Source organism: Saccostrea cucullata, unplaced genomic scaffold, assembly GCF_032062105.1.
Source record: "Saccostrea cucullata isolate Sc308-1 unplaced genomic scaffold, CSIRO_AGI_Scuc_v1 ctg711, whole genome shotgun sequence".
Lineage (NCBI taxonomy): Eukaryota > Metazoa > Mollusca > Bivalvia > Ostreida > Ostreidae > Saccostrea > Saccostrea cuccullata.
The window spans coordinates 929-122,680 of NW_026919801.1; the positions used below are offsets into that span (position 1 = coordinate 929).

The 121,752-nt window shown below is 33.9% G+C and overlaps 3 protein-coding genes, 1 long non-coding RNA gene and 1 other non-coding gene across 12 annotated transcripts; 4 read left to right on the forward strand and 1 right to left on the reverse strand.

The window, feature by feature from the left end:
- Window positions 1-1,716: 1,716 nt before the first annotated feature.
- On the forward strand, window positions 1,717-2,553 carry LOC134238272 (uncharacterized). Its single transcript, XM_062720400.1, has one exon. The coding sequence runs from the start codon at window positions 1,717-1,719 to the stop codon at window positions 2,551-2,553; it is 837 nt and encodes a 278-aa protein (XP_062576384.1).
- A 6,350-nt stretch (window positions 2,554-8,903) lies between these two features.
- On the forward strand, window positions 8,904-67,248 carry LOC134238329 (SPARC-related modular calcium-binding protein 1-like). Of its 8 annotated transcripts, none has more exons than XM_062720499.1 (13): window positions 8,904-9,037; window positions 48,151-48,322; window positions 55,727-55,951; window positions 56,610-56,684; window positions 57,645-57,743; window positions 57,983-58,219; window positions 59,878-59,949; window positions 62,277-62,384; window positions 63,130-63,375; window positions 63,678-63,762; window positions 64,786-64,870; window positions 65,152-65,305; window positions 67,111-67,242. In XM_062720499.1, exons 2-13 carry the CDS (start codon window positions 48,154-48,156, stop codon window positions 67,185-67,187), a joined length of 1,632 nt encoding a protein of 543 aa, XP_062576483.1. In that variant the 5' UTR covers window positions 8,904-9,037; window positions 48,151-48,153; the 3' UTR covers window positions 67,188-67,242. The 8 variants fall into 8 exon arrangements, with proteins under 8 accessions (XP_062576483.1, XP_062576474.1, XP_062576464.1 ...); XM_062720480.1 differs by lacking the exon at window positions 8,904-9,037 and adding an exon at window positions 39,714-41,065 and having other exon boundaries at window positions 59,911-59,949; XM_062720472.1 differs by lacking the exons at window positions 8,904-9,037; window positions 59,878-59,949 and adding exons at window positions 39,717-41,065; window positions 58,608-58,646.
- Window positions 26,586-26,658, forward strand: Trnaa-agc (transfer RNA alanine (anticodon AGC)). The gene has a single exon. It is a non-coding gene; the product is annotated as a tRNA-Ala (tRNA).
- Window positions 67,249-86,522: 19,274 nt separating the features above from the next.
- Window positions 86,523-97,068, reverse strand: LOC134238280 (dnaJ homolog subfamily C member 4-like). The gene is made up of 7 exons (XM_062720412.1): window positions 96,999-97,068; window positions 94,320-94,474; window positions 94,105-94,210; window positions 93,377-93,591; window positions 92,939-93,109; window positions 92,655-92,744; window positions 86,523-86,793 (listed from the first exon to the last, which is right to left on the reverse strand). The coding sequence occupies exons 2-7, from the start codon at window positions 94,400-94,402 to the stop codon at window positions 86,670-86,672; spliced, it is 789 nt and encodes a 262-aa protein (XP_062576396.1). The 5' UTR covers window positions 94,403-94,474; window positions 96,999-97,068; the 3' UTR covers window positions 86,523-86,669.
- Window positions 97,069-97,369: 301 nt separating this feature from the next.
- On the forward strand, window positions 97,370-102,571 carry LOC134238286 (uncharacterized). The gene is made up of 3 exons (XR_009985966.1): window positions 97,370-97,446; window positions 102,242-102,321; window positions 102,487-102,571. It is a non-coding gene; the product is annotated as an uncharacterized LOC134238286 (long non-coding RNA).
- Window positions 102,572-121,752: the final 19,181 nt, after the last annotated feature.

Genomic DNA, 121,752 nt, shown 5'->3' on the forward strand with positions numbered 1-121,752 from the left:
TCTTTGTTTTTGAATCTAGTACAGCCTGTGAAACTTGGTATGGTAATTACATATTGCGACTACACATTTTAGGGGTCCTTGTCAAGAAGAGAAAATGAAAAATCACAAAATACCTCTTCAAACATCGTCGTTTATAGACATAAAAAATAAGTCCACATTAAAAAAAAATAGGCAAATGAAGTCTATTTTTAAGTCAATTTTCCACCGTACATTTGTAAACATTTTTCAGAAGTTCATACCTGTCAACATGGCCAAAATCACGACCTCTTGCAAATATTAAGTGAACAATATTAAGCAATATTTCTCAAGAATAATTTCTTTTCTTATTCAATTGACATAAAAAATAAGTCCACATTAAAAAAAAATAGGCAAATGAAGTCTATTTTTAAGTCAATTTTCCACCGTACATTTGTAAACATTTTTCAGAAGTTTTTGTGACAATGTTTTCAATCTTTAATATGATGAAGGACATACCCAAATGATTACAAAAAGTGATTATAATAAATACCTTTCGCCTCTAACTAATGAGATATATGTTATTTACCGATGCTAATATTCTTGACCTTTTTGCACTTACACGGGATTTAATCATTAAATGTTTGTTTGTGGTTACTTTCAGATTTAAAATGTTTACCAAATTTTGTACTTTTTATTAAAAATATCATATTTGATAGAAAAATTGTAATCAAACACAAAGATTTTGAATAAGTAACAAATAATTATGAAAACGAATGCACATCAATTCATGATGATAGATAGGCCTATCACAAAAATGTACAAACAACCGCACGATCTACAACACGTACATCTTTGACTTAGACAATATATTATACTATTTAGTTGGCTACTGAAGATTTCCTACGATTTTGCATTCCTTCAAAATGGTTACATACCATTAACATTATTACAGTAACTTGTATTTCATTACACAAGATAGTCTTGGATTTGTCAACTTAATTAAGACCAAGATCTAGTAAATGGAAGGTGCCTACAGGTTTCTGTAATTCCAAAAATATATTGTCATTAAGCATTATAACCAAAAAATATGTAAATTGGGTTCCGGTATTGTGACGCGCCAAGCCAATCTCTCACCAGAGGGCGCGCTCCGCTTACACATCTGTTGTCGTCTAAAAAGTAGTGCGGATTGTCAAATAATTAAATGTCAACAAAAATTGTATAAACATTGATTGTTTTGTATGTTTTGCCAATGATGTTATGTGTTTTAAGCTCTCTGGTAGTAAATATTTTCTAACTTTGTCTCCTTGATTTCAAAATGAAAATGTGTGTAAATATTCTGAACAAAATAGTGCCGTATATGTTGAAGCTATTTTAATATATATCCAGATTTTAAAAGAACAAAAGAAGTGCTAAAGATTGATATTTCTAGTTTCATTTGAAATAATTACCAAGTTGGTGTGAATCTATAATTTATTTTCGTTTTACAAGATTCTTGTAATTTAGACGATAACAGAGGTGTTGGAGCGGAGCGTAAAAACGCCCTCTGCTGAGAGATGGGCGCCAAGCGTGGCGTGATTTTTCGTGAGGCAAGAAAAGTGAGGAAAATGTAAGTAAAGACAGGATATTTTAGTAGTAGGATTCGACAAGATAACGAATACGTCATAAGAGACTGCATTAATCTCGTTTTCGTGCTCCTTGATGTATAAATTCTTGCTAACCCCTCCTCGACGGCAAAAAACAACAGAGGAAATTCTAACTATGGGACGAACAAAACAAGACAAGACAAATAAACAAGATGAACAGGACCCAAAACAAGGCAAAAAGGATGAAAAGGTAGAAGAACATGAAGAGGTTTCAAATAATGATCTTAAAGCTCTTTTTATGAAGCTTATTGGTAAACAAGAAAACTCTGTGAATGAAAACCTGAAAACTGTGGGAGAGAATGTAGATAAAGTGGAAGAGTCGCTATCAAAACTGAAGAAAGACTTTACAGACATAGAGAGAGCTTTGGAAGACCAAGATTTCAGGATCTCAGACCTAGAAACGTTGAAGACTGAACGGGTAGATCCTCAGGAACAGAAAATTACAGAACTGGAGGCTCGTGTCAAACAGTTACAGGATTATGTGGCACAACAAGAAAACCGCTCAAGGAAGTACAACTCATTGTTATATGGCATCCCGAAGTCTGATCAAGAAAACACTTCCGAGACTGTTCTTGAGTGCTTGAGACACAACTTGAAAATCCCAGAAGAAGATATCAAGGCCATTGTAATCCAAAATTCACACAGAATTCCAAAAAATCCGTTAAATATCTACAAGCCAGATGCACCAGAGGCAATTATAGTGAAGTTTGTGAGAATGACTGACCGCAGTCTTATTCTTCATCAGGCAAGAACGGCAACGCTTCCAAAAGGCATGGCAATTCGCTCAGATCTCGCAAATCCTTTGAAGGAAAAGCGTAGTGAACTAGCGCAAAGAGCATACAGAATGAGGAGCCAAGATAATCTGAAAACCCGCATTATAGAAACGAAGGATGATGTTCTTCTTCAATTTCGTGCAAAGGGAGAAGAGGAGTGGAACATCTATAAGCTTTAATTTTGATGTTGTGCCTGATTTTGGTTGTTTCTCCTTTCTCCATTCCATTTATGGAAGTTAACATTATTATTAGCTATGGTATATGTAGTACAGTGTATATTATTGTGGTATTATTTTTCCTTCCTATATAATTGATGTTAATTAACATACACCTACAAAGAGTATTGTAGCTTATTTGTACATTAATTTTTTAAGTTGTTATAGACCAATAAGCAAATATTAGTGCGTCTCGGGTGGCTTAATATGTAGCCTCACATACTAGCTATCGAATTGTATTGAATCCTATAGGTAGCCTATTTGAGAGAATTTTCTTTTTCAAGTCGGTATAGACCAGCAAGTAAACACCCGAGGGTCTCGGATGACTTAATATGTAGCCTCACATACTTGTATGAATTTTTGTATCCTTTTTTGTGGATTATTTTAGTACGCATGCAAAAATATCATTGTGTTTTAAGTTAGAATGTTGTGTATGAGGTGTGTATATGCAATATACTTAGATACTTATTGTCTTACCTTAAAAGCAAATGTCACTTCTTAGCATAACTCCTGTAAACTGTAGGGGTTTAAACGATAGTAAAAATAGAAAAGATGTTTTTAGCTATCTTAGAAATTTACAATCCTCAATATATTGTCTTCAAGACACCCATTGTACAGAGAATGAAAAAGAGCTCAGTTTATGCCCAGTGGGGCCATGATATTGTGATGAGTGCAGGAAAAACAGATGCTAGAGGAACATTAACTCTTTTGAATAATAATGTAGAAGTTGAAATTTCTACCGTGAAGTCTGATATTAATGGAAACTTCCTTATTACTAATATGACGGTGGATAATAGATCTATATAATATTACTTTGGTTAATTTATATGGTCCAAAAAGAGATGATCCACAGTTCTACACAGAGATTGGTAATATAGTTGAGGAATATGGTAATGAATTTATTATTATGTGTGGAGACTGGAATTTAGTTCAGAATTTTCCGTTAGACTGTCATAATTATATTGAGTAACCCTAAAAATAGGGTAGAAATACAAAACCAAAAAAATGAATTTCATCTTGTGAACCCTTGTAGAGTAAAATACCCAACAGTAAAAAATTCACCTGGAGCTGTAGAAACCCCATTGAACAAGCAAGGCTAGACTTTTTTTCTTATATCTGAAGAATTATTGTCAAATTTGGAAAATGTTAAGATCATTCCAGGGTATAGAACCGACCATTCAATAATTGGTATTGAATTTAGAATTAATGATTTTCAACGAGGTAGAGGTTTTTAGAAATTTGATAATTCTCTATTAAGGGACAAAGAATATATTTTAAAAAAAACCTATGAATGATACAGTGGCAGAATACGCAATGCCCCCTTATGCTCCAGGACCTGATGCTGAATTACATATTCCCAAAGATTTATTTTTGGATGTACTGTTAATGAAAATAAGAAGTCTACCTATCTATTATACAATTCATGAAGTAAAGGAAAGAAAAAATAAGAAAAAAGACCTTAACACGCAAATAAAAATACTACAAGAAATGTGTGATATTTTTCCAACACAGTCATATTCAGATTTATTAAATGAACTCCAGACAGAACTGGAAGAAATAAGGAAATATGAACTGAAAGGACTACTTGTTAGAAGTCATTGTAAATGGATTGAAGAAGGAAAAAACCTACTAAATATTTTGCTGCGCTTGAAAAAAGAAAATATATTAATAAAAACATTTTTAAACTTGTAAATGAACAAGGTGTAGAGGTTAATAAACAAGATAAAATTCTGGAAGAGATAAAAACTTTTTACAAGACATTATACGGAAACAAAGATCATCTTAATGATCTTAATCTTGAAGAATTAATACAAGATAAGGATGTTAAAAATGTCTCAGACAACGTGAAAAATCAACTGGAAGTAGAAATAACTAAGCAGGAAATATTTGAAGCATTAAAGTCATTCAAAAATGACGAATCACCAGGAACAGATCGATTCACTGCAGAATTTAAAAAAAAATTTTGGTCAGATATGGGTCCTATGTTTATAACTCTTTTAAATGTAGTCTTGCCTCGAGTAAGCTTTCAAAATCCCAAACTCAAGGAATTATTTCAATTTTACCTAAAGGACATAAACCACAAGAATACCTAAAAAATTATTGGAGGTCAACTTCACTTCTAAATACATCATATAATCTCTTATCCAGTGTATTAGCTAATCGAATGAAACCCATTTTAATTGAAATTATCCATGAAAATCAAAACGGATTTTAAGCAGGAAGAAATATAGGAGAAAATTACTTCACGACATCATTCAATATTGTATTAATTTTGGTGAAAAATTTCAGAATGCTGTAAGAACCTTATTTAAAGAGGCAAAATTATGTGTTATTCAAAATGGCTTTTTCTCAGAATTCTTTAACATTCCACAGTAGGGGATGCAGACAAGGTGACCGTATTTCTCCATACCTTTTTCTTCTTTATGCAAAGATAATGGGCATAAGGATTAGAAATAGTATGTATATGTCAAAGGAATAGTTGTAAATGATAAAGAATATAAACTATTGCGATATGCAGACGACACTGTATTATTATTAAAAGGTAACAAGGATTCACTAAAGTCAGCATTGTTACTAGTGGATGAGTACGCAAAATACTCAAGATTAAAGCCTATGAAAAAAACTAAATGTGTGAAAATTGTATCCTTATTAAATGTATAAAATGAATATCTAACAGATATTGAAAATCTTCAATGGTCCCAAGACCCATTTCCAGTTTTAGGTATTACATACTGTGTGAATTAGAATTGAAAAGATATGTACGAGTTGAATTTTAATCCAAAAATTAATGAAATGCAATCACTAATTAAGTCACGGTCTAGAAAAATGGTATCTACAGCAGGGCGTATTATTGTGATTAAAACTTTGATTCTTCCAAAGATCACACATCTACTAATTAGTCTTCCAAAATCCTCCCAGGGAAAAGATAAAGGAAATCGAAACAATATTTTATGATTATATATGGAATCATAAAACTCCAAGAGTGGCAAAAAAGGACATTATTCAAAGTTTTGAAAAGAGAGGTTTAAGAATGATATGTCTTGATTCTTTCTGTAAAAGCCTAAGAATTACATGGATTCGTAGACTTTTAAATGATACTTGCAATTGTGTGTCAAGTTGGAAAGATTTGCTTGTAAGTACTCTGCCAAATGTAGCAAATATTGTGCTTTTTGAAAAACAAATACTAAATAACTTGTCTAAAGTATGTAAAAACCTATTTTGGAGAGATGTTTTTGGCATTTTTTGATCTAAGGAAATATATTGACCGTCAAACCTCGATTCTAAGCTCTGTGTGGTTTAACGATGCTATATGAATTAATAACAAAAATGTCTATTACAAACAATAGTTTGTCAATTGTGTGCATCGCTTATTAGATTTTTTTTAATAGTGACGGTACAATGATAAACTATGAACATTTTTGTCAAGAATATGGTTTAAAACCTCCTTTTACACAATTCTTAGGAATAATAGAATGCATAAAAAGTTACATTTAGGTTATAACATAGAATATATTGTTCAAAATATACCTTATTATCCAGAATCTTTACAGAAAAATTAAGAAACATGAGCAAGATTCAAGAGATTTTTATGATATCTTTATTGACCACAAATGGAAAAAACCAAAATGGGAATTGAATGTAAATGATATATTGTGGAAAAAGCAAAATATTCTGTTTTTTAAAATAACTGAAGATGTCCAGTTGAGGTGGTTTCACTATAGAATTGTACATAGAATTCTTGCAACTAACACATTTCTATATAAAACTGGAATTGCAGACTCAAAACTTTGTACATTTTGTAAATGTAATTAGAAACTTTAGGCCATTTATTTTGGGAATGCATTTATGTAAGTGAAATATGGGATAATATATTAACATGGATAAAAGAAGAATTTCATTTAGATATCACATTGAACGAAACTGATGTTTTACTTGTTTAATATTACAAATATTTCAACATTTTTAATGTGATAATATGCATAGCAAAAAGACATATTTATAGAAAAGGGAGTAAAAAAGAACTGCCATCCCTAATGGGAATTAAATCTGAAATATTATATTATTACAAATGTGAAAAATTCATTAATACAAAAAATTGTGAACCAGACAATTTTAGTTGAAGATGGGCATGGGTTCCCATAGGTAATAATATTGATACTTAAGTCTATTTCCCTACAACATTAGTTGTTACAAAACAATGAATTCTATACTTTTGTTTATTTGAATTATTCTCATACAATGATGTTTGCATATACATGTACAAGCAACTTAGTGAATGGAGTATGAAAGATGAAAATTTGTAAAAATAACCTCATGTTACATTAATGCATATGTAAAAACTACTAAGTTAAATTAACTTATAGATTCCAAGGCTCCCCAACCTTGGATATAAGGACACACACATATACATGTACTGGGGTAATAAACAAATATTTAAAAATATAAAAAAAAAACCATGTAAATTGAATTAAGGTTATTTCGGCATGATTTTGAATTGAATTCTCTGAATTACAAAATGCAGTTTTTCCTACCATTTCTATTAAAGGTGTAAAGAAAGGGAAAAGTAACATTGAATTAATTATGACGTCATAATGGATCTAGCACAGGCTAAACACATTCACAAATTATGATGTCATACGACGTAGGTTCTACGTCAAAAGCATCAGAATGTCAGGTAAAAGAGCTAGAAAGTCCCGACAAAAGATTGTAAAAGATAGGCAGGTAGCATAAAAGACGTCTTATTACATTCGAAATAATGAAACATATAGAGATAACGAACAGTATTCAAGATTAAAAGTCCATAAAACTACTATAAAATAGGAGCAGAGCAAACACGGAACAAAACATCAGAGGTGGGATTATGTGCCATGGAGGAGTGAGCATCCCCTGCCGACCGGTCACACCCGCCGTGTGCTCCTTGACACGATCGGGAAATAACGGAAAAATCCGTCGTCAATTCATTGTAGTATAAAGAATGGAATTACAATTAGTATGAAAAACGTCAGTAAGCATTTGACTCAATGATCAATTGTTTCTGGCGACCATAGAACTTCCGAAATGATGACTTTAAACGAGACTCCTGAAGTTCTTGTTTCATCAAATTGTTTGTCAATAATTACCTCGTTTTAGAAATTGTTCACACGTAAAGCATGCTCTCGCGTATCTAATCAACTGAGACATATCAACTCCGTATGCAGATGATGAAGGTATTTTGTTGCATAAGTAAGGGAAGTTGCCGACAGAAAAGCTAAAGTCATCACGTTTATCATAGAGCTTTGTTGTTAGATTACCATTAATGTTTTTTTTTCGAGTAAAATATCCAAACATGAAACAGATGTGTCAGACTCTGTGGTATCTTTTTTCTCAAGCCCAGCAGGATATATGGTATCCACAAAATCATGGAAATCATTGAAAATACGTCGTCGATATATCTAAATGTTGAGTTGAAGTGTTGTCTTCTTTTCACGCATTTTTTGCACAAATTCTGCTTCTGCTATGAATACAAAATAATTTTTTAAAGAACTGCCGATTCGGTCATTAGAAAACTTCTTCTTAAAAATATATACGAATACATTCCCCAAAACGTTAGTACAAACACCTTTCTGAAGATTCAAAGATATACGTTTATTGCTTAAAAGATAGAAATATAAATAATAAAGAAAAATTCAAAGCTTTTACAAGGTAATGAATTAAAATAATGATGTAGTTCGAAACAGGTAGCAAATGAAATATAATATTGCATATTATACGTCCAAGAGGACAACAGGTATTAAATGAAATGTAATAGTTTTTTGGAAGTCTTAAGGTTTACATGCATCAATAGCGTATTCAGAATATTTAAAACTTTTGTATGTGACGAGATTTGATACAAATTTGAGATTGTGTGCTGGTATTATTGTGGATTACATTAAAGTGATAATGTTTCACTTGACAAAACAATCTGTTAAAAATGAATGAGGAAGCACTTTCAAATGAACTAGGGGATTTTGGGGATCTAAATTAGAGACAAAATCACTGGATACAAACCGACTTGTCCAGAATTAGATAATAAATCACTGGATACAAACAGAGTTGTTCTGAATTAGAGGCAAAATCACAGGATATAGACGAACATTCTACTAAGAAATGAAACCAACATGACATCACAAGCCTGTATCTTTTATCTTGTAAATCTGTTTCTTTCACTAATTCTGTTTTATTCCGGGGAAACGTATTTCAATGGAACCTTTCAATGGATTCCGCGAGGATGGGAAGGCCTACCTCTTTATTGTCCAAATGCCTGCAAAGACCCCGAATTTGCCGGACCGTCGATAGATACCTGTTGTGTCTGTCACTCTAAAAGTATTCTTGATTACAACAACAATTTCTCTCACCTGAACATTTCAACAAACGGATACCTGGAAGGAAATACGTCTGCTAATAATATAGCTCTGGAGTATCCCTACAGGTATTTAAAAGTTTTTCCAAAGAATATCTGTGACTTTCCAGGAATTACAAAGATCAATTTTTCTTACAATCTTATTCTAGAAATACCACATCTTACCTGCCTCCCAAATTTGACACACCTGGATTTGTCTTGGAATTTAATTACAGTTTTACCGAAGTTTTCCCTGACTGGAAACAGGAATCTGAGATTTGTTAATTTGTCTCATAATGCCATTAGTTATACTGACACGGGGGCTCTGGCATTCATGGCTTTTCATTCTCTTAATTTAAACGGAAATCTACTCACTTCTGTCGACATCACGGATTTTGTCTTTGAAAGACCATTTTGTAAAATAGACTTATCAAATAATAGTCTGACCATGGCTACAAACAAATTTAATTGGAATATGACCTTGAATAAAACATATGGTCCAGGTCACGTAGATTTCTCACACAATCAAGTCAAAGAATTTCCAGATGTAAGAAAATTGGGCTTTACGAATATCCTTGATTTGGGAAAACTTTATCACTTTGGGTTTGATTTTAGATTCAACCCTTTGATATGCGATTGTAGAATTGCCAAACCTGTAATGTATTTTAAGTCATACATTAAGATAATGTCGAGAGACTACTTCAGTATCACATGTGGGTCACCAGATTCCTTTCGAGGAAAAACGATACCAGGTATCATAAAGAATGGACAAATAAAAGACTTGATTTGTAATTATACCTCAATGTCTGTATGTCCCCCAGGGTGTTCATGCATTGAAAGACCAAAAATAAGGAGATTATCAAAAAAAGAAATGACAATGTCGCTTCAAATGAAATGTACAGGAGCTCGACTAAAACGTCTTCCCCATGTCCTACCTGAAAGTGAAGAAATCGAGTTCTTTTTGAGACGGAACCCAATTCAAGAAATTACAAATGAACATTATTTACAACGCGTCACTGTTCTTGATTTACCATTTATACCTTTGTTTGAAATGGAAGCCTTGGAAAAATTTACTCTCCTGCAAGAGTTCTCGATTCCAAGAACCCAGCAAGTCCACGGAATTCCTCGTTTACTTTCTTTCTTGGATCCGTGTGTATTTCTTCAGCAGGGGAATTTTGTTGTGAATTGCACCTGCTCACATTATTGGATGTACGACTGGATTCGTACAAAAGAAGCTAATAATTGCTCGTCTCATTCCTTTTATTGTTTCAAAGGAGGTAAAGAAAATTTATTGACAACGTATTTTTCACGCCTTGATTGTAAGATCCCTGGTCAAGAGCCTAATTACATTCTCCTGTTGTCCGGTTCTTCAGCATTTGTGTTTGCATTTATCCTCGTCATTTTTGTGCACATTTATAAGTTTGAATTAAAGGTCATTCTACGGTCTAGACGATTAATTACAAGGTCCAAGAAGACATTGGACGAAGATTGTGTTGTTTACATTTCATATGACGAAAAAATCAAAGATTTAAATTTGTGGCTCAAAGAGCGAATCGAACCCTTCTTAAGACGAAATGAACTGAGTGCATTCATCCCAACACGTGACTTGCCTCCGGGCTGTATCAGATGCGAGGAGACTGCCAGACAGATTTCTGTCTCTAGATACTACATCGTATTCCTGTCCGACGATTACTTACACGAGGACTCCCTACAGACCGGAAATGAGTGGAAGTGTATCTGGAACAGTTACTTGTCCGACTGTAGGAAGGAATTGGTGATCATTATCTACGATATGATGAACACGGCAGATGTTCCATGTAAAATCAAAGTACTGAAAGTACTGAAAAGCGGTTAGCATGCTTTCATCTAATATGTACCGAAAAAAGTGCATGAAATGATGATATTTAAGTATGCATATCTTTGTCCAAAGTCATCAGAGAAAAAAAACAGACATTCTGTTTTTGTAATACTTTACTTAATAGTAAAACCAATAACATTCCAAACTGATGTCACAGATGGATGCAATCTAATTAAAATTAGATGTTTCGAATCCGCTACTGCTTCTCAAGCATCCAACAACATCCTATTTGGGGTCATGTAAGAGTGAATCTTCGATTAGCCAAAGAAAATGGTTCCTCCGAAATCTTGGCTTATATAGTTCAGATGGGTTTCTTGTTTTCACCACCGAACCAAAACACCAGAGGAGTTTTGTAGTAAACAAAATACATGTATGCATTGCATAAGCTGTGTTATGTATGACGTGTGGGTATCTTGTATAGTTTGTGCTCTTTCGTTTGCATTATTCACGTTCAGATGCCAGACTGCAGACTATACATGAAATTGATTCCAAAATTACTTTAATTCAACGTAAGACAGTATCAATAATGATGATATGTAGCAGTGGAATTAATTTGAGAATTGTTTACCGAGGCTTGAATCTACATGGCCAAAGTGTTTGTGTTTACTAGTACATGTATTCATAATCGAAAGGTCTCTCTGATGTGACCCCGAATGGGATGTTAGATGTTTGAGAAGCAGTAGCGGATTTGGAACATTTAAATAAATTTTAATTAGATTGAAATGCATGTTTCAAAATTTAAACATGAGATTTCTTCAGTTTGAAAGACAGGAAGTGCATTTTTAAAAGTTCTCTCTTGGTGGCATCCAATCGTTCTCTGGATGAAAACAATTATGTTGATGTTGAAAATTTAATTGTCTTTCATGCTCTATTGAATCTGAAGTTAGGTAATTGTAAAGCCTACTATAGCAAGCAACTAAAAAAATGACAAATTAAATTCTTTAGATTAATGGATTTGGAGTAGTGTAGATCTACAGCTGGCTAGTCAGAGGAAAAAGGATGACTGAGCAGAGACTTTGTAAATGAATTGATATCAGAGAACTCCAGTTGTGTAGGCTCATCGCGGGTATAACCTGTCAACGAGGGATGCTTACTTCTTCTAGGCAACGGATCCTACCTCTTGAACTTTCAGGAGTCAGCTTTTCTTCTTAAATCGATCATTGATCATTCTGTATTTTGATACAGATACTGAATACTTCCGTTTAGTAATATTATGAAATACTACTTCTACGGGCAGACTGGCGAGTAAACAAGATTATCAAGCTTTATGAAATGTACTTTATTGACTTTTCAAACAAGTAAATGTTCGAATAAAGAAAATGGTATATGAGAATCATTTAAAAGAAGTCTTGCACAATATGTCTAGATAAGGACATATACTGTGTATTTGCCATATACTTTTCATGCAATATTGTTCTCAAATAAAACATGTGAAAAGGAAAGTTGTCTAATCAATCAATACTAGTACATGTGTATTTAAAAATTCAAATGTACACTAAAAGTCAGTGTAACTTAGGAAGTTATCTGTGTTACTGTCTTCAGTATGTCGGTTAAACAATATACACTGATTTCTTTTCTATCAATGTGCCTCTAAACACCTGTATTTTAATTTAATTCTACTCAAACGCTCAAAATGATAATCGACAAATTGGACAAATTCAAATTTAAAAAGTATTTTCACAGCTAATGATACGTTCCCTAGGAATTGATCAAATGTTCAAAACTTATAAATAAGCATTAAGTATATATTTAAAACTTTTGCTAATTGCCAAGATTTTTCATACCTCATTCTTCTGTGAATAATAATATCGGTTGATTTTTAGAAGAGGATCACAATGCCGATTAAAATTAATATATATTTATCCATTTTTTCAAAATTAATTTTACTACTTTAAGTGCCCCATTATTTTTTTTAAAACTAAAAGTAAGTGATCCCTTATGATCGTTTGTACATGTAATAAATTATTAAAGACGGAGTAGAGAATTTACCCCTGGGAGCAGAGCTTTTATAATCTGTTTTTTAGACAGAGAAGAAAAGAGAAGAAAACAAACGTTTCATTGTGGAGGTAATCCTATTGTTTCCATAAAAACATTACAAAAAGTGTAAAAATGTATTCGTTGTTTTTATAAAAACGTTTTTCAGGTATTACTTAACTTAATAAATGGTGTTTCTTAATACTTTGGCAAGGAAAATCAAACTCGATCAAGAGATTTGCTGATGTTTTTGCAGTCTGTAATAACCTTCAACCTGCTGTAAAATTAACCGTATCGTTCAACTTTCAAAAATAAACTGACAGTTGCTATAAATCGCGATCGCACGATGTACATGTAATAAGGACCAAATTCTCAGTTCTTTGAAGTTAGTGTTCTAAGTATTGTCAATGCTTTGGTAAATACTAATAAGAATTCGATATAATAGTTATAATAGCCAATCTTCGTACACAGCATATTGTCAATCTCTCACCAGGGGGCGTATTATGCCAACAGTATACAAATCATAGGAAGCGCTTTGCTGAAGTTACCGTTGTCGATAGGTAGCACCTTGTGGAAGTTTCCGGTTTTGGTTGCAGAAGGATAAGGTTACGTGCCATAAAGCGATGTCGATAGGTAGCGCCTTATGGAAGTTTCCGGTTTTGGAGCACCCATGCCATAAAGCGGTTAGCTAGCTAACCGCTTAAAAATCAGAGCATTCATGCGTTTTGGGGATGTAGTGGATTTTGCTTCAGGGGAGAAGAAAATATTCTGCAAGATTCTGGACAAGTTTCTAACAAATCATTAAATTCTATATATTTAACTTTATTTTTTAATGAAATGATTGGTTAAATCATAGGCACTTGGGGTATGGACCCCCCCCCCCTTTTACATTTTTTATTTTTAAATCTGGGTTCGAGTCACCTTTTTCCTATTCTAATATTATGCACTATATATTATCAATAATGTAACTCTTTCGTCTCTACAAAATGTTTTTAAATATGTTCTTTTCGACCTATACATATCAAAAAAAGCTCTCTTTACATGTACCAGTCGAAAACGATATTTTTAAAAACAGCTTCTAGAGACAAAAGAGTTACATTAATGATAACATATAGTGCATATTAGAATACAAAAATTTGAAAAAGGTGACTTGACCCAAGATTTAAACAGAAAAGAAAAATGAAAAAGGGGGGCGGGGTCCATACCCCAAGTTTCTATGGATTAAATACTTCTTATGTTTGAAAACAGGCGGAACCCCATAACTTGGATCAATTATTAACCTCTTAATCTGATATCATCTGTCATAGAACGGCATTTGGTCAGAGAAAATCGTGAAAGATTAATTATAATAGTACCATTGTTATATTTTTGCAATAAATCAATATTGGGTTCAATTTTTTTTGTGAGCCACAAACAATATACATGTTGATATTTTTAGTGTACTGAAAGCTATGGGAGACTATAAATTTCACTGAATGTGCCTATTTTTATTTAACTGAAGATTGGTAGAAAATAATGACAGGGATAAATAAGATTTTACGATAAAGTAAGTCTCTTTTTTCCCCTTGCCTAAAATCACAGTTGAATACAACTTTTTTTAAAAGAATTTTTATACAAAAGACAATTTCTTTGTTTACAAAGATGTTGCGGTTCCCCACGTAGGTCACAAATACATGACTTTGTTCTTTACATATACTAAAGAAATTAATCAAACAAAATACCGGTACATCAAAATTGATCACTTTCAATCTATTATGATCAATTGCTATGTTTTCCAATGTTTTGGAGCTCCGTGTTTGCTTTGTTCACTATTAACAGGTTTAATTGGACTTTGAGGTGAAATATTGAACTTAATTTCCACATTTCATCTTAAATATTGTAAGAAAAATAATAGAACTGTAGATCTCTCAGTCTCTGTTTAAATTCGGACAGATGAAGCTTAGAAATACAGATCCAAGCATTGTAAAAACCTTTGATCAACGCCGCCGATTTTGGTCGCTCTCTTCGGGTATTATTGCTTGTATTTTCTGCTGTTCTCCGCTTTAGAAATGATATGAGATAATTTACAATATATTTTGCTCCTATTTTGGGGCAGGAGTACCGGAATGTTCTTTGAAAAATATTTTTTCGCACGATTTTTTTTTAAATCAACATTCCAAAAAAGGTTATTTGGCACTGTTGAAAAGGAAAATAAAATATCAAAAATAGGAGTGAAATATATCCTTACTTATCGGATATCATTCTTTAAGCAAGGGAAGCTAAAAATACCCGAAACGTGCGACCAAAAAACGGCGGCGTAAATCGAATGTTTTTATAACTCTTGGATCTGTAGTTCTCTGCTTTATCTCTTCAAATTTTCTCAAGCACGAGAGCTAGAGTTCTGCAGCTACAAAATACTCACATGTTAACTATTTTTGATAAATAAAATACGTTTCAGTGCGCTTGAGAGGATTGTAGATTGATTGTGTACTGTTGAACGTCCCTCTCTAGAATATTTCACTGATATGGAGACGTCACCATTGCCGGTGAATTGCTGCAAATTTAGGCCTATGCTCGGCACTTACGGCCTTTGAGCAGGGAGGGATCTTTATCGTGCCACACCTCCTGTGACACGGGGCCTCGGTTTATATGGTCTCATCCGAACGACCGCCCCATTTAGTCGCCTTTTACGACAAGCAAGGGGGTACTGAGGGAAAGGGTTGTAGAAAAAATCGCGCAATTCGTTGGTTTTTGTACAGTATTCTCATGTGATCAATTTCTCCTAATTTATTTAATTACTGGGGTAACACACTTTTCTTTAGCCCATTTCTACACAGTGACTATTCTCTTAGTATTTAACAAAAAATCTACTAGAAGATCCTAGTATATGTAATATATATTTAAATAATTTTTTGAAAAATGTTGATTATACAAGTTTTAATTTATTTATAACGTAATTAAAACAATTTTTGTGTCTTTCTAATGTTCAACTGCGAGAAAAAATTGGTTTTTCTTGTATGCTTTCTTACATTCATAAGATTCTATTGTGAAAGATTGTCCTAGATGAAGTAACACTAAGCAATATGAACCTTCCTTTTAATCATTCGGTTTATTACTTTAATGCTGCCGTCAAAGGATATCTATCTATGGAACGCCAACACTGCCTTATAGCATACAACTATGCATTTATTATGTCAATTTATCATTACGTGATGTGAACATATCTTTACGTTATGTCAATTCCTTATGAGATTATGTAAAAATATCTGTACATCATGTCAATGCTGCATTACATGAAGTAAATACATCCTTTCATTATGTCAGCACTTCATAATTGAAGTCGAAAATTCATTATGTGAAGCGATAATGTGTTTACATTGTGTTAAAACTTTATTACGTGAAATGAATGTTTCTTTACATCATTTCATTTCTTTAATATGAGAGGTCAAAATTGCATTACGTCAAGTGAATTGTGTTTTATAATTAAACTTATCATTACATGAAGTCAAAAATCCATTCCTTTTCGAGAGTGTTTATTTTTATTATATCAAAGCATTATTATATGATATTGGTTTATCTTTATTTTACGGCGAGAGCATCATGATGTGAGGTGAACACATCTTACCTTTATGTCAGTGCTTTATTACGTGGTGTAAAAAGTGTATGACATTATGTGAACATATCTTTATATTATATCAACACTTTATCACATTATGTCAAAATTCAATTCCGTGATGTGGATATATAATTACGTTACTGAGTATGTCAACTCTTTCTTATGTGATCTTAAAATATCTTTATATTGTGTTAACTCTTTATCATGTTGATTCCAAAAGTGCATTACCTGATGTACAAATACATTTACATTATCTCAAAGCTGTATATCTGGTATAAAATGAATGTTGACGACCGTGTTTTTATGACTGGTAAGAGGGGGGGGGGGGGGGGCTCCTGATTGATACGGAAGAATTAGAGGCACAAAATATCAACCCCCCTCTTTTCCCAAACATAACTTAACAATAGAAAATGTAATGTTCATTGAAAGTACAGCCCCCACCCCCACTTTTTGTTGAAGTTTAGTCCACTGAGGGTAATGTAGTATATCTGACAAAAAAATTAGGACTGATCGAAGTTGGACCCCCCTCCCCGAAATAGGATTTTCGGGCTTGGAGTAGACAAATTTTTTTTGGCTTCTCAAGTTTTTTTTTTCGGGCGAATATTTTTTTCTGGCTACCCCCCCCCCCCTCCTTTCGAAAAAGATGATACGTCACGCACTGGAATTAGTAATTTTTTCAACTATTCCAGGGCCAGAATTCTATTACAAAAAATCTACCAATCCCTCATCTAAATCAATTTAATATGCCTTAGTAAGCATGCATGAACACATATCAGTAGCGGATATGAGAATCTTGAACCAAAAAAATTGTCCAAGCCTGAAGGGGGACGGTTTATGGTTGGAGACCAAGGGGGAAAGCAGAGAAGCTCTCAGGCTTTATAGTTTTATAAAAAAAGTTTTCAACTTAATTCAGCTAAACTTAATGTGAAACTAATGCAATGTCCTACAAAGTAAAACCAATAAATGTATTAATTTTTTGTTCATGTAGATTTTGGTCACTAAAGATGGTAGGGCGGGATTTCCCCCTCCCACCAGTGCACGTGTGTTATACGATGTGTTTACACTTTAAAAAAAAAAAGGAAAGTTCAAGACTGAAAAAAAAAAATTATGACAATGTACTTAGTAAGATCAGAAGTTTAAGACTTTTATCCAAAAAAAAAAAACAAAACAAATAAACAAACAACAATTCAAAATAAAAAGAAAAAAAATTGCTGCACGACTCATAATATTTGATTTATTTAACTATCAGATTAAAGTAAACGCCATTGAATTTCGACGTGACTTTAATTCACAGTCGCAGTGTTAAGGCTTTGCACGTTTCAAGATTGTCAATCCTTTGTCGCTTAAAATTTTTATTTAAAGATGCCATTCCCAAATCGCTGAGATTTCTTCTACGGTAATTTTCTCTCCCGCCAATTTTAGTGCTCTCGGAACGCGGAAAATACAATCGGAATTCCTCGGATGACTCGTACCTCGCACATAACGTTTGAATGGAGCGTAGCGGAGTCAGCCGAGGATTGCCGATTGCGGAAAATACGGTATGCTCATATAAAGGCCGAGGATACCCGTGTTCGCATAACGTAATAGTGAATCGACATAATGTAGTGTGAGTTAATATCATAAAGAATTGACATAATGTAATGATAGGTTACATTTACACATTCTTGCATTTCGTTATGTTTAATTAAATGTCATGAACAGTAAACATAACGAAATGCAAGAATGTGTAAATGTCATAAAGTGTTGACATAATGTAAAGGAAGGTTTACACGATGCAATAGTAGTGTGGGATAATATCATAAAGAATCGACACAATATAATGGAAGGTTGACACAATGCAGTAGTAGTGTGGGTTAATGTCATAAAGAGTTGACATAATATAATGGAAGGTTGACACAACGCAATAGTAGTGTGAGTAAATGTCATTAAGAGTTGACATAATGTAATGGAAGGTTGACACAATAAATAATAGTGGGAGTAAATGTCATAAAGAGTTGACATAATGAAACCAAAGGTTGACACAATGTAATATTAATGTGAGTAACTGTCATATGGAGTTGACATTATGTATAGGAAAGTTCACACAATGCAATAGTAGTGTGAGCAATTGTCATAAAGAGTTGACATAATGTAAAGGAAAGTTCACACAATGCTATAGTAGTATGAGTTAATATCATGTAGAGTTGACATAATGTAATAGAAGGTTAACACAATGTAATAGTTGTGTGAGTTACTGTCATATGGAGTTGACATAATGTATTTGAAGGTTGACGCAGTGCAATTGTTGTGTTCTGCTATAAGGCAGTGACGGCGTTCCATATCTATCTGTAATAAAAGTTCTTATCTTACTCTTTCAGTTTCCTTACTGTGTTGCATTACATTGATTCAGCAGTAAATAAGATTCTATACGACCCTAACTCAGTGGGATCAGCGTGCCATTTCCCTGCTCGTTAAAAGTCATCATTGTGCAATATCTATGGTCGGTACAATGACCTTGTCATCAATTATAAATCATTGAGTCAAATGCTGACTGAGGTTTTTCAATATTGTTAGGCCATTATTTAAACTTTGAATCGTCAACGGATTTTCCCGTTATTTCAATATCATGACAAAAACCACACGGCGGGTGTGTCCGGTCGGCAGGGGATGCTCACCCCTCCATGGTACATGATCCCCCTCTGATGTTTTGGGCCGGGTTTGCTCTGCTCCTGTAGTTTGTAATTTTAATGGACTTTAGAGCTCTTCATTATCTCCACATATTTCAGCTGTCAATAAATGATATTTTCTGCGAATTAAATTGCCAAAAAATTCATTATCCGGAATATCAATTAAAAATTAAGATTTTCATAAATTATGTGGTCATTCTCATTGAAAGGATTTTACTCCCCCCCCCCCCCCCGGTTTTTTTTTTTTTTATCCCTAAATAACTTGACCAAACCTCTTTCTCTACTATTCACTATAGAATACAAACAGTATTTCAGGAGAATTTTCAAGAGGAATGTACGGGATATAATTATAGATGTGGTATGAAACAGATGTGGATACTTCCATGTAAAAAATCAAGGAAATTTTTAAAAATCGAGATTTTACACAATCAATAAAATAATTTTATTTTAAAATACGGCAAACTAAGAAGAGTATTGTTTTTCCTCTTCCAAGTTAACGATTTGATCAAGAGAAATATACTAAATATCCAATATATATTCTTCTCCTCATGACTTTGCTCTTATTATGTAATGATATTGCGGAAAATCCTGGTCCTGAGCTAAACGTAAATGGTCGATCAATACTTCATATGAACTGTAGAAGTATACGATACAAATCAGACAAGATAGCGAATTACTTTGAATTGAACGATATTTTATGCTTTACCGAGACCCATTTGAATGAACTTGTAAATACAGAGAACTTAATAAAAACAATCGAAGGATACAATTCTCCATTTAGATTAGATAGAACTAATCATGGTGGCGGAATTCTTATTGATATAAGAGAAGGCTTAGTAGATCTTAGACGCCGTGATTTTGAAAATGCGTTTGATGAAATAATATGGGTAGAAATTAAAATCAAAAAGTGTTTTTCTATGCACCATCTATAGACCTGAAACATCCAAGGCTGTATTCTGGAACAGGCTTGAGATCTAAATCGGAAGGGCTCTGGATGAATCTAATAATCTAGTATTAAATGGTGATTGGAATATGGATTTTAGTAAAAAGCTTCCAACAAATGTAAATGATTTAATTATGACATAAAATCTCACAAACTATATTACCGAGCCAACAAGAGTGACAAATATGACATCGACTTGTATTGACCCCATACTTATTACAGATACCCTTGATTGCCTTGAATCGGGAACTATCGATATAGACAAAACTATAAGTGATCACAAATCAACCAAAATTATACTCAAACTAGACACCGCGATTCAAAATACGTACGTTCGAAAGATTTTCTTGTATAAAAGAGCAAATTTTGATCTATTTAGAAAGGAAATGAATGAAACAAATTGGGATGAAATCTTAAATAGCGAAGATGTTGATGTAGTTAAATTTAACGGAAAACTTTCAAAATTTGTGAATGAACACATCCCACAAAAAGATGTAATGGTAAGACTTGACGATAAACCTTGGTTTAATTCTGATATTAGAAAAGAAATAAACTTGCGCGAAAAATTTAGAAAAGCTGACAGAAATTCAAAAAAAGAGGAAGATAAAGCAAAATACCGTAAACAAAGAAATAAAGTCAACAATTTTAAAAAGAAACTAGGAAAAGAGTACTTTTTAAACCTAAATGATTTATTAAATCATCTAAATTGTACAAACTCAAAAACTTATTGGCAGATAGTTCGCAGGTTATTGAAGGGTTCTAAGCCGTCACATTCCGTTCCTCCACTAAAAGAAAATAATGACTATGTATTTACAGATGAAGGAAAATGTGAATTACTGAATGCTTATTTCTGTAAAGTTTCTTCTAATGATAACATAGATAAAGATCTTCCCGAATTCGAATCAAGAACAGAAGCCAAACTTGAAAATATAGTAATAAACAAAAACGAAATTGTCGATATTATTGAAACCTTCGAATCAAAAAAAAGCCTCTGGTCCAGACAACTTCAGTCATATTTTAATAAAAGAAACAAGTAATGAGATTGCAATCCCGCTAGAAATGCTATTTAATAAATCTCTGAAAACTGGGAAATTTCCATGCATGTTCTTGGAAACATGCTAATGTAATTCCTGTCTTTAAAAAGGGTGAGAAATCAAACCCATCTAATTACAGACCAATTTCCTTATTTTAACATAACATCTGTATTGCTCTAGACAATAAAGAAGTCACGTGCTTTGCTTTTTGTGATATTAGCAAGGCGTTTGACACAGTTTGGTTAAAAGGATTAAACTACAAATTAGAAAAGTATGGATTTGTGGGAGAGGTTCTTGCGTGGTTAAATGATTATCTCACCAGTCGATCACAACAGGTCAAAATAAAATCATCAAGTTCTTCCGTGGGAAGAACCAAAGCAGGAGTTCCCCGGCCAGAGTTCTGTGCTTGGTCCTTTACTTTTTTTAAATATATAAATGACCTGCCACTTGGACTCTTATGTCTCTCTACACTATTTGCAGATGATACATCTGTGTCAAACACTTCTAAAAACTTGCAGGACTTGGAAAGACTTACTAACTATGACATAGAAAAAAATAATGAATGGTCAAAAAATTGGTTTGTAAAATTTAATCCTGATAAGACGAAAATATTAATATTTGGTTGTAAAGAAGATGAAGTATCCAATCTACGATTGAAGTTTGACAATCAATAAATAGTCCCATCATCTACTCATTGTCATCTTGGACTTACCTTTTGTAATGTAAATGGTATTTACTTATTTTGAATTTGGCGCCATTAGTTGGCAGGTCATGTGACTTCCGCTCTTAGGGTATATAAACGTCACAACGCTAGCATCAGACATTCAGTGTTGGTTTGGCTACAGAAGCAGAAGGTCGTGTAACAGGTGTATAGGTTAGCCGACAGTTTCCCATAAGAGAACGTGGATCAGGCATCCTTACTCTCGCGGGAACAGTTCGACAAGTCCTCAGTGGACATATAAATAAAAGTTTCTTTAAGTGTTGAGTAGCCGAGTACTCATTTGTTGAGCACTCGTGAGAACGGAAGGTTTTACTCATTAGTTGAGTAGTATTTTGATTACTGTAAATTTGTATAGTTAGTATTTTTTCAATAGTGATTTTAATAGTGATTTGTTTTGAAAGGTAATTAAGGGTAACCATTTTTATTTTATACGAGAGGAACTCGTATCGCCTTATTTGTATAATTTGCAGGCGATTATTTTTGTATATACGTTCGCCGTATTTGTATATTTTGGCAGGCGATTATTTTTAAGTATTATTTTTGAGTCTCGGTCTCAGTTTGGTAACTGAGGGATCCAGTCTCAGAAGAGAACACGTTACACTGTTCAAATTCTGGAAAATGGACAAACCATATTGACAACATTATTAAAAAGACTTCAAAAGAAATAGATGTTCTTCGTAAACTGAAATTATCTTTAAATCGTGATTTTTTAAATAAGATGTATATTACATTTATTAGACCCCTATTTGAATACGCATCAGAAGAATGGGATAACATTACCGCAGCTGACTGTGATAGGCTGGAGAAATTACAATTAGAAGCTGCGCGTATTGTCACAGGTCTTCCTATTTATGCTCCTCGCAAAAATCTCTATATTTCGAAACAGGATGTGAAATGCTTGTAGACGGGAAAAGAGAAAATGATGTTTAATGTATAAAATAAAACATGGCCTCGCACCAGAATATTTACTAAATCTATTACCCCCTGATGTCTCCCAAACTACCCATTAGGATCTACGTAATAGTAATAATATTGTTGTTCCCCAATGTATAACAAATTCATTAAAAAACTCATTTTTTTCCATCTACGATATCAGCATGAATGCATTGCCTACTGAGATTAGAAACCTTGACACTGTAAATGCTTTCAAAAAAAGACTCTTAAAGGTGAATCTTCCCCAAATGATTTCTCTTATGGCGACAAAAAAAAAAACAAGAGGCCCAAGGGCCACATTGCTCACCTGAGCACATCTACTAGGAAAAAGCACATATCAGATAAAAACTGAAAGTTTACTGGAGGGGGGGGGGCTTGAATTTTAACCCTCCTGGGTGTCATGATTTGAACAATGTAGAATCTACACTACCTGAGGATGATTCCATATAAATAGAAAAATATCACTAATCATGGCTTGGAAGTACTTGAAAAGAAGATTTTAAAAGGTTTCCCTTTATATCCTTTTGTACAACTTTGGTCAGCCATTTTGGGCCCAAAACTAGCCCCAGAGGTCATGATTTGAACAAGCTTGAATCTTCACTCACTGAGGATGATTCCACATAAGTTTCGTCTTTCCTGGCCCAAAGGTTATTGAGAAGATTTTTAAAGTTTTTCCTATATATTCCTATATAAAACTTTGGTCACCCATTTTGGCCCCATCCTAGCCCCGGGGGTCATGATTTAAGCAAACTTGAATCTACAATACCTGAGGATGATTCCACATGAGTTTCATCTTTCAAGGCGTAGTGGTTCTTGAGAAGAAGATTTTTAAAGATTTTTTTTTTCTATATATTCCTATGTAAAACTTTGGTCGGCCATTCTGGCCCCACCCTAGCCCCAGGGGTCATGATTTGAACAAACTTGAATCTACACTACCTGAGGATAATTTCATTTAATAAGTTTCATATTTCATTTCTCAATGATTTTTAAGAAGAAGATTTTTAAAAGATGTTTCCTATATATTCCTATGTAAAACTTTGGTCAGCCATTTTGGCCCCACCCTAGCCCAAGGGGTCATGATTTGAGCAATGTAGAATCCACACTACCTGAGGATGATTCCACATGAGTTTCATCTTTCCTGGCCCAGTGGTTCTTAAGAAGAAGATTTTAAAAGATTTGTTCTATGCATTTCTATGTAACTTTGGTCGGCCATTTTGGCCCCACCCTAGCCCCGGGGGTCATGATTTGAACAAACTTGAATCTACACTACCTGAGGATGACTCCACATGAGTTTCATTTTTCCTGGCCCAGTGGTTCTTGAGAAGAAGATTTTTAAAAGATTTTTCCTATATATTCCTATGTAAAACTTTGGTCGGCCATTTTGGCCCCACCCTAGCCCCGGGGGTCATGATTTGAACAAAATTGAATCTACACTACCTGAGGATGATTCCACATGAGTTTCATCTTTCCTGGCCCAGTGGTTCTTGAGAAGAAGATTTTCAAAGATTTTTTCCTATATATTCCTATGTAAAACTTTGATCGGCCATTTTGGCCCCACCCTAGCCCCGGGGGTCATGATTTGAACAAACTTGAATCTACACTACCTGAGGATGATTCCACATGAGTTTCATCTTTCCTGGCCCAGTGGTTCTTGAGAAGAAGATTTTTTTAAAAATGATATTAATTTTTCACTAATTCATAATTATCTCCCCTTGGAAGAGGGCGTGGCCCTTCATTTGAACAATCTTGAATCCCCTTCACCCAAGGATACTTTGTGCCAAGTTTGGTTGAAATTGGCCCAGTGGTTCTTTATAAGAAGATTAAAATGTGAAAAGTTTACAACGCCAACAACGACGACAACGACGACGACAACGACAGACGACGGACAAATTTTGATCAGAAAAGCTCACTTGAGCCTTCGGCTCAGGTGAGCTAAAAACGAATTCAATTTTAACTAGAATGAGACACGATGTTAGCCTCCTTAAGTCAGATCTGTTTAAGTTTAGACTTTCAGACAATACCCAGTGTTCTTGTGGATATATCAATGAAAACACTGAGCATTTCTTCCTCTATTGTAAAAATTATACTGAAATAAGAACAGAATTAGTTCATACTGTAAAAAATAACAAAGGAGAAATAGACCTTGACAAAATCATTTTAGGGGACCCAAACTTGGGTCAACAAAATAATATCAATATTGTTAAATCTGTACATAAATACAGTTGCTTTGTATATTAAAAATTCGAAAAGATTTTTTGAATAACCAGCGTAATCATTCTTGTAGATTTGTTTGTTGTTCATCAAGTGTATGTAAATTTGTTTGTTTTTTTTTTTGTTTGTGTTGGAGAGGACATTCTAAGTTGGCATAACTTGTTTCCAATCCCATTTATTATGTTTCAATAAAATATGTTTAAATCAATAAAATAAAAACGTACGACTTTTCAACACTTTAATTGTACTAGCATAAATTTTTTGTGTGTGTTTTTCATTAGAAAAAACACAAAATTTGTTTATTAAAATCATATTTTAACATATTGAAAGGTAGGGAGATTTCAAATCCTCATAATTTTGAAATTTTGAGAAAAAAATCAAGATTTACCAGAAAAATAAAAATATACAACTTTGCAACTCTTTATACACATGATAAACTCCTCGGAACCGGAGGGCTGGGGAGAGAGGGGAGGGGAGTGTTAGCCCCCACTTTTTTCCAAAACAGACATTATAACAATTGAATCCTGGGGCGTAGGTTAAGCCCCACTCCATCCCCTCACTTTCAATAGGCACATTTCAGTGTAATCAAAGAAGGGCAATTGTAGCGTATGAAAAAAAAGTGCGACTGAGGTTCATCCCCGCCTTCCCAACGAAAAAGGATTTTCGGGCTTGGAAAGTTTTCAATTTTTTCTTTTTTTCCCTTGCCATCTCCCCCCCCCCCAGGTTCTCTTTTTTAGGCTTTCAGTAAGCCCCCCTCCCCTTTCAAATTGATTCCGATCAAATTAACACAAAATGAATAAAAGAATAATTTTATGCATTCTGTGTGTATTTTATCACCAAGAAATCTATTTGATTGTCATGTTCAGTTATTTTTTAACCCATATTACAAACAATCAAATTTGTAGTCTTTTGATGTATTATTTATTTCCAATAATTATAGGATTCTGGTTGGGATCAGTTGAATTTCGATCGGGATTGGCCAAAGATTAAAAAATAATGATTCATCTAAAAGTTGCAATAATTTCAATTTCTGTTCAAAATATGATTGACTAACATGTTTTCCGTAGTTATGACTAGTACTATAGTTTAACGAAGATTTTGACCAAAGGTTTGAAAAATATTCACAGAAAAAATGTTTAATTTTCATAAATGTTTTTAGTAAAAAAAAAAATAATAATAAATATCTAATTTGGCTTTTCTTTACATATTTTATTAGACATTCATGATGCATTCAATGACATAAAATTTTCAACTCTAAAGTATTTTAAATGCATATACATGTACAGTCATGTAAAACATTTTTTAAAATTATTATCTTCTCTGAAAAAATGAAGAAAAAAAAATAATTAAGAGCTAATGTCGACCTCTCATTGGTGAAACCAGAACTTAATGGGGATTTCTTTAAAGATCTAAAAATAAAATTCCGGTGTGGCATTCCTACTTAAGGACAGGCAACTCAAGTGTGAAAAATGGCCTACCAAGTGCCGATTTATGAGATATCGTTTATAAGAGTGACATATAGGCTGCTTCAGTTGGTATTGTTATGCTCACAAAAGAGTCCCTTACATCGTTTTAACAAAAAAAATGACCAAAAGAATATTCTATTCGTACTATAAAGAAGGGCCCCGCCCCCAAAGCACCGTGAATACATGAATACTGATGAAGCACTGATATGAAGTACATTAAACAGTGAGGGTCGTAACGGGGAATTAGCTCAAGTGGTAGAGCGCTCGCTTAGCATGTGAGAGGTACCGGGATCGATACCCGGATTCTCCAGAATTTTTTTTTCTCGCTCTGTCTTTTCTTTCATTTTTTTTTTTATCTAAATATTGTGATATATGTATTATCATCAACACAAATGTGTTTAATGTAGAAATCCTGTCTCCGTGTAATGTTTTTGTATAATAAGAATATTGATCGCCTAGTCACTTTAAGTGATAATACTATCTTATCATTGAGGTCCTTTTCTAATATTGGATATGTTTGATAAAATTTTTATTTGACAATAATAATTATCATACACGAATTTTGCCAACAAATATCAATTTTTTTGCAGAGGACGTTATATATGTATATAATTTTTTTTTTCTAAAAGAATTATGCCTATCCACTTAGGGGGCAGCCCCCCCCCCCCTTTTGAGTCCAAAAAAATACACAATATTTGATAAATCAATGTTTTTTTTGGTGTGGCTGTGGGCCCCTACCCTGACCTCAAACTGGTCGCCCCCCCCCCCTTTTCAAAATTTCTGGATCCGCCACTGCTATCTAGTATTACAATACGTGCGGCAATACATAGATTCACTCCAGCACTATTGTGCCTTGATAATTAATCGATTCAGCAAATTAAACCATTGGTTCGGATACCTTCTTCTAGGTCTGCGGTTTTACGTATTCTGACGCCATTAATTTGAATGATAAGCTTTTTTGATGTCGTCTTAAGGGAGTTGTCTTTCCTTTGGCGTCGCTCACTATTCGTAATCGTAAAAAATGTCAATTCACAAAGTAACTGGTTTTTACCCATTTTTTTTCTTCAAAGTTAGTCATATTAAAAACAGAATTCTATCAAATCAGAAAATGCAAATAATTGCACCAGGTATTTCCATAGTCGGAAAATACTAGTAGCTCTTCAGAGCTAATGTTAATGTTTTTTATTGCTGAATCACCCGACTTTAAGGTAAGGAAATCCAGAGAAAATTGCATGTTTTTTTTTATTCTTATTTTTTAATAGTTACAGAGCATTTTAATTCAAGATTCTATATACTTTAATTGTTATGCAATACATTATGTAAAGAGCTAGTTTTATCATTGCAAGACCACACAGATCTCTTGTAATGTCATCTCATGCTAAAAAGCGTTGGTATAAAGACCAGATTACAGGAAATTCGAATTATAAGAAATCCAATATTAAATGATAAGTATAATATATTTTATTATTTCAGGAAATCCAAATATATTAGCGTTTTTACGGTTTTTTAACAACCAATCCCAGTTGAGTTCTCTTTTAACTCACTGAACATGACACAGAATTGATTACATTGTACTCATTTCCTTTTTTTTTTTTTTTTTTTTTTGGTTTGAATTTACGAGTATGTCATTCTTATTTTCTTTCACGCAGTTAATATTAAAGAGGATCTTAATAATACATTAGTAATAATTAAAAAAAAAAAAGGCCAAAGTGGCGAGACGTTCTCATCTAATCGATATTTTTTCAAAGTTTGTTCGATTATTTGCGAGTGTTTTCCCCCTTCTTTTTTGTTTTTTTTCTAAATTTAATTTCATTTCTTTGGGTTTTTCTTTTGTTTATTTAGACATTAAATATAAGGGGGGGGGGGGGGGGGGGGTAGACTGTAGGTGCCATATGTTTGCCAAAATGAACCCAATCATCTCATATCATAATATCGTTAGAAATGAAATCTTTTTACACGGTCGTAATTTATGATTCACCAGCCAGGGATTGTTTTATTTTAGTTGAGTTAAAGTTTCTGGTTCCATCAAAGACAACATTTGAAATACACTGACTGTGTTGTCCTTGGGGTCCTTCCTTTGTAGAAAAAACTGTACAGACTGTTCTCAATGACATGCAGTCTTCCACAAACTCATTAGACCTTCTAACCCCAGCAACCATACCGTACTTCATCTACATTGAACATGCACGCAGACATACTTTTAATTAATGAGGACATTCGGAATTCGTGACAAATGATGAAAAGGCCCAAGTCTTACAATAAATCACGAGGAGTGTCTGGTGTATATCACCTGACTTCTGTTTCTCGTCAACAGCGAGATTAACCTGAGAATTGGAGGATTAATAAAAAAAAAACACTATATGAAACAGGGGGCGTCTTAAAAGGCACACGAAATATTAAATTATTATTAAATTGCCGAGCTGAGTAATAAGTACTGTTATAAACAGTGTGGGCTCAATTCTTTTCAGATCAAGTCGGTCCTTGCACATCGAAAATAGTGTTTTAAATAGCGAACGGAATCTCAATCACCTTCTTGTGTTTTTATATAAATTAAATATATTTCGCAGATAAGAGGTCATCCCACATTTCAAAATTCGTGGAAAGGGGGATTGTCTCTGACACTTAAGTAAACTTATTCGGGATTGTTTTCCGTCCGCGTGCGATTGAGCTAGCTCAACATTTTACAGAATAATTCTAAATAATTTCAACATTTACAGACCTCTCTTATTGTGATAATGGTATAAAATATAATAGTGTTTAACAAATGACAGTTTTGAAAAATAAATCTTTTGATTCCTTTCTTTCTGTAGGATTAAAGCATTTCTGCCAGGGAACGCGTCTGTGAATCCCTCTGAAATTTTTTTAATTTGAAATTAATAAAAGATATAGTTTATAGTATTGCGATGGTGAAGTTTGTTGGCATGTTGTAAAGGCATCATCGACCTTTTCTCACAATCTGGATCTTGAGCCCATGCAAGTCTAGAACTTACTTCACACAAGTACAACATTCTGTAATGGACGACGTCTGATTGGGAAGATTTTTTTGGATTTGTAATTTATGACACTACACGCTCTATGCGCTAAAATACCTCAGGTATGTTCTGCATATGAAACTATCTTCCTTCTTAAAAACATAACCTATTAACTGTAAATGTTGTATATTTATTAGCTTTACAGAGATTGAAATAATTCATTTGTAACATTAAGGATACATTTGGTAAATGTGTAGTTTATTTGCCCTTTTAAAATGAAAGAAAACGGAATGAGAAAAATTAGAAAATGACCATACCTTCCACCTTTTCCTTCTTCCTTCCCGCAACTCAATTATATACCTTTTTAGAATGAAAGGTATGGAGATAACGAACAGTATTCAATCTCAAAGTCCATAAAACAATACAAAATAGGAGCAGAGCAAACATGGACCCCCGAAACATCAGAGGTGGGATCAGGTGCAATGGAGGAGTGAGCATCCCCTGCTGACCGGTCGCACCTAGCTGCCTTGTGCTCCTTGACATGATCGAAAAATAACGGAAAAATCCGTCGTCATTTCAGTGAATAAATAAAGGACTAACAATTTGTATGAAAAGCGTCAGTCAGCATTTGACTCAATGATAAATCGTATCTGCTGTCAATGTCATTGCATCGACCATAGAACTTACGAAATGATGACTTTAAACGAGACTGATATTCTTGTTTCATCAACTTGTTTGTCAATAATTTATCTCGTTTTAGAAATTGGTCATACGTAGAGCATGCTCTTGCGTATCGAATCAACTGAGATATATAAACGCCATATGCAGGTGATGAAGGTATATTGCTGCATAAGTAAGGGAAGTTGACGATAGAAAAGTTAAAATCATCACGTTTATCATAGAGTTTGGTTGTTAGATTACAATTAGCGTCTTTTTCAAGTAAAATATCCAAGTATGAAACAGAAGTGTCAGACTCTGTGGTATCCTTTATCTCAAGCTCAGCAGGATATATCGTATCGACGTAGGAATGGAAATTACCATTATTAATTGACATTACGTGGTCGATATATCTAAATGTCGAGTTGAAGGCCATAGCAAGAAGGATGTGGAGATAACGAACAGTATTCAATCATCCCCTGCCGACCGGTCATACCCGCCGTGTGCTCCTTGGCATGATCAGGAAATAACGGAAAAATTCGTCGTCAATTCAGTGTATACTGTAAATAATTGCCGAACAATTTGTACAAAAAACGTCAGTAAGCATTTCACTCAATGATAAATTGTATTTGCTGACAAGGTCAATAATTTACATCGGTTTAGAAAGTGTACATATATAGAATATGCTATTGCGTATTGAATAAACTGAGAGATATATAGTCCATGTGCAGCTGATGAAGGTATATTGCTGCATAAAAAAGGGGAGTTGACGATAGAAAAGTTAAGAGTTATCAAGTTTATCATAGAGCGGGATTACAGTTGACATCGTTTTCAAGAAAATATCGAAATATGAAATATATGTACGTGTCAGTCTCTGTGGTATCTTTTATCTCTAGCTAACAAGGATATACATGTATCTTAAGTTGATTCGAAACGGAAAAGCATGCTCTACATATGTACAATTTCTAAAACGAGGTAAATTATTGACAAACAAGTTCATAAAACAAGAATTTTAGCAGTCTCGTTTAAAAACATCATTTCGTAAGTTTTATGGTCAATACAATGACCTTGTCAGCAAATACAATTTATCATTCAGTGAAATGCTGACTGACGTTTTTCGTACAAATTGTTTGTCCATTATTTATACACTGAATTGACGACGTATTATTCCGTTATTTCCGGATCATGCCAAGGAGCACAAGGTGTGACCGGTTAGCAGGAAATGCTCACTTCTCTATTGCAGTTGATCCCACCTCCAATGTTTTGGAAGCCCTGTTTGTTCTGCTCCTATTATATTTTTCTAAGTAGCGACAAAAATATATTGCTTGAATTAATTGATAAAGTATGACAGAAAAAAATCTTAGTTCTGTGTTTGCGATTGAAATTCAGGTCAAAATATTGATCCTATATTTTTTTAATTTATAATACACACAGGCTTGCACGAATAGGAATGTATGACATTCAGTATTTTTAAAACATATTAATTGATCGGTCGGCAGGGGAAGCTCACTCCTCCATGGCATCTGATCCCACCTATGATGTTTTAGAGGTCCGTTTGCTCTGCTCCTATTTTGTATTGTTTTATCGACTTTTGAGCTTATATCTCAATCTCAATATATCTAATTTCTTTAAAAAATATAAAGGAACTATACTTGCTACGGGATTTATAGTTTCCAGTTGATTTGATGCTCAAGATCATGAATGCTCAACCTACAGCAAGCTATTGACAAACAAATCGATGAAACAAGGATATCAATAGTCTCTTTTCAAGTCATCATTTCACATTTTTTATGGTTGATATAATGACCTTGTCAGCAAATACAATTTATCATTAAGGCGAATGTTCACCGTTGTTCTTCATACTAATCATCAGGCCATCAATTACACTGAACTGTTTACGGACTTTTCCATTTACCCGGTCATGGTAAAATGATCACACGGCAGGTGGAGCAGGGGATGTTAATTTCTGATGATACCTGATTCCACCTTTGGGGGTTTTTAAAGGCTCGTGTTTGTTCTACTCTAAGTTTGTATTGTTTCAATAAATTTTTCAGCTTGATAACTCAAATGATTCATTTTTTTCAAAAGTTTGTTTATTTGACTTTTTGAAGGGAAATCATACACGGCCGAACTGAATGTTCATAAAGATATACAAGGAGAAGGCACCTCGGTCCTCAAAGTCTAGTTAGAACAGCCAGGAAGCGTAATATGTGTAACACATACGTAATTCGCGCTTGTTAATCGTTGGGACAAGGTCTTTATCATGGGATGCCTTACTCCTGATGGCACCTGATTAAATCTCTGATCTTTTAAGATTGGCTCTGCTGCCGCTTTGCAGTGTTTCGATGGACTTTTGTTCTCAATTAATTTTTAGTTTCTTCATATTTCAGTTTATTTTATTTGGAGAAGTTTCCATTCAATGTGAATTTTGCGATCGAATAAGCTCTTCTAATCTAAAGAAAAAATCGAATCCAATCCAGAATCCTTTAGATGTTAACTACTGTTTAAAGAACCTTTTTAATTTTCTGAACTGTGGATTCCTCATAAGAGATATCAAGTCCCAGTGCGTAAATGCATAACATTCCCATGCTTGCTTTTATATTTTGACTAACCGTGGTCATAAGTATTTTGTAAGAAAAAGTCATTCACAAGTTTTTGTATCACTTGAATATTTTTCACCCCCATTTGTGGACCCGCCCTACCCAGCGGCTTTCAAACATACTTGAATCTGCAGTACCAGTGGAAATTTGTGAATTTAAGCTCCGAGTGAGGAAATGTTTATAAAAAGTCAACCTTTTTACCGACTGGCATGTCATGTTTCACATTAGTCAAAATTTCTTTCAAAGAAAAATAAAAACAAAGAACCTTTTACAGTTGCAGTAAGTTAGGTGCAGACATTTTGCTTAAGTAGTACATGTACCTGTATCACTATCCGTACTCTCTGTCAAATCTTTCAATATTCCACATAAATGGTTCGCAATATAAACTCGATCTGAAGCAATACATGTTGATTCCATGTTACAAGATTTATTTTGGGAAACGGAAATTAGAATTTCGTTACCGTGTTGTCGTCCCAGGTTAAAGTATGTTTTCAGATCCCCAAAACAAAGCCCGGTCATTTATATGACCTTTAATTTAATTTCCTGGTCGTCTGACACACCTGGTCTTCATTACCTTTCAGGTAGATTTCCAGATTCTATCAAGGTATTCAGGGCAATGTAATTAAGACATGCTGAGAAGCGTTAAATAACGCGTCGTCAATGAATTTAAACAAATTAAAATTAACAAATTAAAATGCGGTGAATGGGTTAAGAATTATGCCAGTAAAATTTAAAACATTGTTCATCTATCTATCATACATTATAATAAAAATGTCAAGATGCCTGAATATCAGCAAATAATAGAGAGATGTTAGACTAATCTATAAAATAAATAAAATTATGTCAATGATAAAAACAAGACAATTCTCTTAAATTACCTTTTAATGCCACAGAAAGGCAGATATTTGCATTAATTACTACTACTTCGTACAGTTGAGACATGTCGAAGACAAATCAACGTCTAATATGTACAAACACTTAAAAAAAAACATTTACCCCCCCCCCCCCCCGTTACATGTTATTTGAATTTTCAGCTCCTTTTTTCTGTTGGTTGTTGAATCATTTTTTCCCACTTAGAACTTAGTCAACTACATTATGACTTTGAAATTAAGTGTCTAAAGACACGCTTGTGAATCATAACATTGATCATCGTGTCCATTTTAATAGCTAGCATTACTCACGAACATCAAAGTTATCTTTGAAGTTGATAAAGAAAGACGATGTAAGAAATAAAATAAAAATGAAGTCAGTTTGGAAATTTTCACTTTTCTGATCGTTAAATGTACAAGATCGTTTCTTTCTCCAGGTCCAACTTTTGCATCATGACATTCCCTTGGCTTGCATGCTCCCAAGAAATTTTGTGCACAGTTTCCATGCGTCTAAGCAGAATTAAGAAGCCAATCATTTGGAGGAATATCTTTTGAAATCTGTCGGCATCTCGTAATGAGAATTAATTGGGTGACTGTCTTCCGCTTTATCAGTAACGTATTTGGAGAGATTTTTGTTGATTCGTGCGCTGTGGACTTCTATGTCACTAAAATGTAAGGACAATGAAGATTTCAGTCCTGAACGACTGTACAAAGCATTCAAAACAATGTCATGATACTCCTTTCTGGAATTTTAGAACAAGTTTATCCGCCACCAGGATAAATGTAGAAGAGTTTTTTCCTAAGAGTTTATTTGAAAGGTGTTTGTTGCATGCATGTCCAGTATATATTTTCTTTTTCAGTACAATTATATGCCTAAAATCATGATTCAAGTTTGCAAACAAGTCCTCATGTTCAGACAGTAAACTTTATTCTACAATTGCACAGAGGACATATTTATTTTGTATCTGTCTAGCACTTCGTGATACTATTTTCTCAACAGAAGTCCTTTCTTTTTATCCCCTTCCGCAGTTATTTTTGCAATACGAGTTTGATGGTCGCCATTGTAGGGCAGTGGTTCGAATTTTTTCTCTACAGTTGCGGACTGAGGAGTTGATGCTCCCCCAACTCCCCTTTTATAATCATATTCCATGAGTAATTAAATAAGACAAACTCATTAGGTACCCTCTGCGAGACGTGGAGACCCGTCCATAGGATGAAATCTTATAAATCGAGGATTCATGCAGTACTAGCTGTTGGCACGAAAAGGTTTTTCACTACTCAATGACCCGAAGTGCTGAGTTTAGGTGAAGGATATGGAGATAACGAACAGTATTCAATCTCAAAGTCCATAAAACAATACAAAATAAGAGCAGAGCAAACATGGACCCCCGAAACATCAGAGTTGGGATCAGGTGCCATGGAGGAGTGCAAGCACGTGCGCACAAAATGACATTGATTCCGCTACTGACCCTAAAAAGGTTTTCACATCGGATCAACAGTTTACCATGTCCAGGAAGAAGAAGAAGAAGAAGAAGAAAAATAATAATAACTAGTGCTAATTGTAACGGGAAGGAAATGCCATATTTCCTGTAATTTTCATTAAAGAAGGTAAAATCTATGCATTTAAGACGTAAACAACGTTTTCCCAAATGTATACCAAGTATATCAAATTTTAGCAATGCAGGCGTGCGCATGTGATTGCATGAGCGTAATGACGATATCATCTTGTCTACTCTATCTTACTCATTTGCACGTGCACGCACGTGCAACAATTTGTATGAAAAACTATGTTCTTAATGTCATCCTGTTTGGTTGATCAAGGGAGTTATAATCATTTAAAGTTTCAGCCAATCAGATTGCAGCGCACGTGCATGCGCGTGATTTCATGAAAAATTTTATATATCATATCGTAGTACATCCTAATGCATGTATATGTTATAAATTTCAAAGCATTTCATTAAAACAAAAAAGATATTAAGATTTGCAAATTTGACCATATCATCTTATCTATTTATATACTTTATATAATGAGTTTCAAAACATTTTATCAAAAAATATAAAAGTTACAACCATATTAGATATATCAGTGACTTTACTCATTGCACGCGCCCGCACGTGCATGCGAATGCGCGCAAAATGACCTTCGTTCAGCACATCTACACAACATGATAAATTGTATCTTGCGGAGAAGAAATAAGAAGAAAAAAGAATAATAATAATAAGAAACAAGGTCATTGGGGAACATAATAATAAGAAACAGATCGACGTTTGGGGAACATAATAAGAGCAACTTACGAACATGATTACTTTACACGAGTCACAGTGTGATCATGATCAGGAATTTGTTTCAGTGTCAACTTGTTTGTCAAAAATTTATCTCGTTTTAGAAAATGTTCATACGTAGAGCATGCTCTTGCGTATCGAATCAACTGAGATATATATACTCCGTATGCAGATGATGAAAGTATATTGCTGCATAAGTAAGGGAAGTTGACGATAGAAAAGTTAAAGTCATCACGTTTATCATATAGCTTGGTTGTTAGATTACCATTAGTGTCTTTTTCATGTAAAATATCCAAGTATGAAACAGATGTGTCGGACTCTGTGGTATCTTTGATCTCAAGCTCACCAGGATATATCGAATCGACGTAGGAATGGAAATTACCATTATTAATTGACAATACGTCGTCAATATATCTAAATGTCGAGTTGAAGGCCACAGCAAGTGTTTTCTTCTTTTCACGCATAAGATTTTGCATAAATTCTGCTTCATATGAATATAAAAATAAGTCTGCTTATAATAGGTCTAAATTTACAGCGCATCCGGTAAGTGCTGGCGTCTCAATATTGAGTGAAAATTCTTGAAGAGACGTTTCACAAACAATCAAACAAACGAATGTGTTGTCCATCTTTGCTGACATTCGGGAGATATACAGCTATATGTTTTCCTTTTCTTAAAGTGCGAACCTAATATCTTACTTCCACTTCCTAGAATTTTTTTTTCTGTATGTCTCCACTCAGTAGTTATAGTCTGTAAAACGTAATTTATATTCTTCCGTGATGTTCCTTGAGTAACTACTTCATTTCTTGGTGGAATTCCATGAAAAGCGACCCTTTTTATTCTTTGATTTCGAATAACTTGTTTAGAGATCTCCTGCTCCATTACAAGCTTTTTAGAAGTCAAGTCCTAAAATACCATCGAAGCTGAATCCTCTACTATTACTTTCAATAATCTTTTTCAACTTTCCTATCTGCGTGACAAATTAATCTTTCTAAAAAATGATATTTACCAATGTGGAGATAATGAACTGTATTCAAGCTCAAAAGTGCAGTTAAACAATAAAAAATAGCAGAGCAAAGACGGACCTCTAAAACATCAGAGGTGGTATTAGGTGCCATGGGGGAATGAGCATTCCCTGCCAACCGGTCATCCCGCTTCTTGTCAAGATAACGGAAAAAACCCATGGACTACTCAGTCTGTAAATAATGACCTAACAATCAGTATGAAAAAGTCTGTCATCTTTTGACTGAATGATAAATTGTATTTGACAAGGTCATTGTATCGACCATAGAACTTACGAAATGATGACTTTGAACGAGACTGTTGCTATTCTTGCTTCATCAACTTACCATCCTTTTTTCGGGTCGTTTTATCAGGTGATCATTTTCTTAGATAGTAAGGTAAGAGGATTCTCCAGTATATATTAATCAACATTTGGTTTTCATTTCATTTTTCCAGCAAGTATAAATCTGTCTGCTTTTTCACTCTTGTCTTCATATTCACACTAATAGATGAAATGATCGCTGGGCTTAATAGCATTATCAATTCTTTTCTTCAATAATGGACAGATTCTACATTGCATCCTTCCTTAAAGAAGATGTATCAATTTTTCTTATTATGACATCTATACAAAATCTTTGTCTTTCAAGGAAAGTTTGACCTACTCTAATGTCGTCTCTCTCGCTCTTTCTTTCTGTTGATTGTGCTTTCTTTATGGGTATAAAATTGTCTGAAGTGTTTACTTGATATGTAAAATTTCTGGATGACCTTTTCTGTCTTCCTTGCAGGTTTGTCTTATTATGACTATGGTCTCTCTTTTCGGTGTTGTCACCAAACTCAACTGCAAACGATTGATTTTGTTTAAACTTTGAATCCTACTTTACTTGATGTGCAATCACATTAGAGAATCTACTAGTGTGACTATACAAGCCCTTTTCCAAGGTTTTCCCTTACTTCTGTTGTTACCAACGGATGCTCCGAACAAAAAAGTCCTCTGATAGTCTGTCCTAATTCTATCAAGGTATCTGAAGCTCTCTCAGGTCCTTCTTTTAATTAATTGGGCAGGGTAGAGATAAGTTTAGCTTCGTGACCGAAATCTTACCTCTGGTTTTTTATAATTCGTACCGCTTACCAGTCTCTGAAGAAATTATCCTGCACTCCATGAGCAACACATCATAATGAGACGACTTCATAAAGCCCTTTCTCTTTGTTGGACCAATTATTGATAACTGTGGTCTAATCTTGCGAATTGTATGTTTTACTTTACCTTATTTTCCTCTTCAGTATTAGATAATAGTATCAAAGAGGGATTGTCTATATCCCCAGAAGCCAAACCTTTTGGAGTTGATTCTCAGGGAGTGCTAAATCTGCACAGCAGGTCTAATTTTGAAACTATACGCTGGCGGAAAATTAAGCAGAGCAGTGAAACAATCTCTTCATATACAGATGCACATTCAATGAGTTAAAAGTGTTGCATTCGACTCGGATGAAAAATGATCACTCCTCAATGGCACCTGATCCCATCTCTGATGTTTTGGAGGTCCGTGTTAGTTCCGCTCCTATTTTGTAAAGTTTAATGGATTTTGAGCTCGAATACTATTCGTTTTTTCAACATATACATGTATTTCATTCGTCTTCTTTATGACTTGCCATTCTTGTCTCTCTCTTTTTCTTTTCTATGGACTTTTTTTAAATTTGTGTACGTAAACAGTTACACTGTTTCTTTCCAGTCTAGTATTCTTGTAGATGTCAAAACTTTATCCCAAGGAATTTTAATAAAGTGTAGAAGAGTTTAATACATCTGAGATTTTATATTTTCCAAAGTTCTTTTAAGTTTCGTAGATTAGCCCTACAAACACAGACTATTTTATTGCAAGTTTTTTTTTTAAAGCAAGAACTAGAACATTATTTCTTGGCCCCCTTATTCCCATTTCAATTCTAAATTTCATTTAAAACGCTTCATCCCTTCCTCTTAATTTTTTGGCAAGTCCATTGTCTTGCATATTCCTTAATGAAGTTCTGTAACAGAAATAAAGTCTGTAGCTCGCTGAAAGATCCTGAGTTCTTTGTATTTTGAACCTTTTAATGGTATCTATTTGAGGTCGTCTTTCTGAACCCTATATCTCCAGAAATAATTTGTGTAGCTAGATTATAGTGTTTAGATGAGGAAGAACACGTAAACTTAAGGACAGATGATACCAAAAAAAAATGGATGCCTGGATTGATATATATTTTTTGGTTTAATTTAATTGAAAATGATGCAAATAATAAATTTCTAGAATATAAAGAAATTGTAAACCTTCTATGATGTTCAAAATTCTGCCTCTTTGAAACCATCTTTATTAACCTATACAAATATTTTTCACTTCAAATCCCATTTTAGTGAAAATTCGAATTAAAAATTTAAAAACTACGCGGTGAAACCTATTCATTTAACTCATTAAAACATGTATCAGTTTGTTATTTTCAATTTTTTGACAAAAGTTTGTTTGTATCATCTGTCCTTAAGAATATTTTGTTCAGATGGCCAACGCATCGAAGAGTTTGCTATTCATTTAAAGTCTAAGATGCTATGGTTTGGGAATATCTGAAGAAATTCGAGACAAAACTTTTTTATATAAGATAAAGATTAAAAATAATGCTAAGGTCCATGACTTTCTTTGATTTCAGGGATTATTTTCTGGTGTGGCTTTTGCAGTAATAAGTGCTTTTTTTCTGGACGTCACATTCATCATTTTTCGCTATGTAGGATTCCTAACTCATAAATCTAATTGTGGAAAAACTTGCCAAACAGAGTTAAAATATTAATGTATTTTCAAGTAGAAATCCTGAATATATCCGTTTCTTGCGTTTATGATGACAACTGACAAATGACGACTTTTCGCCACCACTGTAACCAGGGACATTGCCTACACAAACGAGGGGAGTTACTGGTTCAAGACGATGTTTTTCAGTTTGTCAGAAATATCAAAGTGAAGACGACTAAATCACATTAATTTATCCATCAGACGAAGTCCCGAGGAAGAAGTGCAGCGTCTTTGGGAATACAGGGGTCTTTTTGAGCTGAAGAAAACCGCCATCGTATCATGTGATTTTACTCGGATGATCTGTATCCAAGAAAAAGCGCGGGAGCTACCTCGCGCGAGACAGTCTCGTTTTCATTTTTTATAAGCAGATAATTTTTGGAGTCTGTCATATGTAATTTTATATAAAAACTTATCAGTGAAACGAGGTGCTAAGATTTACAATTATAATGCTCATTTACTCCACACTTATTTTATGTCTGACAAATGGATGCAAAGCACAATTCGATGAAAGTGACACAAGATGAAACGTTATTGGTGAATTACTATACCAGCAAACTTGATTAGGCCGTGGCCATTACAATTTGTTTTGATGTATGTTACGTGTGTCAAAGCTATTATCAAATGAATGTCGAGATACGACTAGTCTTATCTACGCTGGAATCTCAACTGTCAGTGTGTAACATGCCTCAAATCATTCCGTATTAAAATATATGTTTTAAAAAATCCGTCTTTTACACTGAAGGGACAAACACTCAAAATTTACAGAAGCGCGCAGACGACCATTGTTTACTTACGGAGAATCACCGGATTTAAAATATTTCTAAATGATTCTAACGAATTAATTATCATGATTGAATCGAGATTCGGCAAGGATTAAATTTCAGCGAGAGTTAAGGGGGTTTAAGGAGAGCCGCGTCACACACTAATCAGACTGTGCTCCTTCGTTATACCTCCTATTGAGAGCTCACTTAACAATAATATTCAACTTATATGTGTATATGTAAAAACGTATCGTATATCGTCGTATTTTTGAAAATAATTTTCATTGTTGATATTCGCGATTTGATATTGGGGTATTTTTCATCACGTGACCTCTGTGGGCTATTTAAATACTTGGAGAGAGTACACACATGGGGACGGTAGGATGAGGAGATGAGATGTTTGATCATTCATGACATATCGCTTTTTATTTTTATTTAAATAAAACATACAGGTGTGCGTGGACCTGCATCGTGTGGTGTTTATAGAAAAAAATGTAAGACGTGAGTAAGAAGAATTCCAAACGATGAGAGTCTAGGGTTGGATTAAATTCATTTCTGCGCGGATCTGTGATTAAAAGACTTAGCATGGAGGAAGATCGGTCTTTCCTGAGGAAGTTCTAAGGATCCCAAGCTTTATATGTGTTTGTGTTAATTCCGACAAGAATGTACCGATTCCTGTGGATTATTACCTGTCTGGTTGTTTTTGTTACTGTGATCTCGGGAGGGGGGAATCCCGCACTGTCTCGCTCCGACATTCAGGCCCAGGGAAAGGTAAGAGTTCTCTGCGCTAATTAACCCCTTCATCGTTAATTACATCTTGACAGAAAACTGTGGCGAGCTATAGAAATAGTTAAATTTTCTGAATTAAACAAATACCTTAGATTATTATTGTCTTCGGTTTTTTTTTCTTTAGTTAGGGAAAAGTAGTTTAAAATAACTTCTTTTCTGTCGTAAATTTGAGTAGTAAAACGTTATACAGACACTAAATGTGGCATAGCTTTCAATTACTGGTATCTTCCCAAAAACTTATCTAAGGTTCAATCTAAGATCAAATGAGCCTAGGAAAATAAATAAACATATGTAAATGAAATGTAAAGTTGATGGCCTTATGGTTTAGGCGAACCCCCGCGTCGATTTGATGCCCAGTATTTTCTTCATCAGAAAATTAATAGACTTTTATATACTCCCAAAATTCTTGTGGCTAAGAGTATCAGGAAAAAAAAATACCGGATTTACTTATAATTCGAGATAAAACGAAAATTCTTGGATATTATCGAAATCTTAAAAAAAAAACAACACGGATATTGAAAACTTCAAAAGAACAAACGTTACTTCCTTAATGATGAAACTTCAATCGATTTTTCCCAGGCATTATTGTGCCTCCTATTCTGCTTATTATCAGTATCGGAAAATCGGGGGATATTTGGTGACTTTTCAAATCGTTTGACAGGTGATAACCTTTTGGTTCATACCAGTTAAAAGTAACTTGCCATAGCTAAACACTACTAGTTCCCCCACTATTAACATTATCGGGGAAACTTGATGCCACCGTGGACGCCTTTGACAGTTTTAGCCAGGTGCGCTGGTGACGAGAGCCGAGACCAGGCCGATATCGGCGATGTTTTGTTACGGTAAATCGTCCCTTCTTGTTTGTACGAAAATTAGAAGCTTCCCAAGAAGATGTCGGACGGCAGTGATGTCGTGATCCAGACACAGACTTTATATCGGTTTTCGTGGTTTCTGTCAGGACCGGTGTTACTCTAGAGATAGAATGACAAAATTAGTTTTTATTTTGTCAAAAATCTGGTCAACCGTTCACTATCTAGAATATAACCGCTTTTTGAATTTACTCGTGGAACATTAACTTAGTTTTCTCAGATTGTAGAGCTGTAAAAGGAAGAAATTATTTCGATCATAAATCTTCATCTCAGTAATTGATCAATTCTTTTATTCAATAATTGTAAAGTATCGCATCCTTGATAAACAAACAAGTATCCTTAACCAGACAATTTAGTGGTCAGGAAAACAGCTCACCTGGCTGTTATTACACCTGTTATTAGACCTAAGAAGTCGTTGATTACGGATGATATTTTATATCGACAGATGTCTAACGCCCGGCTCCCATTACCGATTTCTTACGTTGACTTTACTATACCATATGGAGTACACATTTTCAATTGATTCGTTTAAAATAAGAGACCTATTTATTATACAATAATATCCATTCAATAAAATCACTCTGCAATCAAGAGTGAATACATCAGCCTTACTTATAAGTATAGGGAAAACTCGGTCAGAAAAAAGAATACTGTTCTTAATGAACTTGCAGCCTATGGTTGATGGTTCCTTTCAGTGCCAGGACTTTGGCCATTTCTCCGGCTGATACGACATGTGATACCAATATTTTACATGTAACATCCTCTATTTTATACCAACAAAAAAGTTTCTCCCTGAGGGCGTGTATGTGCATTCATCACATCTTGCAATACACCTTCTATTGATAAAAGTTATCTCAATCAATAATAAAAATAAACTTCTATTTTATCAATCTTATTTTATATCTCATCATTTCATTTAATAATTATAATCTAAAACAAATAAAATATAGGCTGATATGAAAAGTGATTTTTCCAAGTTTGCCATTTTCGGCTCTCAGCCATCGGAGGGACGAACCAGACAGGAGGTTGTTCTCAAGGTGTCCCTATCTGCATGTAACATTTAAATCGCACGTTAGAGTGCATGACAATCATTTTCTGGGGATCAGCTAATTCTGTTGTAATAAAAGGTGTAAGCTGATGAGATTTGGCTAGTGAGAAAGCGTCAAAATTCGTTCGGGCCATTTATTAAGGCTATTGTAACCTCGGTTCGGGCTGTGATTTGTGATAGGGGAACCGTTAAGCTGGATTTACGGATTAAGCTCTCGTCAAAACTTTTTCAATGTCTACAAGGAGCATTCCTCTGCTACCACTCTTTTGGTGAATCCTGAGCCCGAATTTAAAACAAATTAACTCGCGTTATCCTCATTTATGGCTTCTTTTAGGATAATTGAAATTCTTCAAGATTTTGTCTCCATGATTGACAAGATAGGGTTGTACCTAGTATTCCTCGATCTATAGAGAATTTCTTTTTTTATTTAAATTTAAATTATCTGAAAGCGTTACTATTATGTTTCATGTTCGTTTCTGATGTCACAGACAATGGCCCGTGTGACAGGTGAGCTTCGTTGTACCTCTGTTTGAGACCTGGGTGTCTGATTTTCCGGCAGATTAACAGCTGTACCGCCAATGTATTAAACGTTAGTCATCCTATCTGGGCAATCCTTTCACAGCATGTTTAACAGAGAACAGCAATCGTAAATCCGAACAAGTCTCTCTCATCTCTGTTTAATTAATTCCCTGTAAAAATTATGGGAAAAAATTTAAAGAACTTAACACTAATACTACTTTTGAGTTATTATTTTTTGTGTTAAATTGAATTCATCAAACGAGAGGGATTACGTATTATTTGAAACACCATTTACTTTAAAAGGGGATAATCAATTTCTCATCATAAACTCATAAAGAAGCTCAAAGAATGAATGGTTCTTAATTGTTCAATTGGCTATTTACATTGATCCATAAATTACCGCGTATTTCAATTTAATCGTGGGAAGTCATCAATGACATCTAAATATTATTTTTTTTTTTTTTTTACAAATAAAATTAATGAAATCATCGTGTTTAGGATTGTTTATACAAAAACACATCGTAATTGAAATCCATATTTACGCATGGAAAACCAAAGAGCGAGTGAAGTTTCAATGTAAGACAGCCTCTCTATGGTGGCATTCTTGCACGACTGATCTGTCTCGTTAAAATGCTTTTATTTTCCACCCTTCTTAATCGTCCGTAGTCAATTTATTTCAGATCGTTGCTCTGAATGAGGAAACTGATGCTTTTTGTCCCAGTCAAATCCTGTTGGAAGCAGAGTCCTTTACTTTTGTTATATCATTTTGAACTAAATTACCTATCTTGTTATCTCAAACTTTCATCAGGGAACGGGCCCATCTTTTGAATATAATAACTTCACTCCATAAGCAACATGTAATGCGATAGCAATTGACTCCCCCCACCCCAAATCAAGAAGCATATCCTGTCAAACTTTACACCTTAATATCTTCTATATCTAATAACAATTGTAATACGAGTTCATTCGTTCTGTATAAAAATTCGCTGACAAATAGCGTAAAATACAATCATTCATACCTTCATTTAGAAAAGAACTATACAATGGAATGCAAATGATGCTCGCGGCCTATTGAATGAAGCTGTTACATCGCACAAGAGGTCAAAACGTAAACGGTGATTTAAAATGCAAATGAGTCCAGAAAAAAGGTAAACGCAACATATTTGTACACACTTAGCTGCACAGAAATTAGATCTTAAATAATGCATAATACCGTGTCCAGATTAACATATACAGTTGTCAAAAGTAACAAATTTAAATGCAGAAGCATTCAAAAAATGTATGTTAAGGGGGGCCATTAATTATGGAGAAGATTCCGCGCTAAAGTCTCAAGGTTCTCATTGAATAACGGAGAAAACAAGTGGATCTCGCCGCGCGTGCTCATAAATCGCTCAACGCGGGAATGAGTCCTGAAATTACTTGTGAAATGATTAATAAAGAGATCATAACTTGTCAAATGTTGAAAATCATTTGACAATCTTTAAACTGTATTTCATTAAACTGCATAATGAATGTTTTTTGGCATCATTAACACATTTCTTGCGATAAAATTGTTGGTTAGCATTTCTTTTAATAACCTTCAACTTTCAGATTCACGGAATAAATCATTTATATATCCGTCGTCAGTTTCTTACTTGGACAACTCATCAACATTTATCTTCTGACATCATCTCATTTAGCGCCATGTGATGTTATCAGATGACACCCGAAGTGCCACAAACGTCCGAACAATGGATATGCACTGTAATACTGCATACCTAAACTTCCGAGAGACCTGACTTCATATGATTGTTTTAATTAACGCATCGTGATCCAATGGCAATAAGACAGAAAGACATTCCAGTTTGTGTATGGGTAGGACAGCTCGTTACGTAATCTGCACACTGCTATTTCTTCCATTTTGTACCACTGTGTAGCTAGGGTGAAATGTCGTCCTCGGATGTAAGTGACATTGCTTTGCAACCATGCACGTGTATAAATTATCTACCTCCTTTGAGAGGAGAGTGCTCCCTGATATAGTCTGGTAACACCTCGGAAACAGCTACCAATAGTTTATGTTACCGTCCTAACCATTCGCCAGTGTTTATTTTTTACTTCTTTTCTCGATAAACCACTTGAAATTTTATTCAACAGTAGAAAAAGAAAGAAAGGTTTCTCGAGTGCCTGCCTGTAAATTCCTAATTAAACTCGATTGTTCTTCCTCTGAGCCGGCTGGCCTCGCCATTATATGAAGAACGTATTAGATTCGGTATAAACTGGAGTAGGTTCTGCTTATACTCTTCTTAGAGTACTCTTAATCTTGGATTGTTCCGCATCTGTGGCCCCTGAATGGGCAATTTATTATCTTTTTTCTTAAAATATAAATGTCACTTGTAGTTTGACGGAGGAGGACTTTTTCGGCTTCATTAATCATGACGTTTTGGTTCTCTTTTTTTTTCGTTCGTGACTTTCTATATTCTGCAAAACGTATACTGCTGCTACCAATGTACATTTCCGTTGTTCATCGAAGTATTTCCGGTTCATTAACTGCATATTAATCATGATATCTTGGTATTTTCATGCTTGCAGTATGTTTCTCCTCGTACACAAATAATGCAATATCTTGTACCAAATTTCCTCATGGTGGGAATATCAAAGTAAAAACTGTCTTTTTCATGAAAACAGTTCACTGTACTTTTCGTAATAAATAAAGTGCAAGATCTGTCCTGATATGGTAATTATATTATAAGCATTATTAAATGTATATCAGACAAACGATTTCAATTTTTTTGAACGGTATTTTTCCAGTTTAACCTTGTGTGTTCTACTAGAAACATTCGTCAGATTGCAGTAATTAATTAACATCTCATAATATGCCAGTCTGAGCCGCGTGCTATGTCAGGCATGTGATAAGTTGTAAGTCGGGTGATTTATTAGTTTGTATCTTTTCCATTATAATGCTTGTTGTGGTGAATTACGGCATTCTGCGTGGCGAGCAATCCCCGCTTTGGAGGTCGTCCAGCATTGCTGTGAATCCACTGTATGATCCCATAGTTATCTCCCTTGGTTATCTCTCGCAAATCCACGTTTTCTGTCATCTGACGAGATGCTGTTCGTGACTTGTAACGAGATGTTATCTTCTGTTTGATGTTCTCATTCAAGTTGCATTATCTCTTTCACCTAATCCCCTGGCTCAGTTTTTTGCATTCTACCGATTTTTGGCATGTGATGCTGATGTTTGGCATATGAAACAAAACTTTTACAAAATAAATCAAGAATACTAGAGACAAGGAAAACTGTCATTTTATGACATTTTGTTTTGATAATTTGTGTATTTAAATCCAGCATTCGATATACATGTAGTCCTGCTGATCCCTCTTAAGACTTACGTGTTAATCCAATATGACTGTTGGCGATCTGCACTAATGGATGTCCGTGAGTTCAGTAAGAGACGGCAGATTAAGGATTTGGCCAGGTGCGTGCCCGGCTTTCTAAGGGTATTGGAGGAACAATGTTAGCCAGCAGTTCGTGCCCAGACAATACGATATTGAGCCTGGCTCTGTGATTACGACTTGTCGTTTTAAGTGGGTTTTAAGTCTTCCGCAGGTGTTGACATCTGTGGAGTGCCTGGAGTAGCTACCGAGTTCTAGATTCCAAAGACATAAATAATTGTTAATCACAAATAACGAAGACCTCTTGTTTACTTGATACCAAGAAAATCTGTCAGTAATCCAGTGCCCCGGACCGAATTCCACGTGCAGCAAGATCAAATACCCCCCATTGTGTTTCTTATATGCAATATTTAGTGTAAAATAAAAGAGAGCTGTTTAATAATATCCTGCTAAGATTTGAAAACTTCTATCTCATTGCTCACCCAGTTTAAATAAATATTCGAGATTCACCACATTCGAAATTTTATTTCTTTTTAAGCACGGAAACGAGAATTAATTTATTTCATTGCTAATTATATAATTTATAATTTGCACTTGGTAAAGTGAAAAAATAACATTAAACTCAGTGCCATCTTTAAAAAAATATATTCCTGAGATTTCTTTTTATAAGTTTGTGATCTTTTTCAAAATAATTGACCATGCATGCATAAATATTCAAAATGCTGCTCTATTCTTTAGTTTCTCCTTGATCACATGGAATACCAGGAAACTCTATAAGTGCCATGTTTTGTCCTCATTCTCAAATGACATATTGAAGGGCGGCCACCCAAAAGCTTTCCATTTAGTAGCCTTCATTGTCTTGAGAGATCGACATTGACTGCAAACATGCAGGATTGAATTTTTATAAATATTTCTATTTTAGAAACTTTTAAGACATAGTAGGTAATTTATGTCGAACAATTTCTTTTAATTCTCCAAGAGAACATGGGTTCCATTTGTGTCTTTCGGTGACACTAAATCTTTGAAAGGCAAAAAAGCAATATCCTCTTTAAAGTATTTTAAGACGTTTTAGTTGCATTGTTGATTTATCAATGTTGGAGGTCCTTGATTAAAAAAAAAATTAAATTAACGAGTGTTTATTTCTCTGCAGCTAAGCACGTTTCCTTCAAAGAACATGGAAAAAATTTTCAGTACAACTTAAGAACTATTTGATAGATTTTTTTCACAAACTCTGCTTATAAGAAAATCTTTACTTTGTAGAACATGTTTCGGGCCTTAAGTAATTCCAGCTGTAAGATTGACTGCTCTCGGAAGAAGTACAGGCCCGTCTGTGGATCTGATGGGGTGACCTACAAACACCGGTGTGAACTCAAGCGTGCCAAAAGATGTGACAAAAAGAAGATCAAGGTCAAGCGGAAAGGACCGTGTTCACGTGAGTAAGCATCAATTTCTGATTGGTGGATTTTTCTGCTGGGATTCTGTTCGAGCCAATGATTGTGCTAGAACACATGATTTCAAATTGTCGGAATAAAGTTGTATTGTTGGCACTAAAAAAAGACCTTAGGTTTTATGTAAATTTACCCCCATTTAATGTCCATTTCAAAATCGTGTTAAAGTTTCTTCAAAGAATGTCAGTTTGTTTGACAGTACTTATAGAACCCAGAGTCTTGTCTGAGTAAGATGAAAGATACGTTCACCTTACGGACTCTTAAAACCTTCACCAGAACGAACCATCGAGACATTGCAATGTTTGCCTTATAAGCATTGTAACTAATCCCAATGTTTAGAAATACTGTCACATACTTTTCACCATCAAATGTCGGTTATTATCCTTACACGAAATTAATCAAGAGTAGATAATCCAGAGCTGACAATTACCTCGCGGGCGGTGGGTGGATTCCAGCTGACAAATCCAGCCTAAAACAAAACAAGCTCAGGCCTACGTCATCCCGGCCCTTTATCTAACGCAGTGATTAACAGGCACCTGTTGGGATTCCAGAAATTAACATTTCTTAAGTCAAAAATTTAAAATCTCGCTTGTGCGAAGTAAAATGAATTTAAAAGAGGTATCGATCATTGACGACATCAACATTTAGTAATGTATAACATGTATTTATGTAATTTGTATTTGTACAGAAACGGACAACGAATAGATTGAATTTTACTAAAGCCGCACTGACTTGTGTTATAAAGGCATACAATTAAAAAATCTTATACTCCACTACATTGCAATTTTCATCATCGTGGCAGGAAACATCCATGACACATTATTGTTCAGATTATCACATAAATTCATATGATTGATTTGATTTGTCTTATGTGTTTATGCAATGTGGAACTTTTAATTTGGCTTATCTCCCTTGTCTTAGATTCAAAAAAAAAATCAACTCTTGTTTGCAAGTTTGGATGGCTAATAACGCAATATTGTACATATAAACTGCAAATTTGATCTGAAGACGTGAATGGGTGTCAAAGACAACACGCATCACAAATATTTAATATTTAAGAGTATCGTGTCCATCTTCGTGTTCTAGAGATACCAAAAAAAAAAAAAAAAACCGGTGCTCACGCACAAAATGTAGCTAGAAATCGGGCATTTCTTCAACCTAGATCTCTTCGTGTTAAACTAACTGCGAATTTGTAACTAAGAAATTTGTAAATTCTAAAACTTTCAGTGATCTGTCAATTTATATGTAGGTAATGAGGATGAATGCCGGTGTTTATAGTTATTAACAATGTAAACAACTCAAGACTTAAGGAATACGGCTTAGATAGATTGCTGGCATACCAATAAAAATTACACTATAGAAAATTCAGTAATAGTTTTGAAGAGTTGAAGTCGGAATTTTTGCTTCTCAGTCTTTGTATTTCGAGTGATAAGGTAGAATTGTAAGGATAACGTTTATGGCGTTGCACTTGAAATTATCAAAGTTTTAATTACAAGTAGCATTGATAGAGTAATGAACGGAATTCTCCGCAGCATTAAAGCTTGGATTGGCAAGATATCTTCTTTCAATCTATCCGTAATGTAGTTAAAAAAATGCAAATACCGAGTTCTTCGAATTTTAATTTAAAGCAAATGACTAGAATCAATTATGTTTTATTGTTTCACTTTAAATGATTGATTATAACAAATTCTGACAGAGAGAAATGTGTAGATGTTAAAACAAGCAGTTAAACAAGTACTTGGACACGTTATTTTAGAGGACGACGTTTTGGTTATCACACGGAGGGCTGTTTACCTGTACGCTACCTTCAGACACAGGTGCCAGAACATCTGGTTCCTTGTCTCACCTGTAGCTACACCTGTCACAATCACAGATTTGTCCGCGGACTAGTGTTTTCCGATTGTAAACTATTGCTTTCATTAAACTTGATCATAGACAAAACAAAGTAGATACGCGTCGTTGTAAGGAAACGCTTTGACTCCATCTGACAATATAGACAGTTCTCTACAGAATTAGTCATTTTATCGTCTAGTTTCGATATCTTTCCAGTTTACCTTGTCTTATCGAAATGTTATATGTTTTTATAATTCTTTGATTATTTAGCATTATTTAGCATTGCCTTTTACAGCCCTCTGGTACACACTGTCCCTCTGTTTACTCATATAAATTGTTGCTTTAATGATTATCTTGTAGAGATATTTAACCTTAAATTAAAATTGATAATAGAATAATTCAGCAGATATTACTATATATACCATTGAAATTATTAAAGAAATTAAAAAAAATCAGTTAGTGGGAGTTATCTCTCTTATTATGGAGGTCAGTGAACCTTAAGGAGATGTTGAACATGACCTTTGATGCCCCCTCCACATCCCAAAATAAGTTTCATCTGCGTTCTTTCATTTCCAAAATTAGGGATGTGATACTGAACATATTGACTGTTTATATGTACTATTTGAAAATAACTCTTAGCATCTTCTTGTTGAATGCTCGGAGACCATTTGTATTAACTGAGCTTGAGCTTTTTTTTTTTTTTTTTTTTGTTTGCATGGGAAGGTTTTTTTTTTTAGTTTTTAATCAATAAATCGATATTTGATACTAAGTATTCTGATTATGTGCTGATTATGTGCTACAAAACCTTCAGATATTAATGAGCACTTTGTGACCTTAATTTTCCTTTTAATTCTGGGATAAAAAATCTGCTGCTTAATTGACTCTGACATTTTTTTCAGATTCCACAAAGGAATTTTCAGTTCTACAAGATGAACTCGAGTCTTACACAATCCTACCTATATTTCCCTGTCGCTAGCGACACAGAAAGTTCTCTTTCTTAATTGTTTTTACACATCTGTCTCTTCAATATAAATTAGGTTTTGCTTTAAAAATATCATCATCTAATAAAGCATAATGCTTTATGAGTGCTTTAAAAAATCAGAATAAGTTACTGGAATCTCGTATTTGTAAATTTACAACAACAAAAAATTTTTTTTTGATTGGCAGTACACGCATCTTCGCCAGCGTGTCAGAAACCTTTGGCTATAGCGAAGATGCAGTTCACGTAACTGATTATTTTCTGTGATGTCTTCGTCATTAAAGAAAGATTGATAATGAAGTATATATGTGAACTTAACAAAACAGATTTTTCTAACAAACAATAGTCACGAAATTTAATTATCATCCATATTGATATAAAGGAATGTCAATATCGAAATGAGAATACTCAAGTAATTTCCATTTATTCAAAGTGTATCTGTATCAATTCCTTAGAAGTTAACTTAAACATTTAATGTGATTGTCTTCAGACGAAATTAATAGCTTACAGATTGTCGTGAAAAAGTGATTATTACATTCATATCATTTTTGGAATCAGTACTAGTTCTAGAAAGCGTGCGTGAAAGTGTTGAAATCAAAAGTATCTTATTTGCCGCGTGTTGTCTGTCATCAATATGTGTCAAGTTAATTATCCTAAACTCTGTAGATTCTCAATGTCATTTCGGAGATCTATTGCATGATGTATCTTTTTTTTCCAGACAGTTTCATTCGGTGCAGTTTTGATATGTTCAGTTCTTTTGTCATCGGTGTACTATAAATGTTCTTAAAGTAACAAATTCTATGCATTTCACTTTTATATGAGGGTTTTTTAAAGTTATTACTTTGACTATTTTTATTAAAGTTGATTACTTATTCAAAGATTAACAATAATTAAATGTAATTTGCTTTTATAATTCTAAAACCTGAAGGTGAGATGCAATAAAGCTGTCTTTTAAGAAATAATTGAAAAGTAAATTTTGCGTTTATTTGCAATTTTCATATTTTGTTTAAAAACACCAAGATAATTCTAATCTAAAAAGATTGTTTTTGACATATGTTCTTCTACGTTTGTCATTTAGCAAAGTACATCTGCACGCTAAAAATAAAACAGGAGAAAAGAAATATAAGTCCCGAACTTCAGAGTCGCTTTTGCTGAATTAAGTTGTCTATTAATTATTTATTCATTCATTTATTTACTAGTATAAAATTAAATGATAAGCAGAAGCATTAAAAAAAATAACAGAAAAGAAAGCAAAATTTGTGTATTTTTCGTTTTAAATCAAAAGATAATGATTTTATGTCGTACGAAGAGCCCGTAATAATAATTCCTACTTGATTTTTAAATGTACGTCAAAATTCCAGATAGCGAGATTGGCATTCTGACCGTATTTTAAAATGAAATGTCATCGTTTCCTTTAATGTTGAGCATAGATATATAAAATTGGAAGCCAAATTATGCGAGGTATGTCTCAATGCGGTGGAAAAATGGTCAGATACTTTGTAGAAGCTAGTCATGTTACGGGTTAATGCGTTCTCTTTCAGCATATTTACAGAGTATACTTACAATGTATACAAAACTCTGCATCTTCGACGTCATGTTTCAATATTATGAGGGTATTTACTTCACAAAATTTCACCCTTTAATTTGGCATTGTGAAAAATATATATTATTTCAGACGGCTGAACTTGATTTTTAAGAGCAAAACGTTTATGATCAATGTTCTAACATTCACAAATTGCTTTGAAGTTGAAAGGTGTCAATCAACTTTATTAAATGTTAATATTTAGTAAGGTACATTGAACGAGGATGTGCGATTAATGTCATGTTATCCGAGATTTTTTTTACTGTTTTTTTTTCCCTTTATATCATAAAATAGTAGGATTTCATATATTGAATTTAAGGTGTTTTAGAACTTATTGACACAGGTGGGCATCTGGTCATTTTTACACCTGGGAAACGCCCACCAAGCAGGTGTGCACCACTAATACTGTAGATGTATACAAAACATATAAGTAAAGTAATCCTCCATGTTTTTCTCTTTTGTAGAGAATGCATTAAAAGTAGAAAATTAAGATTTATAATTTAACGGCTTAGAGTCAACATAGCAATTGACCACGACTTCACTTGTCAAAGCACTTGCGCAAACACTCGCTTAGACCCTCTAAATATTATCTTTTTATCTGAGTACTTGAGGTTAGAGGGTGATATGTAACAAGCGATAAACGGGAGCAGAGAACACACCTGGCCACTTCAGGTGTGTCGACGAGAAACAGGTATATTGAAAAGGTGACATAAAGAGGGTCGGCGAACAAACCCCGCATCGTCACGAGTGCACCTCTCGCTTGTCGAATCATAAATCGCCGATTAAGTCGTGATAAAAAGGAATAATACATGGTATAATATTCGTGTTAGTCCCCCTATTTACTTTTGTTAATTAAGAGTGTCAATAAAATTTGACAAAATCTTATTTTAATACGACTAATGTGTTCGGAATAACAACGAATTATGAATTTGATTTTCACTTTGTTGTCGAAATTAATAGGAATATTATGCAGAAAATTGAAAATTATCTGATCGCACCCCATGGCACAATTAGAAAGTTAATGAAATGTTTTGAGTTATTTATAATAAAAGTGCATACAATGAAGTACGTTACAGGACAAACAAATACAGGACAAGACTAATTGTAATTTAAATCGTTAAGATTATTACTAATTATTCAACAAATACATAAAGCTTCAGGGAGAATTTAGGGAAGCCCAGCGTGATCTTTACGTTTTCTTCGTTTCTTCGGAGAAATTCTTTCCTTTAAAGCACACTGACACTTTTCTGCTACAGTAGATAGTAATTATATCGACAAACATTATTCTATAAATTAAGTTCTCTTTCAATCTGGCATGTCAAAATGTTTCCAAATTTATGCAAAGCATGTCAAAGATTTGAAGTGAAGGAGAGGCGGAATTTCGCTAAACCTGTCAAAACTCTTTAGGAAGCCTGGAATCGCCGGCGTTCGATATACCAAGACTATTATTGGACGACCTCGAACTTCAGAATATGTCATTTATTCATGAAATGTGAGAAAAAAATTTTTTTTTTGTTTTTAAAAATATGGAATAAAAGTTCATTGCGTTGAAAAATTCTTTCACACTTCTTTGTGAGGGCTGGATAGTTAGGATGGATACATGTTCTTAAGACACTTTAGAGACTTGACTGTGGTCTTGGACTATGTATTACACTGAATTTCTAAGGCTTGTTGTCGCCCTAAGTGTCGTGGTAGAAGCAGCCAAAAGAGCGCCAAAACGCGGTACTGTATTTACTGGCTTTTTTTCTTTTTTTCGTGGCCTTTGTTTTACTGTAATCTTTATAAATTCAAATTAATTTTCTTGGAAAAATTAAGAGTATTTTTTCCTCCTTTTGACCAGTGTTAAATTTTTAATCATTTTTGGTAAAACAAATTCAGGAAGTTAATAATTTTTTTTGCCTTTCTAATCAAAAAGGGTATTAATAATATAATGAATGGGACAAAGAATAGAAAGGGAATGAAGTAAAAAAAAAAAAAAATTTAATAGTCTGCAATTTAATTGGTTTATTTTCTCGCATAGTTTAACGTCTTCCAGACTATTTCAAATCTCATGAAATGAATATACAATGTACATTAATTATGTAAATTAATTATGTAATAGTTATTAATTTAACTGTATATTAACCTCTGGACTTTGATTATATGCTTAATTCTAATCATTAATGTATAAGTTTATATAATGTTGGAGTTCTTGTTGTACATTGATTTCATTTTGATTAAGAGGCCTTGGTGTTTGTAGCTATTTTAGACTATATTGGTCTCCTTTAGAAGAAGAGCTCCATTTAAAGATATACAAAAAATGATCAAATTTTAAAACTAAAATTATGAATTTTTTCTTTGCCAAATGATAGTTGACAGCTAAAGATATATCTAAAAAATTATTATATATTTGATGGTAAATTTTTCGACCCCAGCCTCCTGAAGTATTTATCATTCCCGATAAGCTTTATTTACTAAAATAAAATATATCAGGGAGGACAGTAAATAACAACAGTAAATTAAAAATTAGAAAATGAGAAACAAAAAATAAAAGAAAAAAAATTAACATATAGCCCACGAATTATTTTATTATTGATTATTTCAGAAGAAAACTGTAGTCTTTTTAAAACTTCATAGATTTTAGCGACAAATAAATTCGGTTATGTTCGTAGTGACTTTCAAAGAGGATGAGTTTAATTCAATTATTGCTTAATAAATACATTATATTTTGAAGTAATATACATGTAATGGTATTGGAAAAAATATGAATGAATCAATGTCCACGAGAAACATCCTCTGAATTTCATTATCTGTATTTAAAAAAGACTTAACTTCATAATGCATAATTTCGAATTATTATTTAACCTGCTCTGCTTAATTCATATGAATTCATAGTGTATTTCACTTTGCATATTTTTTGCCATTGGAAAATATTTTCTTTTAAAACAATATTGCTTATCAAAGCATTATAAGATTTTCATTAACGATATGTAATTGAATATGTCTATTTTTCAGCGTCAGAAGCCGATAGAACCAGCAGTAACTGCGTCCGAGAGAGGAACGAGGCGCTAGAGATCGCCAGACGACCGACGTTCGGGGTGTACATCCCAGAATGCCAGGATGACGGTACGTACGCGGAGCGACAATGCCATGTAACAAGTGGTTTTTGTTGGTGTGTGACCCCTGACGGAAAACCAATCGAGGGGACCCCGGTGCACGGGAGAGACCCGGCCTGTAGAGGTATTAACTGGCTACATCCGGTTCCTGTGACGCTTCCTGTGGATCTTCTGCCATATTGTTGTCAATGACAACACACAGAGCTTTGTTGACTTAACAACAGTCCAAATATATGTTTTCGTGATTAATCAAAATGCATCCTTGTTACCTATCTTTTCCAGTCGTTTCATCTTAGCATTGTTTGGTAAAAATCACGAAAAAGTTGTATATTTTCTAACAGCATGGTCATTTTGTCGTCCTGCATGATATGTTTACAAATATTTATATAAACAGACAAGAAAAATGTGTAAATACTCTTACTCATTGCTTCTGTCTTTCCCCCTCGTTTTATGTTGGAAAAACTTTCACAATTATATACTCGGAAGTTACCTATAGAAAATTATCAAATAACTGGTAAAACTTATTACAAGCTTTCAAATTTATAGACGTTTTGTCTATGATGTCTTATGAAGAGTTTAATATCTTTTTTTGTGGACAGAGATGGAGAAATTAGATAAATCAGATAAACTTTATTAATTAAATTGGATTTTCTTTAGTAATTTAGTGCTTATTATTAATTGAAAATTAAAAAATAGATAAATTATCATTTTTTTAAGAAAACCAATGTACGTGTATTCATATGTCTTTTCGGAGTGCTGAAAATTTTCCCTCAATTTGACAGGAAAGAAAATTGGGAAAAAACGTAGACAGCCCCGGCGAGACCGGGGTAAAAAGAAGAAAAAGAAGAGACGGAAAAGTAAGTATAGTACGTTTATAAAGAAGACCATGGTAATTTGTGAACCGTAATCACACCGACTAGGTCACAAATTTAAAACGCAGTTTTTAGAGTTTTTCGGGGGGAGGGGGGGGATTATAAAATGATTACTTTAGTTTTGGACTTCTCACTTTTTAATATAATTTAATGAGTTTTTGCATCGAATTTCTCGTCATGAGAATCAAACCTTTGATTAATTTTTTACCAATTAAATACCACAAAATGGCTGATTCACAAGATCTTACAAATTAAGAGTTTCTCATCTATTACTTTTAATTTCAGATTTTAAAACCTTTGTTTAAACTTTTAAGGCATCTGTTAAATATCGGATCAGGATAGATAATGATTTCTTTCACAACAGAGGAAACTAGCATCAGTAAATTCTATGTAAAATTTACTTCATATTTATTATCTTTGGATTTTCAGGTAAAAAACTTTGATTATGGTGCTCTATAAATATATATAGGCGTGAAGAGGGCAATTAATATCTAAGTAAAAGTAAATTAATCGTGGTTCATCGCTCCAGAAAGCCACACGTTACGATAATACTTACCATTCTTTTTCCTCACTTAAAATTCTTGTCTTATAAAACAAAACATCTCTGTTCATTTATTTGTTAAAAATAGTGAACCCAGTGACGGCTTTTTTACACAATTATCATTACAAACCAATTTAGATTCCTCTGTTGCGCAAATTGCATTTCCTAGATCCTCAGCATTATGAATGAACAAGTAGAACATTCTTGGTTATGATTTAATTTGAAACTTTTGCCCCGGTAATTGACCCTTATAATATGTTTCTAATTATGAATTGTAAAATCTTTATTCTCAAATATTTTAAGAGAGTGGATCTATTTATATCCACCAATCCAGCGAGCCTATCGTATGAGATGCAATGCTCCCTGGTTGTACCAGCTGAGATCTTGTTGTTTCTATTACGCAGGTTGTAAAACGGCTGACAAACAGAAATTTAACCAGAATATCGTTAAGGTGTTCACTGACGAATATAAAAGGGCCGTAACTGTGTCTGGAGCGGCTTTGTGTGAGTTCCAACAAGCAAGATTCTCCCTAATCATGCTAATTAAATAAACATATCTTTATTCAAATATTTGCTGGTTACTTTAAACTTATTTATGGTATTTGTTCTTTCAAGTCTGTAGGAAAATACATTTTCATATGAAAATAAAGATAATTAATAAATCGTAAATCAATGAATTTTAAATATTTCATAAATTAATATTTGTAATTACTGAATGTCATAGACAAGAACTTACATTTCAGTGGACACAGACAAAACCTTAGCACAGAAAGTGATTGAGTGGAAATTTGATCAGCTTGATAAAAATAAAGACAATATCTTGAAACGCAAAGAAACTAGGACAATTAAAAGAATGGTCAGGAAATTAATACAACCGAAGGCCTGCGCGCGCAGATTCCTGGAGTACTGCGATTCCGATCGGAATCGAGTGATCGTTCGGAAGGAGTGGTCATTCTGCCTCACGACCAATGCTAACAGCAGTGAGTAGTCGGTTATTTTGGATGAATGAGAAAAAATTCTTCGTTTCATAAAATTCTATAGTAATCATAAGCAAGAGATATTTATGAATGATTTACATTTCTAAAAGTTATTTAGGATAATGTTATAAAGTAAAAGAACATTATAAGATTTAAAGATAATATAAGCTTATTGTGAATTTTTTTGTGAGATTATACAATGATTATTATCTTGATTTTGTTAGCTGTTGGATTCATTCAACAGCTGGTGAAATCAAACTTTGCCTCGTTTCGGTGATGACATCACATAACAATACTGCTTACTAATAAGACTTGCAAAATATCCCTTATAAAACCATGTCTTCAGTGTACATGTATGTGAAGTACTGACGTTCTCAGTTTTCTTGTGTAGGGATTCATAGGGGCCCGCCAATCATAATTCAGCCTACCTGTAAGTTTAGATGTTGTAAAACACGGTTATGTTATTTTTATTTGCATTAGATCTACTTCATGAATGGTTTTGACTAGATGCACACTCCGATCCAATTTTTATATTCTTAGCATGTTGATGTTGTGTGGAATGCAATTGATTGTTAGTAGTTATTTTTGGCATGATTGGGTCTGTTGTAGTTAGTTACAGACGAGTCTCAATATTTTGAGAAGGGATTTTGAAATACTTATACTATAATAATTTTTCACTGACAATAAGATGTGCAGTAAAACTGCAACATTTTGACGAAGACAATATGATAAATTTGTTGGCAGCTTTGACTTTGATAATGTGACAAATCTCTTGATGGCTTTTTGTCATTCCGAAACGAGAGCAGAAAAAGGACGATTTTATGAAGATCCAGTTTGAAATTGAATCAAAATTCAAAGATAAAACTATGTTTTTATCGAGTTTATTTTTACCCATTGTCCATCTTGATTTATTGTTAAGTCCAATAAGAAATGTCAGCGTCACGACTCTTCATATCTCCGTCCTAATCTTGTGTGTTACAATTTCGACATTTGAGGATTGCAATGGGTACTGTTTACAAATTTATGTGATGAAGTGATGCTTTCCATTAAAGTGTTGACCATTTGAGGAAGAACAGACACTTGATCATCTAAATTACAAACAGTGCCCTCTTTATTTGCAATTTTCAAATGTAAACCTTTCTGCTCTTTCCTCTGCTTGTAAACTGACCAGGCTTTCAAGTAAGATGACCTTCGGTAATTCAAAGACTTCTGTAATATTTCAAATGATTTATATATTTTGACTAAAATTTTCAGACCTTGTTTGAATGAAGACCCATTTCTATCTAACCAAAATAAAAAGACAAAATAACGATGACCTCATTTTCAACTTGACGTTTGGTTATGCTTTTTGAACATCTCTGACTGATTATTTTTTTTTAATTCATGGTGAGTGCTTAAAGTCCCGAATTGCATGCTTTCTCTTCGAAAATCCGAGTTTGATAAGTGTAGAGCATTATCTTTTTTTTCTCTAGAGAAATACCTTTAGTAAATTAGAAAAAAATATGTATCTATAAAAATGAAATGTCTTAGAAGGGAGGGTGGAGATAGCTGAACGGGATCAGACTCGGGTTTTATTTTCTTCACTTACTAACAAAATGACGACCTTTGAGTAAAACAGTGAGTAATCACCAGAACAATTAGGTTTACCCCATTTTATGTAGTTTCTCGTCGAATTTTCTTCTCGCTGACAACAGACCAAACGCTGAAGACTCCAGAAAAAGAGGAACCAGAGGGTATTGTTTATTTATTCTCAATATATATATTTATCAATATTTAAAGGCAATCCTTAATTCATAACTTTTATTTCTGTATTCTACTTGGATGATTATAAGCACTTTCAATGTAATATATCTTGCGTTTTTGGCAATTGCGCATGCTTGGGATTGCATGATATCATAGTTTACTTCGCATGGTCTGTGTGTGATACTCAATACTCCTATATCAAATCTCACTTGTAAGTTCTCTTAACTTTTTTGAATTTATGATTACAATTTTTGACATTGATCTCTCTGTTTTTATGCTCTCTCTCTCTCTCTCTCTCTCTCTCTCTCTCTCTCTCTCTCTGCTTTAATGAGTGTCATTCAAATATATCATTTCTGTACATATATCCTCGTTTCTTCTTCATTAATGAGATGAAATAACTATTAATTACATTTATTAATTGCTATATCTTGTATGACCTTATTCTTTGTAACTACTTACATTGTCAACGAATATACAAGAAGATTATTGATTTATTTATTTAAGATCCAGTCCTAATGAGGATTTGGTCTGCCATGTCTACGTATGAATATTTTTTTCAAAACTTATTTTGCACATTTATGAAATACGGAGATAACGAACAGTATTGAAGCTCAAAAGTCCACTAAAACAACACAAAGCCGGAGCAAAACAAACACAGACCTTTAAAACATCAGAGGTGGGATCAGATGCCATGAAGAATTAAGTAACCCTTGCCGACTGGTGCTCCACTCATGTTTGAGCAAACGGGAAATACAAAGAAATTCCTTGTATAAAGATTGGTTAAACAATCGGTATGAAAACGTCAATTAGCATTCGACTTATCCCAATGAGCTTGAAATATAAGCAACCACAGAGTCTAGCTGACATATGTTTCATATTTGGATATTTTTCTAGAAAAAGATGTTAATGGTAATCTAACGACCAAGCTTTATGATAAAAGCGATTATATCCATCTAATTTTCAACTTTAACTCCCCTTACCTATGGAGTAATATACTTTTATCACCTGTGTATATGGGGTTTATGTCTCTCAGTAGATTCAATACAGAAGAGAATGCAATACGTGTGAACAATTTTTAAAAAGAGATAAGCTATTGAAAAGCAAATTAATGAAACAAAGATATCAACAGTCTCATTTGAAATCATAATTTTGCAAGTTTTTTGTCAGTACAATGACCTTGTCAGCAAATACAACCGGTCATTGAGTCAAATGCTGCTTGTCGTTCTTCATACTTCTTGTTAGTTCATTATATACAAACTGAAACAAACTGAATTGTCGTTTTCTCCCTTTAACCCGATCATAACAAGGAACACACAGCAGGTGTGACCGTTCGGCAGAGGGATGCTTACTCCTCCATGACACCTGATCCTACGTCTGATTATTTTGGGGCTCAGTGATTGCTAAGCCATCGATTTGTATTGCTTGAATGGACTTTTGAGGTATCTCCATACATTTTATCAATCATATTTTGCACTTGGTAAGGTCAATTGTATCAACCACAGAACTTTCGAAACGATGACTTCAAAAGAGGTTGTTGATATCCTTGATTCATCAACCCTATGCTTGCCCCGTTTCTCAAATTTGTTCGTACGAGTATCCCTTTGCATAACGAATTGAAGAGGAGAGATAAACCTTCTCTCCAGGTGATAAGGGTTTAATGGTACACAATTAATTCAAGTTGACGATACAGAAATTGACGTCATCACGTTAATCATCAAGTTTTGTTGTTCGATTAGTTTTGAAGTCTTTTTATAATTAAATATCCAAATATGAAACAAGTGTGTCAGACTCTGTGGTAGCTTTCATTTCAAGTTCAATTGATTTCATGGAGTTGGCACTTGAATGGAAGTGACCATTGTTTATTGAAAGAAGAATATCAACAGTCTCGTTTACAATCACCCTTTTGGTAGTTCTATGGTCGATACAATAATCATGTCAGCAAAAACAATCTATCATTCGGTCAGATGCTAATTGACGTTTTCCTTTCAATTGTGTGGCCATTCTTTACACACTGAATTGTCGACGGAATGTCTGTTAGTTTTCCGATCATGACAAGGAGCTCACAGTGGGTTTGACAGGGGATGCTCACTCCTCCATGGTACCTAATCCTACCTCTGATGTTTTGGAGGTCGGTGGTTGCCCTGCTCCTATTTTGTATTGTTTTATGTACTTTTGAGTTTGAATACTGTTCGTTATCACCATTTGGTTATTCCCTCTTTGAAACCGACCCATTCAGTAACTGGAAGGACAATGTATATTCGTTGACAGTACTGTGAAGTAGAACTGAATAAATTTCTTGATTTCTTTACAAACACAGCCTCACCAAAGGTCCGTCAGCCCATCATAGGCGAGGCCGGGAGTTCCCTGACTGGCCTTAATCCCAGGCAATCCATCTTTGTCACCGATTCTAGACCAGACTTGGAAGGTACTTAGCCGCCATTTCAGTCCATGTGTAATGTCCACAAATAGTTAATAAAGTATTAAAGATAAACGAGAGAAGATGATCTCATCCATATCGGTTATATATTTCTTTTTTCAACAATAACAGTTGTAATATCAGTTAAGATTTAAGGTTGAAGGGATGTTGTATTTTCCTTCTGAGACTATCCAATGCACGTTTTTATCTCATTTTTCTTATTCTCTTCGATTCGAACTTGACTTCTTTAAAGCACTTGCTGATCTTTTTTATTCAATACTTTTTTCTAAAATAAAAAAGTAGTTACTAATAAAAGGTTTATTTAGTTTTATACATGAGTTGTAGACATTGTTTTACAAATGTGGTTATAGAGGAATCATTAGTAATCATTTATTTCAATTTTAAAGAATTCCATGCATTAACCCTAATTGCAGTCGCTAGTGAGGGGACTATGGTAAAATTAAAATTATTGGTTAAATGTTTTGTCACCTCGTTCCATCTCTGCTTCGACACCCGCTGGTGGTGGCGTCTAAAACCACGCGCTGTCACCTGACCTGTTCCGGCTTACCGCAAAAGCTTTTCAGAGCGAGGGGATGGTGTTACACGCTTTTTATTGACAAAACCCAAAAAGTCTAGCTTTGCTTCTGTAATCTTTCACAATAAATTGTTCAATATTTCTACAAAATTTATTAAATCTGTATATTTAGATTCAGTAATACAAAGTCACCTTTAACAAGGTATTTTTCTTGTACAGTTGGCCTTGGAAGAAAGAGTTGTTCTGAGGAGCGGGCTCTCTCCCTCAACCAACGGTCGGCGGATCCTGACGGGGGGATCTATATACCGCAGTGTTCTCCTGACGGCAAATATAACATCGTGCAATGTCACAAATATTGCTGGTGCGCTGATCGAGAAACAGGGATGCCGCTTAAAGGCATAAAAGCTAAACTGGCCTCTAAAGGCCCTCCGCAGTGCAATATTACAACAGAGCGTGAAATGCCTGGTAAGCATCAAAGTGTACTTATAGTGTTAATACTTTTCTTCAGGTAAAAACATTAGTCATTTTCACGTGTAATTTTGTGTCATTATTCTGTGAGATTTGATTTTTTGGCTGGATTACCGAAATTTCAGAAGCAGCATTTTTGTACGTCATCTGAAAATTAACTTACTTTTTACCATACAAAAAGTAGTTTAACTTAATCTTTTTTCCGATATAATTTTATATATTGCATAATTATTTTAAAAAATCAAGGTGAGTGTACACATTTTCTATATTTACAAGGCTCTTTTCTTTGATTTTTCAAGGTTGTCCATTTGTCAAGAAAGCTAGGTTTTTAACTGGTTTACTGAATATGTTTGTGTCAGAGATGAAGAACGATTCCACGGGAAGGTAAAATTTCATTTCAATTTTTATCATCCTATTAAAACCTACGCACATGATTATGCAAAGGAGTCCATCTTTGATTTGATTATGTAATATTAGGACAGCGACATTTTAGGATGTAGGGATTAGCATAATGAAATAAATTTCCGATATCTCATCAGCTGATAAGTATATATATAATCCCCTGACGTATGTCTGTAATATTTTAGTTTTCAATTCAATATGAGAAGAGGAAAGGTGCAAGAAAAGACGTTGCACATAAAATTTTGTTTTCCCTTTAGATGTGTCATACTACGGCTATAAATTCATGACAGTATTCAATGTTCTTATTTTATGTTTCAAATGTAGCATTAAATTTCCAAACATTTGTGTAATTGTTTCACCTGCCTTTGAATTATCAATAAAACTTGGAGAGCCTACAGGTGTAGTAAGAAAACTTGGCGCAGGTGTGTTGCTCATAAACTCCACGTGTTCCAAAATAATGGGACGGGTATCAACTATTTAAGCTGGCATCACGGGGGCTGAGCACAGTTTATGTCGACATGTTAATTAAGACAGTCTTACCGTCAGAATAAAATAAGAGATAAGAGGAGAGAGGACATTACTTGATTTAAGCCAATCATTAAGTCCTGACCTAATAATAACCGTATTGATCCCGGGGGACCCACGGTAGGTAATGGACGACTTCCAGGGCCGTCAATCTTCCAGCGGTGACACCGTCTGTTTGTCAAAACGATACTACTGATGTGTGTGACCTGCTTATCTACCGTTCTTCAGTTTGACCCTATTTGACCCCAGCATGTCCCTATATGGGTAGTCACAGCTGGGCACAGTTTATAGAATGTCAAACATTTTCTCTTTACCACAAATAAGCAGATCGTTTGATCAACTTTGCCTGAATTGTGCATGTGATAGGTCTTGCTACTAGGTCTGGCATTCATCATGTATTACTATTAATATTGTATTGAAAATGAATTTATTTAAAGCTCACCTTTTACGTTGCTTTCAATCTATTTTCATTTTCTTCAGTTCGAGTGACACGAACACTAATGAATCTGACTACCAGAAGGCTGCCAGATGGAAGTTCAAAAGTCTGGATATGAATAAAAACATGGTAACAATCTAAAAAAGGATTCAAAAAATAATCAAATAAGATGGCTTTCCACTGAAGTGCGTGGCAATTGTTGAAACGTAACTGATATATTTTGGAAGGGTAAACAACGATTTAAAAAAAATATTTGAAAAAATAAAATACATCAAAGAAAAAAGAGAATTATGATTAAAAAAAAAATGATAAATGTTTGGAAAATGAATCTTGAAATGCATATGGTCCTAACTTTCCATGAAAAGAAATGATCTGTAATTATTACTGGTGTCTTCTCTCCTCTTTTTCAGAACTTGGACAGGAGAGAAGTGAAAAAATTCCGCAAACTTATACCAAAACAGAAAGAAACTAGAAAGTGTAGCAGGAATTTTCTCAGATATTGTGACGAAAATACAAATAAGAAAATAACTTTAGAAGAATGGTTAAGCTGTACAAACTTAAGCGGTAAGATTCTTTTCTCTTTTTGAATTGGCAAAAAAATGAGGCAAAATAAATGGTTGAAACAATCCATCCAACATTAACCTTGAAAGCATGAAAAAACCAAGTAAAATAAAGCAAAGATTAATCATCATTTGAACATTTGCAACACAGCATTTTATAAAACGATATAAAATTGTGTGGTTTTATACAAAGGGAAAAATGATAAGCTCTCGGAAAGGTGTAGAAAAATGAGGCCAACATAAATCCCTGGTATCAATCAAACACTCACATAACTTTTTAATAGAAAAGAAAACAAGATGAAATGGTTGTTTCCTAGACTGTTAGGCATAATTCACTTTCATAAAAAAAAAATGAGTAATAAATTTTACCATCTTAAAAAATTGTACCTGTATAATGCAGAGTCATTTGCTTTGTTGAATAACGGTTTTCATACTGATGCCGTTATAGAATTTATGACAGTTTTTACCGTTATATTCCGATTATGACAAGGAGCACACTGCGGGTGTGACTGGTTGGCAGGGGATGCTCACTCCTCCATGGCACCTGATCCCGCATCTGTTGTTTTGTAGGTCCGTGTTTGCTCTGCTCCTATTTTGATTTGTTTAATGGACTTTTGAGCTTGAATACTGCCTTATTACGAGGGTTGATCCAAAAGTAATGTCACAGCTTACATATCTTTTATATTTGGCGTCATATTATCAAACACAACATATCAAAAGATGCACAAATACAAATCTAATTAAATTAACTTTGAAAATTTTATTTAATAATGTTTATTTGATTTTATTTTAAAGATGTTTAAAACATAGAGCATAGGGGGTGTCGCCGCGTCCCAATTGAACGTCACGTTTAAAGTGTATTTTTTTCTGAGAATGAAAAAGACAAACACATTAAAAGATTCTAAAAAAGCACCTATTCTCTCATTTTTTTTCAAAAGACACAATTCAAGTCAATTTCTTGTCCTTAATTGAAAATTAAATGACGGTATTGGTATTTGTGATCATAAACATTGTTGTTTTACTCTGTTGAATTGAACAAAGGGATTGTCGAAATGGGCAAAACGGCTTGACGAGTTGTAATGATTTTTTGCTTCAAAATATGGGAATCATCACTAGCGATGGTTACGGTAATTAATCATACTCCCAGAATAAAGAATGTAAATAAGAGACTTCTTTATAGATGGTTTCAGCAATTTTGTGTAGGTGATGGGTCATTGAATGATAAGCAGAGGACAGAAAGACCGAAAGATAGGGGATCGGACAAAAACGTTCAATGTTGTCTGACGTTGTCAAAAAGAAAGACGGATAGAGTGACATGTGAATTTCTAAGTTTGCTACTGTTCAAAACATTTGGACAGAGGGCTTAATTATGACAAGAGTGAGTGTATAATGGTACCAAGAATTCTTAGAGAAAGTAGAATTGGTGAAAGTGTTAGCGAATCACAAAAATGTTTTAATGAAACAAAGGGGAAATGCTTAAAAGTATGACGGTGCGTATCCGTCGTACGACGTTATATTTAGGTGCGGCGACTTCCATAAACGCACATTGTTTAAAATCCTATATTTCGGAAAGTATACATCATATTGTTTCGAGTTTTTCAGGTCTGATTTGAAATAAATAAAGCTTTCATCATGTATAATTTTGTTGTTTTACGTCTATTAATAGGAATTTTATCAGAGTTGTGGCATTACTTTTGGATCAACCCTCGTATCTGCATATATTTCATTTGTTAAAGATATCTATCAAAAATGTTTCAATGTCTAATGGTACCTGATTCAAACCTTTGATTCCTTTCGTATGTTTTGCAGACTATGGCTTAATCGTTTCAGAGAGTCCACGAAGAAAAGGTAAAAATCCTCTCAGAGAATACTTAAAGCCAAGTTAACATTGAATTTCGCCCAATAAAATAACAAAAACATTCTGAAGAGTGAAGTACTTCAGTGACGTCCTGCTTCAGCGGAAGCGTGAATGCCCGGATGCAGCCAACATATTCCTGGCAAAGCTGCGTTATTGTTGACCTATATAAATCATGTGATCTCAGAAAGCCAACAATATTTGTGACAACCTGTGACGTCACCCTAAAAGTTGATGTTTGCAGCAATGTCCAACTTAGTCCCAAGCAGAAGTATTAGATAGTTAAATATCAACTCCAATCACTGTTTATGATTTGTTGGTAGTTTAATATTTGTGTTCTTTGTTATTTCCATGTCAGCCTAAATGGTTTATAATGTGTATTTATTACGTTCTAATAGTGGCATTGTTTTAATTGTGGGTCTGTTATAGATTTGGAACACTTAGTATAATGGACTTTGTCTGAGAGAAACAGAGCTGTCAGTTAAATGCCTTCTGTTCGTACTGTACACAAATTTAGCGATGAACATTTACTTTAATATATATTAAAGTTTCAAAATAAACTATCCCAATAATTCACAAGCATGTTTTAATTGTATATTAACGTTGAAAGGCAATGCAATTGAGATATGGTATATAATATTTAGTTCACGGAAATGGTTGTTAATATTTGTGTTCTTTGTTATTTCCATGTCAGCCTAAATGGTTTATAATGTGTATTTATTACGTTCTAATAGTGGCATTGTTTTAATTGTGGGTCTGTTATAGATTTGGAACACTTAGTATAATGGACTTTGTCTGAGAGAAACAGAGCTGTCAGTTAAATGCCTTCTGTTCGTACTGTACACAAATTTAGCGATGAACATTTACTTTAATATATATTAAAGTTTCAAAATAAACTATCCCAATAATTCACAAGCATGTTTTAATTGTATATTAACGTTGAAAGGCAATGCAATTGAGATATGGTATATAATATTTAGTTCACGGAAATGGTTGTCTGAAAGTTTCCGTAAAATTAAAACTTCATGATTTTGCCAATCACACAAGGATCTATTTATGAAGATTTTCAGTAGACTTCAATTCATCATTCTTTTTACATCCGCTGATCACAAGACGATTTTTTATGTTTAAAAGAAAAATGTTTACTGTTTACTTATTATGTATTTTGACAGGCAAGATTCCATTATCATTTATCAATAAAAACCGTGCATTTTTTCTATAGTTTTTAGTTACACGAATATTGAATTTGGTCAGAAAACTAAAAATGTAGAGTATAGGAAGCATTTTGTTAATTGTATGTCCATGAACATCTATTGTTACATTATTTGTAAATTTTATTCATTTTGTCGTATGTACATGCATGTTTCTGAACGGGATTCAGAGTTGTTGTGTCATAAAATGTTCTTTAATTTAATTAAAAACGATTGACCAAGGTTTTTTTGTTGTTATTTTTGGAGAAGGAAGAAATAGCATTTATTCTGGAGATCGTCAAACAAAAACGTGACGACATATTCTAAAAGCGCCTACAGCCTTCAAATAGAACATGTTTTATATCTATAGAAAAATGTTTCCAAAATAACGATATATTTACTTTTTATTAAGGGGAATCTATGCGGTTCTTAGTTTATTTTTGTATGCTTTTATAAATGACAAAAGTTTTGCATAATTTCACGAAAAAATGCATTTTCCCCAAAATGAGTACATTGTATAAAGAATTTCTTTCTCTCTTTTTAAATTTAATTTTCGCATAAATCAAGGTATTTTTCAAATTTATTTCCGTAATAAATAAATATGCTAGACTTTGTGGCATATATTGCATACCGAACGACGTTTTCCCCTTTTATACTTCAAATATAATAAATACATAGCAAACATTTACCTTAAATCTAGAAGAAAATGTTTTCATAACAAAAAAATTTTAAATGAACGAATTTGATTTTAAGCCACAGTATATAATTCTTGATTATGAATGATATTGCTTATATTTTTGATTGTATTAATACAATGTCCCTTTTTATAAAAGTAAAAAAAAATATATGAATACCATTTCTTGTATAAAAGGATTTACAAGAAATTATAAAAATCTCCAAGAGAAGAAAAGAAAAAACTCAACGTGTACACAAATGTACGGAAGCCCTGGAGGGACATTGACTTACTTGTTATGACTTATTTGTTATAACTTTTTTGTTTTGACTTATGTGTTGTGAATGTTTCGTTGCTAGTTAAAACTAAGTGTAAGAAAGCTACTGAAAACCTGTTGCTTGGCTTACTTTTATGATAAAAATGATATTTAGTCCTATTTTAACTGTGGTTTTTGATTTACAAATTGTAGTTTAACGTCCATTGTAGTTGTAATTCCTAAAGTAAATTTTATATTCTTTTTGTTGTTATTACTTAATTCTTATTTTCTAAAAGTTATTACATAATTCTTATATGTAACTTCCAGTTTGCATGATGATTGACAAACTGACAATCACTACTATTTTATTTTGTCGCTAGTAATAAATTCAAGGACTTTTTTTCTGAAACTATACGTTGCCTTCATCTTTCACACCACTTTTTGTAAACTAAACTCGTCATAACAAATTCAAAATAACAAGAAATCAAAGTTAATTCATAAGAACTAAGTCAAAACACATAAGAACTAAGTCAAAACATATAAGAAATAAGTCAAAACACATAAGAAATAAATCAATATCTATCAAGGGCGTCCGTAATTAACAGATAAAAATTTATTAATTACATCAGTTTTGTACGTTTAACTACAAATCTACAATAAATCGTTCTCAATAGCTTACCTACACTTAGTTAGAACTAACAAAAAAAATCTTAAAACAAATAAGTCAAAACAAAAAAGTTTTAACAAATAAGTCATAACAAGTAAGTCAATGTCCCTCCAGGGCTTCCGTACAAATGTGTTTAAATGCTGTCTAACAATTTGTATGAAAAAACATCAGTCAACAAACAACTTCACAATATATTTTATTTGCTAACAAAGTCATTTTCACAGAATTTTCGAAATGTGGAAATTAAATAGTACTGTTGAAGTCGTTTCATTAAATAATTGGTCAAAAACTTCATTTGTTTAAAAATGGTTTCTACGTGAAGCATTCTTTTGCATATCGAATCAACGATACAAAATCCTATATGTAGGTGATAAAGGTATATTGCAACATAAATAAGTGAAGCTGACGATTGAAAAGTTGAAGTCATCACGTTTATCATAATGCGTTGTTGTATAAATAAAATTATAATTTTTAAACTTAAATATCTTTTATTTGAAGTTTTTGTATTCATATGAAGCAGAATTTATTATTTTATTTATAAACTTACAAGAGAAGAAGAAAAACTTGCTGTGATCTTCAACTCTATTTTCACATGTATCCTCGATATTTTATCAATTAGCAAAAGTTCTGTTCATGTGTCGACTCGATATATTCAAACGAACTTAAAATAAAGAATACCAGAAAGTCTGACAGTCTGTTTTAGATGTTCCTTGGATTTTTCAAAACTTATTTCTGATTTAACCCGCGCTTTTCGAATATATTGTATTACAGTACTTCTTAATTTTCTCCTTCCCTAGTGTTGATATATATAAGTGAGGAGTAAAGTGATGAGGCCAGACATTACCGGTTCTGGAATATTGGTATAGGGTAGAGAAGATGAAAGAGAGACAATATCGGCTAACTAAAACTGTATTACAAACAAGATGACTTTAGATTTTCCAACGACAGCTCCCCATTTTAATGCAGTATTATTCTAACAACAGCTGCATGCTTATACTGCTAATTTTTACACAAGGGGTAATTTGTTCTGAGTGCAATCAATTTTTAGACCGAGACAAGCTACACTGACAAATAAGCACAAGGGATTTCGAGAACCCCGTTGACAGTCAGCTTTTCAGAAATCCTTCGTTGATTAGCAACACCTTATTTGTCAATACAACTCAATGCTGAGTCGTATTTTGTGTATCACGTCCAGACAATTCGTTACGTCATTGTCTTTGTACGGCGGTTCACGGAAGAGACCACCACATACCTGACTCTCAGCAGATGTGACTTAACAACATGGAATGCTTACTCCTCTTAGGCACGTGATCCCATCTCTGGAATTTCAGGGGTCAATGCTTTTCCTCTTTACCATGTCTTTTTATTTCACTGGACCAGTTGTGTTGAAATCTGCATCTTTGATGTTACTGAACTTCAACAACCCCGTTTAAAGTCAACATTTTGATATTTTCATCGTCGTCAATGTGTGATATTTTTACATTATAAGTATAATTGAAAAACATATTATAAGACATGATATTGTTTTATATTATAATTATTTTCTGAGTTCAGTTTAGTTGTTGTTATGGACATTGTGCTAGAAACAATTCAAACTTAAAAAGAAATATTGATCGTATCTCCGGAACCTTAAAGGAAAGCCAATCAGTGGTTAAGCACTTTTCAAGTCTTGTTTTCTTACGTCAATAGTTATTAATTATTTATGATTTTCATATAGATCCAGGGAATGTCGATTTCACCGTCTCAATTGATCTAGATTTTGCAAACGTTTCTAAAGTACACAGTTAACCTGAATTAAGCATACAAGTTCCACATACATGTATATATGTAAAAACCTTTGTAAAAACATACAAGCCCATACAAATTTGTTTTTGTTTGTCGGGTATCTGCTACTTCATAAAATATATTCGGAGACAGGTAAAAGTATTCAAGCTTAAAAGTCCATAAAATAAGATATAAAATAGGAGTAGAGAAAACAGACCTCCAAAACATCAGAAATGGGATCAGGAACCATTGAGGAGTGAGCATCACCTGTCGACTGTTCACACACACCATCCGTCGTAGAAAACAGTGTGTAAATAATGGCCTAACAATTAGTCTGACACCCATTCTCAATATAAGGGCACAAACAGTGTCGCCGCATTTTTATTCAGATTAAATATCTCTTGTGCCAATTTTTACATGTACAGCATGGACGGAATGATACAACAGAATAAGAATTCGTAATATAATTGATTTGGAAGGATTGTTAACGAGTTCCAGAATAAAGCGATACTGCCGTTTTGAAATGTACGTTACTGTCGCTTAAGAAATATTTCATGGCGAATCTCTATGTAAAATCCACAGATATGATTTTCAGGTTGAAATTCTTTTGATACAACAATCATCGAGATCGTATATATATAATTACTAAATATATGTACCTGTCTTTGTGATAGTTAGTCATATTTTTCATGCAATGTCGCTGTCGCATAATCTTATTTTTACGAACATTATGAGTAAATGCAGTGATTATAGACCTTATAAATTGTTTCTCGTATATATTTTGATGAGTTTAACCTTATCTTTTTAAAGTTAATATTCTTTATATCCAAGTTTTTACTACAAACTGTTCGTGGTCAAAACATTTAATATAAATTTCACAAGGGAAAGAATTATTTATTGAGACGTAGAGATAAGCAAGAAATGTACGTTACGCTGATTTCTTCTGTTATCACTTTCATAAATAGAAATTTTCAAACAGCAGTAAGTTACAACCCTTTGCTTTTATAAAAACCTGCAAAAATGTTTTTGCTACATAAATTAAAATTTGTTCTGTAAGTGAAAAGTGATGAATTGAAATGTACGTGACTGAAATGTACGTTACTTTAAAATCTGGAACTCGAAAATCTCGTGCTCGTTTTTGTATTTTACACATCGGAATGTTTACATGAGGGAACATTTTGATGGTGGAAGGTTGCACGTGGCGTCAGTAGCAAGAAAAGGAAAGTTTCAGCTGTATACATGGTTCGTATTTAAGCTTGCTATTATTCAAATGTAATTTTGATGCTGATGTATTACTTACTGTATAAAAGATATGTGTGATGTATTTATTTTGTAATGCAAGTTCAAAACATACTACAGTAGTGTTCGTGAAAAGCGTGCTTGTGGAAGAGAATTGACTTTATATATATGAAATGTACGTTACATTTGGTAACGTACATTTTGCTTGTTTCAAGTTTACAATTTTAAAAAATTAATTGGTAATTCATAACAAAAGCAAAACGAATTGTTACTTAGAATCATCTCAATAAAATGAGCATATAACGCAACAAAGTAACGGTAATATTTAACCAAGTAAAAGTGATTGACTGTAACTTCAAGTTAAAGAAATACATTTTCATTATTTATATTCATTTTGTCATATTTACAGGACAAAGTCTTTCTGAAATTGATGACTTTCGTTAAAATTTATTTGCAGTATTGATGATAGAGTAAAACTATGTGCTATTTTCAATAGAAATTACATAGAAATTAAAATCAAAACACAACCGAAAACGGTAACGTACATTTCAAAAATCTGAAGGTATATATTAGACCCCTTTCACCCGAAGTTGTACTTCTTCAATAAGATTGTGTGTTAAAAGGATATTGAAAAAATACATATAATGAATTTTGAATGGATAAAAATAAACATAAAAGGGGGGATCTAGCATTTCATTAAACTAGACTGATAAATATAAAGATCCGAAAATAATAATTTATGAAATAAATAACAATGTTTTTGACGATTTTTATATATAGAATTAAATAACGTTAAAACTATGTTTACAGAACATGGCAAAAAGTAGAGCTGAAATACAGAAAGCCTACAGGGAAAGGAAGAAAGTGAAAGAGGGAGAAGCATATCTAACAAAAGAATGTCAAAGAAGAATGAATTATTATAAACCGGTAAGAGAATTGACACGCACCGAAAGAATTAAAAGAAACAAGAAAAATAAAGAAATCTTGCGCAATTGGCGACAAAAGAAAAAAGAAGAGAAGATTAGACAAGATCAGGAACATGAAAATGGAGATGAAAGTGGGGTATTAGATACTAGTATATCAACAAGTGGTTATGGCAGTACCTACCCTCTTCTAGTTCGCATGAATTTTCCAAATAAAAGAAAAGTGTCAAGAGTCCGAGTTAATAGGGCGCTTTCTAAAGCAAACAGACAGATGAAAACACTTAGAGTAGAAAATGCCAAACTGACAAAAAGAACAAAAACCCTTCAAAAGCGCCTGGAAAGGTTGAGAAAGAAAACACAAACAAATTCACCGAGAAGCAAAGCCAATCAACTCATGAAGGAGACAGGGCTCTCAAAAGAGCAATCAAATAAAGTAAGAAAACATTTAATACTTGGTAATGCTGTCGTCGAGGAGGTTCGTACTGCTCATCAGGAAATAAAAGGAAAACGAAAGGGTGAAGTTCAGACATTGAGTAATATTGTTTCCGGAAAAATAGTCAGAAAATACAGAGCAAAGAAATGGGTAAGTCGGGCAACTGGTATCGGAAGAAGAAACCTTACAGGTTTAAATCGAAGCAAATTTGAGGCTAAAAAGGTTTAGTCAAAGAAGCGAACACGTAATGTGTATGCAAAAGAGGTTCAAGACTTTTTAGAACGCGATGACAACAGCAGATGTATGCCAGGGAAAGCGGATGTGAGAAAGTCAGACAGCATTAAAAAGCAGACAAGAATACTGACAGACTATATGGCAAACTTGCACATGAAATTTAATGCAGAATATCCTACAATTAAATTGTCACGAGCCACATTCTGTCGCATGCGTCCAAATCATATATTAACAACTAGTTTCATCAGTAGAAGTACTTGTTTGTGCACAAAGCACCAAAACATGGCACTTTTGCTTAAAGCGTTACGGAAACAAGACATCGACGCCCAAGCAAATCCAGAAACATTTGCAAAGGAAGGAATAGCTGAAGCGGCGCTACGAAATACGTTGCCCGATCATGTTGTATTTTCGCAGTGGAAGAAAATACAAATAATTGAAAAAGAGAAGAAAAAATTTGTTACCCGTATCGTAGAAAGTGGAAAAGAGAAAGAGGAATTTATTGAATACTTTATGAATCAAACAGAGGAATTCAAGGGTCATGTTGATAGAGTGCGCAAGCAGTATGAAGAAATCAAGAGGCTAAAAGAGAACCTGCCACCAGATCATTTATTGGTGCAAATGGACTTTGCCGAAAATTATTCGTGCAAAAGTGTGGAGGAGATACAATCCGCCTATTGGAATCAAACCGGTGTTACACTTCACCCTGTTGTAGTATATTTTAGGGATGACAAGGGAGAGACACGTCATAAAAGTTTTGTAGTTATATCTGATGAGATGGCACATTCGTCAAGTACTGTTCATGCGATCTTGGAGAAACTGATACCAGAACTGAAGACTTTGTTAACAAACATAGCATTCATTCATTATTGGACAGATGGACCGACGAGTCAGTATCGAAATCGACAAACGTTTTTTACTATAGCCAATCACATGGAAATGTATGGAATGAGAGCAAGGTGGAACTACTTTGAAGTTGGGCATGGGAAAGGCCCTTGCGATGGGCTTGGCGGCACAACAAAAAGAATGGCAGATGAAGCAGTAAGGTGCCAGAAAACAGTGATTCAGGATGCTAATGATTTCTATAAATGGGCTTGCAACTCGAACATGAAAGGCGTTCAGTTTCTGTTTGTTTCAACCGAAGCATGCGCCCGAATGGAAGAATTGTTAAAATCTAGAGATGTAAGGCCAGTTAAGGGTACTTTTAAGCTGCATGCCGTTGCAAGTGCCGGAAAGTCAGCTGTGTTTATAAGAGACACAAGTTGTTACTGCAATGTCTGCTTAGAAGGAAATGTCTGCGAAGGATGGAGAAAAGAGGTACTTCAAAAAAGCGCAGATCAGAACGAGGTCAGTCAAAAGGATGACGATGAAACTAGTTCTACCCAAACAGCGCTGCAGAAAGGAAAATATGTTGCAGCTAGATACTTAGATAATTGCTATATTGGGAAGGTCATAGACACAGATGAAGATGATGATGAAGTTGAGATATCATTTATGGAAACTAAAAAAGAAAAATTCCAATGGCCAAAACACGAAGATATTTTATGGATCCCAGCTAAAGATGTGTTATTCGTTGTCTCAGAACCCATGCCATTAGGCAGAAGTGGACGAATGTTTCAACTTCAGCAACAGGACAGAGAGAAGGTTGGTGACTTTCTTCGCTAAAAGTAGAAATGAACGTTAGCAAATGACATGGTTTTCTTGAGTTGATGAGCAATGACCTTAATTACTAAATTATTATTATTTCTTATAATTGCCCAAGAAGGTTCAAAACTTTTTTTTATTCGTTAATAGTTGATTTATTGGTGTCTTTTGTTTATTACTGCAATTTTGAAATGTACGTTACTAACTTTTTTCTGTTTAAATTGTACTTTTAAATACCTGCAATGACTTGCAACAAAATTCTGTTTCTTGAAAATATGTATTTTAAAGAATAATGGATTGAAGAAAGTGAAATTTATTGCTTTTTTCAAACAAACATAAAACATGAAATGTACGTTACATTTATATAACATATCTAAATTGTTCATATATGTCCGAAACTGGTAAGTAATTGCCAAAAAAAAAGAAATAAAACAGGTACATTGATAGTTTCAATATCTACAGAAAATGATTTAATTCCAAACTGATAACCCCAAAACGCGGAGAAGAATTAAAAAAAAAAGGTATTTGAAGCATTTTTGTTTTTTTCCCTAGACCAAAAATTGACCATTGTTTTTAAAAGGGAAAAACTATATTAACTTTCATATATTGAAAAACTGTTTTGTTGATTTAGTTGACTGTATGTTTTGGTGATATAACGGAATCACATAGTTGCTCCTGACTTAAATAATTGCTTTACCTATGACCTCTTTTCATGATAAAGTACTAGTAACGTACATTTCCCCCTTCATTTTCAAGGGAAAATATCCCCATTTTCAAAGTATTCCCAAAATTCTATGCATTAATATTTGATGAAAAGAAGACTTGACACAAATTCTTCACATATTTTATTATAATTATATGCAATAATAACGGTGTTATCTGAAACTTATTTTTTCTGTAAATCATAGAGGCATTTGTGCCCTTATATTGAGAATGGGTGTGAAAACGTCAGTCTGCATTTTACAAGTGGTAATCCAACTTACAGTTCCCTTTCTAAGGAAGAAATTCTTCAAATTCATATGTCAGTTTTGAAAATTTTTAATATCCCGAAGAACCAAAATGAACAACGATATATATATGGAACTAAATTTACTTACCTTGTCATTGGTCATTTGCAAAATAATTTTGTTAAAAAAAAACACTCTGATTGTACACACAACAACTCTGAAGTATTTATCAAAAAGATGCATGCTTGAGTTTCTGATTGACAATATCTATGTGGATTTTGGAGACCAGGTCTACCAACAGTCTAACAAGACCAACAATTGGAATTTCCATGGGTACCAATCGCGCCCAATTATTGGCAGACTTTATTTTGTTTTCATATGAAGCAGAATTTGTCCAAAATCTTATGAGTGAAAAGAAAAAAAAAACACTTGCAGTGGCCTTCAATTCGACATTTAGATATCGACGACGTATTGTCAATGAACAATGGCAATTCCATTATTATGTCGATACAATATATCCCGGTGAGCTTGAGACAAAAGATACCACAGAGTCTTACACATCTGTTTCATATTTTGATATTTTATTTGAAAAAGACGCTAATGGTGATGTTACAACCAAAATTTATGATAAACTTGATGACTTTAACTTTACAATCGTTAACTTCCTTTACTCATGCAGCAACATGTATACGGAGTTTATATATCTCAGTTGATTCGATATGCAAAAGCAAGCTCTTTGTGTGAATAACTTCTAAAACGAGGTAAATTATTGAAAAACAAGCTGAAGAAACAAGAATATCACCAGTCTCGTGTAAAGTCATCATTTCGTAAGCCCTATGGTCGATACAATGACCTTGTCAGTAAATACAATTCATCATTGAGTCAAATGCTGATTAACGTTTTTCATACCAATTGGTAGTCCATTATTTATACACTGAATTGACGACGGACTTTTCCGCTATTTTCCGATCATGACAAGGAGCACACGGCGGGTGTGAGCAGTCTACAGGGGACGCTCACTCCTCAATGGCACCTGATCCCACTGCTGATGCTTTGGAGGTCCGTGTTTGCTCTGATCTTATTTTGTATTGTTTTATGGACTTTTGATCTTGAATACTGTTCATTATCTCTATATGTTTTATTATAAAGCAGAGTCTATTAACTTCTATAAGGAAGGAAGTCTCTCGCTCTTGTCTTTAAATCAACATTTAGATATATCGACGATGTTTTACAGAGTATAGATGTTCAGTTTCGTTGTCACGCTAATTATACACACCCCTTTGAACTCAAAATTAATGAATCCACAGAGATTGACACATCTGTTACATATTTGGATATTTTACCAGAAAAAGGCGTTAATCTAAACACAAAACTTTATAACAAACGGAATAACGTCAACTTTTCCATCGTCAACTTCCATTTTAAAGAATCAGTACTAGTATACCCTTATCACCTACATACGAAGTCTTCTTGGCAGCAAATGCAATCCATCATCATATCAAATGTTGACTGGCGTTTTACCATACAAACTATTCGATCATTATTTACATACTGAATTGTGCACGGTTTCCTCCTTTTTCTGATCATTACAAGGAGCTTACCTCTCTATGGCACCTGTCCTCATCTCTGATGTTTCAAGAGGTCCAAGTTTTCTTTTTTTTTTTTATCTGTATTGTTTAAATAGATATGACTTTTATAACTTTGTCTCTATCTTACAAGATATAACGTGTCCTACTTGATTTTATTTTTTCATGAAGTTTAGTATCCATGTGTATTGAACGAAGAAAAGATGATTTTAAAATCCAAGCCTTAAGGAAATTAGACAATTTTCTAGTCGTAGTAATGTGAAGATTTGACAAGTATAAGCAGCATTTAGACGAATTCGATGTAAATGACTTCGTAGCTTGTTAATGAAAGTCAAAATGATGAAAAGTGTGATGGATCTGTTTAAAAGCATTTAGAATAGCAGCACTTCAAAGGTACACACGCCAAGTACACATGTACGTTAATGCGTTTATTGTTTACTTAAAAAGTTCTTCTGGTAGTAACTTTTAAATCAACCTTTTTTCATCAAGAAAAGTGAAAAGCTTATATACGAGGGTTGATCCAAAAGAAATGTCACAGTTTCCATATCTTTTATATTTGGCGTCATATTGTCAAATACTCTATACCAAAAGATGCACAAATGCAAATCTAATTAACATTGAAACTTTCATTTGATTATGTTTATTTGAATTTATTTTGTAGATGTTTAAAACATAGAGTATAGGGGTTATCACCGCGTCACAACTGAACGTCACCTTTTAAAGTGTATTTTTTCTTAGAATGAAAAAACAAACACATTAAAAAGATTCTAAAAAAAGCACCTAATTATTAAAAATTTTAAAAGACGCAATTCACGTCATTTTTATTCTTTAATTGAAAATTAAATGACAACATTGGCATATGTGATCCTTAACATTGTTGTTTTACTATATTGAATTGAACAAAGGGATTGTCGAAATGGGAAAAAACGGCTCGACGAGTTGTAACTTTGCATTTTTGCTTCAAAATATGGGAATCATCACTAGTGACAGTTACGTTCATTAATCAGACTCACAGAATAAAGATTGTAAATAAGAGACTTCTTTATAGATAGTTTCAGCAGTTTTGGGCGGATAATTGGTCATTGAATGATCAGCAGAGGACAAGAAGACCGAAAGATAGGAGATCGGACGGAAACGTTCAATGGTGTCTGACGTTGTCAAAAAAGACGGACTCATAGAGTGACATGTGAATTTTCAAGTTTGTCTTATGCTACTGTTCAAAACATTTGACAGAGGGCTAAATTATGAAAAGAGTGAGTGTATAATAGTATCAAGAATTCTTAAAGAAAGTGAAATTGGTGAAAGTGTTTGCGAATCACAAATATTTTTTAATGAAACGAAGGGGAAACGCTTAAAAACATGACGGCGCATATCCGTCATATGACGTTATATTTAGGTGCGGCGGCTACCATAAACGCACATTGTTTAAAATCCGATATTTTGGAAAAAATATTCCTATGAATTTTTCAGGTCTGATTTGAAATAAATAAAGCTTCCATCATGTTTAATTTTGTTGTTTTACATCGATTTATAGAAATTTTATCAAAGTTGTGACTTTACTTTTGGATCAACCCTTGTACAATTCAGTGTTGAAATCTTTTCATAACGATTTACTAAAAGGTAATTACATTATTATTGGTTTGTCTGGTTGCTGTGTGTGTAACGCTCATTTCTGGGCGAAATTTGAAAAAAAGTAAAAAGTTTTCATCGAGTTTTTGCAGTTTAAAAGGTCAAGGGTCAAGGTAAGAAGTTCATAAATTCTGTCTGTGTGTAAACACTTTCGTTTCCGGGCTATATCTCAAAAGGCCTTTGAGCTTTTGTAGTGAAATCTTATTTATCAACTTTCTATGGCTTAGAAAAGACTCCTCTTCAAGTGAAAAGTCTTGGTCAGACATTCCATCTGCATACTTATTTACATTTCTTTGTTTTCCTTCAAGGATGGCATTGGGGGTTACAAATTCTCTGAATTAGCTTGCCTAAAAGTGTTTTATCCATACTTGATTTACACCATATTTTAAATGTGTTCTATCAGAGTACGTTTCTCTTTAACAGCAGTTTGTGAGTAGTGAAGGAGGGACCTTTTAGAATATCTACAGGAATCGGCTAGGCATCTGTTTATAAGCATCGAAGTCCAGTTTTCTATCGTTGACTGTATTTATAGTAGTGTTTAATTGTCCTTGCATACAGTGGACTAGATCTGTATCTTAGACAGCTTAACCAGACTGAGACAAGATTTTGGACTTCGATGTTCATCAAAAACTATCTTGTTTCATCGGCAATCTTTCTGCAATGATTTTTTTCTTTTTTCTTTTGCACTGTGGTATATATAACCTTGTAAAACCGACAAGGACATTATTAATTGTTTGTTTTCATTTCCAAAAATATCTCATGAGTATAAATCGTAAAAAATAAAATTTTACGCTGGTAAGTTCGCCATTAAAAGTAAAAACCAAGAATGATCCGGCGTAGCCATGGCGCCATGCACATCCAACCACAACACCATGATTTATCAAAGTCATCTGTTATAATTTGTTTTTGTTGATGAAACTTTTCATTCTTTGAATAACTCTTCTTCAACTTGGCCAGTGTACTTTTACCTTTTTAGCATAAAAAATGATAGAGCTGACTTGGTGTGTTCTATAGTAACTATAAATAAGCAGTGTGGTATGCATGTTTCCTTTTGTGTATAAAAAAAAAAAAAAAAATTATGAAGCACATTCTTAACGTCAAAATGTGAAATATAAATATAATTTATTGCTTGAAGGAAGTTCAGCATTGGTTGTGTGAGGGGGTGGGTTGAGTCTCGTTCAGATATTAATAAAAATTTCACAGACAGACGTTGGACAAAGGAGATTAGAAAAGTTCATCCGGTCTTTTAAAGGGACATGGACACAGTTTCAACTTTTCAATTTTACAATTACTAACTAAGGCAATTCTAATGATCAGCAAACATTTGCACATCCTTTGTTGATTTACAAAGGAGATGCAGAACTTAAAATTATACATAATACATGTGTATAAACAGGGTCTGTGCCTTGTTTTTGTTTACATATTGAAATAGCATACATGTAGTTGTAACAAAAGACTATTCAGCAAATTACTATAAAACTGTTTAATCGTATTTATAATTAATTTCTTTGGGGAAAAAATGCTTTGATTAAACGTAAAACCTTTGTAAACAAAAACATCGATGTCACGGGCCCTGTTCATATAACAAATGTTTGGAGCTTTAAATCTGTCTTTACATCTCGACAACTGAAATTCATTTTTTAAAATAATAATTAGAAAAATACCATAGTTAAATATTTGTAAACATTAAAAAATAGGAAAATAAATTAAAAATTTTTAGCTAAAATTGTGTCCATGTTCCTTTAACTGTGGTTAGTTTAAATTTCAAAAAAAAAAATCGCTTTTCCACACGACATTTTTGCTTTTAATAAAAATGCATTGAAGAGAATTACAAGATCCGATTTCTTAATTTTTTTCTTGAATAAATTCAAAAAATATCAGGGAAAAGTTATATCGTCTGTCTACATCAGTTTTTAGCTCTACTGGTCAGATATGCGATAGTAATGCGTCCGGCGTCCGTCCGTCTGTCTGTCTGTAAACAATTTTTCAAAATGCTACTCCTCCTACAGTTTTGGTCTGATTTCAATATAACTTGGCACACAAGTAGACTACACTAAGATACATAATTTTGTATATCGGTTTTTGATTTTCTTAAACGATGTTGCTGTGGTTACTAAAAATAGAAATTTATGTGAAATTCTTTCAAAATGCTACGTCTCTTACAGTTTTGGTCTGATTTCAATATACCTTGGCACACAAGTAGACTACACTAAGATACATAATTCTGTATATCGGTTTTTGATTTCGGTGAACGGTGTTGCCATGGTTACTAAAAATAGAAATTTCTGTGAAATTGTTTCAAAATGCTACTCCTCCTCCAGTTTTGGTCTGATTTCAATATAACTTGGCACACAAGTAGACTACACTAAGATACATAATTCTGTGTATCGGTTTTTGATTTCGGTGAACGGTGTTGCCATGGTTACTAAAATAGAAATTTCTGTGAAATTCTTTCAAAATGCTACTCCTCCTACAGTTTTGGTCTTATTTCAATATACCTTGGCACACAAGTAGACTACACTAAGATACATAATTCTGTATATCGGTTTTTGATTTCGGTGACCGGTGTTGCCGTGGTTACTAAAAATAGAAATTTCTGTGAAATTGTTTCAAAATGCTACTCCTCCTACAGTTTTGGTCTGATTTCAATATAACTTGGCACACAAGTAGACTACACTAAGATACATAATTCTGTATATCGGTTTTTGATTTTCTTAAACGATGTTGCTGTGGTTACTAAAAATAGAAATTTATGTGAAATTCTTTCAAAATGCTACGTCTCTTACAGTTTTGGTCTGATTTCAATATAACTTGGCACACAAGTAGACTACACTAAGATACATAATTCTGTGTATCGGTTTTTGATTACGATGAAGAGTGTTGCCGTGGCTACTAAAAATAGAAATTTCTGTTAAATACTCCAAAAGTGCTATCCGAAATACAGTTTTAGTCTGATTATAATATAATGTGGCATGCAAGTAGACTACACTAAGAACATAAAGAGACTTAATCAAGGATCATTATTCTATTTATTGCTGTTGTAAAGTTTCAATTCCCAACTGCTTAAGTACTTTTCTCTTCCTTTGCTATAAGTACAAACCAGTAGAGCTTCAGTCTCGACAGAGACTTCTGGTTTTTAAATGTAATAATTATCATGTTTACATGTATGATAATTAAAACATCATGTTTACATGTATGATAATTAAAACAAACAGTATTTACTTAGCAAAGCTTAACTAAATGTGTTGATAACCCTTATATGTATTAAATATCTCATTTCAAAGGTACATATGTTCTTTAAAATCATTATCTCAAGTTTTCAAGGTCAGCTTTTTAATGGAACTTTACTGATAAATGGTATGGTGTTGCATCTCTATGATTTTACCATAGGTATTTACAAATCGAAATAAACAAGCTGTTTTTGATGCTATTTATTGAAATTTTCAAATTTGCATCTTAAAGATGATTTCTTTTCTACATATTTTGCTCATTTATACTGTACTCGTCTTTCGGTTATATGTGGAGCCGAAAAAGGCATTGCTGCCTGAAGAAATCATGCCAAAACATGGGATAATAAAGTATTGTTTATCTTTTTAAAAAGTAAATTATACCATATTACTGAATAGGAATATTCTTTTACTATGCTATGGGACATTTTTTTCAAGATGCTAGATTTCAGAAAGTGTCTCTGTATAAATCCAAAATATAACATGGAAAATAGTCGAACTAATGAAGAATACTGTTATCTTGCACTTTAGGGCCATGGTAATGTACAGAAAATACAAAAGTTAAGTGAGCTGTACTGTTTCTGTATTTAGGCAAATCAAATGACTGCTTTCAAAAGAACGGATACAAAAAAAGGCTGTAATTGACAAAAAGCCGTGAAAAATCATTACAAAACTGTTATTATCTATCAGTCAAGAGCATATCCTACCAATTATGATGCATAAATTATCGGTATGTTTTAAAAAGCTTCACAATCACTTTTGAAATATATTATGTTGTCTTAATTGTTACACAATTTCTTATTGTAATCTAATATCTAATATTTCAAAAATAGAAAGGTCAACCTTGGCACAGTTCAGATGTGGAGTGCTTCCCTTACGCATCGAAACCGGTCGATATAAAAATGAACCCCTAAGTGAAAGAACTTGTGTTTTCTGTTCTAGTTCCTCTGTTGAAGACGAAAAACATTTCTTATTGGGCTGTAAATTGTAATATTGTTAGGAAAAAATATTTTGATAATGTGTACAAGGAGCACCCAAATAGTATTGATAATGATTATTTGTTTAAAATTTTAAACCAAAATTACCAGATAAAATTAGCCAAATTTGTCCATACAGCATTTAACCATAGAAAGAATCTTCTGCATGTGTAAATTTATATAAATGTAATTAATGGAAAAAGTGACTTATAGGTCCAATGGGCCGGGTGCAAATTCAGTCTGACGTATTTTGTTTATAATGTTTATTGAAATGTCTATATGCACAATGTCACTATAATAAATGATTACTTACTTACTGTAACGACGTGACGTTAAAGCAATATGAGCTGCATTTTTGAGAATTTTATTTTGCTGGTAAAATGTGTTATTATGATTAATCTGTACGTAATCTAAACCCTTATGATCAATAAGACCAAAATAAAGTTTAAAAATGTTTCAGAAGAAATATTTCTGTTTAACCGAATAAACAGTATTTTATAAGAAATCATTATTGTACTGGACGACAATAATTCAACTTTGCTTCAATCAAAGTTATAAAAAGTTCTTCCATAGCAAATATGAACAACAGAAATTAATAAATGTTCTATTTTTCTGTCATTGAAATAGTTAATTACAAATTTGCAACATTTTTTCCGATGTAAAACATGCAGCTCATATTACTTTAATTTGTGCGATAAACCATGTGAGTTTTAAAAGTGCGCGGAGCTGTACAGTTGAGGATGAAAAAACAAAGCAAAACAAAACCAAAAACAAAAAACAAAACAACAACAAGAATACAAAGCAGAACTTAAAAAAAAAAGATATTTGTTTAAAATGTGCCTCAGAGTGTCACTAATTCAACACTCGCCAAAATGCGTAAATCAGTAGTTTTCAGTGATTAATACTTGCCTAGATGTGTAAATCAATAGTTTCAACAGATCAACTCTTGCCTGAAAATGTAAATCAATAGTTTCAACTGATGAACACTTGTCTGAATTTGTAAATCAATAGTTTCAATTGATCAACACTTGCCTGAAATGTAAATCAATAGTTTCAGCTGATCAACACTTGCTTAAAAGTGTAAATCAATAGTTTCAACTGATCAACTCTTGCCTAAAAGTGTAAGTCAATAGTTTCAATTAATCAACACTTGCCTAAAAGTGTAAATCAATAGTTTCCTTAAAGTGTAAATCAATAGTTTCAACTGATCAACACTTTTCTAAATAATTAAATCAATAGTTTCAACTGATCAACTCTTGCCTGAATTAAGGAATCACTGTCTAGTTTTGAGAGTATGCCAGGGCATCAACAATAGTGGGAAACATGGGATAATTTGCATAACGGGCGAAGCCCGTTATGCTAAAATTATCCCATGTTTCCCACTATTGTTGATGTCCCTGGCATACTCTCAAAACTAGACAGTGATTCCTTATATTTCCATTTCATTGTGAAATAAAATTGTAGACTTAGACATTAAAAATTTAGTCAAATAGATTTAAATTACATGAGGACTTCCATGCCAATTTCAATAGTCCTCGCACACTGACGTCAAACACAAAGGCAGCCGCACGAGATTTTCATGCATATTTGGCCTCCTTAGCGTCAGACACAAAGACAGATGCGCACGAGATTTGCATGCGTATTAGGCCTCCTTAGCTGCTGACCTATCGACCTGCCTAATTTACATTCCGGCAGAATTATCAAGAAATAAATTCCTCCAACTTTCAAACAGTTATCACAGAGAAAAAAATTAGAAATGGAAATATTATGTAAATCAACAGTTTCAACTAATCAAAATTTGCCAATGTTGTGAGATTGTCTAGTTTATATGCTGATTTAAGATGATTTAATATACAGGTTTTGCTAATCAAATGATTAAAATTACTTTTATTATTATTATTTTTAAAGATGCTTTTGAAACTCAAAGCTATTTGTCTTTGTTAAGTCACACACAATCAACTTAATTCAACAAAAAAGCAATAAAATAAAAACAGTTTTATTAAAATTGTCATCACCAAATACTAGTACACATAACATTCAGTCAACTTCACTTTACTAAAATTGTCATTAATATCATAATAAAATATCACAAGATTGTCAGTGTAGAACATTTGTTAAAACGTCTAGTTATGAGGGGTTTGTGTTTGTAATAGGAACGTCTTTGTATATAAAGGACTGCAGATCGACGTCATCATCTTTTTTTAGTTCCGAATCCACGGCATTTCTAAACTTCTCTCTTTCCTTCTTCATCCTGAAAAAAAAAAACAAAACAAAACAAGATCAGTCTCTAAACCATTGTTTTAATGAGTTTTAAATGTCGATATAAATCTATCTCATTCTGATTCCAGCTTTAATTATTAGTTAATAAACTTTGGTCCTAAATCAAATTGTATACAAGTACACATTACGCTTCAACACTTTGTCATTAACTTTTGACTGGGGGAAACTCTTTGACAAAGATATGAATATTCATCCTTTGAAGTTGGAATTCATGGATTTTCCTAGAATTACTCCGTCATACTGTGACAAATGTGGAGAACTCCAATGCAGGTCAAGGTTATATACAGAATACTAATGTCGTGTAAGTAAGCCTTTGGAGGCTAAATAGAGCACTCAATTATCTGTCTCCATGAAATATGTGCCCTTTTTGTCTTAATTATAGTTCAGGCATCAATGACAGTATATCTTCAAAAAGGTCTTTTAGTTTATCGGTATTGCCCTCAAAGAATAAGAATCTCATAAATCTAAGTCGCGACCTACTTATTGCACAATAACCAATAAATAAGCTTAAAATTTCCAACCTTCATTTTAATTCGTGTGCATTTAAAGAATACAATCATTTTTATATCACTTTTTTTATACAAAAGGTGAATTAAAAAGTCAAAGCTGCAAGTGCTTATATTTCCAGGAAATTCTGGTACGGCAACAGGAAATGAAACAGATTGAAAAAGTCAAACAGCTATCGTATGATAAAGGTTACTGGTATTCTTATACTACCTTAGGAATAAACTATGAAAATTTAAATCAATATGGTATAAACTTGGTTGCGAAAGTTTACAGTATATAAACAGTGAAGCTAGATATTCTAAGTTTGTTATAACGATGTAAATACCGTCACATTTACCGATTTTTATAAGCGGGATGCTCCTGATTCACAGGACGGACTTCCAAGAAGACCACTATAACGTAGACAAATCACTTTATACGATTTAAAGTTGTTTTTTTTTTTCATCCAATCAAATGGCGTATTACAACCAGAAGTAAATTATTTTCATAAAACAGTGAACGTCAGAAATTGGCCTTTTCAAATAAGATGTGCTGTGACAAATGGGAAATTAAATCATTTTTAAATCTAAATGTTTTGAAAAGAACGAATTAAAATCCTGATTTTAAATAAGTGAAGATAAATGTTATTGAATGTTACCAATATTGAATAAAGAAAAAAATAAATCTGTCATCTTTATTATGGCTTTTCAGTATTAACGATTTTTAAAACTGTACAAAGCTATTTAAGGAATCCCTGTATAGTTAGTAGAGTATGCCAGGGCATCAACGATAGTTGGAAACATGGGATAATATGCATAATGGGCTATGCTCGTTGTGCATAAATTATCCCCCGTTTCCAACTAGCATTGATGTCCCTGGCATACTCTACTAACTAGACAGTAATTTCTTATATTTCCATTTCACTGTGAAATAAAATTGGAAAGAGCTATCACAAAGAAAACAAATACAAACGGAAATATTTTGTCATCACAGAGTACAGTGTACCTTTTCTAAAAATCATTTGACAAATAAAATTGGGGAAAAAATGCCATGGATCACATGTTTCAACACCTAAAGACAGATTTTCAAAACAAAATTTTCCCCAAACAATTTTTCTGCCTTTCAGGATTATAAAACAACACCCTCAGTAACCCTGGAGCTAGACTAATAAGATAGGACGGGATAAAACCTTCACTCAGTCCTGATGATAATTGTTTCTATAACAAGACTGTCCCATAATTCTGACACATCATTATCATTTAACAAGCCTCATTTACATGTAAATGAAATCATTTAGTGCATTCTCTCCAAGGGAATTTTACAAATGAACAGAAACTGGCTGGGTTTCTACAGCAAATCAGGATTTCAATTCATAGAATTAAACTTTAACATCAGTTAAAAAAACATTCTCAGAAAGTCCCACTGAAAAGTAAATTTAAGTTTTGTTGCTGAATGTATAAATGGGCCAATATACTATTACAATAAAGTTGTAAAATTTTTATGAAACACACCTGACTTTAATTAAGTGGAATTATTTCCTCCCACTTCAAAATGAAAATTAATGTTCGCACTTCAACAACCTTCAAATGAAAGTCACAGAGCTCTTCATAAAGTACGTAACGCAACGATCATGGCAAGTATTGAGTGGCAATTGATAATTATGGAAATAAAATATTATTGGAATCAATAAACAAAACTTATATTTAAGTTAAAAAACAAATTAGGCCTTTAATTATTTAAGTTAGTAAAAAAAAATTAATACTTTTTCAATAAAAAATATTTCTTCACATGAAATATTAATTAAAATCAGTAATTATTGACAATACCTTATTGAGGGTTACATAGTTAATCTACTACAAATCAGACAATTATTTCTGTTACAATTTTTGGTGAAGTTGACCAATAAAATACTCCTACATGTCAAGTATTAAAATAACAATCAAGTCATGACATACAAATTTTAAATCATTTCAGGAAGTTTCAACACAGACCATAAATTACACAGCAACATTTTATATTCTTCTTTAATTTCAATCCTGTGTTGGAGAGGACATCAGAAATGTCAAACAGTCTTGTTTACACCTAACATAAGAACTCTCTGTCTATATTTACAGGTCCATGTGACATCTTAGTTCCCCGACTGCCAATGGCTGCCGAATTACAAGGTGATTGATTACATCTACAGGTAGCCCTGGCGAACCAAATAAACTGGAACCAATATACATGTCATTATAGAATTCCGATTGGTCGATTCACTTAACGATTTTCCAAATTTGTCCCTTTAACAGAGACAATAATGACCAAGGCTAAGCATTTAAAATGACAATAATATTCCTCAGTACTTAATCAACTTATAGCTTCATCAAATCAGATCAGTATAGAACAGTAACAGACTTCAATCTAATTAAGACAAAAATTTATCTTATTTTCAATCTACAGTTCTTTCTTGAATAATTATGCAAAATAGTAAACAAACATAAATATATCAGCAAATGGGAAATTTGTGTACATTTCTAAAATAAATCTTGAATCACTTATTTCAAATTAATGGAGAATTAGTAACAAATGTTTTTGGTCAATTTGTGCAAATTTAGCCATTACAATATTCAAATATAGTTAAGATTTAAGACTTGTGGAGTCACTTGATGTTATTAATGCAAACTCTGGCTTATAAGCAGGGTCTGGGGGGATATTTGTGTATACTACATGCAATGAGATCAACAATCACAAGCTTCAAGGTTAAAACAAGAATTCTGAAATATGCAAAATGGATTAATAAAACTTATTCCCTGTAAGATGATTTGCTGCAATGATTAAAAACAATACATGATATGAATGTCAGGCAATTCAAGCAGTTTATTAAATTTATGGCTGATACATCATGTTTGTTTAGACATACAGACTTCAGGGGGTTAAAAGTGGATTAATTTTATAAGCACGTTAATAAGATTTAGTCTCAAAAGATTTTTTTTTTTTTCAATTCATCTTCTTTCATAAACAACACACATATACAACACCCTAAATAAATCATATAAACTCTTCACTAGGAGAGCTTCACTTTGTATTTTTAAAATTGTTCAAAGTCATCTGAAATATTATTCCTTTACTTACAAACAGGTAATCACTGGTTGCAGAGCTCACTTTAACAAAAGAAGCCCCAAACTTAACTAATGATACAGTAGTGTGCATTCCTAGATGCAACATTTATGTAATTATGCTCTAATAATCAGAGATTTATTGAGGACATATTTACTACCTATATTCAGTATTTTTCCCAAAGAGAAAATTTCCCCTGAATATCCCATTTTCCCCTTTTGATGAGTAAAAAATCCCTCTTACAATAATAATAAAAAGCTACATCAACTTTTTTTCCCTCATAAAATCTGGAAAATTACAGTAAAAATCTTCATCTGCTTGAGGTTTGCAATGGGCCCAAGACCCCCGACTGATTTTCCCAATTTTTCCAGAAGTGTTACCTCCAAACCTAGATTAATCCCTGAATAAGGCTCATGGTTACTTGGAAATGAATCTGATCTAAAAACTTTATTCAAATCTGAAGCAAGTTTTCAAGTATTCATCCCTTGATGAATCATCCATGCAAGTTTGGTCTACATAAGACCTGAAGTTACACTGGAATAAGTCTGCTCCAACTACTTTACCTGTCAGTCACCTAGATCATCTAGAAAATGTAGGTCAGATCCAGTATCTGAAACCTCTGGAAATGTGCATAATTTGACGCTCATGCAGAGGGTATTATATAAGCTCCCCCTACTTTGGTTTAGTGAGCTAAAAATCAAATGTCTGCATTTACCTCCTCAATTTTTTTTTGTTTAATTTCATTAAAAAGACAATGTGATAATAATGGGGTTTTTTTTGCATGCTTTCAAATACAAGCTACCCTATTCACTGAATTTACATTTCCAGTCTTAATAATGGAACTGTTTGAGGAAAAACCATTCCAACACTTACAATTTGCAAATGGATGCAGAAAATACAAGTTTTAACTTAGACCCATCAAATTACAAGTACAAAATGCTTTGTAGCAAGATGACCAGCTCAGATAAACAAGTATTATATATAACATAGTCATGAGAACCAACCATTGTAGTCACGAGAACCTACCACTGTACTCATCAGTACCTACCACTGTAGTCACGAGCACCTACTACTGTAGTCATGAGAACCAACCACTGTAGTCATGAGAACATACCGGTACCACTGTAGCCATGAGAACCGACCACTGTTACCTAACACTAGTCATCAGTACCTACCACACTAGTAATGAGTACCTACCACTGTAGCCATGAGCACCTAGCACTTTAGTCATCAGTACCTACCACTCTAGTCAAGAGCACATACCACTGTAGTCATGAGAACCGACCAATGTAGTCATGAGAACCGACCACTGTAGCCATGAGAACCGACCACTGTTACCTAACACTGTAGTCATCAGTACCTACCACTCTAGTCATGAGCACCTACCACTGTAGTCATGAGAACCTACCACTGTAGTCATCAGTACCTACCACTCTAGTCATGAGCACCTACCACTGTAGTCATGAGAACCTAACACTGTAGTCAACCTAACCTACCACTCTATCTTACTAACCATTCTAGAACACTTACCACTCTAGTCATGAGCATTTCTCACTCCAGTTGTAAGCATTTACACTCTAGCCACGAGAATTTCCACTCCAGCTGTAAGCTCTTAGACTCTAGCAGTGAGCATCTGTCACTCTAGTCATGAGCATTTCTCAATCCAGCTGTAAGCTCTCAGACTCTAGCAGTGAGCATCTGTCACTCTAGTCATGAGCATTTCTCACTCCAGCTATAAGCATTTACACTCTAGTCATGAGCATTTCCCACTCCAGCTGTAAGCTATTACACTCTAGCAGTGAGCATCTGTCACTCTAGTCATGAGCATTTCTCACTCCAGCTGTAAGCATTTACACTCTAGCCATGAGAATTTCCACTCCAGCTGTAAGCTCTTACACTCTAGCAGTGAGCATCTGTCACTCTAGTCATGAGCATGTCTCACTCCAGCTGTAAGCTCTTAGACTCTAGCAGTGAGCATCTGTCACTCTAGTCATGAGCATGTCTCACTCCAGCTGTAAGCTCTTACTAGCAGTGAGCATCTGTCACTCTAGTCATGAGCATGTCTCACTCCAGCTGTAAGCTCTTACTCTGGCAGTGAGCATCTGTCACTCTAGTCATGAGCATGCCTCACTCCAGCTGTAAGCTCTTAGACTCTGGCAGTGAGCATCTGTCACTCTAGTCATGAGCATGTCTCACTCCAGCTGTAAGCTCTTACTCTGAGCATTTCCTGTTTTAGCTTTAATCACTTACCACTCTTGCCTTAGTTGTTTTTCCTCATCCATTTTCTTCAGTCTATTCATGTTTTCTGCATCTGATAACTCCATTCGATTTCTCAGCCATCTGAAAATAATTAACAGATTTCAAATGAACTACATCAACATTACACATACCCATAGCACCTTTAATTCTTCCTGTGAATTAAAACCTTCAAAAATAGTCCTATATTTTTTCCTTTCATTCAAACATTTTCTTCCAATTAGAGACTGATGTACAATAAACTGAGTTAATCCTAAAAATAGATTCTGTTGCTGTACCTGTATCTGGCGTACTGTAGACAGATCCCTAGCGTTATCGCCAATATAACGGCCTGTTTACCGGACATGAAGAAGAAGGGGTCAAGGACATTAGGGGAGTGAGGGCTGCCCATCCCAAACTCCTTATAATACCACTTCCTGAACTGTTGATCCTCCTCCTTAGTTCTCTGCCTATAGAAGCCATTACACCAAATTAACAAAGAAAGACAACTCTTGTTTGCTCTCCTCTACTGGAAATTATTAGCGTTCGTCTGGACTTGGGAATATTTGCTAAATTCGACTACAATAAAATGCTGTTCGACAACAATAAAAAGCTGAGCTTAAGGTATGTTCATTTTATTGTTAAATAAAAGGTGGATAAATCCTTTAAATGACTCTGTTTCCAAAAACCTACAAATAATAACAAAATAAGAGTGAATAAAGAGAGCCAGAACTCACCAGTAATGTTTGTCTCTCCACGACGCGTTCTCGTGTTGTTGTTGTTCACGATGATGTTGTTCCACCCGTTTTTTCTTTTCCAGGTGCTCGGGGCCATACTTGAGTCTTAAGTCGTAGTCTCTCCTACTCAGCGGTTTACTGAGTGTTCCGTACGCCTCGGTGACAGCTATAAACTTCTCCTGGGCATTCGGTTCTGATGACGTGTCAGGGTGATACTAAAAAAAAGTCCAAAAAAAAGCTGAGGTGCAGGAATTAATGACAGGCACATTACATGTCACATTACACATCTTGAACAAAAAATTTGGAATTCTTATTACATTCCAATTGATATGATACAGTGCATTATAAATTATTATTTTTGCATTTTGATAAACCATTTATTCAAGTGCAAATCTGCTTATTAGACATCCCAACTTGTTATCAATCTCACTTAATTTCAATATCATTTGTGTTTTGATTTCACACTTTCACAGTAACTGTAAGCCATACTTTGTAAAACCATATCAAATATAAGAATTTGTACACAGAAGGACTTAAATATTTAATTTTTCTTTTACATTGTCTTTTGCCATCATACATTTTTTCCTGAAATGATGAGATTCTGCTTTAGCTAAATGACATCATGACACCAAATAAGGAAGAAAAAACTTCTAGATAAGGATGTAAGACCTTATGGTATGGTTATTTCAATCTGAAAAACAATTGGCAATGCAAATTTTCAAAAATACCTTTTTAGAGAGTTTTATAAAGGCTGCTTTGATTTCTTCATCTGTTGCATCTTGCTTAACCCCAAGAATTTCATAATGTGTCTTGCCCTTGGTCCTCGAAAAAAAACTGTAAATAAATATAATTCATGCACTTAATATGATTTAAAATCTCTTTATGCTAGTGTTCAAAGATCACTTAATCAAAATCATTTTAAAACAAAAGGATAGAAACTGACCTTTTAGATGAGATATATGTCCCAGCGGATAATCTACATTGCCAAAGCTGACAGATCCTGCGGGACACAAGAGTGACTACCATTCTCTATGGTCAGTTATTGGTCCATTGTGTATCTCTACTGGTCTCACATCAATAAGTCACATGGTCAAATTCCTACAAATATAGCAAATATAATCTATGTCAGTCATTATTATGCTTCCTGTCAGTTTGTGATCTATATAACCCATACCCTACTATTCTCGCATAGTAGACTAAGGATTATATATAGCGTAAGCATACTATGCCGAAATAGAGCACGGCCTTATTTTCTGTAAAAATAAAATTCTTCAATGCACTCACCGGGAATCGAATCACGACCATGAGATTATCCGATGCCTTATCGATTACGCCACAGAGACGATCACTGATTGAGAGAATTTTATTAAATATATGAACTTAATTTATACAATTGACACAAGAAGGAGAAAATAGACAAATATTATTTGAAAACAGTTATATTCTAAGGAATCTTAGATAAATGTGTACAACAAAGTTTCAAACTAATTACATACAGATCGTTAGATGAATTGTGGGGTTTTAAAACGCTTTTTTATATAGCGCTTGATTAAAGGATGTAAAAGAAAATTATCAATGAGAATCCACGTCTGTAAACAAATCAGTCTTACTAACAAAACAGAAAATAAAGATGAATCTTTGGGACAGAAAATTCTTACTTATTTAGAGAAAATACTAGTAACCAAAATAATAAGCATGCAACTAATTTTAGCATGAAGATTTTGAATGAGTTTTTGCAAGTGCGCTGTGTTATCACCATTATTTTCAGGAAAAAATCAAATGGATTGCTGCATAAATAATAACAACAGTCAGCATAATAATAACAATAGTGTTGCATTATGCATGTACTATGCCTAAATAGTAGGCAGGGTTTGACACATAGTGCACTCGCCTCCGGCTCGTGCACCATGTGTCAAACCCTGCCTACTATTTAGGCATAGTACATGCATAATGCAACAACTATTATATAAATATCACTCAGGTATATATATAAATAAATTGTGATCACTAAAATACAAATACAGGCATCCTGTAAATGTTGGTGGCAGTCAAAAATATGGGTCACTTAAAATTAAAATTATATAGTAGACCATGTCAAAACTCTTTGTGCAGACCATGCAAAATTTGTCATTCCTGTAAAAATATTTTAACTATTTCTTCATAACTTTAAACAGAAGACCTTTTTATACACTGTAATAAAATTAACATCACAGAGTCCCCTTGCAGGTAAATGAAAAATTATTTATAAATCAGTCTCTTGCTGAATATTTACAGATATGTACAAGCATCATTATATCCATTTTATTATTATTAATGAGCTTAACAACAAATGCTTTTAAATGCTCCATAATGGTGCTAGTTCAGGAGTGAGAATAGATTAGAATATGTATGATTATTTATATGTATTAGTGAGAAATGCATTGAAATGACAAAAAAAAAAAAAAAAAAAAAAACCAAACATTTTATCTAAAATGCTTGAAGATAACTTTAAAAATAATTGATACAGATTTTAAAGACATTTCTGACTTTGTTCTTATCCTTATCAGAAAATAAAGTTAAATATAGTTTTTGATGAAAAATTTATATGTTTCAAGTTGATCATTTTTTGTCCAATTTTTGTTGTATTCATCATCAGTGCACAGGGTCTTGCTCCTGGCTGTTAAAAATACTTTATAGAAAAAAAAAACAAACGATATACTATAAACTACACATTTAGGGAGGACGCCATTAAAATTGGCCCCCTTATAAAAACCTCTATTTTCGTTATATTTTACCGTATTTTACTTAAATTTGTTAAATAATGATTCTTCTAAAACCTTATGCTTAAATTTTTGATGCAAAACATTTCAGACTAAAAATAATCCAAACGCGCTCGTTAGGACAGTTGGTATGGACAGAAAGCGAAAGTAACCTCGGCGTTTTACATTCAAATACGAATTGGATCATTCGGCAATCCTCGGCGGGCTTCAATCCATTTTAACGAGCGCGTTTGGATTATTTTTAGTCTGAAATGTGTATTGCAGAGGCTCCAAGGGGGAAATTTAAGCATAAGGTTTTAGCCAAATGGATGATCATTATTTAACAGACACGGCAGTGAGTAATAAAATACAGTAAAATATGACAAACAAGCAAGAGAAAACATTGAGGTGCGAGGAATGTTCCCTTGTGTAGTTTATAGTATATTCGTTTGTAGTTTTTTTTTTAAAGATATAGAGCAAGTCCCTGTGATCAGTGTGACTGTATCACAAAGTATTCAAATATGGCGCTGTTCCACACAAAATGTAAATATTACACATGTTACACTTACAAAACGTAGGTTAAAATAGCTACCCGGAGTAAATTTAAATACCTACATTTAGAGGTAGTTATAAGTTGCTGACCATAATTAACATATGTAGGAATATATAATTAACATAGGTAGAAATGCTCTTTGAAGTGGACCTATTAACTACTGTATATACATGTAACGCTATACTTGGACTATAGCTATTTTGAGGTCATTACACTACAATAAGGTCAATCGTCTCAATGGTTATCATTACGGGATATTTTACATTTAGGTAAGTCTATAGGATTACGAAATATTTCACATCTTTAAGTTAAGAATATCAAAATACATTACCAGACTGAAATTTACGAAGGAGAACCGACTCAAACTAAACTCAAGTTACATAAATGAAACAGGAAACAGGTGGACGGTGTCTAATTGTAGACTTCTACGTAGATATTTTAAAAACGGACATTTAAAAATGGTAAAATAATTATTGTCTATATTAACCAATTTTTAGATAGGGAAAACAGTCCTCTATTACCTTTTGTAGTTAATGTATAAATAACATTTATTTTATGGTTTTAAGAGTACATTCCGGAAAGAGATCGTATTTGATTTAAACCTTATTTTCGCATTGTTTACAAATGGCTGAATGGTTACAGTTCGAGTAAAACATGATACCGGTATACTGTAATGATGACATGTGAAAAACTTGATAGAATTGGAGGACATTTAAATGGAGGACAAACTTTGGCCTTTGGCTAAGCACAAAAAAGAAGTTGACGATCGAAAGCAACTGGTAAATAAAATCACCAACCACTCACGCAGTTTTATAGGCCGATCCACAGGCACAGGCACTTGTTTCGTATACGGGGTACCGCCTGTGGACCGATCCCTACTTTTAAAAAGTTATGTCCCTTGGCCGCCATCTTAGGGGATAATCCCATACAATCCACACAGTAGCCTTTGTAGTGTTTGTAACTTCGTCATTTGACTTTAAAAAAAACTCTGCCTTTTGTGTACTGATTGCCCCATGATGGGGCTACCCACACATTGAAAGAAAAAAAAAATAAACACAATTGATTTTTCACAGCACGCCCAAATATTTGGTAGCATAAAGAGGAGAAATGACGTTTCTTTCCCTTTTGACCTTTTGGTTGACCCCGCAAAGGGAAACAACTTTTGCAAAGTGTGGATTGGACTATTGTTAACAACATAATGCACATCTTGTTCATTACTAATTGTATAATTGTTTTGCTATTCATTGGCTTATCTTTTCCTTATTATAGTAACAATCTCATACTTGTCTGTTATGGGCTCTAAATTAGAAATAAAATGTTCTGTTCTGTTCAAACTTCATGCACAGGGACACTCTGTTATCCACTCTGTTCTCTACTTAACAAATGTATTTTTATATGTGAGGTAGCTTTTGAACAGAGTGGTTAACGTATTTATGTTAGCCTCCAGTTCTTCATGTAATCTGGGCAAACAGTAAATCTAGTCCTCTTGACTGTCCCGGATTTTAGTTTTTTCTAGATTACGTTCTGTATTAAGAGCATGTTACTACATGTATATAGAAAATTAAGAAAAGAAATATGAAATAAAAGATTTCTCCAGGGGGGTTCTTTAAAATAGAATACTGTTAATAAAAAGTATTTTGGATAGATGTATACAAAATGAATATTGTTTATGTACTCATTTGGAAACAGAGACATCCCGATTTTATCACTAGTAACTATGTAGCAAATATATAATCCATGGATAAAAAATATTTCTTTCTAGATTTTTTTATCACAGGCATCACTGAAACTCGCTTGCATTTTAATGCCCAAGTAAATATATAATAGGGGGTTAAAAACACAGGCGCCTGAAGTATGGATCGATACCACCTTTTTTTAAATTGAAAAAAATTTGTAAGAGCATAAAATTAAAATATCTAAAAAAAAAAATATACGTATGTCGTTCTATGCAAGCAGATTGTACGTTTTTTTCACGTTTAGAAAATGGCCTTATACGTTATAATCACAGGTACTTGTGGACAGGACACTATCACAGTCATCCAGGTAAACAAGACAGATATTCCAGTGAAGGCCTTTCCATTAGGCACTCAAATTTTGCAGGAGCACAACATAGCCAAATGGCATGACCTTAATTAATTAAACTGGAATAGTCCACGACATGTGGCAGATGCTCTCTTTTGTTTGGAAAACATATGACAAACAAGCAAGCTCTTTTGTTAGGAAAACCTATGACAAACAAGCAAGAGACAAACCATTGCGTTGTTATGAATGTAACAAGGAAGGCTATGGCACGCCGATTGGTTCAAAAGTATTTTCTGCATGACCTTATACAAAAATTACACGAGTGAATCAAAACTTACAAAAAGTGCGGAAAATACACACAAAGTTATTGAAATTTACACAAACTATACAAAACTACACAATCAACAAAATATTTACACGATATAACAAGAAAATTACACAAACATAAAAACGAAAACCGCACAAGTGAGAATACAACATCGACATAATATATACGATGCATCCTCATTGCGCACATTTCATTAATATTCATTAGAGAACAAGACCAGTGTGGCTTGGATGCTTGAAACGTTATAAAACAAGAGGATGAATAATGTGTTAACATAATTTTAATCTTTTAAAAAAAGATTCAGTCTTTCAGAATTACGCTAGACTCTCAAGAATATGCCTAACGTGTTATATGCATGTAAAAATTGACAGGCACACAATATGCATATAAATTAACATCCCCGATTAAAATATAGATAACGTTAAAAGGGGGTGCATATAAACTGTATATGATCAGTTGTGTGTTTAATTGTTAGATTTTTTGTTTCATTCCTCTATATAGCAATATCTTTTGAAATCTCTGTGCAAGGTTTTCAAACTAAACACAATGAATATTCTATGTGCGTAATAATGATATGCGCAGCTGTATGCGCAGTAAAATTGTTTGTGTAAATATTAGTTTCCTCTGCTCGTGCAATTTTTGATTTTTGTTTGTGCATATTATACCCCTAAATCGTGCAAAAAATGTCGGATTCGTGTATTTTTTATTTTGTTTGTGTTAAAATCTTTCAAACTATACTGAAATGATAAAGAAACGCATATTAAACTTTTGAGTTAAATTAAAACAATTATTTCAAATATGTTTTCCAGCATTGTTATCAAACATTTTAATTCATCTTTAATCAACAAGTTGCCAAACTTTTGTGTGATTTTGACTGATAATTCCTGAGATATTGATATCAATATGTCGACAGCCCCCAAAAATAAAACTAAAAATTCTCATAATCTCCCTTTCGCATCAGTAACAAACTTGATTTTCCTGTGCATTGAGTTCACCAGAACATTTATCTTTTTCATAGCATTATTATTCAACCCTTCCGACGGTAGTCTTAATAGCTGAGATTAGCTGTATTATTCCAAAGCCAACAATCCCCCCGCCCAATCGAATCCCAAGAATTTTCGATTTAGGATAGAATGAACAGAACCCAGCAGGTTTGGTACATGTGAATGTTAAATTTGTAAAAAAGTCTCGACAAACACTAGCTACATTTTTCCAGTGTAAGCATGCTAAAAAATTAAAAATCACGCAAACGACGCGTACGAGCGCGTTTGGTAGTAAAATCGACGTAAAGTAGCCAAGCTCGCGGCCCAAATTAGAGCAGAGAGTTTCTGTCAGTTTAGGGTGAAAAAAGATCAGTATGATTGTCTGCTGTATAAATATCTGTTTCAATGATAATGCCTTGACAATAACCGATATGGCATGATGAAAAGCCCTATCTTGTTGTGACGTTGTTACGCGCCAACGTCATCGTCATGGTTGGTTGGAAACATTTTAAGTTAACTCTCTGACAACCAGAAAAACTTTTATTTGGTTGAAAAGTTGAAAACAATCTGTACAGCAGCATGTTTTTGCCTTTTTATTCACTTATGCAATATTGAATTCAATTTCTAAACCCACAGTAGCTTCCGTCAGCCATACCACGATTGCAAGAAATTTATACTGACTGAAATATGCAAAAACGATGTCTATAACTCTAATGCATCGTATGGCACTACAAAATTTTATCACAAAATAATCCTCATCAACATGCACGTGTTTTTGACTTTTTATCATTTCCCCTACGTGACGCCATACATTTCATGGTTGAGTAGTTTTGATTAGCGATTTTAGTGAAAAGTAGCCAAAATACACATCTGACCAATTTTCATAATTTTCGGCCACATATTTAAAAAAAATTTCCCATATTATGTTCTTATGCGTTTCTTTTTCCTTTCAGTATATGTGCAATTTTTATTTTACTCGTGTAATTTTTTCATCTAGCTCGTGTATAAAATCTTGATCGTTGTGCAGAAAATACTTTTGAACCAATCGGCGTGCCATAGCCTTCCTTGTTACATTCATAACAACGCAATGGTTTGTCTCTTGCTTGTTTGTCATAGGTTTTCCTGACTGACCGATTCAGCTTCAGCTTTTGTATCTCGTTGGTTAACGTATTTATGTTAGCCTCCATGGACTTCATCCATGTCTCAAGACTGGTCTGGCTAACCTCTGAAGATGAGTGTTCTGCTGCCGATACTCGTAAACGGCCTTTTGTTTCTAGGTTTCTGCTCTCTGCTCGATTATAAGTTTCGAGTTCAACGGCTAGCCGGATGGCTTCATTCAGGTTTTGAGGTCGAGATTGTTTGAGGCGGATTCTCATCTCTGAATCAATAAACGCATCTATGGCCAGAGTTTCTCGCACATTACCAGGTGCTGATGGTTAGGCCAAATTTGTTAGTCATCTAATGGCCTGACCTAACTCTGGTATTGACTAAGCTGCAGATCTGTAGCTCTCTGGTTGAAAAAAATTCGGATCTGTCCTATCCGAATTTTTTTCAACCATGCAGAGAGCTATAGATCTGCAGCTGTTATGATACAGCTAGGTAAAGACCCTTCTTATCTTCTGTCCAGCCCTTTACACCAGCACAAGCCTCAAAATGCGATTTGTAGTCAAGCCAGGAAGTGGTTCCGTCATACATGGCTGGCTTGATTATATGGCCTGTCTTGGTATTATCTGTCCCTATTGATTGCCTCTGTGGTTTTGGCCCCAAGACCATATACTGAGAATAGACTTAAGTCAAACTTTCAAACCAACTTATGAAATAATTTTGTTAATCAAACAAACTGTTCATTATATGTTTAAATTAAAATGTTATACAACATTGCGAATTTTTAAACAAATGCATTAAATAAAACCCAAGATATTATAAATCTAAATTTTGTCTTAAGTTTGTTCCCAGTTTATGGTCTTGGAGCTTGGTGTGTCAAATAGATGGCCCGTCACAATGTCGTCAATCCCAGCACTTGGTTTGTATATAGCTTGCTTTGCTGTTGTTCATTCTAGCATTGCTTTATTATCATTTGTAAAACTAAGGTACGTTTTGATTTGAATGATTAAATAGAAATAATTTAATAAGTATTTTTGTATATTGTATAAAATAGTGATTTATTAGAAGAAAGTTTAAAATATTTTCAAAAAGGCTGGCTGAAAAAATGTGAAGATTTAAATTCTGTGTTGTTTTCAGTTGGAGGGACTGGAGGTTGAAGGGGAATATGAAGAACTGTTATTCAAAAAAGGAGAAAAATTAACCAATTTCAATTCAAGGTTTGTACACGTGTCATCACGGAGTAATGATCAAGAATAGATATCAACGAATTTCTTAGAATAACTTCGTACATGTAATCTGAGATGCTAATGTTAAGTTTATACATACAGTTTTCAATAGTTTTGAATAATGAAGTTAGAGTACCTTAATTTTTTTTATATTAGAGAGGATGATTTGTTGGAGGCAGAAAACAAAGATGGGAAAAAAGGAACTTTTCTTAAAAACTTACGTCGCAAGGTATTAAAGACTTTGGCAGAAATTTCACAGGCTCAAATATTTTGATGAAGGAAAGAAAAAGAGATCCATGGAACCCACCACAGTGACTGTTGTTCAAACGATTTTAAAGGGACATGGGCACAATTTTCAACCGATTTTTTTAAAAACCAGTTTTAATGTTTACAATTTCTATTGAAGGCAATTGTAATGATCAGCAAAAATTTGAACATCACTTATTGATTTACAAAGGAGATATAGAACTTAAAATTCATATTAATTTAAACAAGGCTTGTTTTTTTTTGTTGACATATAGAAAGTATAATATTATTCATATTCATTGAACTAAATCGAGGTAAGATATTGAGTCACAAACAAGTCGATGAAGCAAGAATATCAAGAGTTGAAAGTCATAATTTCGTTATCATAAAGGAGGCTTTGATTTAAAATGCATCCCAAATATCTCGGAATGCTTTCTATGAATATGAGTAACCAGAGCCCTTCTGTTCATCATAAGAAAAGATTTGTTCCTACATATATCCCTGTAAAAATCTAGTGCCCCATTCATAGCTTAACGCCATAATTTGATGACACTTTAATTTACACTATCCGGGATGCATGCATATTGATAAGACTAATCATTGCCATGTTGCTTTTCATCACATTTTTGTAAAATCTTCCCCATTATTTTCCTATATAAGTAAAACTTTGATGTATTATTGTGGTCCCGTCATACTAGTAACGAAATCAACAGAACTTGCTGATCAATATCAAATAGAGTTAAAAGATTATTTTGCTCAGTCTTATACATGTAACACTGAAAAGATTATTTTGCTCAGTCTTATACATGTAACACTGAAAAGATTATTTTGCTCAGTCTTATACATGTAACACTGTCCAAAAAGATTATTTTGCTCAGACATATAACACTGGATAATTAATATGATCGTATTAAACGCTAGAGGCGCGGATCAAGAATTTTTTTCAAAGGGGGAGGGGGTTGAAGAGGGGAAGAATTATTATAACGTACTTTTTACACATGCATGTAGTTAAATAACTCAATGGGATACAGGGTTCAGATCAATCTGGGAAAAAATACTTGCATGAATTACCTAAAAGTTTTTGAAAAATATAAAAGGAAAATGAACCCAAAAATCCTGTTTTTTAAAGGGGTGGGGTTTCATTTTATTTTCACAACCAAATTTCTTAATAATTATATTGCAAAATTAGCCTTTCACTGAACATTTACTATAGTAAAAATACAACAAAAAATGAGACTTTCTTCTTTTTCTCTCTTTTTTGGAAATCCAAAGTGGGGGGTTGTAACCCCCGTTACCCCCTCCCCTGGATCTGCCACTGCACTGAAAACAGTTCTAATTTTTTAATACTGATATACTAGTATTTGTATTACGAGTAAATAATACAGGGAATTCATCATGATTTTTTTCATTCCATTATTTCAGATTAGAAAACAAATCAAATACAACACAAAAATGGGCTATTCTAAATTGAAAAATGATGAAGAAAAAGCAAAAGAACAATTTAAAGGGTAAGTACCTTCGGGAAATTAAGTACTTTAATTACTCAATGATTTAAACAAAAGGGGCTGAACGATCCTATTTTATCTTTTTAACGGTGCCACAATAGGGAGTTTTTACATTTAAATATTTAACAAATTCCTTTGAATATCTTCTCAATAACCAACGGACAAAAAGGGTTGAAAAAATTAATGTGGAAGCGCTTGACCTTTCTTTATATAGCAATAAAAAAATATCTCATTTACTATTTTAATATAGGGGATATTTTTATTTATGAAAAGAAATTTTAATTATAACATCAAGCCCATACTTTTTGTCATTAGAGAAACAGGCGGATTCAATAAAAATGAAAGTCGTAAATTTGTATGATTTGTCTTTCGTTATTTGCAAAATTATTTTGCTAAAATAGATAAGATTTTACCCAATAGTATTACAACGTTGATGCTTGAGTCTGTGTAGTTTTCGGAGATCGGGTCTTTTAATAATCTGTTGGAAAAACCATTGAAACTTATTGTGCTCCGTTATAACATGTTTGTACCCATAAGAAGAAGAGTTTTTTTTTTTTGTAAAAAGAACTTTTACATGAAAGATGTCTCTTGCAGTAGCCTTTAATTAAACATTTTAGATACCGGTATACGAGTATAATCGACGATGCTTTTATCAATTAACAGTGCTTGCTCATTTTACACAGCTGTATTTCCAATTGATCTCGAATTAAAAAATAAACATTATAGAGTGTGACACATCAATTTCAGGTTTGGACATTAACTAATGATAAACATTTATGACAAACAAGCAACTAAACCTTATGATAAACATGATGACTTCAACTTTTCTTTCATCAATTTCCATTAATTATGTAGCATTTTCACTGGCATATAGATTTTATATTTCCAAGTTGATTTGATACCCGAAGAGCATGTTCTACGTACGATCAAACTTTTTTTTTAAAAAACTAGGCAAGTTATTGACAAAAAAGTTAATGAAACAAGAATATCAGGGGTGTCGTTTAGAGGCGTCTTTTTGTGAGTCCTATGGTCTATACAATGCTCCTGTAAGCAATAGCAATATATCTGCAATGACTTGATTGTTGACCAACGTTTTTCTTACATATTGCCAGACCATTTATACACTGAGTTGAAACGGAGCAAACAGCGGGAGTGACTAGTCCATAAAGGATGCTTAGTTCTTTATGGTAGCTGATCTAATCTTTAAAAAATAAAGCAAAATACATGTAAATGCATTATTATTCCTAATTGATTTTTTTATCAAATTCAAGGAATCATGAAGAGTGATAAGTTAATATATAAATTTTAGCACAGTGTATGAAAATATATATCTAAAAGAAGTGGAGGTTGAGCTTGGCTTTTTAATGCTGTTGCAGTAAATCTTGCAGTAAATCTACAATGCAGGCAGCTAAATACAAAGTAGAGGAGGAGGAGGAGAAGAATGAAGAGGAAGATGATAGTGAAGATGATAGTGAAGATGATAGTGAAGATGAGGAGCAAATAACTCATAAGGTGAGTATTAAACCTTTTTTTTATTTCATGTTTCTGCATGTGGTTTGTTTTTGCAACTATCCTTTATTTTCCATTTTTATGTTTATAAATGCATATCTACGTAAGGCACAGTGTATTTCTAATGATCATCAAAAATTTGAATTTTATTTATCGAAATACAGGACAGATTTAGAACCCCATACCTTTGTTATGTAAACAAGGTCTGTGCCATGTTTTTGCTTACATTGGTTAAATATGCTAATAGATGTTAAATAGATGCTAAAATCAAAGCAGATTTTCAATTTGAAAATTAGTTAATTCTAATTACGACAAGACATTTTCTAATGATTTGCTTAATCTCGTTTTGTTAAAATATGATAATTTTCTATATGTTAACAAAAAAGGCATGACCCTTGTTTAAAATATGAAGAATTTGAGGTTCGGTTTCTTCTTTGTAAAACAACAAATGATGTTCAAATTTTTGCTGATCATTAGAATTGCCTTAATTAGGAATTTCAAACATTAACATTGGTAATAAAAAATCAGTTGAAACTGTGCTTATGCCCCTTTAGGACAATGCACATATAAAATTACGTTATTAATTCTTACATGCATTATGATTAACAAACGATCACGTTTAGATTATCAAATAAAGCAAAGCCAAACGAAAAATTTTGTCTTCACCTTAAAATTTGCAAATGAATAAATCGACAATAAGAGTAAAAATGAAATTTTTTTTAAAAGTACAATATTATGATCATGTCTAAGAGTGAAAGACAAATAATAAATATTATGTTTTAAATAATTTTAAATTTGTATGCGACCAAAAATATCATTTGGTTAGGTTTTTGTATTTGGAATGACTAAAATTAAAGAAAAAGAAGAAATTTGGTTTCGTAATTTAGAACACTTTTGTTAGAGTGGTCCAAATAAAATTATTAATTCTAAAATATACTTTAACTTTCGAATTTATGAGACTAAAAAATCAAAATATTTTATATGATTAACTAGAAATGAGATGAAGATGAATTTGAATTACGTGTTTCAGAATGTACAAGTGGAGTGTCTAGATGGTTATGAAGGTGAATGCGAGGAGGATTTGTCCTTCAAAAAAGGAGAAATTTTATCTATTATTAATACAAGGTTTGTCTTCATTTGAGGTATTAGGCAAGATATCTATCAGGAAGATTATAGTATCCTCCTTGTGTGTGGATGGATGAGTGACTGCGTGCACATGTTATGGAAATATTCTTAATACTATATATCTAAGGACTAATGTACTCTGCATTGCTTTGTCCTTGTTAAGAATCACATATTAAAGGATTGAGGAGCTATATGAAAACCATCTATCCCTCTGTTTTCAATAATCCAGGTGAAAAAAAAGTTGATAAATTTGCATGATCAGTACGTACTGGTCCCTGCTGACAAAGCAGGTAATAACATTGTCTTCGTTTGTAAGGCTCATTAAATGAATTGTATTTTAGAAGAACTTTAATTCCAATTAATACTCATTGGTCCCTTTCTAAGGAATAAATTCTCCACATGATAGTTTTGAATATCTTAATATCCCAAAGAACCAAAATGAATTTGAACTATAGTAACCAAATATAAAAGTGAATTTCTTTGTGCTTTCTATATCTATCTATATATATATATATATATATATATATATATATATATATATATATATATATATATATATATATATATATATATATATATATATATATATATATTGGATTCCGAAACTTCATAAGAATACCAACAAATAAACATACATTGCGGGTTCCAGTGAATGTGCAACCAGGACTGTTTCTTTACTCCTCATGATTTTGTTAAAACAGATTCTGATTGCACACACAAATACCATGAAGTTGACATCAAAGAGATGCTTGAGTTTCTGATAGACACTATCTATGTGGTTTTTGGAGACCAGGTATTCCAACAATCTATTGCAATTCCATTGGGTACAAATTGCGCTCCGTTATTAGCAAGCCTATTTTTACATTCATATGAAGCAGAATTTGTGCAAAATCTTATGCATAAAAAGAAAACACTTGCTGTGGCCTTCAATTCGACATTTAGATATATCGACGACGTATTTTAAATTAGCAATGGTAATTTCCTCCATTTGTTGATGGGATATATCCTGTTGAGCTTGAGATAAAAAATACCAGCGAGTCTGATACATGCGTTTTATATTTGGGTATTTTATTTGAAAAGACCTTAATGGTAATCTAACAAAAAGATCTATGATAAACGTGATGACTTTAATTTTTCTAATGTCAAAGTCCCTTACTCATGCAGCAATATACCTTCATCACCTGCATACGGAGTTTATATATCTCGGTTAATTCGATACACAAGAACATGCTCTACGTATGATGAAACAAGAATTTTAACAGTATCATTTTATAAGTTCTATGGTCAATACAATATGACTTGTCAGCAAATACAATTTCCACTGATTTGACGACGGATTTTTCCGTTATTTTCCGATCATTACAAGGAGCACACTTCGGGTGTGACCGGTCGGCAGGGGATGCTCACTCCATAGCACATGATCCCACTTCTGATGTTTTAAGGTCCGTGTTTGCTCTACTCTATATTGTATTGTTTATGGACTTTTTATCTAGGATTCCTTGTGTGAGGATAACAAGTAAATGAAGTCTTTAAATATGAAAATGAAGTTAAAATATCTTGAAATCGATTTATTTTTAGAGATGATGGTTGGTGGGAGGCAGAAAATAAAGATGGAAAAAGAGGATTGGTACCTAAAACTTTCCTTAAGGTAACAATGTGGACAAATTTCACAGCAAAATTGGTGACCTCGAACATAGCACAAATAAAAAACGCGTGGAAAAAATACTTCTTAAGTACTTTGTCAATGGCTATCTCACATTTTGTCTTAAATAGTCTGAACTTGATAAAAAAAGATACTTTTAAATTTCTTATTTACATTATTTATGAAGTTTTTTAATGAAGTCGTTCTGTGGCTTTCAATAAATAGATAAATTGGCGATTTTTTTTTCCACCTAACATTATTCATTTTCATTCCTTCGTTGATTGATTTATCCTTGAAATAAAATGCCACGGAGGTTGACACCCTTGTTTCATACTGTTCTAGAGAAATACATTGATGGCAAAAAAGCAACTAAACTGAATGAAAAAAGAAACATGATTATTATATCTTCTATATATACTGCCCACATCCCTCATTAATGTGGTAACATACCATAACAAATATCACCTGCAAGCATATGGAGTTAACATTTTCCAATTAATTTGAAACGCAAAAAGCATTATCCACGAACGAAAAACTCTTTGGTCAATAAAATGACATTGTTTGCAAATGCATTCTATGGTTAAGTCAAATGGTGACTGATCGTAGTGTTTTCGTCTAAATTGCTAAGCCATCATTCTCACACTGGATCATATGTAGTACACTATGATTGTGACTGGTTGACGGGGGTGCTTACTCCTCCTTTTTATAATTAGAGGTTCAGGTTTGGCTCATTTGTACATTTGAGCTTGAATTCTGTTCGTTATATTCATATTTTATTATAATAATAACTTGAACCATTTTTCCTTCCTTTTTTTCCAGGTTAAAAAAGAAATAAAGAATAGCCTTTCATTTTTGGGGGATAGAAAATCAAAAAATAATGAAGAAAAACATGAAAAAGTCAAAGAAGAACTTGAAAGGTACAGTCCCACCATAGATAGTAAAACGATATTTATGAGCTAAAGTCACTGTACATGTATACAATGTATACTGTAAAATCACTTTTTATTCACAAAAATATATTTCTCGTATATTATAATAGTATTCCTTGGAATAATATAGAGCAATAACCACAATTCGTGAAAATTTTGTCTCGTTTATCAAGAAACAATTTACCAGTGGTGATACACAGAATAGTGACCTGGATATTCACTATGACTTATGATCTGGAGAAAATTAGGTGTTGCAAAAATGAAGTGAATTACAGTAGTTTATGTAGGAAGAAGCATATTTGTGCCGTGTGTCCTTGTCATGATCGGGAAATAATGTCAAAATTTCACTGTGTGACGCATCTAGTTAAAGAGCATTGTTTTGTGAAATCTGAGACATTGACTTGTAGTATACTTTTACTTTAATTGTTTGAAAAGAATACGAATATCAATTTCTAAAATATATTTTCAAAATGATGTTTAACATTTTTTGTTGTTCGAAATTCACCCCTTTTATTGTATGTAGTTCATTTATATACTGAAAGGAAAAAGAAACGTATGATAGCATAATAACGAAAAATATTTAACTATGTGGCCGAAAATTATGAAAATTGGTCAGATGTGTATTTTGGTTACTGTGCACTACAATTGCTGGTCAAAATTAATCAACCATGAAATGTAAGGCGTCACGTAGGGGATGTGATAAAAAGCCGGTAGCCGTCAAATACACGTGTTAATACACGTGCATGTTGATGATGACAATTTCCTGATCACATTTTGTAGTGCCAAGAGATGCATTAGAGTTATAGACATCGTTTTCCGGAATTTGCAGTCAGTACAAATTTCTTACAATCGTGGTATAGCTGACGGAAGTTACATTGGGTCTAGTAATTGAGTTGCATAAGTGAATATAAGGGCAACAACATGTTGCTGTGCAGTTTTGTTTTTAAGTTTTTAACCAAAAAAGTTTTTTTTCGGTTGTCAGAGAGTAACTTAAAAGGTTTCCAACCAACCATGACGGTGACGTTGGCGCGTAACAACGTCACATCAGGAAAGGGCTTTTTATCATGCCACCTCGGTTATTGTTAGTCATTATCACTGAAACCGATATTTTTACAGCAGACAATCATACTCATATTTTCATCCTAATACTGTCAGAAATTCTCTGCTCTAATTTGGCACGCAAGCTTGGCAACTTTACGTCGAGTTTACTCTCTCACGCGCACGTACGCGCCATATGCGTATATGCATATTCGTAATGTTTTTAGCATATAATTCATGCTACTCTATTTTTGTACCATTGTGAGGGGGCTGGATAATCCTTGTTACGGCCAAAGGGTCATTTAAGTGTGATGTGACGTCTGTATATGTTGTTATCATCTCGGTAAAGTTAGCAGTTTTTATGATTTATTTCTCGCTATAAAGTTAATGTTGAAGGTACTTGTGCACTATGTTGGAGTAATAATTATAATGCAATTAGTAAGTTAGGTACATTATTGACATACATATTGTAATTTCGCTGGATATGTGCACATTTATTACGTACGGGAGATAAATCTTTTTACTGCCATGTTTTTCTATCATGATTTGTGTCAAGAAGAGTTATGCCTCTTTGTTTACATTTTGACGACAGTGTTTGTGTATTGAAGTATTTTCTAGAACATGTAATACATCATGATTATTTGCTAGGATGTGTTATTATGTGTAACTTGATTACTTGCTTGAAATTTTTTGTATTTATAGTATTTTTTCTTTGTATTTTTTGTAGTAAATCGTCGTCATTTCCAAGTTATTTCCACGTCAGATTTTCCACGTCATATTTTCCAAGTCATTTCCAAGTCATATTTCCAAGTCTACTTCTATGTCAACGTCATACGTCATATTTTCCAAGTCATTTCTACGTCTACATCTATGTCAACGTCATTCACGTCATTTCCATGTCAACTTCAACTTCAAGTCATATTTCCATGTCATTGTCATCTTCATATCTCATCATCCTCATAAATAAAATCATTGGACGCATTTACAACGTTGTTTCCTTAATTTCCTGTCCGGAGTCAGTACAATCCTTGAGTCAGATAAATGCTCCGGTGAACTCAATGCACAGGAAAATCAAGGCTCTTACTGATATGCAAGTGAGATGATGAGAATTTTTATTTTAATTTTTGGGGGGTATCGAAATATCAATTTCAATAACTCAGGAATTATCAGTCAAAGTCTCACAAGATTTCGGTTACTTGTTTAAAGTTGAATTAAAATGTTTGATAACAATACTGGAAAACATATTGGAAAGAAAAGTTTTAATATTAGTCAAAAGTTTATTATGCGTTTCTTTTTCCTTTCAGTATAAAACTAATAAAATCTATTTCACGGACATGACGTTATTGAAAAATCTTGAAAAAAAAATAAATTCATGTGATAAAAAATCATTTTTAAAGTCAATTTGATATTTAGAGCCTAACCATACTCATTAGAAAACTAACAACAAAACATAACCATAAGATTCATTTAACACATAAATCCATAGCTTTAATGTTTATGTCAATTATTTAGTGGGAAATATTTGTAACAAATGATATTAAATAGAACTCAGCTGTGTAAATACCAGTACATGGACTAGCAATTTGTATCAATGAGGTATCATATGATAATGTTGAAATCAGCCATTTCGAATTGTATTGCAGTAAACTAAAGGCAGATATAGAAGATCAGAAGAAAAATGAAGAAAGTGAAGATGAAAATGAAAGTGGAGAGGAAAGTGAAGATGAAAATGAAAGTGGAGAAGAAGAGGAAATAGAAGAGGAAGAGGAAATAGACGAGGAAAGTGGAGAGGAGGAGGAAAAAACATCAACTGAGGTAAGTATTAAAGAGATTGCCAAGTTCCTTGTTTTTGTAGGTTTCTTATCTTTCTATTTTACAAATCGATGATTAATTTAACGAAAATTAAGATTTAAAAATGGAAATTCTGTGCTTCAGGGCTCTTATATGGAGGGACTTGTTGATTTTAAAGGTGAACAGGAGGGGGATCTGTCGTTTAAACAAGGAGAAAATTTAACCATCATTAGCAGAAGGTGTGTGATATCACTGGAGGTGTTGAACAAGATTTATTTACCATTTAAGGTCATTGGCAACGCAAGGTTTCCGGAGAAAAAAGGTTTATACACAGGTTTTCTCATTTATGAAAAAAAGTAATTGAGAGTGATCTCCCGTATGGAATTCTCAAGGCGCTGAAAACAAATAAAGCATATGTTACAGACTGAGAGGTAAACAAAAGCACGTGTGTTTTTTTATAGGATATATTCAACTCTACAGTAAATGAGTAATAAAAGAAAAGCAGCGATGGGTTTGTTTATATTGTGCTGAGGGGACAGACAGTCAACATGTTGTCATTTGGAATAGGCAAATGGCTGCTGGGAAGTGCAAAGATGTGAAATTATAATGCTGAAATTGGTGATATATATAGCTAGGTAGACCAGATGAGAATGATTCTATAGGTTATGTGAATGAGGAACCATTAAAAGTTACTATTAATCCTTGCAAAAATGTTTTATGACAGTTCGCTTCCAATAAAGTAAGTTGTAGAATAGAAACAAACAACCAGTCTCTTGATCATTATGAATATTGATTAGATGTTAAGGGAAGTAATTCAAATTTAAAGAACAGTGCTGGTATTTCTGTGTTTTGTTTCAATATTTGCATTTTCAGCCAAAGTATATGCATGTCATCGGAAATAAGGTTTCAACAATGTACATGTATATTATGTATAAACCTTATGAAATAAATGGGTTTTGGAGAAAACGTATGGTTAAAAATAATATAGGCCCATTTTATCAACATTTTACATAGGAAATGCATTGAAAATTGTAAAAACATTGATTTGACAAAATTTATAAAGGAAGACTGGCTTGATGGGTAAAAAGGACCTGAATTGAACCTGTTTGGTACGATTAAACCTGTTCAAAAGATCTTGAAAAATTCTATACGAAAGCCAGAAACATTGCCAATGTCCTTAAGAGATATCTTTATGACTTGATCAGTCGATCCGAGATATGAGATACGATTATATAGGGTTAATATATAAAGTCTAAACAATGATGTTAAGGTCTACCTTGATTTTTACAGAGTGGATGGTTGGTGGGAGGCAGAAAATAAAGATGGAAAAAGAGGACTTGTACCCATGACCTTCCTTAAAGTATCAAAGAATGAACTGCGAATAAGGCATGCCCAAAATCTTTTTTATAATAGAAATGAATAAATCTTAACATTAGCAGAGCAAAATTCGTTATACACCCTGCTTGAACAGTTGGAGGGTAAATATTAATCTGGATGTCCGTCTGCTACACTTTGGGGAACCCATCTCTTATCTGCAACTTCTCTAATATACCACCAAATAAAATTTGATGAGACTTTCAGAGAATCTTTAATACATAATGCCATTGTGCACCTCGTAATTTACCTTTTTTATCCGTCACATATTTTGGTTTCCCATAGCAAAACATGGATACTGCCATAATATTCATATGGGAGGCGGGGAGTATCATTTAGTGAGCTCATTGCTCACAGCTAGTTTTTACAAGGTACCATTTCCAAATAATCTGTAAGCCATTTTTTCTTCTTCTTTTGCTGTGAAAATGTTCGTAACAAGTACGTAATCTTCAAAAGAATTCACTCCTTGTGTAAATACATGTACATGGACTAGCAATTTGTATCAAAATTCAGATACTAAGTATTTTTTTTGTATGTCAGAGGTTTAAATTGAAATCAGCTATTTCAAATGGTATTGCAGTAAACTAAAGGTAGCTAGAGAAAAAAGTGAGGAGAAGAAAAATGAGGAAAGTGAAGAGGAAAGTGAAAGTGTAGAGGAAGAGGAAATAGAGGAGGAAGAGGAAAGTGAAGAGGAAAATGAAAGTAAAGAGGAAAATGAAAGTAAAGAGGAAAATGAAAGTGAAGAGGAAGAGGAAATAGAAGAGGAAGAGGAAATAGAAGAGGAAAGTGGAGAGGAGGAGGAAAGTGAGGATGAGGAGAAAACATCTACTGAGGTTAGTACTAATGAGTTTGACACGTTCTTGTTTTTGTATTTTCCTTTATCTTTGTATTTTACAAATTGATGATTAATTTATCGAAAATTAAGATTTAAAAATGGAAATTCTGTGCTTCAGGGCTCTTATATGGAGGGACTTGTTGATTTTAAAGGTGAACAGGAGGGGGATCTGTCATTTAAACAAGGAGAAATTTTAACCATCATTAGCAGAAGGTGTGTGATATCTTTGCAGGCACGTAGCATCGTTTTTGAAAGTGGGGGAGGGGGGCAACCTGAGAAAATTTTTTTTTACTTACCTAAAAAAAAGTTGACAAGCAAAAAGAAAAAAAAATGTACTAACACGAAAATCCTATTTCGTAGAGGGGGGGGGGGGGGGGGGGTGTAGTGGCCAACTTTTTTCCAAGACCAACTTCCTTTCACTTCCAATTTTTTCCTATATTTCCTTGCCATAAATATACTGTGGAGAAAAGTGGAGGGGGGCAACCATCTTTTCAATGGACATTTTCTATAGTAAAGGTAATGTTGGGGAAAAAAGGGGGGCAGGCCCCCCTGGCCCCCCTGTTGCTACGTGCCTGCACTGGAAGTGTTGAGCACGATTTACACAGGGTTAATATAGATATTAAGTCTGAACAATGATGTTAAGGTATACCTTAATTTTTACAGAGTAGATGGTTGGTGGGAGGCTGAAAATAAAGAAGGAAAAAGAGGAACTGTACCCAAGACCTTCCTTAAAGTATCAAAGAGTGAACCGTGAATAAGGCATGTCCATTTTTTTTTTAGTAAGAGTAAAAGAAATGAATAAATTTTAACATTGGCAGAACAAAATGTACATACTGTCTAATCCATTTAACAAGTTTGTCAATGCATTTTTTTAAAGGTACCAGATCCAAATGATCTGTCTCAGACTTGTAGAGTTGATTTTGTATTGGAAACCCTTGACTAGTGAAGATGATAAAAACTGTGTAACAAATGCAAATACTTGAAGCCATATAAAATGTATATAGTAATGGCTATAAAATGCATATCTTTAAGAAATTAGAGTAATGGTTATTGTAATTCAAGACACAAATTCTTGATGTAAAAGTTATGTAATGCATTACTTTACGATGTAATTTGCCCCAAGTCATATATGTATATATTTTTCTCAGTTGCACACCCGTGCAAAAATGTATATAATTATGCAAAAATCAATAATAAAAAAAAAAGAAACATGAATATTTGTTCCCTTAAAAAATATTTTCTTAATACTTAGTAGTTAAGAAAAAAAATTTGTTTTCCTGTATCTGCAAAATTCAAAAAAAAAATGAAGAAGGTGTCTTTAAATAGCCAATGTTTGAATTTGTAGTTACTTGTGAATAAGAAGGTGAAACGTTGGTATTTTCTGATAAGCTTGCTTTACAATGTAAAGTGAGAAAAGTACCAGCAAAACCTCGAATAAATTCTGATACCTTAAATCGTTGGCTTAGAGGAGCTATTATAAAATACCAGCTATAAATTTAAACCATTAAAGATGTTTCCGTGTGATATCAAAATATTCACTGAAAATCATATCGGTAAGGATCCTGTACACAGCCACGCCAGAAAAGAAGATCTGCCATTTTGTCTCTGTCACTTGCAATTAACATGTCAAACGGTTCACGGTAAGAAACCTTAATTGCCTTCGACGATAGGTACATAAATATATTGTATATACATGACATACAAAATAAAACAGCTAGCCATTGGATAATAAAAGAATATCTCCTATACAAATAATGCAGATTGTTCAAAAAATAACCTTCTTCTTCTTAAACTGTAAGCTGAGGGGGGATGTAAAAAGTAAGCGAATGCAGAAAGGGATTGATTGCATATTGTTTAACGTCCCTCTCGAGAATTTTTCACTCATATGGAGACGTCACCGTACGCCGGTGACACGGGGCCTCGGTTTTTAATGTCTCATCCGAAGGACCCACAACTTTCACTTCAAAGTGCCGAGCGCATGGCGATGGAACAGTTGCTACCTATTTTAACGACTAGGTCAGTCGAGGCCGAGATACGAACTCACGACCTCCCGATCACGGAGCGAGCGCTCTACCGACTGAGCTACCGTGAACGGTGCAGAAAGGGAAGAGCGTTCAAATATGAACACAATGTAAATGGTGAACACTTGATGAATTCAAGATGAACAGCTACGTAGGTATTTGACCTACCAAAAGTAGCTATTTTTAACTACTTTTTGCTTTATATACATTTTGTGACCTTGTGCAGGGGGCAGTGTCTCACGACCTGCAATGGCCTGACGCCCCTTTTCTCCACTTGTCCGGGTAGAGACATCGTATCAAACCACGGTCCGGAGTCCGCATAAAGCTTTCTCCTACCCGTGGCTGCTTGATCATAAAAAGTGTCATAATCTTGAATATTTACGTCTCTCTAATGTGACGTCATATTCAGTCAGTGGGAAGTTTTGTTTCTATCGCAACAATTGACATCAACAGTATACAAGGAATATTTCGTAAACTGCGATTGAATATTAAGGAGGAACAGGACCTTTCGCTGAAAAAATTCCTGTCAATGAATTTTTTTCGTATTTTTTATATTACTAATTTAATATGTACTTAACATTTTAAACGGTCCTGTCATGGGATTTCTTGACTTATTTAAAAGATATCGACCCGCAAATACCGCCCTGTTTAGAGTTTGTATGGCGCTTAGATACTTCATGTTTACGGGCCCATAACAGAGTCCGTAATGCGAATTTTTACGCACAAACGATAAATATGATAGATAACACTATATACTCAAATATTTCAGAATATTCATAGTGTTTAAATTATCTGAAAGCAATTGATTTAATTTTATATAGTATTTGGTCGGGATAATTTCTGCATTTTTCAAGGCAGCTTCAACGACAAAAACCTCATTTGGAAAAAATTCTGTCAATAAATATTTCTAAATTTATGATTGAATGTCAGTCCTTCATAGTAATTATTTACTGCATAAATTTCACAATGTCAATGTCAATGTCGCACGAGACATCGTTGAATTAGACGTAAGCATGATAAAAACGCTTCACGTTTGTATTTTCCGAGTGCGGGAAATCAATTGTGACGTCACACAAAAACATAAACATTCAAAATTATCTAAATAGAGAGAATCTCTGGTACTAAACACAGAAAAGTATTCATTTAAAAAAAATCTGCTTCAGAAATTTATCAAGATACATTGACTGTGACCTGTTTATTATGAAATAAAACTGATCATGACGGGTGTGTGTACTTGATCTCGCTGCACTGAGAATTCAAACACTACGTCTATGACGTCACTGACGTCAGACTGCAGGGTAAAGAGAAACAAATGTGTGGATTGGGCAACATCACAATATCTAAATGATGCCAAGATCTTTAAAAATTTTATTATAATTTCTAAAATTAAATGTTTAAAAAACAATTTTATAATTTAGAATAAAATTACACAAGAACTATTGATTTTAACTAAGTTAAATATGTATATCATCACTGATTACGACGTAATATGTCTTTATAGTCATGTGACATGTTCCCTGTCTCCCCTTAAAAGGTCGCGATAAAGTTCATCATCCGACTATGCTTTACTCGCATTGGTCAATATTTTAATGAGCTACAAAGAATTCTCTCCTCGTTCAACCACGACCAGAATGGGAGAGGATCGAACATTTTGGCCGTGGTTTGCGACGATGGGGTAGAGAGAACCTGTATCCCTTTAGGAGAGCACTCTCTACACAATTAAAGCGCTGAAAGGTCTTAATCTGCATTGATTGGGGGATTGCCTACCTATAACGCAAGTAAAGACTGTGCACCGGCGGACTCTGCAGAGGAAACCGTCATGGTTCACAAAAAAGAAGGCGGACATAGCAAGCACCGTGGAATGCTTGGAGCAAGGCACATATAGCACGTCTTGGTCATCCACTGCATATGTCTCCATCTCCAGGCGTCTTGACATCTATCTTGCCACTGGATCTAGATGGTTGCGGACGAGAGAGTGATGTTGGCGCAACCCTTCTTCACTTTAATTAAACTCATCGCGCAAGTCTTTCATCCACCCAAAAGACCTATGGCAACAGGCAAGCAACGAGGGTGACAGGTGCAGGTACACTTTAAGTCGCTAGTCGCGGACCTGACCACAGGCGGCGCAGGCCATAGGGTCGCTCTTCACTGACCGGAGCAGCGTTGGAGTTCGGTAGCCACTTGTGCGACTAAGCAGCTCTCTTTAAGAACGCACTGCTCACCTCCATGGCAAGAGGAGCGGATTAGAAAAGGTATCCCAAACATTTTCTGCTCCATACTTCTCTAGCCAGTTTAACGCGGCTGGTCGGGACCCTACACATGCAGTCGAAATAATAAAGAGAACAAGAAGAAAACAAGGATCATCCCACTGTACCTTGGATCGTGGAACGTTCGAACGCTTCTCGACAGAGGCACTACAAACAGACCTCAGAGACGCACAACACTGATTGCGAGCAAACTCGCGAGATATAACATACTTTGCAGTTCTCGGTGAAAGCAGGTTGGCTGGAGAAGGTGAAATTTGTGAAAGAGGGGCTGACTACACCTTCTTTTGGAGTAAACGAGAAGCCAAGGAGAAGCGAGAAGCTGGTGCAGGCTTTGCTATAAAGACGATACTTACTGGCAATCTAGTCGGCGTATCCAAAGGAGTGAACGACCGCATGATGACGATGAGATTCTCCCTCACTGGAGGGAAGTTCGCCTCTATGGTCAGCGCATAAGTTCCTACCCTGACTAATCCAGAGGAGAATAAGTTCTATGAGGACCTCCCCAATGTCATCAATGCCGTCCCCAACGCCGACAAGCTCATCATTCTTGGTAAATTTAATGCGAATTTTCACCTAGGAAGGCGTGATTGGGAAGCATGGAGAAGGCAAGTACAACAGTAACGGCCTGCTGCTTCTCAGGACCTGCGCTGAACATGGCCTTTTCATCACAAACACCGTTTTCTGCCTTCCCACCTATAACAAGACGTCATGGATGCATCCTCGCTCAAAGCACTGGCATCTCATTGACTACGCCATTGTCTGGAAGAGAGACTGACTGGACGTTCGTGTCACCAAGGCAATGTGCTGTGCGGAGTTATGGACAGATCGCCGTTTCATCGTCTCTAAACTCAACTTCCGAACAAACCCAAGATACTTCCTCAGGGGACCAAAACGTCTCCAAGTTGGCAATCTCAAATTGCCTTCCGACTTTCAGTACTTTGTTGACACCCTGGAAGAACGCCTGAACTCCAGTGTGCTGGATGACCACGACGTGGACGCAGCATGGAGCACACTTTGGAATACAGTGTACAATACAGTATTCGAGTGTCGGGGGCCCTCCACCAGAAAACACAAAGATTGGTTTTAATGAGAACTGTCCAGAGATTACGCAACTTCTGGAGGACAAGCATTGCGCTTACAAAGCTCATATTGATAATCCTACCTCCACAGCCAAGAAAGACGCTCTGAGGAACACTCACTGCACAGTACAGCAAAAGCGTCGGGATATGCAGGTCTCCTGTTTAGTGCCAAAGCTGACGAGATCCAACGCTACGCCGACTCTCTTGACATGAAGAACTTTTACTGTGGACTGAAGGAAGTCTACGGGCCAACTCCATCAGGCTCATCCCCTCTCCTCAGTCCGAACGGGTTAACACTCATCACAAAAGATACTCGACAGGTGGGCGGAGCATTTTAATGGCGTTCTGAACCGCCTTCTACCATCAACGACGTGCCATCAACCGACTGCCCCAGGTTCCCATCAACCAGTCAATGGACGCCGTTCCCACGCTGGAAGAGATCCAGAAAGCAATTAATCTGCTGTCAACTGGCAAAGCACCTGGCGGAGACTCCATCCCAGCTGAGATTTACAAAGAAGGGGACATGGCTCTAGTCGAAAAACTCTACCATCTGTTTGAGCTCATTTGGAACCAGGAGAAGGTGCCTCAAGACCTCAAGGATGCCCCAATCATCCACCTTTACAAGCAAAATAGACAGGCTTGCGACAGCCACCGTGGAACATTCCTTCTCTCCATCGCAGGCAAAACGCTAGCATGAGTTCAACTTAACTGTCTCGTTAAACACCTTGAGGATAGCCTCCAGCCCTAGAGTAAAGGTGGCTTCCTTGAGAATCGCGGCACGATCGACATGGTGTTCGCTGTGAAGTGTGAAGAGAAGTGTCAGGAACAGAACTCTGACCTGTACTCCACTTACGTCGATCTGACTAAGGCTTTTGACACTGTCAGCAGAGTGAAGCAGGACTGTGTCCTCACTCTGACGCTCTTCAGCTTGATGTTCTCCGCCATGCTGACTGATGAATTCAATGACACGGACACTTGAATCGGAATCAAATGGCGCTTTGATGGCTCAGTCTTCAACTTCAGACGTCTACAAGCAAAGTCCAAGGTTCAATAGGACACCATCAACGACCTCCTATTTGCTGATGATTCTGCCCTCAACGCTACCTCCGAGGTTAATATGCAGCACAGCGTTGACAAGTTCTCTGATGCCTACAAAAACTTTGGCCTTATATCAGCATAAAGAAGACCGAAGTCATGCACCAGCCAGCACCAGGCAAACCGTACGTTGAGCCCAACAGCATTATCAACAACCAACGGCTAAATGTAGTGGTCAAATTCACGTACCTCGGAAGCACTCTCTCCAGGAACGGTGTGATCGATGATGAGGTGAACGCTAGACTAGTCAAGGCAAGTGTTGCTTTCTGCAGACTGTACAAGAACGTGTGGGACAGAAGAGGCATCACAACAGTGCAGTGGTTCTAACCATACTGCTGTATGGCTGTGAAGCATGGACTGTCTACCAGAGGCCAAAAAGCTGAACCACTTCAATACGACCATCCTCCGAATGCTTCTCTGTATCAAGTGACAAGAAAAGATTCCAGACACAGAAGTCCTCACCCGAGTTGGCTTGTTCAGCATCTACACTATCCTCTTGCAGTCACAACTCCGCTGGGTGGGACACATAGTCTGTATGCCAGACCATTGACTCCCCCAAGAAACTACTCTTTAGTGAACTACTGGAAAGAAAGCGTACCCGTGGTGTCCCCAAAAAGCGATTCAACAGCCTAAAGGCCTCTTTCAAGGCATTCAGTATCAACCCTGATTCATGAGCAGTTGCAGCACAAGACAGGCGTGGGTGGAGAGCCGCAGTCCACGAAGGCGCCAAGAGATGTGAAGCCAACAGGATGTCTGCAGCAGAACAATGCAGGCAAGCCAGGAAAGACTGCGCCAAGGACCCGGCAGCTGTCTCCATCCCCTGTCCTCACTGTCCGAGACTTTTCCGTGTGAGGAACGGCCTGACCGGTAACCTCTGCACCCACCGTCCAGGTCAACCCCCTCCCCCACAAAGATAAGGCAGTGGTCATTGATGCCACCGACGGAAGAACAACTTTAAAAAAATTT

Bases quoted from the DNA above. Each gene is read 5' to 3' on its own strand.
- LOC134238272 (XM_062720400.1), top strand. From the start codon at position 1,717: ATGGGACGAACAAAACAAGACAAGACAAATAAACAAGATGAACAGGAC.
- LOC134238280 (XM_062720412.1), bottom strand. From the start codon at position 94,402: ATGGTAGTCACTCTTGTGTCCCGCAGGATCTGTCAGCTTTGGCAATGT. The intron at 94,211-94,319 runs GTCAGTTTCTAT...ATTTATTTACAG, and splicing joins ACATATATCTCATCTAAAAG to TTTTTTTTCGAGGACCAAGG. The intron at 93,592-94,104 runs GTATTTTTGAAA...ACTTTTTTTTAG, and splicing joins TTATAAAACTCTCTAAAAAG to TATCACCCTGACACGTCATC.
- LOC134238329 (XM_062720458.1), top strand. From the start codon at position 40,958: ATGTACCGATTCCTGTGGATTATTACCTGTCTGGTTGTTTTTGTTACT. The intron at 55,952-56,609 runs GTATTAACTGGC...TCAATTTGACAG, and splicing joins GAGAGACCCGGCCTGTAGAG to GAAAGAAAATTGGGAAAAAA. The intron at 58,220-59,877 runs GTGAGTAGTCGG...CATTTTATGTAG, and splicing joins CACGACCAATGCTAACAGCA to TTTCTCGTCGAATTTTCTTC.